This window comes from Anabrus simplex, chromosome X, assembly GCF_040414725.1.
Source record: "Anabrus simplex isolate iqAnaSimp1 chromosome X, ASM4041472v1, whole genome shotgun sequence".
Taxonomy (NCBI): domain Eukaryota; kingdom Metazoa; phylum Arthropoda; class Insecta; order Orthoptera; family Tettigoniidae; genus Anabrus; species Anabrus simplex.
In genome coordinates, this window is record NC_090279.1 from 217123812 (window position 1) to 217227952 (window position 104141).

The 104141-nt window shown below is 39.4% G+C and overlaps 2 protein-coding genes across 2 annotated transcripts; one reads left to right on the top strand and one right to left on the bottom strand.

Moving 5' to 3' along the window:
• Positions 1-781: 781 nt before the first annotated feature.
• beag (IC cytokine homolog beag) lies at positions 782-6679 on the bottom strand. The gene has a single exon (XM_067158870.2). The coding sequence runs from the start codon at positions 6477-6479 to the stop codon at positions 4938-4940; it is 1542 nt and encodes a 513-aa protein (XP_067014971.1). The 5' UTR covers positions 6480-6679; the 3' UTR covers positions 782-4937.
• A 104-nt stretch (positions 6680-6783) lies between these two features.
• Positions 6784-102950, top strand: su(w[a]) (suppressor of white-apricot). Its single transcript, XM_067159603.2, has 15 exons — positions 6784-6982; positions 15544-15719; positions 23251-23438; positions 28177-28396; positions 32870-32943; positions 52275-52696; positions 57086-57261; positions 62929-63180; positions 66294-66554; positions 75290-75454; positions 80913-81030; positions 83849-83967; positions 92346-92478; positions 92689-92787; positions 102672-102950. Exons 1-15 carry the CDS (start codon positions 6795-6797, stop codon positions 102814-102816), a joined length of 2736 nt encoding a protein of 911 aa, XP_067015704.1. The 5' UTR covers positions 6784-6794; the 3' UTR covers positions 102817-102950.
• The last annotated feature ends 1191 nt before the right edge of the window (positions 102951-104141 follow it).

A 104141-nucleotide genomic window follows, 5' to 3' on the forward strand; every position in this document is an offset into this window, starting at 1 on the left:
CTGTTGTGCACTGTTCGGAGCAAACAGTTTGAGAAATCGCCAACAGGTTTCCCAGCACAGCAAACACTGTTGCGCAGGGGACTGCAGAGTCGGCGACCCAGTCATACGCCAATACTGACTGCAATCTACCGAAAGCAGCGCATTAGGACTGTGGATGATTGGAGAAAGGTCGCCTGATCCATCATGTCGACAGCTGAGCGCATGTACTGCGATTTCAATCGGAGGGTATGGCGTAGGAGGTGTGATGATCTGGGTGATGTTTTCATGGGTCACACTGAGGTCCTTTATTCCGGTTCACCAATTCCCAACAACTATCTGATATCTTGTCATTATTGGGAAACAAGTCAATTCGTTCATGTTAACAGTTACCTGATGGCAACAGCTCTTCAACAACAGGATCGTGCACCATATCACACTACGGTACCAGGATCGTGAAGAACTGCTTCAAGGAGCATAATAGTGAATTTGCTCCAATGCTGTGGCAACCAAATTGCCAAAATATGAATTCCATTAAACATTTGTGGAGCTACTCGCAGAAGTGGGTTCGTGCTACATCACCACTGCCCAGTAGTGGACGCCCACAGTACGACCTGCTACTGCAATAGGACACCTTCCGCCATCACATCGTTGAATTGATACCTCACTGAATGGCCACAGTTGTGCAGACCAAAAAAAAGGTGGTGCTACATCGTATTAAGTAGGTGGTCATAACGTGCTCATTGGAAATGTGTATGCTGTAAATATTTTTTCCATTATACGCTATATGAATAAATTATTAGAATTAAATATAAAGTGTGTGTTTATTTGCAACTGGATGAGATTTAGACATTTCTTTTAAAATAAATACATGGTTTTACAGGACAATTAGTTTCAATCTTGTAGTAATTTAATTTAATCTCAGATAAGAGTCAGTGTTCTCCCCAGAAATTTTCATCAGCGGGGTGGCAGAATACTACGTAAAAAATTCATACGAAAAGGTTAATACTAATATCACACATATAACTGTAAAACTGAACTATTTTAATGTTATTATCACGAATAAGACATAATAGAGTATTTTGAACTTCTAGTGTTCTACTGCTCTTTCATAATCATGTAACACCACGGCTGTGTTTAGTGCCATACGGGTTTGTTACATCATCCGGAATCGAGTGCTCACAGACGATTCCACGCTAATCCGCTCGCGCACAACACTACGTGATAGTCAAGTTAAACATTTGAACTCCAATGTAATCGATGCAATTATGCTGACAATAGTTATCATTTAAATAAACAGTTTTACAGTATTTACATTTAAATTAGGAGCAGTCAATGACTCAAATATGCATTAGTATTATGTAACTAAGTTATCATACATCTACATTATATTAGCTGGGCACTCTGTAAAACCGGCAGGGCAGTGCGCCCATGAAAAACATCCTAGGGAGAACACTGAGAGTAGTGACAATGTGGCAATCAAGAGTAAAAAAACTAAAGTAGTTTCTAGATGGGAAGCTGTTTGTCCTTTCGTAAATCTGTCAAGTGATATCAAAAGCAGAATTTGCAACATGGCCGTGTCAACTGACCTAGTCGATGTGTAATGCTCTGTAGCAGTAACACTGATAGAAATATCATTTGCGTTAGTATAATATATAGTCAGTTCACTAAGTGTTCTTAAACGCTCTAAGGCAGGATAATCTCAGACCACGAACATCCAATAGGCCTCATTGTAAAACCTTTTAAAGCTCCTGTTTTATGATGACAATCCCCAAATTCATCCTGGATTTTTAAAAATAATTTTTGAAAATGCTCGTTTTCAAAAGGTGATTTTTTAATGTTAAGATTAGACACAATTATCACAGCCTATACAGTAAACGGTTTATGCCAGTTGATGGCAGACATAATTGTTAGTTGATGCATTTGCCCACTAGATTGTGACAAAAATTGTGCTTGTGTGCTCCTACGTTTTTCTCAGAAAGCAAGTGCAGTAGACTCCCTCTAGTTCGGCCACCAGAAAGTCTGGCTGTCAACTGTCCTTGAAAGAAGAGTGCAGAATAAGTCACACGAGGGAAGTGCAGCTTTACAATTGGCAGGGACTTATACCGAGCAACAGCAGTTAATGTAATGTTTATAAAGAAGTGGTGTGATTTTTCTTCTAAAAAAAGCAATTGACACAAAAAACAGAAAAGATAAGCGATTTCTTTTAATTTCTGAATTCTGCAGAGTTTATGACACAGTACTGTATGTTTATAATTATTAAGTGTTAGTGTACCTTCACAAAAATTAAATTCTGAGTGTTTGTAGTATGTTTATCTGCATTTAATTTTCCACCATGAGTGCTTATCTATCATCGCGAGTGAAATTTCAATAGTGTATGGAGACATCATAAAGATAACATCAACTCATTTCGAGTGAGTACACTTGGTAAAGACACATTAATACTACTTTCCTTATAATTTCTTCTTTATTTAGGTACTGTATTTCATCGGCTTGTATTAGCCGTGTTCTCTGACTACGGAGTCCAGTCTGGACAAGCAGGCCATTGTAACACCAGAAATCAAACAGTTCAACTTCAATAACAACTTACGTGTATCAGCCTATGACTGAATGTAACTAAGCCAACAGTGTACAAAAAAGCGTATGGCTTTTAGTGTCGGGAGTGTCCAAGGACATGTTTGGCTCGCCAAGTGCAGGTCTTTCGATCTGACGCCACCTGCGCGTCGTGATGATGAAATGACGATGAAGACAACACATAAACCCAACCCCTGTGCCAGAGAAATTAACCAATGATGGTTAAAATTCCCGACCCAGCCAGGAATCGAACCCGGGGCCCCTGTGCCCAAAGGCCAGCTCAGCCATGGAGCTGGACAACAGTGTACAGATATCAGTTGAACTACACAGGGGATAATGAAAACATTGAAACAAAAAGGCCTCCAGCTCAAGACTGTTTTAACAATCACCACCTCACATTTTTATTTTTCATCATGCTTTTTAAGAAAAAAAAAAAACCTTTTTTAACTAACACTTTATATTGTGCATCTGATGTTTTTAATTTATTATATATGTTTTTATGAGGATGACCCTATGCCGGGTTGAAATGTCCATGTAAAGTTTTGTCTTAATTGGATGTAAATATTGTTAGTAGGCCTATTGACTAGGAGAATAATCCAAATAATTTAGTACAATTTTGTAAGAAGTTCAACCGTCAATAAAGATCTAATGTGAGCTTTATAGTCTGTAAGCTATATGACCATATGCAAGCTAGTAGCATTCAAGTTGTTTTAATGTTTACCAAATTTTAAAAATACACCTATCTGATCCCTTCCCCTCACCTGTCGCATAACAACCAAGCGGAAAGGGCTTCTCTTCTCACCAAACACATTTTAATACAGCAACTATTTCCAAGAAATCCTCATCAGTGCCGATACAATTATTGTTTGTTCTTGATGGACGTTCCGAGTGTGGTGAGCCAGCAACCTCGCACTGCTGTTCACACACCACTGGCTATGACCAAAACAGCTTCCCATTTAGAAAGTAAAATTTCTCAATTTTTTATGACATTCAAATGTAACGTGAAGAAAGCACAAAATTTCAGACCAGCCTTTATAGACCACAATACAATGATATCACCTCCATATAATCCACATAATTTTCTGGTGAATATTGTAGCTACATTAAAGCATTGAAACTTTCATGGTACCCATGAGGATGATTGCTGCTGTAACAAGGTTCGTAACAAGAGTCAAAATCCTAACCCCACTTTTTTCCCCCCCCACAAAATTAGTTAATCTTCCATTTAACTGATATTCAACTAATATCAGTCCCACTGTACTATAGGCACCACAGCATAATTTACATTATTTCTGAAGGTGAATCATATATATCTTGTCTCTATTACTTGTAGGAGTGTGCCAAGGCTAGAGACCCACCAAGCCACCCCAAAAAATTGGCAAAATTTCAATAAGTCCTAAGCTCAAACATGCATTGTAGGAAGTTCTTAGCTCATATTACAAGAAGAGAGATGGAAGGGTTCTTTGCTGCATCTGAGGACCTACCCACCACCCTCGGTCGCACATTTAGGCGGAAGGTAAAAATTATAATCACATTTACTTTTATAATAAGATATCACAAAACAAGCAATACTTTCTGAGCTATTGGCTGAAATTACTATAATATGGTGCGACTCACAGAATTCAACACAGGAATCATCACCAACTTTGGAAATAATAAAAGTTCCTGAACAGTTAGACCAATATTCTGCCATGAATCAGTGGCCACACTCACTTTGAGAGGCTCTGTGCTAAGCACTCCTGAAATGTTAGGTCAGTGAGCTTAGTCATTAGCCAGGCCAAGCGTAGATTAAAAAAATCTCCCAGTATCTATGTGAACAGGTTAACCGTCTGAGCAAGAGTACGATGCTAAGAACTCAGCATCATTCTTCATGCCTGCTGGAGCATGTTCTTGGGGTGCCAGCCTTGAGCCCGTCTACAAGTTATACTGCCAAATGTGAAAAATGAATTGGCCAAGGCTCTTAATAAAATGAAGAATCGCCAGGGCGATTCCTAACTATGCACCTCCATAATATTTAAACAGATGGAATGTTGCTATGAGCCAGGTATGTCTAGTCCAATGTATTGTTGCCAAGAGCCATCTCGATAACAAATGGTAGAATGACTGATAGACATGTAAGCTACTAACTAATCCACGACCATGAAGCTGTGGAAGTCTGCAGTGGCTTTCCCTATGGTGCATATAGGACAGTTTTTCTCAGTACTGTTTAGTCCATGTCTCAATACACTCTGATACATAAAACACAAAATAATTTCTTTCAAGAAAGAAAACACATATACAAATATTTTCCACTGTAAGATTCTGTCCTGAAATATACACAACATTCAAAAAGGATCTTTATTAAGTTTCAGAATAAACAAAGCTGAATGATATAATTCATCAAATATTTAATACTTTGGTTTCTTGAACTCTGGTTCACCACCTGACTGGCCAGGAATTTTTCTTTTCTGGATAATATTCTGAATCTTCTGCCACTCACGATCCAGCTCAGCCTTCTCGTTTTTCTCCTTGTGGTATTTCCTAGTACGCCGCCCATCAGCCATCTTGACGCCGTATTGGAAAGCTGCTTTTGGCAAGGCTTCTTTACTATTCATGTAGTCACTATATTCTTCCTGCGTGTCGAAGTCCCACCTTCCTATGGGCCCCTTCTTGTTGCCGAGATCCATCTTGGTATAATCTACTTCATCGTCTGAGTCATCAATAGCATCCTGCATCTCCTCCAAGCCAGGATAACATTCTGCATAACCCTCTGGTTCGGCTGCCAAACGAGTGAGTAATTGTTGTGCTCTACTCTGGCTAGGGTTCGGTATTTCTCGCTTAGATGGTTGTTTCTCCGGTTCTGGTTTCTGCATTTCAGGCTTTGGTTTGTTACTTGGCTCTGTCCAAGTAGTTTCTTCTTCCGGCTTCTCAAAGTAGGGACGACGTTTCTCCCTATCCTTATCTCGGACTTCTTGTCTTGCCATAGATGGTACATAGTCACCTATCTCTCCATAAATACTTTCATCTGCTAATTTTCCACCCTTAGCATCAAGACGGGCTTTATCTTTCTTTTTGGATTTCCTGTTATGACGACCACCTTGGCGGAGATAAGACAAAATCTGAGCTAATTTGTTAATGACAATGTCATTTGTTGTCAACGTTGCAGTGGTTTCCAAGCTGGGAACATCTAATCTGCTACGAATTAGAGTAGTTGGTATATCGCTGTCAGCGAGCTCATCATCAAGATCTATCACATACGCCATTCTGCCAGGAGAAAACAGTTCATTTTTCTCAGGAGCACGCATTTTAAAAACAACTCGATATACATTACGACCAAGTTTGGTCTTGAATTGCATTTCTTCTTCATCGTCCTTTTTCTCCTTCTTAGTTTTTACCAATTTATCAAGTTCCTCTTTCTCTTCCTTTTCCTTAGCCTGAATCTCACTCCGCACTTTCTGCAGCAAGGCATAATCCAGACCTTTCACCAAGTGAGTATGCTCCATATCACCACCCAAGAATTTGGATTCCTGAATCATCTGACGACGTCTCTCAGCAGCATCCATACCTGATTTAAGATCCGGTGCCACAGCACGATATCCACTGGCTGTTGACAGGGGATCTTCAGCTTGATAGTCGGGATTAGCACCTTCTCTCCGTTCACCTGCTCTGTCACGATACTTCTTGGCCAATTCTGCCATTTTATCATCTTCCTGCTTTTTAAGTTTGGCGTAAAAGCTTTTCTTCTTCCTGCGCCGTTCAGCTCGATCTTCTCCTTCTGCATCAGGGGTCGCGGGCACAGCATCTCGTACAGGTGCTGAAGGCAATGATGACGGAACAGACGCGCGAGGTGTCATCAACAATCTTCGAAAATCATCATTCGTCAATCGCTGTGACCTGTCAGGGTTCTCCTCCCGTCCATCCTCTCCCTTGCTATAATCGTTTTCAGGCATCTTGCAACGTTTACAATTAAGACTTTCCTCACAACAAAAAAAATCACTTCACAATGGACTCGAGTATGTTTACGACTGTCCACGTTAAAAGCCAAACTGAGACCATGTACAGTTAAATATTATAATCAATACTAAAGCACTTTTATGTTAAACGTCTTGACAAACAGAACTTAGTCAACCATCATCAACAGCCACCATATTGTCACTGGTCCCTTTGTTTACGCTGCTTTACGCAATGGATGGAATGGTGGCAAATGAATCAAGAAGGCCATGGATCAAAGGTTGCTGCGGCTACGATCGGTAATCATTTCTAAAATGGCGACTGCAAGACAATCTTGGCAATTTAATGATACTGGAATTCTCAGGAAAAAGGAAGAAGATGAAGAACTCTTGGTATTTGGATATTCGTGCAAACTATTTCGTGATGATGAAAAAGCGCTATTTATTGATCAAGGAAAGCATTTAATACCTTGGATGGGAGATGAGACCCTAAAAATCGACAGGTTTGTTGCCCATGTTATTTATAGAATTTAACATGTTACCACCATTTCTCTTAAAAGTCTGTCGTTGAAGTTTTACATTGTATTTGATACGCCTTTTTTATGCACTCCTAAGTCCATTCTACATTTTTAGTGCTTTACCCCGTGGAGTTTGTTCTTAGGGTGTAATGACCTAAGAAGACTAGAGTGGGTATCATTTAACACTCCGGTGCTCGCGGGGATGACTGTTGTCATCTACGGGTATAATTTTCTTCGAATTGTATACATTTTCAAACCATTCATTTGAATATTTTGTCTAATCCTCAAAAAACAATTCCCAATGATATCTGTGAAGTTTAAGGTTAATTTCTTCAGGTGGGCCTACTTCCTTATTATGGCATTTCAAAAGCAAGTGGATGACAATAGTCATCCATGTGAGCATTGACGTTACAATTTCTTGTTTACGTTACCTATAATTTTTCAGACTGATAATAGTATTCCTAACATGGGATATTACCTACGGATAGTATGATGTTTCTGGAAACAGTCAACGCTGGCCATTGAAGGTACTTTTAGATGTGATGAACATTGGTGGAAACAATGCATTAGTCTTTTATAAGAAGAACCGTCGTTTTCCAAATATTTTGAGAAGGAAGTTCCTATATGATCTGTCAATGGATCTCATCAAACCCCGTATATTAAGGAGGATACAACAAGAAATGATTCCCAAAGAACCGAATAGGCTGTGTAAGTTATTTGTTGGAATTGAAGATGATGAGTGACCTGCTAACTGTCCACAAGTTGGAGCACGAGAATGCTGCTACATGTGCGGAAGAAGTCGCAACAAAACCAGCTGGAAATCCTGCCGTACGTGTTTCAAATGCATTTTCCCTGATCACGCAGATCAGTCTGCCTCCGCTGTTCGTGTTAAACAGGAGAAGAGGCAACAGACTACGAAAGTGGTTGAGGACACAGAGAGATGTAAACAGTTGTAAATTTCTGGGAATTTCTGTCATACTCTTCAAAAGATTGTTTGTAGCACGTGATATTAAGCTTCAAAAAATAAAAGGTATAATTTTTCAAGCAGATAATGCTGTTATTAAATAGATAAAATGACCTCTGAAATACGTACATTAATACTTAAGGTAGAATAAAGGAATTAATATGGATGACATTGTCATCCGCACGAACACTTGCGTTAGAATTTACAGCATGAGCGGCGCAGTGTTAACTGCAGAATTGTTACAAGAACTTTGTTCAATTTCGACTTTGGTTTGGTGTATGGTCTCTTAACCCTCAAGTACCAAGGTCCGGTCACCGAGGCCGCTACGCATGGTTGACTTTAAATATCTGGAAACTCCGCTGTTGTAATAACTTGTGCTGCTAGCTACCTTATTATTGGGTTCTGAGAATAACTTCACCCCTGTAGTATGACAGTAACAAGTTCAAGGTTAGACGCAGTCGTGATTGATGTTCAGGAAGCCGCCTGTGAGACCGGACCTCGGTATTTACGTTATCAGTGGATGTGAACTGTCTCAGCGATCAGTCATCATCCATCGTATGCAAGCGGCCCGTGAAACCGGATCTTGCTGTTTTATTTATCAGTGAGGAGTGTGAAGTGAAGAGTCTCAGTGATAACACTTCATGAAGGAGGTTTGTGGTAAGAACAGTCCTGCAGGAACTAGTGTCACAAATAATACTGCTATGGATACTTCCAGGACATGTGTTACAAGTGAAAGCTTTACTAAAGTTGTGCAGCGGTGGCTTGAAGAGGACTGTAGTGATGGAGACAGCTGTGAAGTCAATATCGCAATTCATAGTGATCATAGTTCGGACTCTGAAACTAGTGAAAATCACGAGGAAGTGGTAGTTAGTGCAGTGAACGATGAGATAGAAGAAAATAGTGTGAGTGAATCTTCCGACGAAAGTAATAGTGACGCAGTTCAACCTCGTTATTATTACGGCAAGAATCAATATAAATGGTCATCAAAACCCTGCGTCCCTAAGCATTCTTGGACACTGAAACACAATATTTTGAGACTCCCAGCTTTACGACGTGCAGCTCAAATTGGTAATGAAGCTGACCCCGTATCTGTATGGAATCTTCTTATAACGGATGATATTCTCGGTATCATTCTTCGATGGACAAATGTAAAACTCAGCAGAGAGAGAAGCAAGTGCAAATCACAAACAGACTTAAGAAATGTAGATATGATGGAGCTGAAAGCCTTCATAGGTTTGTTATTTTACTCTGCAGCTTTCAAATCCAATCATGAAAGTACAAAAGTCAATTTTTGCGACAGATGGCACCGGGAGAGAAATATTTTGCTGCGTGACGAGTAAAAACAGATTTGAAACTCTTCTCTCAAACCTCAGATTTGACCACCCTGACGACTGAAGTGAACGCAAAGAGATCGATCCTACAGCAGCAATTTCTGAGGTATTTGACACATTTGTCAGGAACTGTCAGAGTGCATTCAGTGTTGGATCCTCTGCGTGTATTGATGAGAATGCTGATTAGCTTCAGGGGGAGGTGTAGATTCAAGATGTACATGCCCAGTAAGCCGTGCAAGTATGGACTAAAACTAATGTGCCTTACTGATGCTAGGAACAATTACTTCTATAATGGGTACATCTACTGCGGTAAGAACTCGGATGGGTTAACACTTAGTGTAGAAGAACGTCGTCTTTCGAAACCTACTCAAGCAGTACTTCGGCTCAGTGCTCCCCATATACGGATCTAACAGAAATATTACTGCAGACAACTGGTTTAGTTCAATGGAAATTGTGAAGTGTCTGAAAGACAAGAACCTTACATACGTAGGAACTCTCAAAAAGAATAAACGGGAAATTCCACCGGCATTTTTACCATCAAAGACGAGAAAAGTAGGATCGTGTCAATTTGGATTTACCAGAGACATTACTTTGGTATCAGCAGTCCCAAAGAAGGGGTGAGCTGTGATTCTCGTATCTTCTATGCACCACGACAGTGCAATAAATGCTGAGACTAATAAGTCTGAAATTACAATGTACTATAACTGCAACAAAGGAGGCGTAGACGCCTTGGATGAAAAGTGTGTGGTTTATTGCACTGGACGGTGCACACGACGGTGGCCCTTGGCCATGTTCTACAGGGTCCTGGACATCAGTGCTGTCAATGCCTTCATCATGTACAATGCCTTCAAGGATAATCCTGTGAGAACTAGGTTAGAATTCATGTTGGATCTTGCCTCCTCTCTTGTGAAACCACAGATGGAAAGAAGAGTGAGCTATTTTCATCTCACGTTCGAGCTGAGAGCTTGCATCCGCAGAGTTATGAGAATGCCAGAAGACGAACCACAACCCTCAAATGAAAAGTTGCAAAAAAGGAAAACGTGTTACCTGTGTGACCCAAAGAAGAAAAGGAAAACCTCGTACTTGTGCCACGGGTGCAAAAAACCAATCTGTTTGGAGTGCGCTAGTAAAGTATGTACTCGCTGCATTCAGTACGAGTAGAAATGAGGACTAAGTTTCTGCCTTGCAGATTTTTTTCATGTTAATAATTTTCATTAATTTCCACCATTTCTGATTAGTCATGACTGTGTTCTAAGTGACTGCAGTAGAATTTTTCATGTTACTTAGTGATATATCGTATTGTTCCTTAGTTCCTTTATTGTTGTCATATTTTTCTGTGTTTTTGTCTTTTGTCATAATTAAAAAGATTTGTCATCAAGTAGTAGATTATTCCATTACTATTTGCGTATTTTCCCATCAGGAAAGGTCACTATTGAGTACTGGAAATGTTTCTAGACAATGTTAGAATTTATACATGTATTAAAATGTAAAAAACCTTTCGGCGGTCTCACTGACCGGACGGACCTCGTGGTTAGTGTTATAAATCAAGACCTCGGTACGTACGGGTTAATATAAATTGCTAGAGTTACTTGGAATTGTTGGCTGTTGTAATATTAAGAAGTAATTTTTCAATGAGTCAGAAGTCTCCATCTTATATATAGGTTAACAATGTTTTCATACTCATTACACAATTTTTTTTTGGAGAGTGTGCCATGGAAGTGGCCATTTAATTGCTCATGAAATACATTTTGAGAATTTGAAGGGTGCCGGTGTACAAGAGTCGAATTTTATAGAGACGTTTCATAGGCTAAAGAGTAGCGATATCACCTCGTAAACATTTGTAAAAAGATTTGACTCTTGTACACCGCACCCATTTGAAGTCCAAAATGAATGGGCGTTTTTTTTAGTCATGATTGTGTTCCTGAGAAATAGAGAGATAGTTTTCTCGTATGTCTGCACAGTGAACAGACAAAGGAACAGGTTAAGACTAACTTCTGTAGATGTAATGCTGCTGGTACAATACAACATGAAATATGTAAGTTGTAGTAAGTTGTAAGCTTGTAAATGTGCCATTTTTCTGCATCAATGTGAACAGGCTGCCCACTGAAGCTTTCAAAGTGGACTGTTGAGTCTATTGAATAACCTAGCGAAGAATTACTTTTTGTGGCAATCTTAGCAATCCTCGTGCTACTGTCATTTGTTCCCAAGCCATGCACTTACTTCATGGACTTTCAGGCGTTACTCTCTCAGTGCTTCGGTTATTGTTGACTTGATCTTAATGATGTCTAGCATTCCATAGAACTTCTCCATGCGGACATGATCCCAGGACGTGTGCGAGCAGAATGTTTTTAGTGGCAAGCATGATTGTCTTCTTATCTGCAGAAGTTCATCTTGGTAGAAATATAGAGTCTGCCCTGCAAGGATTATTACATAATATGTTAGTTTCAGTGCTGCTCTTTTTACCTAGAAATGATTCTGGAGGAGAGATGTGTTCATTACGCCTGCCAGGCTCCAACCCACCTGCCCCTAGAAGTATATTTGCTTTTATAACCTAAAGTAGTGGTCTAGGCGCTATTGTCCATTGCTTCTGCCAAGGATCATGGGCATTAACCGACGTTACCGACCAATGCAAAAGGAAAAAGACTAAAGAGGACTGCAAAGTTTGAAAGTGTCATGGCATCGGACGGTAACTTTACACTTTCTCAATTCCTCCTTTAATCTTGGGGCTCACAGCAAGAAAGAAAGGGTCATTTATTAGCTTGAACGTATTTTTGCACATCCAGGCCAATCTCTGTCATGAGAACAGTGGCCCCTTTTGGGCCACACTCACTTCGAGAGGCTGCTTTCTATCGCCGCAGCACATACTGTCCGCACGGCAAGGAAAAAAATATAGGCCTGGCCATATTAAACGAACTGTTGACAGCGGTGCTATTCTACTCACCTCTACTTACCTCAGTGCTACTAATGGATACCTAAGTATTAAACAGTCACTTCGTGTTCGCCACATAGTGGTGTCTCGTGTTACTAACATTTTGGGGCGGACTCTATAGTTTTGCCATTCATTTTCTTCAATAGGAAGGTCAGACAGACACTGGAGACTTTCCAGAGATCTTGGGAGGAAAAATGGGTAAAAGTTCACACCGCATCACGCAAAGTTTGTAACATTATAAGGAAGGTAAAATAATGCAAATGTTACGTAGAATCCCTTTTAGAGGAGAGATATGTTCATTGCGGTGTCTAGGAACCCACCATTCCGCCTCCAGAAGTACATTTACTGTTATAACCTAAAGGGCCCTTTACACGTTCAGACTTGTCTGCACAGACCACGTTTGCAACGACCGTCTGCACATCTGGTCTGCACTGTTCACGCTGCGTTCACACGTTCCGACCATTTGTACCGCTTTCGCACAGTCCTGTATTTCTAATCGAGACGAGCGCACGTAGTATTTCCTGACCATGACCAGATTATAAGTCAATTAACTTACAAAGTGGTACTTCTGTCTAGTGTTGTTATTTCGGAAGTTAAAAAGAGAAAGAAATAACAACGTAGAAGGTGCAAAAAGACTGGCTTCTACAACGCGTTTCGCTTTCGCATGTTGATCTTTTGAAGGAGTTCAAATGGGAAAAAGATGACTAGTTGAGAATGGAGATAGTAGGTTCCAACCCCACTGTCGGCAGCCCTGAAAATGGTTTTCCGTGGTTTCCCATTTTCACACCAGGCAAATGCTGGGGCTGTACCTTAATTAAGGCCACGGCCGCTTCCTTCCCACTCCTAGCCCTTCCCTGTCCCATCGTCGCCATAAGACCCATCTGTGTCGGTGTGACGCCAAAAAAAAAAAAAAAAAAAGTTAAATTTCAGTTCATCTGTAAAGGTTAGTCCAAGATAGCGAATCTCATCTCCATGGTTTAACGATACAATGGTACATGCATCATCCAAAAGCTATTGGCTCTTTAATTTAACCTTTGGAGATGTTAAATACAATTGACTTGTTGAGGCTTACAGCAAGCCCAATTTCTGTAAGTTTTTGAAAGCCATTTTCAGCATTTCCAAAATGAATTCTTCGTTTTTCCCTATTATGATGTCATTGGAGAAACACATCACCATTAGATTCTGATCATACGATGGAGTGTCCATGATAGGAGCTCTGTTAACTCATCGAGTGGAGGGCTTTGTTTGGAAGGAAACAACTCTCCTTAGGTTGACTGGTTTTGTCTTTCCACACAGGTTTCAATTTGCGTTAAATATATGGTAGCATTGGCAAGTAGGGAGGGGACTCCATGGGTTTGAAGTGTTCTTGCCAAGTGATTGTGCCGAATGTTATAGTCCGCTTTTCGGACGTCGACAGATGTTATACAAACTGATGCGAGGAAGCAGTATTAATGTGCGTACTGAGGATGGCTGTAAAACCCTGCTGATGAGGGTTAAATGATCATGTCTTGCGAAGATGCTTACTGAACACTCTCTCAGTGATCCTATAGATGATTGAACATATTGTTATTAGCCTCCAGTAGTCAAATTCATTCAGGATAGTCCTTGATATCTTTAGGTAGTGAGACACTTGTCCAGTAGTGAGAATTCTCAAAGTGTTACTTGCTGTGATGTCGTAACTGCTTCAACTTTTATTGCTCTGAAATTGGTCAACGACTGGTTGAAAAGTTTCATTCAGGACTGTCTGGGTAGATTCATTGATCCAAAGTGGGTATTCTTCTTTTACTGAAATGTGTGCTATAGAGATAATGTTTAAGAAGTTGGTGAGAGGAAAATGTTACAGGAAACGTTTTGTGATCTACAGGCACAGGACATACGTCCCTTTGTAGTTGGTTGTAATACTGATATTGTTTGAGTTGGTAGAGATATTTTAATATACAAGGAATATTTTATCTTCATGTTTTAGAATAATCATTTTGAAGGTAAGGATTTTTAGAATAAGATACACCATTGAAAACATTTTATTTTTAATTATACCATGATTATCATTAAACTTTTAAATATATATTTATTTTTGGAAAAAAAAATCCACAGCCTATTTCCAGTCATTTAACCGGGTCAGGAATGGAATGAATGAAGCCCCTTCTAGCTGCAAGGATAGGAATTGTGCCAGCTGCCGAAGCCTGCCGCACTCCTCTGGGACAATGATTAATGACTGACAGATAAATGAAATGATATTGGAGAGTGTTGCTGGAATGAAAGATGACAGGTAAAATTGGAGTACCTGTAGAAAAAGCTGTCCTGCCTCCGCTTTGTCCAGCACAAATCTCACATGGAGTGACCGGGATTTGAACCACGGAATCCAGAGGTGAGAGGCCAGTGCGCTGCCGCCTGAGCCACGGAGGCTTCTATTTTTGGAAGCAGTACTGAAATAACTATTGTGAACATGGGTAATTAAGGAATACCAATCTTGCATACCCCTCCTTTGAGCTCTTCTTCTGGATTCTTTAAACTGAGAGTGGAAACATTATGTATACCATTATTTTCAAATCCATGTCAACTATGCTCTTACAGCAACTTGGTATGCAATTGGGTCTACCGTACACGCAACTTTTAGCGATACATGGACACCTTAGTGCTGAATAGGTCGACCTCGGGCATCTTCAAGATTTGTATTGGCAACCTTTGAAACAACTATGAATCGCTTATGCATCGCTGTGTGACATCTGGCATACACTTTACGTACTAGTACTGTTGTTGTTTACACAGCAAAGCCAAACTATGGAATTCATGTTGGGAGCAAGATTCGTATCGAGAAATGTTATATAATGTTATGTAAAGTGTGTATGACACAGTTGTTGGCTTAAGATAATAAAGGTTTAGAAAATTAATATCGATCGATCATATTATCGATTCAATTCAGATTTCATTTTCATTCTGTTGGCAGTATTACCGGGACTGTGAGAGGACCCTCCTTACTCCGCCCCCCGTACAAAGAAATATCGCTGAAAGGTGCGTGGACTATAGGTCATAGTTAATCATGGTATAAGAAGTAATGTGAACAGTGTATAAACATATCGTAGCTCTTGTCATGCCTTGTTGGTGGTAGCTGGAACTAATATAAGTTGTTGGTGTTGTGAGTCATTATTGCTCCTTTGCTCAGGTACTGCGAGTGTGTTCAGATACCACGTTGGTATTGTGATCTAACACCTATTAAATTTTGTTAGTTTTTACACAGTGTGGTAGGATGGTTCTGTAAGGATTGGAGTAGTTCCTGTGTTTTGTATCTTGGAGCTAATTGCACTTTCTATTTAATGTGAAGATATGATGGTCGAGGAGCTCTCTACGATCTCAAGCAGTATGAACCTCTGCCAGGCGGACACGACGAGAACCGCTGGGTGGGGCTGTCGGAATCAGAGCGTCGTTTCGAACAGCTCTGCGACGAGGAGAGGTACAGAGCCTTGCACCACAACGAGGAAGAGGAAGCTTTATACCAAGGTGAGGAAGATGCGACCATGATGTACATGCGTGGCATTTAATATTATATCAGACTTGATTATAATTATTATCAAAATATAATTTACCTCCCATGTACATACAAGACCTGTGGATACCAAAAACAAGCATTGTATCTATGCATTCAGTTGTTTCTGAGAAAAGTGTACCTGCAAGGAACTTACCATGCATTCCTTTTTTCTTCTTTCTTTCTTTTGGAGACACTGTATTAAGAATAGAACAATACAAAAAAATATTTCTAGATTATCGTCAGGAAGACTCTTTATTCAACACAGATGTCCTCTTCATTTCTGTTTGCCTTTACTTCTGGAATGCACGTTCGGCATTTTACGGAGAAATCTGAATCAGAATCTGACAACAAGCGTATTGGAGTCGAACCTCCATTGTAAAGTTACCTGTGGTTTTCAGTCTTTTGCCCACTCACATGACAGTAGAATAGTTATAACTCTCTTTTTCCTTTCAATCCCTGTGATATCAAATTTTGGAATCTTTCATTTCACTCCCTTCATGACCCTTCCCTTGCTTTTACCAATAACTTCCATTTTTTTCGAAGGGACCTCTTCCATTTTTGTACTTGGATTAGCATTAATAAAGGATGGTTGCCCAGTTGTACTTCTCTTAAAACAATGATCATCACGACCTCTGTTTTTGGTAAATGCTGTTGCAGTAGACTCACGATTATCAGAGTTTATTGGGACTGAGACTACCTCAGATACAGAAAAACTCAGATAATATGGAGATAATGTGCTAATAAGTCGTAAAGGATGAAAAACGCTAAAACTGCAAAGTAACTGTTTATTACAATATAAGACGTTAAAATTTACATTGAATACTCTCTATACTTTATTACAGGATAAGCAGATTACAGTTTTAAACGAGAACATTACTTTTTCAAAAAGTCTTCATAGTTTTCAGGGTTAACCTCTTGCTTCTCTTGGAAGCTGCGATATAATGCCAACACTGTAGGTACAGCAGATCAAGTGGTGTAGACTCTTCTTGCTGTTCAGTGTAGGCTATAGCAGCTTCGATCAACTTGAATGCCTCAGAATGTTATATTTTTGCGGTGCTCTTGTCGGTGTGTGCTCCTCTTAATTTTCTTCAGGATTCAACAATAGCGTCATCAGGACGCTCCATTCGAGGATGTCTTCATTTTCGATTGGCGTTTCCACCAGTAACTCGTAACTTAGCAGGATGAATTGAATGCAGTTTTCATTGTCTGATGCCAGTAAACAAAATTTAATGCAGTAGAAAGGTTGGATAAAGGCGAGTCTATTAAAAAGGTTACTGCTGATTATGGAGTGAAGAAATGACTTCTGGGGATTGGAGATTTAAGCGGAAGGACGTTGAGAAGTTAGGCAGGGGTCAAAGTGTGAGCAAACCCAGTGGTTTGGCATGGAAAACGATGATGTCTGAGCTTTTATTTTTGTGTTTTTCACACGTGGGAAGTGCAGGAAGTCCAGTAGTAGTGGTCCTGTAGTGCATGCTAAGATAATAGAATTTCAGAAAAATTTAAAAGGCCGGTAAAGGTTTTACTGCAAGAGATATAACGATAGCGTTAGACAGCTCAACATTACTGGGAAGAAATTGTCAGCTAATTTATCGGAAGTTGCTAAATTTCAATAAAAAATTAAAGAACTTGTTTTGCATTATGGGCTGACATAAAAAAAAAATTTAAAAAAAGAATTCAACTGTGATGCAGAATGCTACCTACCAAGACTACGGCAGATAATTTTTTATAAAAGTGCTCCTGGATTCAAAAGTTTCATTGGATTCATTTCTTCAAGCCAAACAGCTTTCTCTACGATCTTCGAAGTGTTGAGCTCTTAACTTCATCCCACGCTATCACAATCCAGTATGAAACATCTTTCACCGTTATTCATTTCAGAACATCCCGTATGCCCATCCCTTCATACAATCTGGATATCAACACCTGAAGAAGACTAAATAGGTTTTATGCTTTCATCTTCTTCTCCTTCTTCTTTTATGACCACATAGGATCATTTTAGTCAGTCCGTCATTCAGGGCTCTTTGAAGGGATTGTTCGGGCTTTGTGGTCCTCCCAGTACTTCTTCAGACGCTCCGATCTTCGTGCCCTTTCCTCAGTTGAAAATATGCGTGTTGTTGGTTTGTTTTGTGTAAGGGTAAAGCGGAGGTTTGTATTCTTGAGTTTTGTATTCAATTTTATCTTGTTTGTGGTGTCTTCTGTTGTAAGGCCTATTTCCTTCACTGTGGGGACCATCACCCCACTTAAAGGGGTTCATTCGCCCTTTGGCCGCCTTAGCGAGTCAGGTTATTTCCTGCAGCCCAAGGCTCGGCGTTGGCAGTTTTACAGCTGGGTGCCAGACCAGCAAACCCTCCTCCTTTCTCATTCCGGACTTGGGACCGGACAATGGCGGAGTTGGTTTTATGCTTTATTAGAAATTAGAAATAAATGCTAATGGCTGGTGTATGGGGCAGGTTATATCATCTCCCTTCCACTCCCCCAATTTTTTATTGAAATAAGCATTGTCTATCCAGCCTTATCCCAGGGTTCCATCAAACTGTACATGTTCAGCTGAACCACGTGATGAACACAAACAAGACAGTTGGTAACCAGGTTTAGAGATAATCCCTTATCAGTAGAAATCGATATGCATGGCAGCTTGGATTGGTCAGTTGTATGTATTTCTACTTATAGTAAACACTAGCTGTAGTACCAGGCGTTGCCCGGATAGTTCCTGAATATTTACCTTTAAGATCTGCATTACCAGTTAGTTAATGTGTAATGAGAATTTTTATAGAATTCCTTTTTGACTTGCAGATTGATATGTTACAGTCTATTATGCACTTTTAGAATTATTTAGATGTGTTTGATTTCAAGTTTTAGATTATTTAATTTTCGAGTAAAACTTCGTCCTTATGGAAGCTTGAATCGACTGGGAAGTATTTGATCCTTTCAAAAATTAATAAGTGATAACTATATGTATTTAGCCGTCGCACTATACGAAGGTGGTTTGAAAAGTCCGTGCAAAGTCCGAGAGATGGCTCCACCGGCGCGTATCAAGGTCATGTTTAGTTAGTAGCATCTCTTGAATGAACGCACACTAAGTTTCAGCCATATTGGTCTATTTCTCTGTGTTTGGCATTCGTGTGAATGAAGGAAGTCTGGTGAATTTCAAGAAATGGACAACAAAATAATTTTGTGTGGTGATTAAACATTACTTTATGAAAGGCAAAATGCCTCAGGAGACTAAAGAAAAGCTTGATAAACATTATGGTGACTCTGCACCTTCGGTTAGTACAGTTTATAAGTGGTTTCAAAATTTTCGGACAGGCCATATGGGCACAAGTGACGCTTAACGTTCTGGACGGCCTGTGTAGGTTACGAATCCAGAAATCATTGATCAAATCCATAATATGGTGATGGGTGACAGAAGAGTTAAGGTGCGTGAGATTGCTAGTGCTGTGGGCATCTCGACTGAATGGGTACATAATATTTTGCATAAACATTTGGACATAAGAGAGCTATCCGCAAGATGGGTGCCGCGATTGCTCACGCTTGACCAAAAACTGATCCTGTGAAGTGTTACAAGGATGATTTGCAGCTGTTCCAGAAGAATCCGGAGGACTTTAAGTGTCGTTTCGTCACTGTGGATGAAACATGGATACATTACTATACTCCTGAGACCAAACAGCAATCTAAACAATGAGAGTTACCAAGGAGGAATCTGCACCAAAAAAAGGCAAAGACCGTTCCTTCGGCCGGAAAGATTGTGGCGACTGTCTTTTGGGATTCACAAGGGATAATCCTCATTGACTATCTGGAAAAGGGTAAAACTATTAAAGGTGCATATTATTCATCGTTATTGGACGTTTGAAAACCGAGCTGCAAGAAAAACGCCCGCGATTGGCCTACAAGAAAGTCCTTTTCCAGCACACACCTCAGCAGTTATGGTCGCAAAATTAATGGAAATAGGGTTCCAACTCATTTCACATCCCCCCTATTTTCCAGACTTGGCTCCCTCGGACTCCTATTTGTTCCCCAATTTCAAGAAATGGCTGGCGGGACAAAGATATTATTCAAACGAGGAGGTGATTGCAAACACTAATGGATATTTTGCAGACTGGACAAATCCTGTTATTTGGAAGGGTTCAATAAACTAGAACATCGTTGGACGAAGTGTATAAGCCTAAAAGGAGACTATGTCGAAAAATAAAAACAGGTTTACCCCAAACACGTTAGTAGTTTTTATTTTTGCATGGACTTTTCAAACGCCCGTCGTAGATACGATGTACAAGGATTTCAACTATCAATGAGACTGTACCCCTCGCGCCTCCCACCCCTAAGAGATAAAAAATCTGGATTGTCACCATTCATCTCATTGACCCAGAAAACTAGAATCGACACTGTTTTCGATTATTTTTATATCTCACTCCCCCCTCACTTACACCCCAAAGGGGGCTGAACATGAAATTTAAAAAATTCGGAGTGTCCCTATTCATTTCAGCGACGACAAAAACTATGGATTTGATAATATTCTAATTATTTTTATGCCACCCCCTCGCCCCTTGCCCATAAGGGTGCTAGGGGCGACTTACCTCCACGCTGTTTGTCTCCTGATACTAATTTATAAGTGTACCAAGTTTGGTGATATTGCTCCAGTGGTTTAGAAGGATATATAGTAAGAAGAAGAAAAGATTTTTATATACAGTTTTTTGATTATTTTTATATCTCATCCCTTTCGCCCCCCACTTGGACTTGCAAAAAATCCGGAGTATTACTATTCATCTCAGTGACCCTGAAATCTATGGATTTGAAACTATTTTTAATTATTTCTATATCTCATCCCCCGTTTGCTCCCCACCCTCCCCACCTAAAAGGGGCCTGAACTTGGACTTTATAAAAAATTCTGGAGTATTACTTTTCAACTCAGCGACCCTGTAAACTATGCATTCAACACTATTCTCGATTATTTTTATAACTACCCCCCCTGAGCCCCCTCCCTTAAGGGCGCTAGGGAAGGCTTACCCCCACAGTGCTCGTCTCCTGATAGTAAGTAATATGTGCACCAAATTTGGTTGAAATTGCCCCAGTGGTTTAGGAGGAGATGTGTCATTTACACACACACACATACCACCATTTTTATATATAGTAAGATTTTTATACTTCACCCCCTTTCCATCCCCACCCAAAGGAGTCCTATGAGTGCCTTACACAACAGTATATTTTTTCCAGATATTAAGTCTTATTTGTACCAATTTTGGTTGGCAGCTATGCTCAAATGTACATACATAATCTCGCTGCTCTAGAATCCTGGAGATGACGTTGCCATGGTTACGGCAGTTCATTTCTTTTATCCGATTCCTAGAGCAGGGGTAGTGTGGCCAATATCTCTGTAACGGTTGGTTTTAGGGCCTTAAAACATGGTTTTCGGGCCCATAGGGCATACCGAGTTTCGTTCTTTGCGTCAAGAGGATTAAATTGAGCTTTGTCTCGTCCTTACACGACAAATTTGATATTTTGCCTATATTAGCCTATTATTTTTATATCTCTTCCCCCGTGGCCCCCATCTCAAATTGTTTTGAAAATAAAATACAGCCCATGTTACTGGCAATGTAGCTTTCTATAGGTGAAGAAATTTTTAAAATCGGTTCAGTAGTTTTTGAGTCTATCTGTTACAAACAAACATACAAATTTTCCCTCTTTATAATATTAGTATAGATACAGTGCCAAAAAGTCATGTATGTAGCTGTTAAATTTAGACCAGCTGGCATGCTAAAACTTCCTAAATTTACATTGCATACTGTTGTAAAACCACTGTATTAATTTATTAGCAGTTATGAGAATTTTGGCATTAAGAGCAAATTAAATATTACAACATAAATAAATAATCCACAGAAAGGAATTCTTTACTAAGTGCATCAATCTCTCTAGTGTACGGTGGAACCTCAGCCTTCCGGAAGCACTTGAAGCCATCCTGGCTGGTGATGAGAATACAGTTGATCTCATCATTCTCTTTACGTGTGAAGGTAGACTCTTTTAAGTACATATACATTTCAAGTGTTCTGTTACTCACTGAACTTGCGTTCCCTTTTGAATTGTTCATGTCAAGTTTGCCTTTTAAATGCCTTCCTTTCATTTTCAAAATTCATCATTGAATATAATTGTTTCATATTTTGTTTTATTTTTGTTTACATTCAGTTTGTTAAAAGAGGCTGGATGGTTCCCAAATTGTACTTCCTCGTAAAACAACAGTCACCGTCACCATGTGTGTCGTATGATATGCCTTCGACATTTTGTAAAGATTCTGAGTGTGGACAGCGCGTGTGTAAATATGGCCCATCAGAGTGAGAATGTTTTTGAGCTGCACCAGGAAAAGGAGAAAGAAGTCGTCGTGTGTTATTCTGCTCTGTATGTATAGATCTATCTGAGTGTTGCCCAAGGAAGCTAGTCTTCCACTCTGTTATTTCCTACCCACCTAATATGTACAGCTATATTTACACTTGGTTGGAGCATTGGTGGTACAGCCTGCTTTAAAGTACATTAATTTAAGCCAGAATTACACATGCCAAGTACTAGGGCGAGTCGCTTAGTTTGCTACTTGTCCAAGTCACTTATTGAGGAGTAGATGTGATCACACGAGGAAGAGTCAGTGCATTGAAATATTTGAAGGATACGGTAACATGATTCTGTGAAGGAGGAAGATGAGAAAAATTAAGAGACTTTTAAACATTATTATAACTTGATCATACTTGCCATAACAGAGGAAATTGAAATTTGTGGGATTGGCTTGGCAGAACAGAATGGCTCATTAACTCTGAAGTGTAAATATTTTTAAATACAAAAAATAAGTTCATAAAATACTTAAAATAGGCTAATATTGTATGTAATAAATAATATACGATTACTTACATTATATGTTTTCCTGTTCTGCCCAGTATCTATGGTAGTTTCCATTTCCTTGAGCCATTTTACATTAGATTCATAAACTGAACCTAATTCGCAACCAGATTTCCTAGAATCTGGGTTGTATGTGGATCACATGTTTTAAATTATTTTTTTGCATCTGGTACACCAAAGTCAGGTAAATTCATAGCCTCTACCAGCTTGTGATAAGCAGCATCATTCATGTGTTTTGTACTTTTGAATAAATTTTAACGCTGTTTCACTACTTCATTTAGCCATTGTTATTGAAGGAATCGAATCAAAGAGCGCCAGACAACACAAGAACACTCCTACACAATTTGACGGATTACCCTCATTGTGTGAAGCACCGAGGTGAGTGGGCAGGTGGTCGAAGTACTTTATTGGGCCGAGCGGTTGGGGCACGTTTCTATCCACTGTCTCTCCCTAATCACTCGCTCCCTGCTAGGCCGAGTACTGACTGTACTTATCACATTAGCCGAGCACTCTGTCTAATGCACTGCCTCGTCCCAGTACTCGGTACACGTAATTTCTGGCTTTACGTCCTTAGCATTTGTGTTATGTGCATTGCTGTCATATTACTTCTTTATTTGCTGACTTCTTAAACAGAGGAAGAATTGAAGAGGCTACACAAGGCATTGGGAGCCAACGACTATGGTCAGGTGGCGTTCACCTACGAGGAGCCTAGTGGTAAGGGTGACGACAAGGGGGAAGGGGAACCAAACGAAGAAGAGGAAGGAGGAGACGAACCGTTCGTGGCCCCACCAGAACTCGACATCCCAGTCAATATGGTTTTGGTAAGCTTCTTGAAATATTGAATGTTTTAAGATTCTTAAATAAGTACCCACACTTTTCTATTTCTCAAGATTGAAATGTATTTTCCTAATTTAATAAATTTTGTGAGAAAGAATTGTTCCTGGAGCTTGAAACAAGAACAGTTTTGCTGACCCTTTTCAGTTGTTTAGTTATTTGATTAAAAACTATTTTTGTATTAACATTATGGGTGTTATGGTTAGCTGCTGACTTCTGGATTCCGGTCAATTCTGAGTTCATATTTTCATTGCTTTTTATCCACGAAATGCTGGCAGTTACCGTTTGTATAATTAAGACAAGTTTTATTTCTCCTCCCATCACATACGACAAGTTTTGTCCACTTTATACTTTCTTCCCAATTTGCTCTGCTTCTTCATTAGTGTGGATTTTTTTCTTTAGCTGTGAAGACTTATAATGAAAACTCTTGAACTTGGGCTACGTCTCCATTGGATGTGAACATGAACTCGAAGTCCTATTAGAACTTAAGACATGATCGGCCAGTTCACTCCAAATATGACCATGATGTTCTTGCACAACAGTGCAAATTGTTATTTTAAAAAATTAATGTTTGAGAATAGTTTTAGTATAGCATCCACTCAGAGCTCTGACTTGGAGTTTAGAATTTATGGCTGATGATGCCTGCAATGAGAGGTGAAGCATGTACCATATGCTTAAACTTTAATATAACGATTGTATTACAGTCTTAAAGACTTTAATAGTATTGAATAGGTGGTATTCAATAAATTATTTGTTGTACATTTTTAACATACCAGTATTGAATTTCAATACGGTCAAAATGAAAATATTCGCTTGTAACCATAATGCTTGTGAACTCTTATGTAGATTTACTGTTTTCTTCTGAGCAACCTTCTAAAACTTTGCTAACAATGTCTTCTTTCTTCTCCTCTATCAGATGTGCTATCACTGCATTTTGCAAAGCCATATAGCCTTGGAAGATATTCATGGATACGCTGGTGTTGCCTGGCCGGGGATGAGTAGCTCAGACGGTTAAGGCGTTGGCTTTCTGAGCCGAAGTTGGCAGGTTCAATCCTGGCTCAGTCCTGTGCTTAAATACGTCAGCCCTGTGTTACTAGTTTTACTGGCATGAAAAAGAACTCCTGTGGGACAACATTCCGACATCTTGGCGTCTCTAAAAACCGTAAAAGTAGTTAGTGGGGCGTAAAAACATTATAACTACTCAACCAGGCGATTTATTTGCAATAGGCCTACTAATATCATCATATTGTACAATAAAGACAGTATTATTTATTTTCCTTTTACAGTAAAACCTCATTCATTCAAAGTCGTTGGGACGCAAAAATCGGACTTCGAATTACATGATTTCGAATTAACCGCCAACACGTACTTCGGAAATGCTAACCCTTTCGGCTTCACAATATATTCTAAGACCTGTTACTGCATGCAGTTAACCTCGATTCACAGTTTAAAGCTCTCAAATGCCATGGGAAAAAACTATTTCCAAAATGTATCCAACAAGGTACATTTATAGTATTTAAATAATGCAGTTGGATAACTCACTGGTCAACATAACCTCACGCAATGAAATCACAAGAAAGAAAACACGATTCAAAGACGAGGAGAAATCTCTACTGACTCCCCTGTGTAAGTGCCGTATTCATTGGATTACTATACTGTGTGCATTTTATGTGCCTTGTGCTTGCACGAAAGTACCCGATGCCCTTAAAACATCGCGGCTTATCAAACTTTCCTATGACTAGGGGAGAAAGTCTCTCGCTTCCGTCCACATTACAACAACAGTACAGCGACTATACTTGTACGATTTCCCGCCATGGCACTTCTAAGACCCATTAATGCATGCAATCATCTTGATTCTCAGTTTAAACTTTTCAAATGCCATGGAAAACACTATTTCAGAAATGTATCCAACAAGGTGCATTTACATTATTCAAATTGGATAAAACAATGGCAAACATAACCTCACACAACGAAAGGAAGAAAAACAAGATTCAAAGACGAGGAAAAATTATGCTGGCTCCCCTGTGCAAATGTTTTATCTTTTGGATTGCTGTACTGTTTACATTTTTTAGATGACTTTTACTGGGATGGAAAGTGCCCGACGCCCTTAAAACATAGTGGCTGTTCAAACTTTCCTATGACGGGGGAAGGAAGTTTCTCACTTCCGTGTGCACTGCATAGCAACACAGTACATTTCCCGGCTGGTAATTCTCTCCTTTAAAACCTTAAGTCAGTTTGGCCTCAGCATTTAAAAAATAAAACAAACAAGCAATGAAGTTTCATCGGCATTGACAGTATTGTTTGGTGCTTACAAATTGATTATAGGCTATAAGCCATGCTTTTTCGCCAACTGTCAGCATCGCCATTGTTCGCGGATTCTACCTTTCCACACACTGCCTGCTACATGATGTTGTGGCGTTCCTTAAAACGCCGAATACAAAGTAATTACGATTCCGCTCGTATATAGCAGATATGAAGCACACTGTAGAAATGCCGAAGTAAGTGAAAGTGCGCAAAGTTACCCCTGCACGTTCCGGAAGACACCTTCTTTCATGACACAGAGAAATTCTGAGTTTAAATTACTCTCTGTAAAATACTTTTTTTTTTCTTCAAAATATAAAGGCAGTTTCGAATTTTGGTAACGGGACCGACATTGTTCTTCAAATTATGAATTATCCGTATTTCAATCAATCAATCAATCAATACTGATCTGCATTTAGGGCAGTCGCCCAGGTGGCAGATTCCCTATCTGTTGCTTTCCTAGCCTTTTCGGAAATGATTTCAAAGAAATTGGAGATTTATTGAACATCTCCCTTGGTAAGTTATTCCAATCCCTAACTCCCCTTCCTATAAATGAATATTTGCCCCAGTTTGTCCTCTTGAATTCCAACTTTCATGCAAAACTGTACCTTATGTCACCGGAAACAAGAGCTGCTTCAAATTAGGCGAGATTTTGAATTAACCGTTTTGGAATTATAAAGGTTCTACAGTATATTCATCCCTGACCTCATGCCACGATTGTCCAATTTTTTTTTACAGAAATGCTGGCTTGGACGAATGTTTTTGTTGTGTCTGTTATAAATTGCTCTCTTATCACTTTTCAATTCCTTTGGAATGTGTAAAGTATTGCCGATTATTTGCCGCTTAAAATTATGTTCATTTCTTCTTTTTGTATGTTTCTGATTCTCTGCAGTATTTAGTGAACGTGTCTTCATTTTTACATAATACAAACATTACAGTACTTACCAAACAATGAGTGCATTTGCACCCTCTGTGATCAGAAGTGCAGTTTATATCATATAACGGAATGTCTGAAAAGGGTGAAATCCATTAGCGAATATAGTAGGGAAGAAGTCTCTCGCTTCCGTGTGCATTGCAACACAGTGGAATGACCCGCCTTGTACTCTAAAGTTTTGAACTGAGAATATAAAAATTGCTAATTTGTAAATGTTTTTACTAGGTTAAGTAATGCTCTTTTGAGCGCACCTTAATAAATTATTATAAATCACTGTCAAACATAACCTCACGCATCGAAAGAAAAAAAACGCACGATTCAAAGATGAGGACAAATTATACTGGCTCTGTTGTGCAAGTCCTTTATTGATTGGATTACTGTACTAATGCATTTTAAATGTCCTGTACTTTCACAGAAAGTGCCCAACGCCCTTAAAACATTGTGGCTTATCGAACTTCCCTATGACGAGTGGAAGAAGTCTCTCGCTTCCGTGTGCATTGCAACACAGTGCAATGACCCCCCTTGTACGATTTCCCAGCTGGCACTTCCCTCCTATAAAACCGTAAGTCCGTTTGGTCTCGGCATTAAAAATCAACAATGCAGTTTCATTGGCATTGACAATATTCGGTGCGTACGAATTGATTATATGAGCCACGCTTTTTTGCCAAATGTCGGCATCGCCGGCGTTTGCGGATTCTGCTTCTCCACACACTGCCTGCCATGTGATATTTTGGTGTTCCTTAAAACGCTGAATACAAAAGAATTACGATTTTACACAAACTTAGCAAATATGAAGCACACTGTAGACACACCAAAGTGAGTGAAAGTACTGAAATCTTCCCTAGCACGTTCCGGAAGACGCTTTCTGTTATGACGTGGATAAATTTCAAATTTAATTTACTCTGAAAAAAAAAAAATTTTTTTAAAATGTAAAGTTTTGAATTAAAAGTCTGAATTTCGGTAATGAGACCGACATTGTTCTTCGAATTATGAATTATCCGTATTTTGAGTTAAACAATTTAAATAACATGCAAAACCGTACCTTATGTTTCCGGGAACGAGAGCTTCTTCGAATTAGGCAGGATTTTGAATTAACCGATTTAGAATTATCGAGGTTCTACTGTATAGGTAAGAAAGAAGATATGAAAAAAAAATACGGCCCCTACTTATGCCTTATACTACTCGGTATGTTATTTTTCCTACAATAATAGAATTTTGAAGGAGATTTCTGATATTTCTACACTGATAACTTCGAGAGAACTCGACCTTAACTGCATACTCATATCTGGTTATACTTGTGCAATAATATATGAGTGCTTAGAAATAAGTTTACAGAATTCTTATGCAAAGAATTTAGCTTGTAGATGACATTTCATTTCGATTGATTATGGTCTTAAAATTTTTTCCACTACTGAGGTGTACAGAATTAATGAGAAACTTCTCCCTTAGAGACTCTGAAGTTAGAATACTAGAGAGAGAATTTGTTGTAGCCCGAGACTGTGAAGCTGAACGCTATCATCGTGAAGACTGCAATGTTCATCAGCCAGCAGGGAGCTCAGATGGAGATCCTACTGAAGATGAAACAAGCCAACAATCCCCAGTTCCAGTTCCTGGCTTTCGACTCTCCACTGCACCCTTACTACCGCCACCTGCTCATGGCCATCAAGACGGGCCGTTATCGTCCTTCGTGTGCCAACAAGACCAAAGAAGGTAAGTCACACAAGTTGTCAAGAATAGCCCAAATTTTATAGTCTTTACACTTCAGAATTTTGCATCACACTTGATATTTGTCTCCGATTAGGTATACAAATGTCAAAAATAAGTCCATTCCATTTTTGTCTATCTTTGTCAACATCACAGGAAAAACGGCTTAACAGAATTTCTTGAAAATCTGTCTTTAAGTTCAGGGTTAGACTGGGTGTGCACCATAGTGGTGTAGCGATTATCATGGACAAAACAGGAAATATTAAGCTTCTCTCAATATTAACTGTACTCTGCAAAATATAATTGCTGACTTTGGATGTTTCATACTGCTTTTACCTTACAGTGAATAATAATGGAGATATTTGCAATTATATTTTTTACAAACTTCCAGATATCTCTGGAAATTTCTTAAATACTCAAATTTATCCCTTTTAGATATCTGTGTAAAACAGTGAGAGAATTTTGTATATTTGATACTTTATGACCATTGTCATGTAGATGTCCAGCAACTTCTGATTTTCCATGCTTATGAAGCTGAAGTGGCGCCAGGTGTTCTTAAAATCTGATTTCAAGTCTTCTTCCAGTTTGTCCAGTCTAAAACATTCACAGTTTTTACAGGTGATTATATATACACGAACCTTTCTGAATTTATCATGTGGTTGACATCATTAACTCTTTCCTGCTGATTGCGTAGTAAAGCGTACTCGACTTTCAAACCGACTTCCTCTGCCATCTGTCTGCTAATCATATAACTTTTTGGAACCAGTGAATTCCCTACGCTTCCTAGATACAGCTGGCATGCACAGAATTCTAAAATAAAGTGTTCTTTTATACGTTTTCTTAGATAGAACAGACAGCTGACTGAATGTAAACACATTGCAGCAACATGGCTGCTCGTAACCAGTTGAATGCAGAGAGTATTTGTTACAAATTAGATCAGTATGTTGATAGATGCAATGATAGTGAGTTCGAAGTTGTAGGAATGATAATAAAAATGGTATGGGAAGCATTTGGGACAGGATATGAATCTGAGAGAAATCGAAATACGGCACAGGATAGGAAATGTTCATTCAGGTACGTCTCCTTTTTAGGCCTACTTGTAAAAAACATAATTATCAGTTTCAATTCTTCAGTTAATTCTGTTTCAGACTATGAGCCTCTACTTAATTACATAATAGCCTATTCCAACTAATGTCAATTTATCTTCCAATCCCATTCAGTCAAAAATTGTTTATAGTTTGTATGTCCGAGAGGAAGCACGATTGCTACCTAATATCTTCATCTGACTGATCCCGAAAATGAAACAAATTGGGAGATTCAGGGTGAATTCCTGCGTTCTCTGCATTACCAAGAAAATAAGAGCCCCATCATGTCCAGCAATTTAGACTGACTTCAAGAACAAGCAACTTAATATTATGCACCATATTGGATGCTTCCTGATGTATCATTCTGAACGGGGGGGGGGGGCTTGCGTGTAATTAGGTGATCTGATTGTATCATTTTAGAATAACTATTGTGTATTTTCCATTGTTACAAAATTTGAAAGTGATATCTTAAGTGGTTTTTACAGAATAAATTATTTAGTGAAGGTACTCCACAACTATACCTGACAAGCAAATTATTACTCTAAGTTTCGCCCGACAGTGAGTCAAAGATATTCTGTGGGAAAGGGTTAATAGATCCTCAACACTTGCTCAGTGGTAAAATTGAAAATTAATATTAAAAAACAGTATTAAGCCTTATAGTTCAGTTATTATGAGTTTCGACTTGACGTTTGAGCACTGCCTTTTGGCGGAGGGTAAGTGAATTAATCAACAGCCAATCATAGACAGCCGATCGCTCCGATAGAGCGCGTTAGACTCCAGTTGCGGTTAGCAGTGTTGTCGATTTGTTGTTTACTGTAACCACGTGCTATCAGCTGTGTGCTGTATTGTGCTCAGTTCTTTTCGCGGTTTTTGTGTGTCTTTGTGCTAGGTTGTTGTTCGTTTATATTTCGCAGTGTAGAGTTTATAAATGTATTGTTTAGTATTTTTAATAGTATAGCGCGTTATATTTTATATAGTAGCTTAGTTTAACATTTCGTTCGGTAGTTATATAGTAGGTTAATTTTATGCCCGTGTGTGAATTTGATGTTCTGTCATGTCGACGCCTACGTCTAAGGATGAAGCTCCCAAGAGAAGAAAGCCCTTCGGACGAGGTACTCCACTAAGGAGCCGGGCTCGGGAAATTGTTTGTAATGTTGGAGAGTCATTCTTGACAAAGCACCAACAATGTCGGCTAGAAAGAATGAGTTGATTAAGTGGTTGAAGGAGCACAATATTTCGGTTCGCGATGACATGGGGAAGGGGGATCGTATGCATCTCTTGAAACAAAACAAGCCCCAGTACCCAGTTTATGTGGTGGATAGCCAGAAGAAACGGGCATAAAGTAGTTCAGATGATTATGTTGAAGACTTTATTATCTCTTTAGGGCCAAGCGAGAGTGAAACCTCAACAGACGATGACAATGCCGATAGTGACTGAGAAATGAGTGGTATATTCGCTTTGTAGGATTATTTCCTTCGTTACGGGAAACTGAATCTAACAGCAACGCGAGATCGTCTACATGGTGAGTAGAAATTTAATTTAATTTTCTCACGGTTTATCTGTTCGAGAATTGACATATTTTTATCTTGTAGCCTTATCCTAAATGTGTTGTGCATTATTGATCTTACGTGAATCATGTATGTTGCTACAAAGAATAACCGATTATGGACTTATATTCCAGTATTTACATTTCTGTTCGTGTTATGTATCGTAAATCAGCTGTTTGTATTCGTGGCAATTTGGCACCACCGGCTGACTTCCGGCTAACTGTCAAGTCGAAACTCATAAAAACGGAACTATAGGAGCTAGCGTATATTTCTGGGATGACACTCGCCTATAATTGACCTGACATAGATGTAATCAATTCATAATGCTCATAGCCTCTACACCTAAATGAAATAGTTTAATTTCAGCATTGAGACTTTCACGGCCCTTATGACTATTCAGGATGTAATATTTTTGGGATTATGCCATGTAATTAAAATATATAAACTCACTCGACACGCGTTTGCCATAGGCCAACACTCACCAGTAGATATCTCCATGCCGATTCGTGCCATCACCCTGCCCAGAAACATGGTATCCTTACAACTCATAACTGCCATGGCTAAGAGGATTTGTGAAGTGTCTGCTCTACAAGAGGAAATTAACACCTCTGAGAGCAATGGTTATAGCAAAGCTTCAATCTCCACAGTTCTGAAACCGACCTATAATTGGACATCTAATTAAGGCCACGGCCGTTTCCTTCCCACTCCTTGCCCTTCCCTGTCCCATTGTCGCTATAAGACCTATCTGTGTCGGTGCGACGTAAAGCAACTAGCAAAAAAAAAAAGAGAGAGAAAAAAAGGATGTAAGAGGAACTGCTCACCTAGCTTACATACATAACATGACTGATCGTATTTGCTAAAATCTTACGTAGGTACAATATACAAACTGTATTTGACTCTTCAGGTAGGATTAGCCATCTCCTGTGACCAGCTAAGGACAGTTTGCCTAAATTGCAATGACTGGATATCTATCGAGTTCCCTGTACATGTGGCAAGGTTTATATTGGGCAGACTTCGAGAACAATATGTACTCGCATTAAGGAACATAATAGGTGTATCCGACTCGACCAGCCTGATAAATCACCTGTTGCTGACCATGCTTTAACACTTGGTCATGATCTCATGTTCCAAGTGCCCATATAAAACAATATCGCCCCAGACTCGTCAGAGAGGCGGTTGAAATCCGTAAACACCCAGATGATTTCAAAAGCGATACGGGCTACAACCTCGGTGAATCATGGCTACCTGTTATCAGAAACTGATGCTTTACTGCTGCCATTAATTGTTCTTAGCATGGGGCTAAAATGGCATCCCTATTACATCGTTATTTGTTGCTTTCTCTTAGCAACCATTGATTCATCATATTTCCGTTTTCGGTTTGTTCATGATGAAGAAAGGCAAGGTACCTTTTGAAATGTGCGTTGAGTGAGGTTATATATTTTGATTACACAGCGTAATCCCAAAATGATGAATAGATTAATTTTCTTTGAAAACAATTTTCTATCAAGTAGATTAACAATTAAATGTCATCATTTCACTAACTGACGACAGAGCCTGGTCTCTGAAATGCATTGTGGAGTAAAACATTTAATGAAAATAAAGACTGATAACAATTTTAATTATTAACAGTACTTGGGAAACTGGAACTGTACAGTGATGATGATGAACAATTTTCGTTATTCATAAAGAATTAATTCACAGTCGGGCAAGGCCTCCATAAAAAAACATCTTATTTAAGATTACAAAAATAAATTCACTTAACTAAGCCTGTTACTCTTCCTGCAGCAGAGGATAGTTGTGACCTTGATCTAGGAATAGAAGTAATGAAGGGGGATTGTCTGTTCCAGAGACCCACGAGGAAGGGGGGGATGACCACTACCTGCACCCTAGCCTGGCTCCGACCGGGTCACGCCTAGAACTGGTAGGTTGAACCGCTCGTCCCTGATGCACCACACTGTGATATTGTTGTTGTGACTGTGAACTCTAAAAGTGTTTCTGTGATATCAAACTAAAGACTGACTGCCAAATATTTTTTTATTATTTTTTTGTCCTTTTGAGAAATTTTATAGTTACTGTTGTTGTTTTTATATTGTGTAAATCTTGTTGTTGTTGTAAATCATGGGAATAAAATATGTCATTGTTTTAGCATACATTTGGTGATTCCATTTCTTCTGAATATTATTTTGGTTTATTTTTAAAATCAGAAGTGAATGTTACCCCATGATGAACAAATAGAATAGGAAAATAGGAAGGAAAACTTTGCATAAGGATGTAAAGCAGCACAGGGCAAAAGGATATTCCATTTTATTTTGTGTGAATTTTCATTTTGTAAATTTTGTGTATTTATTCCGCAGGGTGTGCATATTGACTTGACAATGGTTTTTCTGGTTAGGATGTGGGTATCGCATCCTTTGAGTTGAAAATTTTTAGACTACACCCAAGATCTTTATTTCATAGTTGATGTTCAGTGTATCTTGTGCATTCTTGGAAGTGAACTTCTCTGTATAGCTCTTAGATTCAGAAACTTCAGCGAATTTCTTCCTCCTCCTAATATCTCACAGGTGCGGATCCATTTTCTGGATACCAGAACACAATTTTGATCTGTCGAAACACATCACTTGGATGTAAGTTGATACATTTTAGGTCCGACTTTATGGTATCTACCCGTCGTTAGGTTTACAACTGGGCATTGACTGTCGACTTGATTTATTGTTGTACCGGTGACGGTTTCAAGTGAAGCACATCTGTCATGTCTACCACTCGAGGCATCTGTTCTGCATTTATTATTTGTATTTATTAAAATTAGTTTTTCCTTTGGGATAACATTCATTCACCTCCCAATTGTGTTGTTGCAGATGTCCCATCGTGTAATTCCCATACTCCATTGAAGAATCCTCATTGCCATGATATGGAGTTGGTCATTATTTCTGGTATTCATTTTGATCCAGTAAGCGCAAGTGGGCTGACCACATTGAGATATATCTTTGGTTTCAGACAGATTGGCAGTCACAGAGCACACCAGTGATATCTCTCTGCCGCTTCCATTTCGTATTGATCCTTGCTTCCTCATTGAGATTGCCATTACTCTGCAAACGAGATCCCAGTTACTTTGAGGGGGTAGATTTTATGATATCCTTGCCATTGAAGAGTACCATTGTGTGGATTGGTCTCTGTGTACTCAGTCTTCTCGGTGTTGAGACAAAGGCCACATTGGCTAAGACAGTTGTTCCATGATTGGTTTTGATTCAGTAGATCCAGCCTACTGGTACTTGAAAGTAGAATGTCCGTCGGAGTAAATGGGCGTCCATTGTAGCTCACTTTATAAACTGTACTATGAGATGTAAGGATTCCTTGTTTTCTTTCGAGGTGTTCCTTGGGCAGAGACACATTCAGTCGCTACGGCACTCTGAAGTGTACTGAACACTCAAAGTATGAGGTGGATCATTGTGGCATTTAGCTGAGACCTTGAGTTTTATAGTACAGTAAAACCTCGTTAATTCAAAGTCGTTGGGACGCAAAAATCGGACTTTGAATTACGTGATTTCGAATTAACCGCCAACACGGAATTCGGAAATGCCAACCCTTGCAGCGTCACAATATGTTCTGAGACCCGTTATTGCATTCAATTAACCTTGATTCACAGTTTAAACCTCTCAAATGCTATGGGAAAATTCTGTTTCCAAACTTTGTATCAAACAAAGTGCATTTACAGTATTCAAATAATGCACTTGGATAACTCGCTGGCAAACGTAACTCGCGCAATGAAATCAAAAGAAAGAAAACATGATTCAAAGACGAGGAGAAATCTATACTGGTCCCCCTGTGCGAGAGCTTTATTCATTGGATTACTGCATTGTATGCATTTTAGATGCCTTGTACTTGCACGGAAAGTGCCTACGCCCTTAAAACGTCGTGGCTTTTCAAACTTTCCTATAAAGGGGAAGGAAGTCAGTCTCTTGCTTCCGTGTACAGTGCATTACAACACAATACTTATCCCGGCTGGCAATTGTCTCCTTTTAAACCATAAGTCCATTTAGCTTCAGCATTTAAAAAAATAAAACAAACAGTGCGGTTTTATCGGCATAGACAATATTGTTTGGTGAATATTGAATTTTCACGACCGCATTGTAATCGAAACAGACTTTCAACGTATTAGGTCGTGTTACGTACATGTAGTACGTGTTGAAGAGATGTTGAGTACAGAACAAAAATGGCCAGCCGGACACCAGTGGGATCCAAACCCACAACCTCCCGATTTCGCGTCGGTTGCTCTACCAATTGAGCTATGGTGGCCTAGGCCATCTTTGTTCTGTTTGAAAGGATCTGAGCTACAGGTCTGGCACTGCTGCTAGCACACTGTAGAGTGCGTTTAAGTCGCCCGTTGTGGGGCATGTCAATGAATATTGAATAGCAGCATCTCTTCAACGCGTACTACATGTACGTAACACGACCTAATACGTTGAAAGTCTGTTTCGAATATTGTTTGGTGCATACGAATTGATTATATAAACAACGCTTTTGCACCAACTGTCGGCATCACCAGTGTTCGCGGATTCTACCTCTCCACATACTGCCTGCTACATGATATTGTGGCATTCCTTAGAACGCCAAATACAAAAGAATTATGATTCCACTCGAATTTAGCACATATGAAGCACACTGTCGACATGCTGAAGTAGGTGAATGTGCGGTGTTAACCCTGCATGTTCTGGAAGGCGCGTTCTTTCAGGACAGAGAGAAATTTGGATTTAAATTGCTCTGTAAAATACTTTTTTTTTCTTCCAAATGTAAAGGTCGTTTCAAATTAAAAGTCTGAATTTCGGTAACGGAACAGACATTGTTCTTCGAATTACGAATTATGCGTTTTTCGAATTAAACAATTTAAATAACATGCAAAAACCATACCTCATGTTTCCGGGAATGAGAGCTGCTTGGAATTAGGCAAGATTTGGATTTAACCGATTTTGAATTATCGAGGTTCTACTGTAGTTCCATGCATACAGGATCACATGAGAACTTTTGCTCTTAGATTCACTTTAGAGATTATTAAATAATTTTAGTTGTAGGAGAGCTGGAATATATTTGTGATTACATTCATTTAATTTTTCTTGTAAATACTTTCCAAAAATTCAGGGTGTCTTCTATGCAAGGCCACCTTGTATTCAGGTCAATATGATAGCTTCCTGTACCTTGTATCCTTGGGTCAAGTCTCTGTCAGTGTGGAAGCAGGGCTGTTCTCCTCGTCATTCCTGAAGCTCAGAGTGAACCCAGTCAGCGAATGTTAGAACTTCTTCACTTGACTCAGAAAATGTTACGTACCTCCTTTTTCTTGGAAGACTTGTGTCATAGGCTGTATGATCCACTTCGCTTTTATGATGTTGTTCACATTACAAATTCAGTTCAGTGAAAGGTTAAGAAAATCCCTTATTGTTGTTAAACTTACGGCACACACACACAAAAGATTTGGGTGAGGAAAGCCGTTGCTTTGTACACCTCATATTCTGCGGTTTCCCTCTAACTTTCGGTGGGGCTGTTTGAGGATCCAACCAGCCTTTAGGCTGAAGACTTGACAGAAACAAGAATTGGACCAAAACACTGATTTTACAGTCATATATCCAATTTGTCCAGCTACTGTGGAGATATTTCCACAGTTATCCCGTGATCCCGAGTACATTCCATTCTGCTGCAATGTGGTGGACGGTTCTGCACTGCAGCCACGGTTGGGGAAATTTGCATACCCCGCTTGTGAAGCAGCAAACCACATTGTTTGTTGTTGGTTTCAGTTCTATTCAGGGTAACCGAAGTTCTTCACGGAAACCGGAACTGGCAGGAGGTTGCTTGGTGCCGCTCCTTCAGAGCTGTGTTTCACGTTGTCGTTTTGCTGCTCCGTTATAGTTCCTGTTGATCAGTATCTGTGCCATGTGAACCGATGATGATTTCCTGATGGTTATGAAAAGCTTTGTTTGAAGATATTCTTTTGTACTCTCGTACCAGACTGTTAAGACATCTCATTCTTGGATGCTTCGCAGGTTACCGAAACAGACCATTCGATTTAATGGTGACGATCCGCATGACTTGTGTCAAGACTGTGTCTATGTTCTTGTTGATTCTCGATCAAAGTTGCTAATCTTCAAGCTAATTTTGCTGTCCACCATGTTAGTGCTGTAATGTCATGTTGAGTGCGTACAGATGTGTGGTCATGTGTTTGAGGTTTTACTTAAAGAAATTGCAAGTTCAAACTATTGCTAATTAATGATGCAATGATGCTATTCACTGGAAGCTATTTTCTGAACACCCCTGTTCACACTCCAAATACATTTGTTTTAACTGTACCGGGCTGAGTGGTTCAGACAGTTGACCCCAACTTGGCAGGTTCGATCTTGGCTCAGTCCGGTGGTAATTGAAGGTGCTCAAATACGTCAGCGTAAAATAACTCTTGAAAGACTAAATTTTGGCTCCTTGGCATCTCCGAAAACCGTAAATGTAGTTACAGGGATGTAAGAACAATAACATTATTATTATTATGTTGTAACTGTGTTTAACTAGGTGAATGTTCTTTTTTTTTCATGAGTACAGATTGCATATGGAAATAGGTATGTTGGGATGCTGCTGTAAAAATGAAAGCCCATTATAAGAATCTTGCTGTGACAGATTCATCAGGATTACTAAAGGAACTCCACCACGAATTGACTGGGGTTATTGTATTTTACTATCTGTCTGAATTCTTTAGTAAATAAGAGATCTTGTTGAAGCTTCACAGGTGATTATTTAAGATTTGTTTTTTAATTCCCTGTCCATATACAGAGTAATAGGAACACGTAATAGGATATACACGACAAGAGGCCGGTGTAGGAGACAGGGACAATCTCTACGTGTTCATCAATTCCAGTTTTTCTCAGTCCCTGGTGCTCATTTCTGTTCCTCATTAGGGGTAGGTCAATGATGGGCATCTCGCTTTAGTGTTGATTTGTGAACTACAGGATGGGAAGAAAGGTGGATAAACACAGAGAGAAAGAAAAAGACAAAGGGAACAGAGGACAAGTATAGAGAGAGAATCCCAACGGGTCAGTATAAGTAGTGGGAAGAAAACATAGTAAGTTACTTGACGTCAGTTTCATATTCAAGTAGTCATAAAAAAACATTTTATTTAGGCAGGATAACAAAAGATGCAGACATTAATTAAAGATAAAGAACTTTTTTTATACTTAAGTCGTCTTCAGGCTGCTCCTTTTCTATCTAACTGTTGAAGTAATATTGGAGTAATTTTTATCTCATGTGTCTTTTTTCTCTTCCTTCTTTACTCAGGAAAGCTTTTCTTTCCATCAAACCTTTTCATTCTTAGGTTTCATTTATTATTTCTGTTCTTTGATGATTATTGTTTATATTTACAATGTGTAGAAGGTTGGCGAGATTCCTAAAACAACTGTGCGCATATAGAAGGCAAGGTTTGGGCGGCTACTCTGAATTGTTGGTTTGTGGCTCGAGACTTGCAGTGGTACCTTGCTCCATTGTTCTTAAAAATACCTGTTGGGTCCATAAAACCCTGCAGCAAACATTCTCCCAAGCCATCCATATCGTAAGTCCTGACAGACGTGAAGGTAATACGAGTAATGACAAGTCAAGTCAGGTCAGTTTGCGAAGAGGAGACGAGGATAATCTCCACATAATGTGCTCTCTGATCCCAATGAGCTCGTTTCTGCTTCACGAGTATTGAGACGTGTCCTCCTCATTAATGGGCCATCTTGGCAGATCTTTCCGCATATCTCCTTTATTTCACTTTCTAAGTACATTGAAGCTATCCACAGTAAAATATATTCCCATATCAAGACTTAGGATTTGTTAGTAAGTGTTGCACCCACTTGAACTGCTCCATTACAAAGATAAATCTTAAATCCTCTACAGGAAGAATCTTGTCTACCTGACAAACTAATGAAAAGTAGTGCATTCTATATGAAAGTTGTTTTTTATTTTCTCCTTCCTGTAAATCTTTTAAAATTTTAACTCGCATCTTGGTTCACATCTCTGAGGATGCCATAGTTAACCAGTCTGTGTCCCATTGGTTAAAAAATCAGAATGTTAAGGCTGGTCTCCACTGATTAACATTTAACAACAACATGTTAAAAGTGTTAAATGTTAACTGGTGACACCATCAATATGTTAAATGTTGAATACTGTTTCATTTAACATTGTGTCCACACTTAATAAACATGTTAAACTTGACTTCCTTTGTCTATATACAGGTAGTTCATTTATCAGTTTGTGGTAATACTTTGAGGTGGTGTCTAGTATTTTCAAACAAGGGCAATGGACTCAGATGAAGAGGATTACTGGGTGAGTTGGCCGTATGGTTAGGGGCACGTGGCTGTGAGCTTGCATCCGGGAGATAGTGGGTTCGAATCTCACTGTCGGCAGCCCTGAAGATGGTTTTGCATAGTTTCCCATTTTCACACCAGGCAACTGCTGGGGCTGTACCTTAATTAAGGCCACGGTAGCTTCCCTCAAAATCCTAGGCCTTTCCTATCCCATCGTCACCATAAGACCTATCTGTGTTGTAAAGCCACTAGAAAAAAGAAAAAAAGATGGAGAGGATTTGGCCTTTGTTATTGCCACTGTTGCTTCTTGTTATGATTTAGAAATGCAGTTTTATTAAGCACATTTCCTCCCCTCATCCTGCTCATTGCTTCAAAAGCGAATCACTTTCAAGTATAAACTTCGTCCCCTCCCACTTCCGACTTTTCTGAACTCTTTACAATTCTCGACTGTAGTGGGAGCAGAGGGATGCTAGTTTTTTCGATGCACTCGCAGGAACAATTATAGATAATTTCGAGTTCCTGGGAACTGTTGGCTTTCTTCGCTTTATCTCTGTATTCCTTTGATGAGACATCCCACAAACAAGGCCTTTCTATTATATCATTAATGAAGTCCAGAGTAATCTCCTTGCTCCACTCCATTTCTGACTAAATTTTAGTTCTCGTATAGTGCAGAGAGAACAACGTGCATGCGCATACTGTATTTGTAGCTTATAAAAAAAGAGAATGAGTGTTGCGGAGTGTTGTAACTATAATCCTACTTCACGAGAAGCACGTTGTTTGCGTCGTTTAGGCTATCTGTTGGCATGGAAACAGCACGGAAGTTGCCGAAGCTGTGCCGACATCTCACGAACAACGAATTGACTTGACATGTTTTCCATTTGGACCAGAAAACACGCCAACATGTTAAAAGTGTTAACCTAAACATTCTGAGTTAAGATGCAAAGTCAATTGGGAGACACAATCACAATATACATGTCAATTGTAACATGTTAAATTTAACATGTTGGTGTTAAATGTTAATCATTGGAGACCGGCTTTTAGGCAACCGGGTGGGAGAGGTAGTGGTATACAAATGTGTACGAAAAGTTTGGGTCCGCGGTGTTCATGGAGTGAGGACACACGGCACTGTTGATGGTAATTCGTCCTTCAGATAGGGATGTTAAGCCTTGACCAGACCACCTTGCTGTAAGCTATGTTTCACCTTCTTTCTACCTCATTGCCATAAACGAGGTAACTTCGGCCACTTTCTCGTACATTTTAAAAATTCAGATGTGAAATATTCCCTCTAATTTTCTGAAAAATATAAGTTCTGCCATGTTTGTTCTTCATTTTTAAATATCAACATAATTCTAATTGTTATTCAGTAACGGGGTAACTCCGGCCGCCATAAAAATAACTCAAGAAATTAAGTTTTCTTCAATGTAGTGTTACTTCGGCCACCGTGAATGTTTTTTTTAAACCTGCAGAACGCCCAGTATCAAAATCACAAAGAAATTAAAACGATTTGTGGTAAAACAGATGTATAGTGATCAAATTCACATTTTCCCCAAAGACGAAACTATTTTATTTAGCCTAAACATACAAGCATTGTATGATATTACAAATTACACGTTGCATTGCATAAATATTTGTAATGGTACAAAAGATAATAAATAAAAGGTACGAAAATCATAAAGCCAAATTGTATGAAGAGAAAAGGAGGTCCGAAAAGAAGCAATGTTGTAGACTGTCCTCATAATACACTGTCGTCTAAATTAGAAAATATCTGGGCCGTCAATCAAGTTCTTAAATGTGTATCTTCCATGTCAACTGATATCCGTCTATTTATCATTGAAAATGGGAACCGTCTTTCCCCTCCCTGTCGGGATAAACTTCCCCGTTTATTGTTATTGTGCTTTTATTAATCTCTTCCAAAGCATTCCTGAAGTAAACAGGATTGTAATTACAATACCCACGGCCGCATAATGTTTTCCTGTATCTTCAAGGCATGTCCAAAGTTACACCGGAAGAGGAAAATTATCACAAAACTATTCCTGAGAAAACCTATTTGAATAAAATGCATCAAATTGTGTTGATCAGTTACCAGATGTACTTACATTTTGGCCTCATAAACCACTGGAATGGAGAATAGAATGCTGGGGCTAGAGAACAGTTTGTTTTCTGCTGTTACCAGACAAGACAATAGTCGGGGCTGCTAAAAAAAAATCTGATTGATTTAACAATGAGCCCACCAATGTTCTTTGGATGACCGAGTGTTGATAGAGCATTCTATTGTATGTGCATTTTAGTTGTTGCAAGTGGTTCGTCTTTTTCAGTATAAGAGGCAGAAGAAAATAAGTGTTGCTATTCGTCAGTGGCCGAAGTTACCCCACTTTACGGTACCCACATGACACACAACATGCAGTCATCTCACTGGACACACAAATGCAGACAAGGAGGAGCTAACTCCTCGACCACACATGATGCACGCAAATAAATAAGGATTGCAAAGCACCCATCACCACCAATGAATCATAGAACACACACATATTGGGTTAAGGCTCCACTGCAATTGGTCATCAGGTAAAACCCTGTAGCCAGCTTCTGACTAATTCATTGTAGCACTGTTTTGATGTGCCCTTGCCTATACATATTAAGGTCTCTAAATTAGCACTGCAGTTGACAAAAATAAACTATTATTTATCCACAGGAAATGTTTCTACTTGTGGCCAGAAATCAAGCAGCAGTGCCTGTGTGCGCCCTGTTGCTGCTTTACAACTTGCAGTCTTCCTTCCTGATAAAGACTTGTAACTCCTGTATATTGTATTTACTTGTGAAAATAATCCCAAACCTATTTCTATTTCCAGGGCTGGTATACTGTATGAGTTTGGAGGAAAGTTCTCTATTTCTCTTGCCTTCGGTAAAAAGTACACAAAGACATCAGCCATACAGAAAATGTAATTTGCTTTACAACACCTTTCTGGATGTAGTTCTACCAATTTCTTTTATGTTGTGGTATGTTAAATGTCTGAATTGAATTGTGTTTTGTTTGAATCTCTTCAATTTCTAGGAGTGTTCCTACTAAACAGGGACTATAAAGAAAAAAATAAGCATCAATTATTCAATACTTGTATTAGAGCTGTCATTCTTTTTGTGTTTTTATCATCAGTATTCACTCTTAATGGGGTTGATAAAATTGTAGTTTGAGGTCCGTGTTTTTCAGGCTTGTAGGCCCTGGTCCAGGTGGGCCCGACCTTTCACCTAAGACTGTGTTCGGCATTATCAAGGATTCTAACCGGCTTCGACAGCAGCGAAGCTCTCAGTGGTATGGAGTGGTGGTGCAATTCCATCTCATTATGTAGTGCAGTCTATGGTGTACTGCTCACCTTTTGGTCCGCCACGCTGGAGGGGCGCTCACTGATTGGCTGTTCTTCGTCCAATGATTGAAGCAGAAAGGAGCTCGATGTACGTCGACCTGCTGTGGGGGAGTCAGGCAACTGATTACGCTTTGCTTTTTCTGGTCTGCTGCAGCCATCGTATCCACCAGGATTTAAGGCTTTCACGACTGGAAACCAGGCTTTGTTTACCCGTTCAGATTTCTCCTTACGGTCGAAGCTGTTGGTGTGCTTCACCACTCCATTCCACTGTGTTCGCTGCTATCGAAGCCGGTCAGAAACCTTGTTAATGCCGAACGCAGTCTTTGGTGCATCGCATGCTCCTGGACGACGGCCTACAAGCCTGGAAAACACTGACATAAAATGTAACGCCGGCCTTGAAAGGCTCAAGTGCTGTATTTAGTTTGAGGGTTTGACATAGAGGTGGTCAAGCCAGGCATTTCACTTCATGGGCACAGGACGTAGACAGGCGGGAGCAGGCAGCCATAGTCATGAGGCAGGCTACTCTGGAGCAAGGGAAACAACCATTTAAAAAAGCAAACATTAAATTAGAATGCAAACATTTTTGGGTATTTAATGTAAATACATTCTAAATATCATAATGAAAACAGCTTGAAGTATTATGTACAGTATATAAAATATTGATGTCTACTCTCAAACATTTCTAGAGCTTTCTCCACTCAACGTGCATAATATACAGTGATGTTACAAAGAAAATTATGCTCGTACATTGCATCGAGATTGTGTCTGAACTGCTTGCTCTCATCTCCAGCAAGGCTGCTGTCTTCCTGTTGCCTGCCCATCTGACCACCCCTTGTGCAACATTTAGAATACGTTCCTTTGGTGGAGGACATCTGCGTGTGTGTCTGAATTCATTGAGGACTTTGTTCTGTTGTATTATAATTTTTAGAAACAAGTTTGTAATTATGACGCAAATTTTCGTCATGTGATAAGGAGAATATTGTTTTTATCAGTGGAAGTGTTTCTTTCCTTAAACAAGACCTACACAGATAGAATAGCTTAATAATAATAATAATGATAATATTTAATGCTGCCAATGGTCATATAATAATACAGTTATAGCCATAATGGTCAATGTATAGTTCTATAGTTTATATAGCACTTAACTATTACAGAATTTTGTCAGCGAGATTTGTCTGCTTTTGCATTTTATCACATGGTATCTATCACATTGGTCGCCACAGTTCACTTGGATCATGGTAGGTATCTCTCTTGCAGATTTTGTAGTGGAAACCATGGACCGCAAAGCGAGTCTTGGTGGCCTCAGTTCATAGTTAGTCGTTATCCATTCCCTGTTGATCATCGCGTCTGTGGAGAAGAAATCTAGGCATATATCTTCCCTTTTGTCCTGAAGTTCCTTTAATAGGCATACCAGAGCCTGTTTCCACTGAAATTTTCTGTATATTCTGAATGCTGTTCATGGCAGATATTGCAGTTGCCACTTTTTCCTTGATGTCGTAGCTGAATGTGTTTCCGTTTGTCTGTACTGTTAATCCAAGATACTTAAACTGTGAGACACCTGTTAGTGGTTCTCGTCTGTAGTATATTATATCACTGGCTGCTGGCTTGCCACCTTTCCTGAAAGTCATTGTCACTGTTTTCTTCTCATTTAGTTGTAATCCATTGTGTGTAGCCCATGATGTAAGTTTACTGAATGCTTCTTGAAGGTTTTTAATTTCACGAGACACCAGTACCATGTTGTCTGTGTATGCATATATTTTCACATTTCCTGAAGCAATTATCCTGGAAATGTCCCCAGTCGCAATATTGAAGAGCAAGGGGCTGATTGGTCTCCTTGTAATACTCCAATCTTCTGCTCTAGTGGGTCTGACACGTCCACATTGTCATCTATCTGTATCATGTTGTTATTCAGAATATTCCTCAAAATTTTTGTGATGTAGTTTTTACCAATAATTGCTTCTAGTTTCTCGATGATCATAGTCCTGTTTAATAAATCAAAAACTTTCTTGTAGTCTACGAAGACAGCATGTAGCTTTCCTCTAGGGATTCTTAATGCGTCTTTTATATCTTCTAATAGACATTTTATTGCCTGTAAGGTTGACTTTCCCTTTGTGAATCCAAACTGTTCTTCTGGTATTGCTCCCTCTACTAGGTCTGTTAGTAGGCTAGTTAGTATTTTGAAAGCTGTACATTCTAGGGCTGTGCCACGATATGAATTTGGATCTTCCGTGTCTCCCTTTCCTTTGTATAGTACTTTAAGAGTGGCAGTTCTCCAATTTTGAGGAATACTTCCTTGTTTCAAACATTCATTAAACAGTTTTGTCCATACTTCCTTGAGGTTTTGAGATTTTCAGAATATATTCCATCCAGTCCACATGCCTTTTTGTTCTTCGTCGTATTTATCGCTCGTTATACCTATTCCACCGTGAAAGGTTCATAGCTAATTGTTGAGTAATCTTCCTCCCTCAGATCTGGTCGCGTTTCGTATGCTTGTAGACCGCTTTTAAAATGCCGCTCCCACGTTTCCAGCGGGATGTCTTGGGAAATATGGTTGTTTTGGTGATCCTATCTTGTACCATTGTTGTTTTGCCTCTTCTATCATTTTTCTCTCTTCGTTTGCCTGGAAGATTTCTTTCGCTTCCCTTATGATGTCTTTGTATGTCTTCCTAGCTTCATTATATTGTCTAAGGGATGAGTCCGTTGGTGAATTTCTTGCTCTTCTGAGTGCCTCTAGTGCAACGTGTCTCGCTTTGTAGCAGATGTGATTGAACCATGGCTTCGCCTTCCTGTTTTGATGGATATTGCGTATGATTGAACTTTTAATGAGTCTTTCTATATTGGTTGTTGCATTATCTATATTTCCTTTTTGTATTTCTCTTATAATATCTCCAGTATCTGTGTCCTTTAATATGTCTAGGTCCAATTTTCTTCCTTTAAGTATATTTCCTCTTCTACTTTAGTTATTGGTGTACATTGTAGGTTTATGGTGGTGTCCACAGGTAGGTGTTTCCTTGCTATGACGTTTGTTAGTACTTTTTGTTGTGATGATTGACTATTGCTGAACGCCAAGTCGATTGTGCTGCAGCCGTTCACAGATATATATGTCGGAGAGTCTTTCTTATTTATAAGGTTTAGGACTTACCTTTCTAGATAGTTTACTATGGTCTTTGACTTGTCCTGTTTTATATCAATCCTGCAATTTAGATCCCCTGCTAGTATTATTATTTCTTTGCGGGATACTGCATTGAGAGCTACAGACAGATCGTCAGTGATATCGTTTTCTTTATAGTTTGATTGAAAGTAGACCACTATTATTACACAGAGCTTCGTTCTTATTACTAGGGTAGTATCGGATTTTAGTATGACTATGAATGGGGATAGTCTTGTTTTTAAGAGCACCGTGATGCCACCTTTTGGTCTTCCACCTAAACCTTGAGTTGCAAAGAGATATATACAGTAAAATCCATCATAACTCCACTCTGTTTTGAGGAAAGTTTTGGTTAATATTTCTGCGTCATAAGGTCGGAACAAATTCTCTGGCACTAAACTAAGAGCATTATTTAATCCTTCAGTATTCCATAATATCGTTCTTAAAGATTCTTGAGTGTCTATTACGCTTTCTGTGGTTGTTCTTTCCTTATAGCTTAATGAACTTCCATTAAATTAGAGAGCATTGCCACTGTCTGCTTAGTTCCATGGAAAAGGTTATATGTTCTGTTAATCATAACTCTAGGTGAACCTAAACTAGCAAAATAATTACCAAGTTGGCTCAAATGCAAGGCTGTTCTTCACTTAAAATGCTTTTATAAAAACCATTCTCATGGTATTTTTGCAACCTATCATTTATTAGAAACTAATTTTCTATCAAAACACAGATTTGAATAAGCATTTACTTTGTAACACTTCCCAACTGTTCCAGATTGCAATGTGTTTAGTAGGAACTTCACCGTTTTTTATTTCAAGGGCAGGTGCACTGGTAGATACATCATTGGCCCATGTGTCTCCGTGCTTCCTAATAGTAGTCAAGATTCCTTCTTGCTTGTTTGAGCAGCTTCTGGCCTGATAGTTGCAGAGCTTGCAGTTCGCTTCCGTGAGAATGCCGAACTGATGGAGATGTTTCCCTTGGCAGTCATGTCTGAAACTCAGTAAGCCAGTCTGGAATATTGGAAATTCCTTTTTTTCATGACTTCCAGAATACCACATATCTTATTCATAAAGTGGAATCTCAGTGTAATTAAATCAAAAACAATTAATTGAAAATTGCTTCCTTCATGAAAGAAATTTGTGCTTCAGACATAGGATTCATTTATTTTTATTTAATTTTGGAAATGTTGTTCTATCAGAATCCATATATGCAGTATTGTGCTCTATTATTTGAAGTTACAGTTTTTAAAGATGCAGTACTGTTTGTCATTGACCTCCTCAGGTGACTTCATTACAGCCCACACCGAACAGTATTGCATCGGAGATAAAATGTTTTAAAGGGCTGCTCTCAAAACATCAATGGTCTGAGCAAGTCATTGTATTAGCTCTTTCCAGCAGTGTGATGTCATCGACTGAAGGAATATTGAGGAAGAAAAATAGGTGGCATGAACTAAGGGTATACATGGGGGACCATCACAGCGTTTTCATTTCCATTGCGTGAAATGTCTGTTTGGTTCCATAAAGACTTCCTTCTCTTCATAAAAAATAAATATATTTTGAACACATCAGGATATTGTATAAAAGGCAGGAGGGCACAAAGGAGATAGGCTGGCAGGGAGAATGGTAGATCCTGGAGAGTAGGCAAGACTGAAAGGGACCAAGATGACGGTGGTTACTCAGGTTTTAATAATTTGTAATTAAACGGTGTTAGAACTGAGCAACCAACAGAGCTGGTTATGGAGACATGCAGTTAATTCATAGAAACTTGCTGATATACAGCCTGTAATGAACACAATTATATGTATGTTTTAGGCATGGTTTTCTCTGTAATTCCCTAACTGTTTGAATGACTTGACATTGAAAGAAATTGCCAGGTCTTCATAAAGTTTAAGTCAAGCTGTTTATCCTTCTTGTAAAACACCCTTAGGTCATGTTAGATGTGAAATCGTCTCACACATGGGCCAGAGCAGTGAAAATTTCATGTTGTAATGTTTCTTTGCATTTCACTCTTCTGCTGTATCTTATAACGAGATGTGCAGTAAATGAAAATGGTGGAACTACATCCTTGTATATAATACTAAACTACACACACACATTATTTCGGAGGCATCGTGTGTGAAGATGGAGCCCTTCAATTTGTCAGCGCCCAGACTTCCACCTCGTCAGAAGATATACTCTAACATATTGAGTAGATCAACACTTGTATTACTTGACAGAAATAACCATGCTTATGGAGCAAAACACACACCTCTCAATCCTATCTCTTAGTTTCTGGATAATATATGTTAATTATAATTATAGTACTTGTACTATTATACTAATTAGCTGTCAACTTGCATCGGGGAGTTGGTGGGTTTGAACCCCACTGTTGGCAGGCCTGAAGATGGTTTTCTGTGGTTTCCCATTTTCATACCAGGCAAATACAAGAGCTGTACCTCCCTTAAGGCCATGGTTGCTTCCTTCCCATTCTTAGTCCTGTCCTGTTCCATTGTCACCAAAAGACCTGTTGAAGTTGGTGCAACATAAATCAAATGAGGAAAAAAACAACAAAGGAGTAAACATGTTAGTTTGTATGTGGAGGGTGATCTCGGAAACTACGTGACTGATTTCAGTGACTCATTCACTGTTAGAAAGTTTATTCCTTCGACATTATTATAGGCTATGTACACTGGTGAACAATTACATTATAACCACCCACCTAATACGAAGTAGGATCACCTTTTGCCCGTGCAACCGCAGCCACTTGGCGAGGTAGCGGAAATTATACTGGGTATCTTGTACCACACGCACAAGAGCAGGTCCTCCAGTGGTGGAAACTGCATCACGGTGGTGACAAACCCACTTCAACAAGTCGAGGTGTTAAACTGTTCAATGGGCTTCATATCGGTGCTATTTGGCTGCCACTTCATTAAAGCAAATTGACCATCTTGTTCCTCGAAGCAGCCCCGGCAGATGCCGGTACGTTGTCGTGTTTGAAGTGGAACACTGTTGACTTGGGACTTTGTTCCCAATACCATCCAGATAGTGGATGGCTGTCAGGGATTGGTGTACCATAATAAGGAGACCTAGTGTGTGCCATGAAAACATAGCCCAGATCAGCACCCTGCCCCCGCCTCACCGCTTTCGATACATGCTCTCAAGCCGCGCCGGTTCTAAGGTGTCGTGCCAACACAATTTGTCCTCTATGAAATGCAGAATTTTCCCCATTCTGACCTCGGACACACTCGTAACAGCAAGCCTGTAGATCTGCCCTTTATATACCACACACAGTATATCCCTGCTCCAGGTGTGCTAAATATTCTGGGGACGGGTTGCTCATAATGCAGTGGTTCAGTGGTGTATAATTATGCTGATTTATCAGAATAGCTAGCAGTCTTTAACAAAGTAGAGAAGATCAGACCCATTAAAAGTAAATATGTTGTCTGGACTGTTTAAAGAGTGGAGAGTTTACATGGTTTTTCTTCCTAACTAGTAGTTTTCCAGCAAAAACTTATTTTCTGTGTTTTAGTGCATGCTTTATGCGATAAAATCCAAATACCAGTAAAATGTTAGTCTAGCAAGCAAGGAAAGCATAAAAACATACATAATTTAAAGTTCAAATCCTTATACAAACATTTTCGAACTCTTTAACATTTTTGCCTTGTCAAAAAATTGCGCTAATACATGTTGAACTGCCCAGTGTCCTTGCACGTCACATGTGGAATCAGAAAAATTGTAGACAAAATGCATGGACCAGTCTAGTAAAAAAAAACTCCCAAAGGTCCGTAGTAAATGAACACAGTACGGAATAGAATGATCAATAGCGATGCTTTGGGAAGTGTGTAAGAAAAACGCTTCTTCTTTGACAGATTCAGATCTGGCTTCCATTGTGTCCTGGTCATTAAACCTCCTCCCCTGTTAATCCCTACTGGAGTGTGGAATTTTTCTAAACTATTTATAATAAATTGGATGAAACTTATCTGCAGCATGGTTATTTCTGTCGTATCCAATGTGTAGCTACTGATCTCTAGCATAAGGCTTATTTTTAAATTATTACAAGAATACCAGTTAGTAAAACAAATATGGTAAAATATCTGCTTCGATAAACTGTTACTTAAGTGTGTCTTTTCTTTAATGCCCACTCTTATTTGTAAGAAATTTGTTTTTGTTCCTTAGTCTATTAGGTATGTACTAGAATATTATTACAAACATGTGATAGTTGCTAAGAACAGATTATCAGATACTTTGTGTTATGTTGTAGAAACTTGTGATATATGATGGCAGTTCACTTGAAATTAAGCAGGTGCATGTTGTAAAATGATAGGAACGTGAATAGTATCAAAACTGAAGTTCCCAGAAGAGAACCATAATTTCATTTCACCAGTTGCGAGTATTGTAGAATTGTATTATTCTCGGTCATGAAATTACAAGTTCAGTGCCGCACTATTGTGAAACACTAGTAATTTCATTTCACAGTTGAGAAAGTCTGAAATACAACTTTTAATATTGTAAGTGGAAAGTTTTGTTCCTTACCGAGGACTATTTAATAGGTTTTGTTGTAATGAAGACTAGGATGTATCTCTAATGTAGGGTGGAATATTTGCCAGCAGATTGTTTAGTAAAATACCTTTGGGAAAGGTTGAATGATTAAAAACGAATAGTACCACATTTTAAAAAGTCTGTGCGTCAATTTTGATCTATTTTACTAGTCATATGGCAGAGAAACAACTTCTTGTTGGACGAACTTTGACAGAGTTTTTAATTGATTTTGCTGGGTGTGTCGCTGGAGATCTACATGTCAGTATCGTACAACATGAAATGTAGAATGTACTTTTCTTTTACCACCCTTCAAAAATTCAGCTACCTTTCTCTGCTTTGATCTCGTGATCTTGGTACCAAGGGCGGACATTCCACTACTGATCAACGGAGGGAACTACCCTCTCAAGACTGAAAGCTGAAAAAAAAGGAAAATCATTTCAAAGCATTTAATTGTCAGAAATTATAATATATAGACTGTGACTGTGGTTTAGTCTGTTCAAAATTCATACTATAAGTGATCGAAGTGTGTTGGTGGTTGGTTGCTGCTGGAAAAAATGGGCAACCAGCTGGTGCATTGATTAGGATTTACTATTTGAACTAGTGGTCTGTTCCAAGGTACCTGGGCTCACTTTCAGTCAGATCACTGGAGGATCGGCTGCATTTGTTGGGGCGTTTCCTAGCATTCGTGGTAGTATATGAAATTTTATATAGTGAAGTTAACCCTGTAAGTTCTACACCATAAAGCTTTAAATAACTTCACGATTCTGTCTTAACAGTTCGTTAGCACGCTAGTAGCTAAGATACTAGCTGCTACACTGCTGGTAGCTGGTACGCCAGCTGCCAGACAGTACCTTGCCCAAGACTTTCCAACTACTTGAATATAATAAAAGTATGTAGGAAAATCAACGATCCTATAAAAAATTATTTTTTTCCCTGAGGAAATTGCTAATTGAACAAACAAAAAAACACCTGTTTTTATTATTGTAAAGTTGGAACCTTTGACTGTATCTTTTGAAAAAGTATATGATTGACGATACAGGCTTTGCAATGAAATTTATTTTATGCAATAGACCTTCAGAGTGCGCACTTCATGGTGCACTGTTTGAAATCTATTCAGCCGTTTTCTCACAGATTTCTTTCTTGAAAATGGCTTACCGAATTACATATGAGGGTAGATTAAAAGTAACATTGTTACAAATTATTTAACAAGTATGAGAAACAAAAAAACTGCAGGTTTTACCTATTGCCTACATACAAACCAAATCTTTCGAGACATTTTTACCTATTGTTACACCAAAATGAATGTGCCTCATTTATAAAACACGTTCCCCGGGAATGTAGCCACCTGCGTATGACGTGTTTCACTTCATCTGAGCCAAAGTGTTGGTCAGCTAGGAGTTCTTCAGTAGTCCAAAGAGGTGAAAGTCAGGCGGTGCAAGGTATGGTCGATGATTGAGTACCTCTCAGCTATAATTCTTCACTTTTGTGTTGCAGTGTCTGACTTTCACTTCTTTGGACCGCTGAAGAATACCTAGGGTATCAACACATTGGTTCAATTGAAGTGAAATTGGTTATGCGCAGGTTGAATGAGGCATATTCAAATTGGTGTAATGATGGCAGAAATCTCCCAACAGGGCTTGGTTCATAAGTTGAGAAGTAGGTAAAATATGTGATATTTTTGTGTATAATTAATTGTTTTTCCTCATTAAATATCTAATTAAACATGTCCTGCATCACTTTTCCATCTGCCTTCTTATATAGATAGTTAAAGATGTGTGTCAGGAATAGTTGCCATCATATTTCTCTGTTTGCTTCTTTTGAATGTGTTGGTTGTCCAGAGTGGGCATGTGTTACTAGAGTAGTTAGCTTTTGAGCCCTGTAATGCAACTGGTGTTCACTTGTTGTCTAATCATCTTCTCCAGGCCCCATCCATACCGAGTATCAACTACAAACCTTCCGCAGACTGTGCCTACTCCATGTTAGTGAACAGGATTAAGGACAAGCAGGTGGCGTTTGGCCTGCGTCCTCCCGAACCGCAAGAACAGCCTGTGCCAGCAACCCTGTACTATCCGGAACAACCCGTTCCGATGGCCGTCCCAGAGCCGTCGCCCATTATAGCGGCACCGCCGGTCCGATACGAGCACAAGCCGGTAGAAGAACCCCAGCCAGTCCCAGAGATTGTCAAGGCGCCTGTAATACACACCAAGACCAAGACAAAGGGGAAGGCCGCTAGGGCTGCCAAGGCAATGGCGGCGGCTATGCCGGTTATGCCTATTATCACTGTACCACCTTCTCCCATCGTACAGCCGATTGTAGCGGAACCCGTGCAAGAAGAACCTGCACCGTAAGTAAAATATCGCAGTCAAAAACGGAATGCAAACCAGTTGACTTATTTCACCTTCTGTTTCTTCTTCGGTATGACCTCCTTGCTAAAGGTTGACGACCAATGAACCAGGTTTCCTGATGATTGTTAGATCTAAATACAGTAGAACCTCGATGCATCGTTCCCGGAACTTTCGTTTTCCTGTATCCATCGTTCAATTCATTCAGTCCCAAAAACGTTCCATATAAACCAATGTTAAATTTCCCCGCATCTATAATTCCTCGAACTATCGTTTTATCGCATTGATCATCAAAAAATATTTGTCCTCGGCCACAATTTTCCTACATGGATCGATCGAAGGTAAGAAAAATATACGCAAAAGTTTTTTGAATTTAAAGAGACAGCTGAATACTCTTAACATAGCAGCAACCTGTTACGCGGGTATGTACGAGTGATTACGAGTTGCTAGTCTTGAGCAAGGATCTCGTAGGCTGGAGTGTTGTGCGCAGGTTATTCACGCGCAACCTCACTACGAGCCTCCTGGCGCCAACGCTTCTCCTCGACCCGCTAACTGACCCCTAGAAGTATTCTTAATTAAAAGAAGTAAAACGGAGGCACTGTAAAATTCAAATTTGCCACCATTTTCTGTGTTGCTATTGGCTGGCTAGGACTGCCAAGCTTCATTGAAAATGAGAAAATTGTGCAGTTTAAAATAGTCACGGTGTGGGCCGGGTACATTTTAATTAGTCACAGGGTTATTAATCGTGTCGTACCTTGTGATGAGTGTGGGATGCTAGAGGCCTGTTGACCACTTTGTGCCCCCTGCCCAGTTGTCTTGTTACAAGCCGGACCTAACAAGCTAGACCAATAATCTTTTCACTAGCCTGATCTTGTAACTAATTCCTAAGTTGGCAGCATCGCTTAGCCTGCTGTGGCATCATCCGAGGCCCGCCATGTTGAATTTCTAACCTCTGCGACATCATCCGTGCCGTGCCATGTGGGATCTCTAACCTATCGTTCGCGAAGAGTCTACGGAATGTTTACCTAAGTACAGATTATCGCCATAATGTGCACATATATAATTAATTTGCAATAAGAGAACTGACCTCGAAGGTTTTGCAATTACTATGAGATGTAAGGAAAAGTGAAACGTAGCGGCATAAAAGTCACGCTTTTTATTTTCATTGTGTATGTATCTTGATTGCAATGGTTTGATACCGTTATGTATAGTATGAGCATTTCCGGCTCCATGGTTAAATGGTTAGCACGTGTTGGCCTCCAGTTCAAGAGCTCACGATTGCATCTGGGATTTTAACATTCGTTGGTTAATTCCGACAGTTCAGGGGCTGTGTGTGTGCACCGAATTACGCATTAGGATTCATCTTAGATAGAGCCGCATTTTCATAAGCGCGTAGATCGCCTATCATGTGACAACTGGAATGATCTGCACCCGGCTTCGGAGGCCACACGCCATCATTATATTATTATTATATTTGCATGTTGCATGACGAAAAATGCCCAGATACAGTACCCATATTTTAATATTTTGCTTTCTTCCTATTTTATATGTCACCCGCATTTATAGTTTTCCCGCATCTATCATCATTTTTCCTCTCCCCCTTGAAAAACAATGCATCGAGGTTTTACTCTAATTGTTTTTTTATCGTTCTCTGATTCTAGTGTGAACTTGATATGTAGGTCAGTGTGATTAAAGTTAGATAGAGTGGTGGTAGAGTCAGTTGCACTTTCCTTCATGATCACAAGAGTGTCATCCACATATCTTGAAAAAATTACTAAAGATGTTATTATTATTATTAATTTTGGTGTGTTCTAAATGATCCAGATAGATTTCAGCTAGGATGCCTGATGCCGGTGATCCCATAGCTAACCCATTGTGCTGATAAACGGTATTATCAGATGTGAAATAATTGTTATTCAAATCCATTTTTAGAATAGAGATGAAATCTTGGAATTTGTAGTGGGTTTAGAGTACTGTGTTTATTTAAATTGTTGTGAATAATGGGTCAAATTTTTGAAATCGGGATGCTTGGGTACATGTTAACAATAACGAAAGAATGGGGAGAATAGATGGGTTGAATAGTAATATGATTTTGTTTTTCAACCAATTCATTAGTGTTCTTAACACATTCACTCGGTAGACGCCTTAAAGCATTTAAGAGCAGCCTGTGTGCGGGACCGTATCCGAGTTAAGACGTTTGTCGCGCAATGTAAACGTTGTTTTGAATTTAGCGCAAAATTCGTACGAAGACGTAGTTCGTGTTGAAAACCATAGATGGCATATAAATGAACAGTCCCTCACCCTGATTACCTGAACAGAGGGTACATTCCAATGCTTTATTTCTCTTTTTCTTTGTGTAAACACAGACCTAAGCCATCATGGTATTCTTGTGAGGGTGTGTAGTGAAGCAAGTTATTATGTCGCGATAACATGATGAGTTACAAGCACAGTGTGTGAGGATATTGAAGACATACTACTGAATGATGATTCTGGTGATGAACTCATTTCAGTGGTAGCGAAAGCAATTCCTATGATGATACACCAGACTCTGGGCAAAGTGAAATTCAGCACATTCAAGTATCCGATACGCATCCGTCTTATTGCCCGCCTGCAATCAACTTCACTGGCCGGATAGGATTAAATGTTGACATCGAAAATAGCAGCAAAATTATGTCTTTCTTCAATTTATTTGTAAATGACGATTTCCTTGAATATGTATGCTATCAGACAAACCTTTAGACGGAACAAGTTATTAGTGCAGCACCGCGTCCATTCACTAAATATTCTATTTTTCAAACGTGAAAACTGGACGACGTAAATGAGATAAAAAAAAGTGGTTAGGACTAATGTTTGTAACAGGAATTTAAAAAAAAAACAGATCTGAAAATGTTCTGAAACAGAGGACACTATTTTCAGCTCGCTGATTTTTTGGAAAACCATGGCACAAACCCAGTTCGAAAAACCATAATGTCATTCTTGCACTTTAACAACAGCAGTCATTATGAGGGGAATCCTGATAGGCTATACAAAATTAGGCCGATTCTCGAAAAGCTCAGCGACCAGTTTTTGTGCAGTAATATTTTAAAGTAAAATAGTGCACTAGAGAGATAAGGGGATTTAAAAAGGCTGGGCTGGAGGTTTAAATCACCCGCTGAGGAGCTGGTAACAATGTGTTAATGAAAATTTATAGCTTATAATGAAATAGACTGCTTTCCTACATTTTGCTAGGGTTCACAAGACTTCCCAGTCTGATGGAGTACCTCTTTGTTGGTGCTGTGGAATGTTCAACATTCTGCGATAAATGCACAGTTATAATACCAGTATAATTGGTCCGTTATTCTACATTATAAGTTTTCCAGATAACTATTTCCTGTTGCCTCCACATTATGCACTAGCCTTTCATGTTGGTAGGTGTGCTAGTTACCAACTGATGAGCCCAAATTGGCACACTGGGGCAAAATGCTAGCAACAAGAATGAGTTACTGGAAAATTTATAATGTCCAATACCAGACCAGTTACATTATGATAAATTTACTCATTCGGGACAAGTATTTCAGGTTCCCTATGGAAATCGATTTCTGTAACAAATGCACAGATACTGGTTCATTGATGAACCATGAGTATCCATCCTTTGACACCCTAAAGCAGCACTGACAGCACTTCACGACACTCCAGTGAGTTTCCAACAGGTCACGAGGGCATCTTGCCAGCTCTCCAGTCTTGAATGCAGAAAGTTTTTTTTCCCTCCCTACATTGACCTGTCATTTTATTCATCCTTTGAACACACATTTTACTCATTATGTGTTTCTCTTCATGTTCCTATCTCTCTGTAATATAGGCCCCTCTCCAATACTTCATTAATCGGAGTATGTCTCAGGCTATTGCTATCACAGTATGTAATAAAATTCTTTAGACTGGACTGAGCAAATGGCTGTGCGGTTTGGGTCGCGTAGCTGTCAGCTTACACTCGGGAGAATGATTTGAACTCCACTGTTGGCAGTTCTGAAGATGGTTATCCATAGTTTCGCATTTTTACACCAGGTAAATGCTGGGGCTGTACCTTAATATTGAGGCCACAGTTAGTTCCTTCCCATTCCTAACCCTTTCCTATCCTCCTTGCCGCAAGACCTATCTTTGTCAGTGTGATGTAAAGCAAATTGTAAAAAGAATCTTTAGATTGGTTCAGGAAAATGTTCATATCATCATCTTTTTTGCATTTTATAATCCTTTCCATTCAGAAATGCTCTGTTTTACTTACATTTGTCAAAGGAAGAGTAAAATTCACTGTGTTAGAAGTGTCCCTTAAGAGAGGAAGTTTTATTGCTGTTTTTTTTGTTTGATTTATCACATGTAAAAAGTCTGCAGCTGATAAATTGCTCTAATATTTACAGGAAGACTGAAACGTTGTACAGCGACTCCAGCAGAAGTAGCTCTAGGTCATCGTCACCTGTAGTTCCTCCCTCAACATTGGTGGTCCCTCCGTCCGACATGCAGATCATCATCGACAAGATGGCCAGTTACGTCGCCAAGAACGGACAAGACTTTGAAGCGATTGTGAAGAGTAAAGGTAACTGTCTGTAGTAATGTGCAGGATATTCTTGGTACTTGCTTGGTACAGCTATGTGGACAGTACTGAAACACTTTGGCTGTCCACAGCATTTTGTAGATCTAGTCAAGGTACTTCATGTTGACACGTCTGGGTAAGTCGTTCATCAAAATATTAACTCTGATCCATTTCCAATCACTCGTGGATTGAAACAGGGATGTGTGCTTACTCCAACACTCTTCGCTCTTTACCTAGCCGCCATGCTATATCGAGCATCTACAGACAACCAAGGTGTAAAGGTCTGATGGGGGACTGTTCAGTCTGGCTAGATTTTGTTCCCAAAAATTTACTAAGATTTCTCCCGTTACGGAATTGCAGTATGCAGATGACGCTGCCGCACCTGCTCTCGCACCTGAGGACCCGCGACAGTCAGTTGTTTCAAGAGTACTTGCAATCGTTTTGATCTCTCCATTAATGTTCAGAAAACCAAAGTACTCTCACAGCCTGCACCTGGATCGAACCTCCCACCTTTCAATGTCTCCATTACGAATAGTCCACTGGAGCAGGTCGACCACATTTTATATCTAGGAATTATCCTCTCAACAAATGCCAACTGCTCACAATATGTTGATAGGAGAATTGGTGCTGCCCACTTAGCATTTGAACATTTATCCCATCGTGTCTTCACGAATAAGGACCTTACAATGCATACGAAGATCATGGTTTACCATGCTGTTGTCATATCAACACGGGTTTACGGTTGTGATATCAAAAAACTACAGCACTTCCATCTGCAAAACTTAGATCTATCTTGAACATCAGATGGGTGGACCAGGTCACCAACCTTGCAGTTCTTGAGAAAGCACATGCGATAAGTATTGAGGCTACCATCATTGGCCACCGTCTCGGATGGATAGGACACGTCCATTACATGAGCTTTCTTGTCAACTTCTGTACCGTGAACTCTGCTCCGGCTCACGACCTCATGGAGCCCCTTTGGGGTGTTTCAAGGGTCCCCTACAGCATAGGCCTACTATGAAAAGAGCTGGAATTAACACTCAGTCCTTGGATACGCTTGCTGAGAATCGTACACTTTGGCATCACATTGTTTCTACATCAGTTTCGGTGTTTGAAGAGGAACAACGGTGACGTGAAGAGGATAAACAACAAGCACGGAAGCTCCGTCAAGCTCAGTTCTGCCCTCCCCCAGCCATGTTTCATGGGCAAGATTGGGCTACTAAGCCACATTTAACACATTCACAAAGGTTTCCGAGTATGAAAATGTAAACTGCTGAAGAATATTGTTTACTAGGATACAAGTTGTAGCCACCGCCACCGAATTACTTCGATAACTGTAATAACAATCGTGCTTTTTTTTTTTTTTTTTAAAGAATATTTTTATAGTTATCATTGAAGTGCTTTCCTAGAATTTGTAGACTGAGTTCACAGCTTATATTTTCTGAATTTGATTTGGTTAGATACTGGTGACAACAATATACAGTAGAACCCCGTTTGTCCAAAATAAAGGGGGCGGAGCCACTTCGGTTGACGCGTTTTTTCGGATGACACATGGTAAATATTTTTGGAAGTTAAATGTTGAAATAAAAATGCATAAACTCTGTTAAGAAAAGGTGCATACTGTATGTTATCGTTAAAATGTTTACATAATGCCACTCGTATACAATCAGTAATTTTCTTCTGAAATTTCTTAGTGCAGCACTGTTGTGCAGCTATGTCAACAATACATCAGCTGGTGTAGATCCATTGCTTTGTTCAACAAAGCGCAAAGCGATCTGAAATAATGAAACAATTTTTTTGTTACAACTGAACTGAATGCTGTATACAATAATTTTATTACAGTACTGTAATTTAAGCGTGTGGTACTGTATTTTAATAAAAATTCAAAATGAATCTTACCTCCAATGCCTTAAACCCATCATTTGCTGTAACTCGATTCTCAAAACTGCCATTTTAAGGTCGGGGTCGTCTGCATAATCTTCATGACAAATAATACAATAATAATAATAATAATCATCATCATAATTCCTGCTTGTTCAAGAAAAATGTATCATGGAACGAACTAGAGGGTAAGAGACAAGTTTTGTTTTATGCTACACGTGCATTCTGGCATAAGACATTATATAAAAATAGGGTAAACAAGGGGTCTCAATACTCCTCAAACCAACAGTAGGGAAGATCAGAGAAATAAGGAAAAAATACAACATAGTAATGGTGAAAACGGAAAGCCTGGCTATTATTGGTATGTACTTAATACCAGACACCTCCATAGGGGATGCGGTGGAATCAATTATGAAGGCAATAATACAGGTAGAAACTGAAAGAAACGTAATATTTGCAGGAGATTTCAACGTGAGGATAGATAAACCAGATCAGAAAACGGAAATCATACTGGATATTATGAACAGGGAAGAATTCTCTCTTATAAACAAACCAGAGCTCGTAACGTATATAGCATCGAACGGATCTAGCGCAATAGACCTGGTTTTCTACAGAGGACATGAAATAAACATAATTGAACAGGTAGGACTATGGACGTCGGCAGCTGCACCAATAAGGAAGCATGTACCGTTGACAACAATCATATGGAGGGAGCCGGCAAGGAACAGGAAGACAAATCCCACACAGGTACACCAGAAAATTGGATGTAGAGAAATTAAAAGAAAATTACAAGGTTGTAGAGGCAAAACATCACATTGAAGAGGGAAAATTAAATGAAGCCGCAAACATTGCTACAAGCCTGCTACAATCAGCCTGCGTGGAACGTAAGGAGATATATGGTTCGATAACGAATGCTACAGAGAAAGAAAAGTAGTTTTGGAGGCTCTACACATAGCCAAAACGTCCAATAGAAAGGAAAGTCTGACACAATATGCGCAGAGGAGAAGACGATATAAAATTCTACTGGAAACGAAGAGAGAGGAGTATCTAGAAAAACAAGTACAAGGGGCATTACCTGGCATTAAATAAGAAAACTGCAAATACGTCTTGCGAAATTTCTATCGAAGCATGGGAGACACATTCCACTGGAATTTTAAATCAAATGAACTCAGACGAGGCATACAAGACTGAGCCCAAAAGAGATGAGTTAATTGACACAGTCATTACTAAAGAGGAAATAATGAAGGTGATACAACAAACCAAGATTTTAAAAGCGGCAGAACCGGATGGAATTTTTCCGGAACACCTGAAAGAATCTGCAGATATCCTGATAGACCGATGGGTGTCCCTATTAAACAAATGTTTTCAAACAGGGGAAATATCAGAAAAATGGGGGACAGCAACCATGAACATTCTTCACAAAGGAAAAGGATTGTTTGACAACCCAGATTCCTACAGAAGAATTGTGCTGGAGGATGTCCTTTTTAAGGTATTCACATGTATCATCAACGAAAGGCTTAATATACTTGATCCTTATCTGCCAGACTCCCAGTTTAGTTTTAGGAAACAGAGGAGCACAATACAGGCCATGAAACTTCTAATGCAGGATATAGAAGAAGCATTGTGACATCCCAAGGGAAAGTACTATGCAGTATTCGTAGATTACAGAAAAGCTAATGGAAAAGTTGAGAGACATTATAGGGGAAAGCCACCCACTCACCTTGATAATACAAAACATCATGAGATACAATTACATTGAAATTAGTAACAACGATATAAGATCAAGGAAAATAAGGCAAACCAACGGTGTCATGCAAGGTGATCCTATCAGTCCTACTCTGTTTAATCTACTAACGGGAGATGTCAAATCAATTATAAACGATAATTCGAAGGCTACTTTGATCATGTATGCAGATGACATAATGATTGGATCAAACAAAGAAGAAGTGCAAACAGCAATAGCTCAAATAGAGAAATGGTCTGAGGTGAATCATCTTAATATAAATAAGGAGAAAACTGTCCAAATGGTATTCAGAAAAGGAGGGAAACAAGCAGCAAAAGACAATATAATGTTGGAAGGTGTACCGCTTCAAGTTGTTAAGAAATACAAGTACTTAGGAATCACCATGCAACCGACAGGAAGTTCCTTCAAGATACATATTCAAGAAAAATCCTCAGCGGCCATCAGAACCACTTATAAAATAAGAAATATAACTCGGCTGACAACTGATACGGCGATGAAACTCTTTCACAGTGCAGTAGAGCCAATGGTCACCTATGGTATTGAAATAATATGGGAAAAGCTGTCATTTACTGACTTAACGGAAATTGAGAAGGTGAAGACGTATTTCATGAAGAGAGTTATGGGTGTGAGCAAGGCATCCCCTTCTAGGCTAGTTTATGTTCTTATGAGGGACACCTTCTTCATAGAAGACATACGATTAAAACACTACTTGCCAGCTACTAGACCAAGCCAGAAACCTCAACAACAGAGAGAGAGCAAAGAGAGAAGAGATAGGAGTTCTATCTACCTTTTCTAAATATGAGAGGAAAGTATTAAACAATGTGAAAGAAACACCAGATAACAAATATGAAAACCTTTTCTGCTGGGAATTATAAAATACCAAGAACCGGTACACTGAAACGTGTGAAAAACATCAGACGACAAATGAGAAAACGTGCACAGGGGCCAACAAAAATATCAAAGTATTATTGCGGATCACACTCTTTCTAAAACAAATCTTAGTAGAAGCCTTTTATTTTGGCGCAGTGGGTTATTAAAAATTATTTTCTGGTCACACTCTTTAGACAATGGATTGGAGGTTACTGTGCTACTGCGAGGAATGACTTTGCTCGCCATTTTGAATCGAATAAAACTTCGAAGGTGCAAGTTTTAACATTCGCGACCTTTGCGCGCTTTGCCAGTCAACTTTCTGACAGACGTTAATTTTGTCTTCAATATTAAGGAATTTTACAATATGCATCACGCTGGTCAGTTTCACGTGATTGTGTTCCTAATCAGGATATGGCTACTGTATCACGTGACAAATATTAGCTACACTTCACTGTACCACTCAACACGAAATACAAGCACAAACTGGCTCACTCTGCTATTCAGCAATCTCGCTGGTAACCGGCAAGCAAAACTGAACATTCCAGAGGCTAATGGCTCGCTCCCTGAAGGTGGAACTTATCCTTTGAAGTTCACGAAGTCCTTTTCCTGTAATCACGCAAGTGTGGCGAGTTGGAAATTACCATTTCTTCCACAAGGGATAACAAATAACATTTTCAGGTCTAGGAAAAATGTGATCATACTAAGCAGTAATAGTGAAAATTTATGATGCGATAAATGAGGTATTTTTTATATAGATTTAATACGATGAGAATCAGGACTTCGAATTTACAACATGCTAAGCGGGAAAACGTATTAATGAGGAACGCTTTACCTAAATAATAATTAAATTTATGTTAGTGTGTAATAGATCAGAATTGGCAAATTCCTGCAGCAGGAAATAGATTAAAAATGATAAATCTTAATTATCAGTTTCAAGGGTATAAAGAGAATTTCAGAGGAGAGTTTAAATTTTTTGATCCTAGTGTGAAGGTTAAGGAAACAGACTTAAAACAGAGACTAGAATTCCATCCTTTATGAGTTCTTGGCTGGTCTTAATTCTCTGTGTATATGTGTGGGGTTTCTTGTTTCACTAACAGGAGTGATGCAGCATGTTGCAGCCCCATTATATTTTAGTTCTTCCAAGATGCTCTAATATTACTCCTTCTGTTGGACAGGTGATGCCCGTTTTGCATTCCTGGATGATGGTCACCCTTTCCAGCCATATTACAGACACAAAATTGCCGTGTACAAGAAATTGGAGGCAAAGGAGAAGAAAGTGGTGGAGGAGAAGTCGGAAGCTGCCGAGTCTTGCCAGGAAACTTGCGGGGAAGAGAGTCAGGATGCTGTCCGTCAGTCCCCTGACTCTCAGAGGAGTGACGACGGTGAAGACAGCAAAGACGAGAACAGCCGCTCCAAGTCAAAACCAGGTATAGTTACTATAAAACTCATGAGATAATGTCCAGCTCAATGGCTAAATGTTTAGCATGCTGGTCTTTGGTTCAAGTGGTCCCTGGTTTGATCCCAGATGGGTAATGTTTATTGGTTAATTCCTGTCTCAGAGTTTGGATGATTGTGTTCTCTTTATCATTATAATTTATCCTAAGTAGGGGCTCCATCCTCACAGACAACTCGAAAGACCTCTCCAGAGGCCGCGTGTCATTTTAAAACAAGTTGACAGGGTATTATTGGTATTGGGCGTAACAAGGGTAAATTCTATCTTCCTGGACAATCTGTTTCATCATCAGCCCCAGATCTTGGTAGATTTTTCCGCTTGCTGACTGTTAGTATTCTTGAGAAGTCCTCAGTTCGATTAGAAGACAATAATTTTCTTTGTGAGATGTTTTATCTAACATAGCCTCCTTTGTCGAAAGAGCATACGTGCATCTGCAGCGGGGTTAGGTTATCTTATTATGTACTAAATTCCTTTAATTTAGAAAGAGTTCTCACTGCTCAGGTCTTTTTGTGCAGGTTATTATTAATACTGAAAATGATGTCTTAAAGGTTACTTCTGAATTCCATTCTGCACTTTTATATTTTCAAAATCATTATGATGCAAATATAAGAAGAACCCAGCAGCACTTTCCCTTGCTCCCCTATATAGTGAGGGAACTGGAGGTGACAGACAATCAGCATCTTAAGTCACTAAGGTGGCAGTGGAGGACATCTGCATTCATAATTTCTCTCACTTTTCGTAACAATTGACAAGTTTACGCAACACAAACAATATTGTACCTGTCTTACTAATAAACGGTGTATAACATATATACAAGGTTTATACACCGTTTATGTGAAATTCGTTACTAATAAATCGCGTATAAGCCTCCTGTGTATACATCTGTTATAGTTATTCATTGAATTGCTTATACAGACCAGGACCCTTGTATAAGCACTGTATAGCAGCGAGTAGCGGAAAAAGAAACGCGTAAGCAGTTTATTTTCGTGGTATTTATTGTCTACAGTAATATAATCGTGGTGAAATATTCGACTTATCCATATAACATTGAACACACATTGAAGGAATGGATGATAACGTTGATGATCTTCACGGTATTTTAAACATAGAAGACATACACCATTCAGAGGTTATGGAGGCTAGATATCTTCTTAAAGTAAAACACTTTAAAGAGACGGAATGACAATGAATGACTATAAAAGAAATTATGGTTGGGCATATTTTTGGGTAATAATGTGTTACTGCTTAATAGACTTTTGAAATTGCGAGTTTATTATACATTATCTGCCTCTACAAAGATCTTTATCAAATTTGAGTACCCTAAAAAGGGACATATTCCTCGACATAAAAGATGGTATAACTTGAAAACTGTACGTAATATGATTTCCATACTTTGTACTTGAATACACAGAAATATGATGTATAAATGCCTAATAGAAACTTTTTTGATCAAACCTTTCTTTTAAGCTACAAAACAGTTTTTTCCTTTCTCCTGAAAAGTAAGGATTTTGGAATGTGTACCGTACCATTTTCAACTCGCTGATTCAATTACAATTGCTTACGTTTTCCGAAATATCCCAGATAGGAGCATTTGATCTTTTCTTAAGCTTTTCCATTTATTTTTTGGCGTTCATTACACAAGCAAGCTGAAGAAATGTTGATATCGGTATTAGCCAATTTCCAGCTGACTCACTTTGTGTTGCCACTGACTTTTCGATATGCCGTGCTACTGCGCGACTTTCCAGAAAGTTTTGCCCGTAGATAACCAGCAGAAGCGATCGTAAAGGCGGTGACTGTGCGAAAAACACCAATGAACTGCAGGAAGAGATTCCTACGCATTGGAACGAGTGTATACGTACTGTATAGTAATACAATGCGTATACCACGTTTATTAGTAAGAAAAATAGAAAACGCTTATACAGGGTTTATTCACTTTTTAACTATAAGGTGTTAAACAACTGTATAAGGACTTTTTATTAGTAAGACGGTACTTATATAGGCTTGGTTTAAAGTGATTTAATAGAATTTGAGAATGTTCTTATAGAATGAAACATTTTATCCTTCGTTTAATAGTGTGTGTTTTTTTTACAGGTATGATAGTTTTACAATTAGTGTTTTTGACAGTCTGAAAATCTTTAAAATTACACTAACAGAGTCAACACTGGAAAGTATGGCTTCCTTCTTAACAAACCTTGCCGGACTGTGTGGTTCAGATGGTTGAGGCGCTGGCCTTCTGACCCCAACTTGGCAGGTTCGATCCTGGCTCAGTCCGGTGGTATTTGAAGGTGCTCAAATATGTCAGCCTTGTGTCGGTAGATTTACTGGCACGTAAAAGAACTCCTGCAGGGCTAAATTCCGGTACCTTCGCGTCTCCGAAAACCGTAAAAGTAATTAGTGGGACGTAAAGCAATAACATTAAAAAATTATTTACAAACCTTGAAATTATGCCAATGCTAACTTCTAATTCGAAACTAGTGAAAAAGTATCCTTAAATTCCAACAATATATTATGTAAACTGCAGAACATGAGAATTCACAATTTCAGATACCTAGAATATATTCAAAAGCTGATTTTACAGGAGAAGGAAGAAAATATACCATGGTTCAAAATGGGAGACAAAATATTTTCAGTTACTAATATTACGAATTGTATTTGATAATAATCATATTGATTAACATTAATTCTTAAGAAGTCTTTCTCGTGGACAGTTGAGAATTCTTCTGAGGACACAGAGCACAGTTTTCTGCAAAACATTAAGAATTTCACCTTATTTTCTAGACACGGCACAAGCCCAAAAGCCTACACAATATCATGTCTATAAGTACGGGCCGTGAAAGCATTAATGGCAACATTAAAAATGTATTTTCTTCTTTTAAGATTTTAGTTTTGAAATTACAAAGTATCTGTGTAGACAAGTGTCATAATATACAAGGTACATGATGGCAGTATTAGTTCATTTTAAGCTATTCTGTTAGATATTTTGTTACATGGCCTCCACAGAATTATTGGAGACTTTGTATAACCCTATGAGAATAATAAAGCAGTGTTCTCCATATGTGATATATTCTTTACAATTTGTGTGGACAGCTCCTGTGTGCTTCTCTATCAAGAAGCCCAAGGAAGCAGAATGCTTGCTGCTGGAGAAACGCAGCGCCCTGCCGGTGGAGGAAAGTTCCGATGAAGAAGAAGGGCAAGAAGGAGCCGAGGGGAAGGACGGTACCAAGTCCGAGGAGAAGGTGCCTGAAGTACAGGTTCAGGAACCTGTATCCAAAGACAATCAAACGGAGATCATCGACCTCACAGAGGAGATGTCTCACTCAGCCGAAGAGGAGAAGAAGGCCAGGTGGGGTGAGTGTACCTCCCTTTGTTCTTTCTACACATTTATGCTACATTTGAATTAGCTTCACAGAGGATGGCCTCTTAACAAGCCTTTTAGGGACCAAATAACAAAATGGTCTGTTAATCCAACAGTATTAAAATATAGGAATTTATAGTACTGTAATTTAAGATAGTTCAAAACATGTTTGGCTTATAAAGTTGGTTTAATTGCAGTAATCTTCTGTGTATGTCTACCTGGTCAGTCCTTGCAATACCTCCTAGATAATACGGCCTAACAACAGCATGGTGACGTCACGCTAAGGAGGCGATGGCAATGCAGAGAAACGCGGAACATGGTTAAACACAGACGTGATTTTAATACTTTTTGCCAATGGAATAATTTATTTATTAACAAATAGCATTTAAATTTTAAAGGATATTGAATTATACTGTCGTTATTACCGTATTTTAGTGACTGCCATTAAAGATAAACAGCAAACAGTTGTAAAACACAACAGCATTTTGCAATGTTAACTTTCTTAGGCCGAATTGCTAACAGCACAACAGGATGTTACAAACATTTTCCAATTTAAATAGGCATTACATGATCTTAAAAGAAAACTAGCATGTATAATATTAGCATATGCCTAACATCTATGCTGATGAAGCATTACTGGCAGTATTTGCACATGAGCTTACAATATTTCCTCCCTTGAAGTTCATGTTTGGTTTAATGAGAATTTCACCTACCATCGATGTTACCAATTTGTCATTCTGTTCGAAACCTTGAACTTTATGTTTTATGTATTCAAGAAAGTATGTAAGTTTCTGTCCTAATATTGGTCTACCATTCAGACTGGAGCCCTCTTTTAAAAGTATTGATATGTGGCCATATTAAATTGCTACTATACTCCGCACGGGCTTACTTCTAAATTGAAGTTTCGCAAAACAAATGAGCATCGCCTTCCCTCTGTTGCCAGGGCGCTACGCCTGCGAGAACAGCTGATGCAATATGACCGCGGTAAACATCCCTTTTAAATTGTAATACAGTACTCAAAAAACCAATGAATATGGATTGAAAACAAATTCGCATAAACTACACTTTCTAACAATATCTGGCACTAAAAGAGAATATATTATTAACAATAAAAGAGAATGAGGAAATACATCACTAACGGCTAATGGCTGGCACAGAAAGGAGGTTATGGCCTACAATGGGAGCACTCCAATGATCTCGGACACTAGAACCCTCCAACAACATGTAAAACACACTAAATATCGAAGGAAAATGCAAAATATCGCGAACCGTACCGAATACCATACACGCTGAGCGAGATAGGTTAACCACGTGGCAAATGTAAATATTACAGTTGGCAACTAGGTTTCGAGATCGTGCTCTGCCGATATAAATCGATATGAATGGCAGCTTGGGATTGGTTGGATGTCTATGCTTCAGCGCATAACCACCAGACAGAGCCAAAATCTGCTAAAACGTCAATTTAGAAGTAGAGCCGTACAGAGTATATGTCTCGTAAATTTGTAAAGATCGCACGGCGCAACAGCCCTGAAGGGCTTGGGCTTGGCCTTGGCCCTGTTCAGCCCGAAGGCCTGTAGATTATAAGGTGTTTTGTGTTCAGCAGGACGAACCCTCTTGGCCGTTATTCTTCGCTTTCTAGACCGGGGCCGCTATCTCACCGTCAATAGCTCACAAATGTAATCACGCAGGATGAGTGGACCTCGAACCAGCCCTCAGATCTAGGTAAAAATCCCTGGCTTGGCCGGGAACCAAACCTGGGCCTTCCAGGTAAGAGGCAGGCATTATATCCCTTCACCACGGGGTCGGCCATAAATTTGTAAACATGAGGAGATATCAGACAGAAGGTTGAACAAATAACAAGAAAATCATACACATACTCCTTTATGAACTAAGAAATGTTTTAACTGTGACTATTAAATTAACTGTGGGAACATCATCCTCGGTGTTCAGTTCACCAACTAGGACTAGAATTAACTTATTTCTTCAATCTTTCTACACATTGTTACACTCATTTCTTGTGATGCAGCTATGATGTCTTGTAACTAAAGAATATACCGGATTTGTATTAGTAATTTTGTCTACATATAGGCCCCTACATTAGAAATATTTTATACTTTAATAAAACCAGTTTAGAATAAAGGCCATGTCTGTTAGATGATTACATATGCTATACAGTAATGGTTGCCTTGATGTATCGACGTACAGAAAAATTTCTTATGTTCCCTTCATCACAGTACAACAACCATCAGGTAACAACATATTTATTGTACTTTTCAGCTGTGTAAGATCGTGGATTGAAATTCTGTGTATGAGATATGTACTATCTTCAATGGCTCTGTTTATTGCTCCTCTTTCTACTCTACTTTTTTGCCTGGTTCTTCTCTTCACCTGCTAGAATGTGACGATAAATATGATGGGCAGTTGGGAAAGATATAAGCCACTGCAGTTTCTGACACTCATGGTCTTGGAAGAGGAGTAGTTCAAAGTTTTTTCCTGAGAATCAGTACCAGTTACTTCCCATAAAATATCACCGACTTTGAAATATCTCTGACACACCTGTAAAATAATGTATCACCGTGAGCGAAATTCGTGCATTTGCAGAGTGAATCGGCCTACACCAGCAGCTCTTGTAGGTTGTATGTTTTAAAAATAATAATACCGTTGAAATACTGTATCCCATGCTTGTGACTTAACATAAGCTTATATCATTGAAGAGTAAATATGCCTACATATCACCAGCTGTTGCGTGTAGTTAAATAGGTCATAGGCCTATGCTCATAATGATTGTGTGAGAATGTAATAATAGTAGTTACTCACCATTGAGTTATTAGTAAATCTGTAGTCTTGTCTTGGAATTGTACGTAAACATATCTGCCGCATAACCTCGTATTTCGGAAACTTAATTAATGCACTTCACGAGCAATTGGCACCATTAAACGAATTAAAACTCTTCTAATTTCAGCATTTTATGGCCAAACTCATTGCTGCGTTATTACTGAAACGGTTCGAGCTTGCCTCCCGATGCTTACTTCACATTATATTCCCAGAACGGTTGTGAGGCCTTATATCTAGGAGATGTTGGTCCTTGTATGGGTTTGGGGATGAGGTGAGATGAAATTATATGGCAGTCTTTTACAGCCGGATGCTCTCCCTGACATCAGCCTCATTTGAGGAGTTAATGAAGTGAATGGTGGTGAATGAAATTGGTTAGTGAGGTGGAAGGGAAAGAATCATCTTTGGCTTGTCAATAGGAACTGTCCTGCCATTTGCCTGGATGTGAAAATCACAGAAAACCATTCTGAGTACGTTCGAACCCGAACGTAGAGCTTTCCTCCATAGCTATAGAACATTAACGTTCACAGCCGCTGCCTTTGTTTACAGTAATCTAATTTCACTTAACTTCTATAAGGTGCATCTAGCAGAAGTTTCTTATTTCACCCGAATACTTTATTTACTGGAAAAAAGGGATAATAATACCAGTGTTTGAGAAAGGGGACAATAAAGTTTGTGGTAACTGTGGAGGAATCACACTTATATTGCAGGTAGTTAAAATACTGGAAAGGATGTTAGAAAGAAGAATGAGAAGAAAGATTGAAGGAGAGCTACAAGAGGAACAGTATAGCTTCAGGAGTGGAAGATCTACAGTGGACCCAATCCTTAGTATGAGACAGCTGATGGAAAAGAACTGGGAATATGGAAAGGATCTGGTCATGACTTTCATAGATATAGATAAGGCATATGATAGTGTCCCCAGAGAGGTTTGGGAAACCAATATTAAAAAGGGACTCGGAAGAGAAATGTTGGAAATGGTGCAAGCAATGTACAACAACAACTTGTGTTAGCAGAGTACTCACCCCAGTTGGAAAGACAGAATGGTTTTGGAATAAGACTGGACTAAGACAGACGAGTGTGCTGTCACCTCTTTTGTTTATTATGGTCATGGGCAAAACTGTAAAAGAAACAAAGGAAGCCTGTGGAGATAAATGGATGAAGATACTGCTACGTACAGATGGTGATGTGATCTGGGGAAAGAACAGCAAAGAGTGCAACAAGAACTAGATGTACTGAAGAAAAAAATTGAGAAGTATGGCATGTAAATCGGTACAGAGAAAAGCAAGACTATGGAGATGTCGAGAGGGGAAAGGTAAGGAAAGTACACTGTGAAGATTGGAAGTCAGAGTCTGGAAATTGTGGACAACTTTAACTACCTGGAATGTGAAGTAATGAAAAATGCTAGGGTGGACATGGGGATTAGCAGGACGGTACAGCAGAGTAATGCATTCTACCAAAGTGTAAAAAAAACTTGTTTGTGGCAAAGAAGTACCAAGGAAAAGCAAAGAGATAATGTACAAAATGTACTATGTACCCATACTGACTTATGCAGCTGAGACTTGGACTTTGACTAGCACGCAAGAGAGTAGAATTCAAGTCAGTGAGATGAAATTCCTAAGAAGTATGATAGGAAAGACAGAGTGAGAAATGAAGATGTTAGGAAGGAAGTTGGAATAGGAAAGCTAAATGAGAGAGTTGAAAGGAATAAACTATGGTGGTTTGGACATGTAAAGAGGTTTGAGGAGAATAGAATTCCAAAACAGATGCTAGAGGCAAAGCGCAAGGGCAAGAGAAAGACCTAGAACAAGGTGGATTGAAACAGTAAAGAGCAGCACAAGAAGACAAAATTTAGACCAGGACAAGATCATGGACGAGGAATGGTGGAAGGAAAGAGGAAGATGGAGAAGTGCCATAAATACGCCAACCTGGCAGGAGCTGGATAAGGGGAATTGATGATTGATGACATTATTTACTCCTGCAGAAATTTTCGATTGTGCTGCCAATCATTTACTGTGCTTTTCCCAACTCCGAATTAATTACTTTTCTTTTCCTGCCCAGTAAGCTCCTTTTTATGTCTTATGACTGTTACAAAGGCAATCCCTGTAAGGTGCTTTTGATCCTTTGCTGACACAGCAGGTCTGATAGAAATGGAAGATATTCATCAAAGACAGTAAGTTCATACAGCGTTCAATGTGGGATGAGGAGATATGCTTTCTCTTCATCAATTCCAGTTCTTCTCAACCCCTGATGAGCTTGTTTCTGCTTCCCAGCTTCATCAGGTGGCAGTTCTCTTAGCCTTGATGCGGGCCATCCATACTGATATTATAGAGAGAGTTTCTTTGTGTAATCTGAGGAATAATTCTTTCACCGTTAGAAAGGTTACTTCTTCCGCATTACTATAGGCTATATAGCTTATCAGGATGTCAGGTAGTTTTCAACCGCAAGACTTTTTTTTTTTTCATTAAACTTCATTTAAAATAAAAATTTCCACAATTTTGTGGGGCGTAAGAGTGAAACGAATCACGGAAATCAGACTTAAGACTGTGTTAAACATTGTAGATAAAAAAACGAAATGATGATCCGTATATTACATAAACAAATTACTCCTTAATGGAAATTAGTCTTTAGTTCAGTCACATGTCAATTCATAATATTCACAAGAGTGCCGGGCTAAATGGTTCAGACGGTTAAGGTGCTGGCTCTCTGAGCCCAAGGTGGCAGGTTCGATCCTGGCTCAGTCCGGTGGTATTTGAAGGTGCTCAGATATGTCAGCTGTATATTTACTGACATGTGAAAGAACTGTGTGGGACAAAATTCCGGCACCTCACCATCTGCAAAAACCGTAAGAAGCCGTTATTGGAACGTAAAAGGAATAACATTTTAATATAGAACTTTTAAATGATAAAAAGACACATTACATGGTTGCACAGAGACCGAATCATGAGGAGGTTGACAGATTGCCTTTGAAGATTGGAAAATATATATTTAAAAGTGTAGAGGAGTTTAAATTCCTTAGTGTATTAATCAATGAACAAAACCAAAGGCAACAGGAACACCAAGCTAGAATTAAGAATGCAAATAAGGCATTTTACTCTATGAGCACTATATTAGGCTCCCAAGTTTTTAACAAGGAATACAAAAATGATTATCTACAATACAATCATTCGACCACTATTTCTGTATGGTTCCGAGACATGGAGTATAACCAAGAAAGAGCAGCAGCAGCAGTTGCAAGTCTTTGAGAATAAAGTTTATAGAAAAATATTTGGCCCATGGTTCGATCCTATGTCTGCAAGCTGGCAGAAAAGATCTATTTATGAGATTTACACCCTCTCTCAACAACTCACTATAATGGGTGTGATAGAATCCAACAAACTGCGCTGGGCTGAACATGTACTGAGGATGCAGGATAACAGAGCACCAGTAAATCTATTCAAGGAATCTCTTAATTGGAAAAAACCTTCAGGAAAACCCTGAAGCACTTGGAAGAAGGAGATCAACAAGGTACGCTGGACCCTCCAAATTGATAACTGGGAAGAGCAGGCTCAAGATTGAAAAGGATGGAAGAGGATTGTGAGATCTGCATGGGAACTTCACGTCCCTCAGAAGCCTACGGAGTGAGCGAGTGTAATATAGAACTTTCTGACGGACACAATACAATTGCAAGAATAAAGTACAACTGGTCTTCTCTCTAGCTGGAGTTTTTAACAGCGCTTGAGGATTACCCAGCAATCTTCCTTGACTCATAATTTTTTGAAGACTCATTTATCAGTAACTGCAAATGGAGAACGTTTCGCATACGACTGAAGTAAAATAGTAACGCCTACAACAGGATAAAGTTTACCTCTCGACTTCAACATAACACCAACGCCACTGGTCGCACGATGAGAGAACCTCTCACATAGGGCGTACAAACTCATACGAATCTTTGTTCGGACTAGAGGAGGGGATGCTTACCCTTCAAATTTAAAATCGCTTTACGACAGTTATCAACTCAGCTAGAAGCGGGAACAGTCACCTCCTTTGTATCACTGAGAAGTAAACTCACAATACAAAGTAATGTGAGAGAAAATCTCATATAGCGACAACTCGCGGTCTAAACTGTTGGTCCTGTTCAAGTAAGGAGCACATCAGGTGTACTTGTAATTTTTTTTTTTTTTTCCCCTTTGTTTCTAGTTTGCTTAACGTCGCACCAACACAGATAGGTCTTATAGTGACGATGGGATAGGAAAGGCCTAGGAGTGGGTAGGAATTGGCCGTGGCTTTAATTGAGGTACAGCCCCAGCATTTGCCTAGTGTGAAAATGGGAAAACACAGAAAACCATCCTCAGGGCTGCCGACAGTGGGGTGCGAACACACTATATCCTTGATGGAAGCTTACAGCTGCACATCCCTAACCGCACGGCCAACTCACCTGTGAATTCTATTTTCTACAAAAACAGAACCCTGGAACTTTTTCAGGAAAATCTGCCTTTTGGTGGTTCGGCGCATGCTTTATCTCACAAAATTCAAAAATAAAGGGAAAACTGTTTGTTTTACGAACAAAAGGAGCATATGAACACAATTTAAAATTATTCCTACAAAAATATTCATATGCATTTCTTTCGTAACTTGGTTTTCCAGACAGGTCTGATAGAAAGGAGTCGACCGGGCGAGTTGGCCGTGCGTGTAGAGGCGTGTGGCTGTGAGCTTGCATCCGGGAGATAGTAGGTTCGAATCCCACTATCGGCAGCCCTGAAAATGGTTTTCCGTGGTTTCCCATTTTCACACCAGGCAAATGCTGGGGCTGTACCTTAATTAAGGCCACGGCCGCTTCCTTCCAACTCCTAGGCCTTTCCTATCCCATCGTCGCCATAAGACCTATCTGTGTCGGTGCGACGTAAAGCCCCTAGCAAAAAAAAAAAAAGAAAAAAAAAGAAAGGAGTAGCATGTCGAGCTTCTGGCCCAAGGTGCTCGAATGTCCAGTGTAGAGTTGGCAAAGTTGTAGGTAAAATTCATGCTCCAATATTGTCAAAACTCAAGATCTTCAGAAAATGAGCTACACAGTAAGCAGTAGAATTTAATAACAAACAATTATAAATACTACAATATGTAGTTTTGATTAGTAGTATCACTTTAAGAAATATTTAAGGAAACACTTGCACTTCTGCTACGGCAGATTCACCTTGCTTGCGCTCAGTTGAAGAGGCAAGGTGGCACTGTTGTTATCTCTTTCAGAAAATCAGCTGTGAGCTACTAATTGAAATTCATATCAAACTGGAAGGAATTCCACACGTTCGAAGCCATGGGTAAATGCTAATGTAGGGCTGGATAAAGCCAGAGAAATGGAACGGATATAAGGTAAAGAAGTATCAGTGTGGTGAGTTCCTTTTTTATGTGTAACTTGTAAGTTGTTTGTTCTTTTCCATTACTTAGATTGATCCATTGGGATCCTTTCCTTGCCCTGTCTTCCGTTTCTTCGTATCCCACACTTGCCACATCAGGAGTGAAGATCTGCCCTCCTGATAAAGCTGGGAAGTAGAAACTAGCTCATCAGGGGCAAGAAAAACTGGTCCTTATGTGGGAGGAGCTCTTCTATACTCCTTGTCCTTTTAGTGTTTTCATGTTTGTCCTCATCTCTTCTTCCCACAGCGACCTGTCGTTGAGTTCATGTTTTCATTTCCATATCTATCTATACATGACTTGATATGAAACTTGTTTATTCTTTTCCAAAACATGCAGAATAACACTGTTCATTCTAATTTATGTGCCTCAAGCTCTTAGAGTGTTGATTCCCTGCCCTTTACTCTGTGAAGTTAATGTCAGAGTTCATTTTTGAAGTCTTTTGCCAGCCAAAACTATATAAAGTTCTATGTGGGTAGCTATACTAACCGTGCTTTGATCATGTTCTTTGTAGCGGAAGAGCGTCTCAAGGATAAGCTGGCTGCAGCAGCCCGAGAGAAGTTGGCCGCTGCTGCCAGGGAGAGACAGCTCCAGCTAGAGCGTAAACGACGAGCGGCAGCTTTCCTCAACATGATCCAGAAGGACCATCCCATGCAGGTGCCAGCTCCACCAATCATAGGTGAGGAACAAGAAATAAAACAAAACTTCGTCCATCATATCTATATGTACAGGAACACTAAACCTGGAGGAGGGAGCAAAGGTAAAAAGAGACGGGACAAACTATTTAAGGAGAGATACGAATCGGTGCTTGTTGCCATCTGTAGAGTGACGCTCACACAACCATACAACAATTTCCTTAACTATTTTGAAAATGTTTCTTACCAATTTAATTATTAAAGAGTTTAGTAGGTAATATTTAGATGATGCCTTCACAGCCCATGGGTGGCGTGCACCAACCAAGAGTAAGTTCTACTTCTGTAGTAAAGTACTCCTGAAATCAGCATTCGGCAACTTCCATACGAGAGTAAATTACTTCCAAAGTATTTTAGTCCTTTCAGATACTCCTGGACTAAATTACTACAAGAGTAAAATGTTGAAGAGCACCATCTTGTAGTATATTACTAAAGAAGTAAATAACGCACGAATATAGGTTAGAATTTACTCTCACGTCGTGCATGGAGTAAGCTAAGTTTAGACTTGTTAACTAATTATAATATCGTGCCGTATATGAGAGGAAAGACGTTTCAAACGTGTTTATGGATTACTTAGATTATATTGACGATCTCGACGCAGAAAACGACGGGAAATGTAATAGTGCATAGGCCTAGAGTGCGTAAAAGGCGAGAGCTGTATAATGTGCACACGGAGAGTTTCAGGAACGTGGTTTTTTTTTTTTTTTTTTTTTTTTTTTTTTTTTTTTTTTTTTTTTTTTTTTTTGCTAGGGGCTTTACGTCGCACCGACACAGATAGGTCTTATGGCGACGATGGGATAGGAAAGGCCTAGGAGTTGGAAGGAAGCGGCCGTGGCCTTAATTAAGGTACAGCCCCTGCATTTGCCTGGTGTGAAAATGGGAAACCACAGAAAACCATCTTCAGGGCTGCCGATAGTGGGATTCGAACCTACTATCTCCCGGATGCAAGCTCACAGCCGCGCGCCTCTACGCGCACGGCCAACTCGCCCGGTCAGGAACGTTTTTGGTCTTGGGAAGGAATCCTTTACTTTCCTTCTAAATCTACTTGGAGATCACTTACAGCTGAATTCCTGTCTTAATCTTGTTGTATCTCTCAAATTACAGTTGCTGTGTGCCCTACGAGAATTTCGTACCGGAACATTTCAGTACAGTTACCGGTGATCTAATTAACGTTTACCGCACAACGGCTGGCCGTATCTTTCACCGCGTGGTTAAAGCAGTAGTTGAGGCTGAGAGGGAGGTACGCCTGGAAATGATGATTATTGTTCGGAAAATAAAAGGATATTCTTCACGTTGGCAGGTTTCCACACACCGTGGGTGCAACTGACTGAGACTGCACACATATTCCCATTTTTTGCCCGCTTGGTGACAACGGTGAACTTTTCAGAAATCGGAAGAGGTATTTATCTTTTTTTTTTTTTTTTTTTTTTTTTTTCAAATTGCTTAACGTCACACCGGCACAGATAGGTCTTACGGCAACAATATGGTAGGAAAGGCCTAGAGATTGGAAAGCGGCCGTGGCCTTAAATTACCAGCATTTGCCTGGTATGAAAAATGGGAAAATTTCGCTGTGGATGTAGGCGATCTGTATGAAGAAACCACCATCATTTTTAATTTTTCCCACGTGTCCATGACTTTCTGCTTTGCTTCCGTCTTCGCTTTTAAGTTCTTCCCACTTCCACAGAATCTTAACTTGCTCTTCACTGCGTTTTCCGTCACTCGAAGCATTGAATTCTTCTGTCACGGCTTTCCATGAATTTATTTTCTTATTCAGCATCTTTATGTTGTGTTTCTTACACCCTATATCCTTTGCATAGGTACACTATGGGGTTCTGATACAGGTCAAAGCACAGTACTGATGTGGCAAGCACGGTCCATCCGCTGTGTATGATGCTTACAAACTAATGTCCAATAAGAAGTAATTGCAGGCGTGGGACCGCGACTCACTACGGACTGCCCGCTCAAACATTTCTCCCACGCAGTTACTCCCTGCCTCTACATCATCTGAAAGATTCTATTTGAACAATCAGTTCTTAGTATAAAAAGCTTCACTAATGTCAACATTCTGATAACATCAACATGCTGCTATTGCGGGCTCATTTGACATCCTCTCTCACGACAGCTCCTTTTATACCGTACGCAGGATTCGTAGAGCATCACTGACGTGTTGCTGTCAAGTGCCATCTGTTGCCCTATTTGTGCACCTACTTGTGAACCTATTCCTCATACTCAGAACAGACCAATTAAGTGTCAGGTGTTCTCAGCGGTTCGACCTCAAATAATACCTTTTCGAAGAAGGTACAATTTTCTGAAAGCTGACTGGGATAACTTCACCAACAGTCTAGATGAAACGATCTAGAACATCGATCCAAGTCCAGAATCATATGATAAGTTCACTGATGCTATCAGGAAATGTTCACGCGAGTCAATCCCATGTGGTTGCAGAACACAGTACATGCAAGGTTTAGATCCTTGTGCAGTAAAAGATCTGGAAAAGTACATTTCACTTTTTGAAGCGGATCCTTTTAGTGAAGAAACAATACAGGCTGGCAATAAACTGATAGAGACTGCCGGTAAATTGAAAAGGGGACGTTTGATTAATTTGATGGAAGAATTGGATATGTCGCAGAGCAGCATGAAAGCCTGGAGACTACTAAAACGTTTGAATAATGACCCCACCAAGGCATCTGTTCATTATAATGTTTCTCCAAATGAAATCGCCCATCAGCTCTTGTTGAATGGCAACGTTAAACGGAGAGCTAGACCACCAAAATTTCTAAGGAACATTGAAGATGAAACCTGTGAAATATCCAAACCTTTTGTTTTTGGAGAGCTGGAAAACTCCATCAAGATGTGTAAGAACAGAAAAGCACCTGGTCTGGACAACATTCTTATAGAGCAAATCAAACATTTTGGAAATGCTACCAAAGAATGGATACTCCAACTCTTCAATAACTGCCTGGAGCGCTGTCACATTCCAAAAATCTGGAGGAAGGCCAGAGTAGTTGCTATCCTTAAACCCGGCAAGGACCCTAATGACCCTAAGAACTTTCGACCGATCTCCCTTTTGTGTCACCTCTACAAGATCTTTGAAAGAATGCTTCATAATCGTCTTGCACCATCTGTGGAGCCTTTGTTAATCCCAGAGCAAGCTGGTTTTAGGCCAGGCATGAACTGTACTGCACAAGTAGTAAACCTAACACAGTATATAGAAGATGGTTTTCAATCCCGAAAAATCACAGGAGTAGCATTTGTAGACCTTTCTTGTGTCTATGACACCGTACAACATCAAATCATGTTACAAAAACTGTACAGCCTTACAAAGGATTTCAAGCTTCCCAGAATTGTTGCTGCCCTTTTACAGAACCGACGATTCTTTGTTGAATTTCAGGGTCAGAGAAGTCGATCGAGAACACAAAAGAATGGTCTTCCTCAAGGAAGTGTGCTAGCTCCCTTACTTTTCAAAATATATACCAACGACCAGCCACATCCACCTCATACTAAAAGCTTCCTATATGCTGATGATCTGACCTTGGCTACTCAGAGTGAATGCTTTGAAAGAGTAGAAAACAATCTCACTTCAGCATTGGATATTTGTCTCACTACTATGAGACCAATAATCTCAAACCAAATCCATCAAAAACTCAAGTATGTGCTTTCCATCTAAAGAACAAACAAGCATCAAGGAAGCTGCAAGTGAATTGGAAGGACAAAGTCGTAGAACATAATTACACACCGAAATACTTGGGTGTTACTTTGGATCGTTCTCTAACTTACAGGGGGCACTGTTCAAACATCAAGGCGAAGGTCTCCTCTCGGAACTCCCTGCTCCGTAAAGTGACAGGTTCAAAGTGGGGCGCTCACCCTGATACAGTAAGGACAACAGCCTTAGCACTTTGTTGCTCAGCAGGGGAGTATGCTAGTCCCGTTTGGTATAAATCTACACATGCCAGAAAGGTCGATGTCGCCCTGAATGAAACATGCAGACATATTACAGGATGTCTGAAACCAACACCAACAGACAAACTGTACTGCCTTGCAGGAATACCCCTTCTGAGATCAGACGCGAAGTAGCTGCAAATGTGGAGAGGTTAAGGGCTTCTACCAGCAAAGCCCACCCCCTATATGGACACAAACTACCACCCACTCGATTGATGTCCAGGAACAGTTTTCTGCTCTCCTGATCCCCTGCTAGTGCAGATGCAAAGAAGACCAGACTTCTACTCTTGAATCAGAAGATCCCTTTTCATCCCGAACGCTTGAAATTGGAGGAAAAGCTTCCCCCTGGTCATGAAGAAACCTGGTCTACATGGAAGGCACTGAACAGACTAAGAGCAGGCATTGGAAGATCAAAGGACAATATGAAGAAATGGGGCCTCCTGAAAGGGGATCAGACCCTATGTGAATGCGGCGTGGTACAAACAACAAGGCACCTTATTAATTGCCCTCTGTGCCCTGTTAAATGCACAGAACTTGATCTGGCACAGGCCAGTATCAGTGCTGTTAACGTGGCCAAATTCTGGGCCGATATTTTGTAAATAACTGTTTAATTTTATGTAATATTGTAATTTCATATATTTTATCTAATTTGCAATCTGTAATCTATATTGTGCTACAGACACGAATTAATTAATAAATTTGTGCCCTTGTTGGTGTCAATAAAACCCCATGTCATGTCAAGCATGTATGGTCATTTGTACATGGCGTGTTGTTGTCCAGTGCCATCTATTGATCATTTTGTGTACTTTATTTTGGTATCAATAGAACCCCATGTCATCCCAATCACATTTGTCCATTATTACCTCTGTACCTCCAGTATTCCATGAAGTATTGCCTCGTCAAATGTTAAGACTTTTGGGTCATCCTGTATATTCGTGCTATCTTTTCATACCTTCGCCTTTCCTGCATTTTATCTGGCTTGCTTGTTATCAAGACTGATGATCTGTGAATAAGTGGGCTGAGGCGAAATGGATTTAGAAGTAAACTGTTGACATTGCCTGAGGACATGTTGCCAAGGAGGTGGGCAGTGGCTTCTTCCATGGCCTTGTGTTCACCACACACATCACTTATTGGACACACATGGTATATGTTCGAACGACAATTACCCCTTCAAATTCCTGCCATTGCGTGCATTGGTGAACTCGCATACAAGCAGCCTGATGTGCCGTTCCTCGGCAAGACATCCAGTGCCTCTTCAATTCAGTGCCATTTATGGAGGATTCGCAATATTCTGATGTTTTCACAGGCAGGCTTATTAGTCTGGAACTTTGTCAGAATTGGTAATATGTAGAGTAAATTTTGTTCTTATGATATCTTAGTAAATATGAATGTAGTTCAATTATATTTTTTTGAAAAAGTTACTGATTTCAGTTTTTGAACAAAATTGTTCCTATTATTATTGTTTCTCCATGAACTAATGATATATTGCTCCTTCTTTTATCTCAGGTCCCCAGTTACCTGATGGAGGTCCTGTTCTCAGAGTGTCTGCAGATGACGACGATGAGGTGTCATCCATACCCTCGCCTAACTCTTCCGATGTGCCTTCTCCTCCACATATCGGCAGGCAAGTCCTACCTCTAAAAGTTACACTGACGAGCAGAGCAATCCACATTATGCTATATTTATTTTGTTAATGCTTTACAGTGGAACCTCGATTATCCGTTCCCGGAAACTAATTTTTCCACGTTATTCGTTCAAATTTTGTGGTACCGTAGCATCCTGATCAAATCGCGTTGTAAAAATCCCACATTATCTGTTTCATGAAGAAACGATTTCCCATAGCAACCATCCAGAAATTTCAGTCTCATCAACACTAAATGTTTGATAAAGCGGTATCTTAAAGTTAAAAACTTTTTATTACCACCTATTCAATACAAAAATAATGCACTCAATTATTTATAAAATATTCATGAGGTACATTGGTTAATAGGACATGTTTCATTCGTCTTTGCGAACATCATCAGCTATAAATACACAAAGCTTAAGGTCAGGGCCCTGAGTTTATTTAAATGGTTAAAAATGTCGTTATATTAAAAGAATGGTAAAGTTGTAATAAAAGTGGTTGTATAGTATTAAAATTAGACTGTAACATATTTTCAAACTTCAAGTTTATACCCAACAACTCTACAATTAATCCACGCTTCAAACATCGAAGTTCTTTTTAATGTCTACTATTACATCATTTCTATTTTAACAACCTTTATGATTGTTTTTACTTTCCAGATTATTAATATTCATTGTACTTTATGAAAAATCTTTGATGCTAATCTGTATAATATGTTACAGTCTAATTTTAATACTATACAACCACTTTTATTACAACTTTACCATTCTTTTAATATAACGACATTTTTAACCATTTAAATAAACTCAGGGCCCTGACCTTAAGCTTTGTGTATTTATAGCTGATGATGTTCGCAAAGACGAATGAAACATGTCCTATTAACCAATGTACCTCGTGAATATTTTATAAATAATTGAGTGCATTATTTTTGTATTGAATAGGTGGTAATAAAAAGTTTTTAACTTTAATACATTATCTTCAATACGGTATGAGATTTATCACATGTAATAAAGCGGTATCTCACGAAAGGGCGGCTACGGCCTACTTATGGATCTTGGCCTTAACGTCCCTCATTCCGATAATTAGAGCAAGTACTGTACTGTAAAGGCGATCGGCGGTGATGATGTTTCCCATAGGGAACCTGAAATATATTGTTCTAATGCAGGAGGAAGCAGGCAGGCCATGTAAACAAAGGTGTCTTTCTTTCCGCATCCTTCAGCCCCACCTTAAACACTCCTCCTCCCCTCCTCTCCCCATCTACTCCTTTGTTTACATGGCATGCCTGCTTCCTTACAAGAAGTCGGTGCATGTTCCCTATCCACTCCTTGACGTGAACCTGTAGTCTGGCAAGACGTCTCCTGAGAAGTTATGAAATCTTTTAGTTCATTTTTAATTATGTAACATTTTCAGCATTAAAAGCATACATTTTTTATTTTTTGCTTTGTCTGTTGTTGGCAGTCTGTACATTCAGGAAAGTGTTGTTATTATTTCTAGTTTATGTATATGTCAGGTGAATATTGTATAATATAGATCTTTCTTTCCTGAAACCATATGTTAATTATTTAAATTATATTTACATCAATATATGTTTGCCAAAGGACACAAAATAGCTTACAAGTTGTTATAGTGAATGAACATTGAATTTTTTTCACAACTGCATTGTAATCAAAGTGAAGTTTCAACCTGTTAGGTTGTGTTCAGTGCATATAGTACTGTATGTGTTGAAGAGATGTCTAGTACAGAACCAGCCGGGCACCAGTGGGATCCAAACCCACAACAGTTGCTCTACCATTAAGGTGTGGTGGCATATGTTATATTTGTTCTGTTGGAAAGTAACTTATCTAAGCTACAGATTTGGCATTACTACCATCACACTGTAGAGAGCCTGCAAGCCGCCCATTGTGGGCAAACTCAATGAATATTGAATTTTCATGACCACATTGTAACTGAAATAAACTTTCAATCTATTAGGTTGAATTGTAGATTTTGTAAAAAATAATCAATGGACTTCAGAATAATAATAATGTTATGCTTTTACGTCCCACTAAATACTTTTGATGGTTTTCAGGGACGCTGAGGTCCCAGAATTTTGTCCTGCGGGAGTTCCTTTTACATACCAGTAATTCTACCGACACTAGACTGACATGTATGAGCGCCTTGAAATACTATCTGGCTGAGCCAAGATCGAACCTGCCAAGTTGGGATCAAAAGCCCTGCGCCTGAGCCACTCAGCCCAGCTAACTTACGAATATGGACATCGTTATTATTTAAGAAAATGTTCTCTGAAGGAAATTACGTTATGTGCTTCGCATACAAATGGTTCTGCATTATTGCCACCAAGAATTTTTAATTGAATTGACAATTTTATCTTGTAGATTTCTTCCCAGTTTATTATTATTTAACGAGAATTGTTAATTTGTGGATTATATTATACAATAAACTTCAGCATTACAAATTCATAGACCTCAAGATTCAAGGAAATAGCTCTGCTAGTGAATATCTAGTTTTCTGTAGATCCTTTCTAATAGAACACACATGATCTAGACCAGCATAGCTCAATTGGTAGAACATTGAACACAGAATTAGATGGTTGTGCATTTGGTTCCGACTGGTGTCTGGTCATCAACATCTCTTCAGCATGCACCACCTGATAAGCTAGAGGTCTGTTCCAGATAGCTTCACTATTTGTTGTTTAAACATTTGTAACCATTGGCAGAATCATCATTCCACCAACTCTTCACTGAAGTTTAAATTTGAATGTCCAGTTTTGGCGAGTGAAAATGACTTGCTGGAAGTTGCTCTAAATACCTTGTGAGAGCATGCGAGTTTTAACATGTTGTGTTGTGTGTTGCAGCCAAGACGTGAATGAGCGGTTGAGTCCAAAGCAACAGAACGGAGAATCTAAACACTCTTCCTCGCTCTATGCCAGGATACAAGGTGAGTCATGGGAAGAAACATGTAGGAATGTTCGTTGTCAAAGGCAGGAGTGAGAAAGGAATGTAGAAATATGTGGCTGTTGCTAGCCTGGCGCATTGCTTGTAAGGCGAACCCTACCTAGTGTTGCGTGTGGTATGCGAGTTGCAGGGATGTTGGGAGAGCACAAACACCCAGTTCCCAAGCCAGTACATTATTCACTTAAGATTAAACCAGCTGTAAATCGAACCCAGGTCTGACTGATCTGAAAGCCACTCTGCTGATCAAGGAGCTGGACAGTATAAGTACAAGGGATATACATAATAGCCAGGATAGCAACATGAAAAAAAGGCACTGATCTTTACAGAGTTGATCTTTGTACTTGTCTTTTACCAGCTGCAGCGAGCTTGATATCTGCAGTTGCTTAAGTGTGGCCAGTACACTATTCGGGGCAGGTTGTGGGAAAAGTGGTGGGGAAGGAAGAAAAAGTAGATTGCATTTTAGTTAATAAACACCAGATGGGTTCGAACCCCACTGTCGGCAGCCCTGAAGATAGTTTTCTGTGGTTTCCCATTTTCACACCTGGCAAATGCAGGGGGCTGTACGTTAATTAAGGCCACGGCTACTTCCTTCCCACTCCTAGCCCTTTCCTGTCCCATCGTCGCCATAACACCTATCTGAGTCGGAGCGACGTAAAGCAACTTGTTTTACCAGCTGCATCATTGTCCGTGCACTTTTCACACGTAAGACTGAAGATCTTTAGAGATAACTCACAATACTCCCTCATGTCGTAAGAGACAGGTGTAACCTACAGGAACTGTCAACTTATGTGACTACGGTCCCTTTAGCTGAATCTTGTGTTGTTTCTGCTCTTAGTGACCCCGACAGCATTAGACTTCCACTGGTGGCCATAATTCTGGAAACTTTGTATGAAATATAGTACATTTCTTTTTTTCAAGCGCACAATTTATTTTTGAGCCATTTGTATTTGCACAAAAGATACTAAAGACATAAAGTATTAAGTATTCTTGTAAAGATTTTCTTTCAACTTAATGATTGTGAAAACACATGAAAAGTTCAGTAAGTGTTTATGTGGTGGGTTTTGCATTCACTTTGTAGGAAGGTACAGTCAGTACCACGTTGGACAACCTTTATACCCCGCAGAATTGATGCTGCGTTTAAAAGTAGAGTCCACAAGACGTTGCAAGTCTGACTTGTTAATGACCTGAAACCAGTTGTTGACAGTAGCTTCGATCAACTGAATTTTGTTGCTTGGATTTCTTTTTCACACTAAAATTTCCAACTTTGACCAGAGATTTTCAATCGGATTAAGGTCCAGGCTGTTCCAAGGCCACTTGAAAACCTCTGTGTTCTTATTCTCACTTTTAGCAGTATTGTATGGTGCACCATCCTGTTGAAATGCTACATCATCATTATTTGGGCTCAAGTCGGCAATAGATAGCAAGACCTTCTTCTCCAGAATCTCCTGTTTATATTTATTGACATTCAGGTTCCCATTTACTGTGTAATATGTAGTCGACCTACTCCATTTCGGGACATGCAACCCCAGATCACGACAAAAATATGGTATTTCATATTTGCGGTGAGGCAGTTTGGATTCTACTTGTCCTTGGCTAACGTACTTAATGTTGCCTTTTGTTGAGAAATGGATTTTCCTTGTGTCACACTGAGAAGTAGTATGATAATTGTTGTACTTGCACCAGTAACCCAGCTGTACCACATGCATTGCAGTTGTATGTTCAAAATGCTCCTTTAATGTGGTGGAAATACAATTTTCTGGCAAACCGTTTGAATAATCAAGAAAATGCATATCATCATCATCAGTTTTCTGCCATGTGACAGGTCTTCACATGGCAGCTCTCCACACATTCCTGTCTCTTGCCACCCTCTTGGTTTCCTCCTACTTGTATTCTGTCCTGATACCTTCTCCATCCTCTGTTCCTTCTATAGCATCTACAAGCAAGCAATCTCTCCCCATCCAATGACCAATCCAACTGTGTTTTCTCTTCTTGATTACTTTTAATGTATTTGTCTCTTCCCCAACTCTTCTCAAGACTTCTTCATTCTTTACTTTTTCTATCCATTGTATACTTTCCATTCTCCTCCAAATCCACATCTCAAATGCTTCCAGTCTTCTTTCGCCCTCTTTAGTCAGTGTCCATGTCTCAGCTCCATAAAGTGCCACGCTCCATACAACGCACTTCATAAATCGCTTCCTCCATGCCACCACAAAAAAGTCTACTATCGTTCCATCTATACAATGGATCGACGAATGAAGCCCCTCCACCAACTTCTGTCTTTGTACTTTTCTCCTTCTTCAGTGTTGTCCCAGTCCTCTCCTCGTTGCTGAATGTCATTTTTCATGTCTGTATATCGCATTCTTGCCCGCCCTCTTGATCTTGAATATTTTAACTGCAGATCGTACATTTTTCTGGGTATGCGATCAGGATTTATCCTTCGCATGTGACCATACCATTTGAGTCTACACAGAGTTATGTTATCCTGCATTCTGCCAACCTGAGTCATGTCCCTGATGCTCTCATTACGAATTTTATCTTGTCTTGTTTTGCCAACCATTGCTCGGACGAATCTGATTTCAGCTGCCTGAATCCTTGCTTCATCCTTTTTCCTCACTCCCATATGTAAAATTGGTGTGTAATAAGTCAGATAAATTGCTTGCTTGCATTTCAATTGTGCTTTTGGGTTCCATATTAGGTCTCGGACAACTGTGTAGAATGTTCCTCCAGCTTGAATCCTGCTGGTAAATTCCTCTTTGATGGAGCCTGTTGCTGATATCATGCTACCTAGATATTTGAATTTGTTGGACATTTTGAGTTGTTTACCTTCTTCAGGTTGACCCCTTCTCTGCATAACCAACACTTCACTTTTTTTCCTAACTGAATCTTAGACCGTACCCTTTAGCTGTTACTGTCCATGCATTGATCTGATCCTGAAGTTCCTCCTTGGAATCTCCCCATATACAGATGTCATCAGCAAATAGGGCATACTTGTTGTTGAATCTCATTCATCACAGTAATGAACAGAAGAGGTGACAGAACTCCACCTTGTCTTAGGCCTGTAGTTATTCTAAAGGGTTCTATCATTCCTGATGGTGTTTTGATGCGACTACCAATGTCTTCATACAAAATTCGTTTGATTATGTTATTATTGATTCCACTGTTTCTTAACACTTCCCAGACTTTGTCCCTGCTTACAGCATCAAAAGCCTTTTTGATATCCTGGAAGGCCAGCTAAAGGACCTTATTATGTTCATAATACTTCTCCATTAGCTTACGCAGTCCAAATATTATATCAACTGTTGATCTGCCTTTCCAGAATTCGTATTGTTCCTCTGATAACTTTAATTCTATCAATGGTCTTATTTTCTTTTGTAAAATTCTTTCATACAGCTTTCCCACTTGGGAAGTTAATGTCATTCTTCTGTAATTGGAACATTTCTTCCTGTCACCTTTCTCAATCTGCTGGTAACTGTCCATCCTTCCATATCTTGTGAAAAAGTCTATACATCCACTGCTTTCCTGCATCTCCCATAGACCTGTTCGTTTCACCACACACTTCATCAATGCCTGGAGGTTTTCCTGTTATGATGTACTTCCATGTGTATTCTATATCATTCCATGTCAGATCTGTATACACTTATACACAACTAAATGTGTTCTATAATTTAATAATAAACCAGTGTTTCCTAGAAAGGATTTTAACATCAAGATTTAATCTTGACGATAAGATAGTTGATTTTTAATGGGCCTACGCAAGAGTTGTACAATATACAGTGATGCCAACCCATAAATCTCTTCTCCGCTAAATTTTAGTTGAAAATCTGCTATTTTTCGAACTGAAGCAAAATAGCATATACCAGCTGTTTTAATAAAAGAGATTAACTCAACACTCACCAGTTTCAGAACAGGAGTTCATCTTCTTCTCGTTCCCGCACTATATGCTCTGAAGCAGATGTGCTGGATTGAGGTCCTGTGGTTTCATATGAAGCCACATGGTACTATTCTTTTTCAAAGAATATGCTGGCAGTTCACAGCAGCAAAGCACATACAGAAATTTTCAAATCTAGTTCAAAAGTAATTTTCACTTTCATTACTGTTTTCATTGTTCTTGATAAGTACGGAAACAAATAATGTCAAACAATTTCGCATTTATATTGCACTGCCAATAGACACACCATCCGTCACTGGGAAGCTCAACCAACTAGGTCTTTAAGAAATATCTGACTACTTTTTAACCTATTCTTTTGACATATTGACGTACCAGGAAAACCTCATGTCAGAAGAAACACGTTACACGACGCTACCCAGCTCATCAAGAGTTCAGTAACGATTGTAACAAATTTTGACTGAGGCTGTGGGCCAGAGCTGGTCTAGGAAACGAGTGGTAGTATGCAGCATAAGTTCAATACAATGGGAATAAGTAGACTATTAAGCCGTACTAAGTTCTATATTATTTCTTTTCTCCTGGTGATGAAAGGTGATATTGTTGTTGCTTATTATTATTAGCGTATGATGTGTCCATGACAATCAAAATATACAAACATAATACAAGATATACAAATATACAAGTTGGTGACAGCATCAGAACTTCACTTTTATATTTTAATGTCCAAATTTTTTATCCATGTAATCACTTCTGGTGTTACCTCAAAAAATTCCTCCAAAATGGACATAGGGGGCACTCTCGAACTATGTGCTTGATAGAGTGCACTTGAGAACCACAGTCACAGCAGGGAGAATCTACCCATTCCTACAGATGTAAGGCTGCGCCAGTCCTACCTATCCTGTTCAGGGTTGACCAAACAGCACGGGGCAGACTAAAGCCAGCCAGTTTCATGCTGGGGTTGAAGATATCACATAAGCCACTGGAAGACGACATCCTCCACTCTTCTCTCCAGGCATTCCTGGGATTGAACCGAAGACATGACAGGTCCAAAGCTGTCTTCCATGCTGGTTTTCTTGATTTTAGCCTAGTTGTAGTGTGCTGCTTTATATCCTCATGTATAGGAAGGGCCTCATTCTTCACTATTCTGCACTATATGCTATTAAGTGCTTGTTGTCTCCTTATATGAGGGAGAGAGATGTTGTAAAGGACAGGTAACCATTGCACTGGAGTTGAGTACAGCGTGCCGGATACAATACACATAGCCTGGCGAAGTTCGATATCAATTAGATTGCAGTGAGAGCTATTTAACCATATTCCGGCACAATACTCAGCTGTAGAGTACACCATGGCCAAGACGGTAGTTCGCAAAGTATTGGCGTCAGCTCCCCATGAAGTTCCAGCTAACTTGCTCAGCAGGTTATTCCGGGTCTTAAGTTTGGCAGCTGTTTTTTCTATGTGACTTCGATATGCCAGTGATCTGTCCTTAGTCCTATTTTTCTGTGTGTTTATCCATCTTTCATACTTCCCACATGAAGCCTTCTGATGAAGCCAGGGGCTGAGATTGTCCTTCATTAAAATGTGATGGGTTCGAACCCCAATTTCGGCAGCCCTGAATATGGTTTTCCACGGTTTCCCATTTTCACACCAGGCAAAAAGGGGAAAGATACCAGGATTTAAAATGATAGCAGCTCACGACCATGCTAAATACGGAATTGCTACTTACATTAGAAATAACATTTGCAACTACAGTACCCTACCAGTAAGCGATCATCCAACCTATTTCTCCACCTCAGTACAAATAGAAGACATCATGGTAACGAATATTTACAAGCCACCCAATGAAACATGGCCTGATTCCATTCCCATAATGCCCTCTCATAATAACATCATCCTTGGAGATTTCAATAGCCACCATACATCTTGGGGCTATAAGCGAGATGATGAAAATGGAACTAAGGTCTCAGAATGGGCTGAAGTAAACAACCTTGCACTGATATATGTCCCCAAAGATAAGGGAACGTTTCACTCTGGCCGTTGGAAATGTGACTACACACCAGACCTTTGCTTTGTCTCGCAGAGTTTTATGTCACCATCTTGCCGTGTTAGGAGACAAGTGCTCAATAACTTCCCGCACAGCCGGCACAGACCCATAATCTACCAAATAGGAATTCAGATCCCAGTTATACAATCTACACCCAGACCTCGCTGGAACTTTCAGAAAGCAGACTGGGTCTACTGATGCCAACATCAGATGGATTAAACCTGTCCCAGAGAACTACATGAGGTTTGTTGGCTTAATAAAATCAGCAGCAAAAACATATATTCCTAGAGGATTCCGTAAAGACTATATACCGGGATGGAGTGAAGAGTCCAGCAGACTGAGTAAGGAATTCGAAGAAAATAGCAGTCATGAGAAAGCAACAGACTTACTACAATCACTTGATCTTGCTAGAAAAGAGAAGTGGGTAAAAACTGTAAAAGACATGAATTTGACACATTCCAGCAGAAAAGCATGGTCACTTATTCAGAAATTAGATTCCACATCCATACCACCAAAGCAACATTCCCCAATCAAGGTAGAAGCAATAGCAAATCACCTCGTTTCCACCTCTAAAACAAGGAATAAACTGACCACGAAATGGGTTAAAACTGAGCTTAAACGGGCAAAACGAGAAACACAACCGAACGCAACCTATTCACAACCTTTCACATCACAAGAGGTCGATGAGGGATTAAAATCACTCCGAAATGGCAAAGCTGCAGGACTAGATGGAATCTACCCAGAACTACTAAAAAACTGTGGTCCAGCTACAAGAAGATGGCTCGCTGCATTCTTCAGCTCCATACTTCAGTCAGGAAGACTTCCCCCAATCTTCAAGAAGTCAAAAATTATTGCCCTTCTGAAACCTGAAACAGTGTCCCGAAAGTTCATATATGCGGACGATATTTGCCTTACAATTCAACGACCCAACTTCGCAGAAGCTGAAATAGTTCTTAACCGAGACCTTGAACTGTTGGATGACTACTTTCAAAGATGGTACCTTCATCCCAATCCACAGAAAACAGTGACATCTACATTCCATCTGAACAACGCAGAAGCAAACCACCATCCAAGGGTATTCTTCAAGGGCCATGAACTACAATATTGTGCCAATCCCAGTTACTTAGGAGTAACATTGGACAGGTCTCTTACGTACAAAAATCACCTGCAGAAAACCGCCAACAAACTAAAAAGTCGTAATAACATTCTCCAACGATTGGCTGGAACTTCCTGGGGAGCGGATGGAAACACATTAAGGACAACATCTCTGGCCTTAGTCTATTCTGCAGCAGAATACTGCTCTGGTGTTTGGCTTAACAGTGCTCACACACAGCTAGTAGATTCACAACTTCGTCAAACCATGCGAATCATAACTGGTACACTTCGTGCTACACTGACCCAATGGTTACCGGTTCTCAGCAATATACTACCTCCACATATCAGGAGACAGAAGGCCCTTTTTCAGCTATGGACCAGAATGCTAAAGAATGAACGTCTACCTGTTCATGAGGATATCAGACAGAAATGCACACGCCTGAAGTCTCGCCAACCTGCTTGGACGACAGCCGTGAAGATAACATCTAGCGAATTCAACCCCACCTCTAAATGGTTAACAGAGTGGTCTTTATCCCCACCTCGGGCAATAGTGGATATTAATAACCCATCCACAAAGCTGGCAGGCTTTGATCTGCCACGTTGCACCTGGAGTAGACTAAACCGCATGAGATGTGGAGTAGGTAGAACAGCATCTACTTTACACACCTGGGGCTGGTCAGTTTCTCCATACTGTGATTGTGGGGAGGTTCGACAAACAATGAAACATGTAGTGCAGGAATGTCCACTCCGTGCTTTCACTGACACCATGGAAGATCTCAACTCAGCAACACCTGAAGCAGTGAAGTGGGTGGCGGGTTTGGACATTCACATTTAGTGACATGTACATCACTCGCACTCAGTGTGTATATATGAACTGTCAGAGTTGATAGGTGGATAGCGATGTAAATATATTGTTTTCTTCTTGTACTTTCAAACTTTGTAAATTGCTTTCTTTGACTGTATAGATATGACAATTTGTATTTACTTTGTACTCATCTTTCACTGGTTGTGTAAATAGTTTATAGGTTATCATTATTCATCATACGCCAAATAATAATAATAACACCAGGCAAATGCTAGGGCTGTACGTAATTAAGGCCATGGCCACTTCCTTCCCACTCCTAGCACTTTCCTGTCCCATATAAATCAAAGAATTTCATTTTTGTCCGTATTGAACTGAGAATGGAAGATAGGAAACTTAAAAGGGTCCACCTTTTAAGTTTCCTATCTTCCATTCCTGTCCCATCGTTACCATAAGACCTATCTCTGTCGGTGCGACGTAAAACCAATTGTAAACAATCAAACAAAACGTGATGGTGGTTATTTAAACTTGTTTCAGCCTCGTCGCAAGGCGTGAAGAGACGAGCAGATCATCGCAGCTCGAGCAGCGAAAGTAGCTCGTGTTCGAAGAGTAAGAGCGGCAATAAACATCGTCACAAACACAAGAGGAAGAAGTCCAGTTCGCACAGGAGGTGAGTCATCATCCTATCTTCCAGACTCGTAGTGATCGTCTTCCATGAATAAAATCTCAAGTACAGAAAGCTATGAATGAGTATGGATTGATATTGTAACTCATAAAGTCAAAACTGACATACAAGCAGCCTGAATGGTGTCAGATTAAAATGTGTGCACATGGTAGCACAAGCCTTACAATAACTGGTGTATTTCTTTTTTTCTCGCAGGGGACGGTCTCTATCACCTGGTTCACACCGATCCCACAGAGTGAAGCCAGACCACGGGCACTCCAGAAGTAAAAAGATGAAGAAGAAACACGACTCAAGGTAAGTGAACAAATGTGAAACTAGGATTATACACAAAGGATAAACAGGATGGTGGGAGGGAAGTCTGGGACAATCTCCACTTCTTCATGCATGGATTCTCTTGTGTTCTACCACCTGTCTCGTTCTTTCTTGTTTTATTCTTCACTTCACACATCAAAACTCAAAATCTCTAGAGAGACCGGGCGAGTTGGCCATGTGCTGTGAGCTTGCATCCAGAAGATAGTGGATTCGAACCCCATTGTCGGCAGCCTTGAAGATTGTTTTCTGTGGTTTCCTATTTTCACACCAGGCAAATGCTGGACTGTACCTTAATTAAGGCCATGGCCGTTTCCTTCCCACTCCTAGGCGTTTCCTATTCCATCATCGCCGTAAGACCTACCTGTGTTGGTGCGATGTAAAGCAAATCGTAAAAGGAAATATCTCTGAGAATGAATGTGAATGGCTATAAACCAAAATTAATTAATTGGGGGCTATGAAGAGAAAGGTAGGAAAAACTGGGACTAATGAGGAAAATTGATCCTGGAGATTATCCTGGTCTCTTCTTTCCTACAAACCTGTTTTTCTGTTTTCTCGTACAAAATTAAATAGAAAATACTTTAATAGCTTATTTATCGCCTATCAAACTCTTAAGATATATCACAAATTGAGCACCTACATAATTAGGTGATGTGTAACCAGATTGTCATCATCACTTTGCCACAATTATGGCTACAATCCAGTATGCTATAAATGCACCTGAGGCAGTATTTTTAATTTCATCATCACGATACTAAACATTGATGATTCTTTCAATCTCTGGGCTCCCGAAGTTTCTCAATCTGGTCGAGGTCCTGAGAAGTGCCAGGCCTGTCCAGAACCTTTACTTCACTGTTGTGACACGTGCAGAATCGTGTATGAATACAAATTTGTTGTCGGGGAACCTTTCACAGACTAATGAAAACAGCCGTCTCAAGAACCTTGATGTATCATACCGATCTTGGGTCGTGGGTTCTTCGACAATATACAGGCAGTAAACAGCTCACTGACCTTTTTCTATGTTGCTTTGCCTACAACAAGCACTTCTTCATCATGGGTGGTGTCAGTGATGGTTTCAACTCTTTGGTTGTTCAGTGAGCTGTTATTGGAGAGGAGTTGATCCACGTGTGTGGAAGAAGAAGCAGCAGCAGTAGTGAATAAATGCAAATACTGGAATAACAATACAAAGCTGAATTTTCCTGTTTTTATCTAGTGGCCATAATAATATGGTCGATCTCCCAATGTGTATTTCTCTTGGCCAAGTCTCTTCATACTTGCTTTTCCCAGTCTGGGACCATACCTCAGTCCTAACGTTATTAATAAGCTCCTTTCTGACTCAGTCTATTGGCAGATTAGATTATAACAAACTTTTTAAATATTTTTTATTGAGTAAAGTTTACTTTTAACTTAATTCACCTGTTGTGTTTTTGTGTTTGTCCTATTGTGTGTGCCTTCTCTCTCTCTGACTTGATTTAACTATTTGTTCCTGTACAATACTTAACCGCTTATACGTTGGCGGCTAAATATTTAGCCACCCTATTTTTATTCGTGTATAACAAATTTAGGAGCAAATTGCCTTAAAAACTGTCCTAACCTATTCGTTTGCAACTCAGGAGTAAGAGAAACATAAAAATATACTCATAAACAACAAAAAAAATCCTGCCCTCTAAAGGGTTAATTTACAGTATGTTGAAGATCAGGACTGGCTGCAGTACTGACTTCAATATTGCGGAGCAGTCAGAATTAATTAATAGTTGGAACAGTGTGTATATAGTGCACCCGTCCACCTCCCGAGTCCCAGACTAGCATTTATCTCAGGGGTGTCGGTTCATTATTTAATTCATCAAATATAAATATAACGGCATAATAGAACACGGGGATGAACGGAGCAACTTAAAATTAAAAGGGGGAAGGCTCGATTGTAACTTGAATTTAAGGACTCCATGATAGGACTAGGAAGTGGCTGTTACGTTAAAAAGGGCATCATCTAACTACAATAAAAAGATTATGAGAGTGGTTTCCTTTGAAATAATTTGCCAGAAGGAGCGGTTTATTACGCCATCTGACGTATGAAACTTTGATACACGTGGCAACAATATTTGAATTTACACACATGTTACATATATAAATCACTTGCCATACCGCAAGTGGTATCAATATCTTGCTGCGTTGCTTCTGAAATAAAATGACATTTTGGAGGTATAATTTACGGATCGATTCCATTTGAATCGAACCGTTGTTCAAAGATATAGCTTCCTTCTATCGGGAGCCCGAGCATAACCCATGTTACGGTCGGCTTCCCGATTTAACTAAGATGACGTACTCCGGCTATATACATTTTTCCGAGACCGGTACTCGGACTGGGTAATGTTTCTCGTGAATTGCGAAAACTGGATTCCACGGACAGTTCCTATCTTACGATATCCAGCTGATGCCATACCACTGAATTAGCATTATATATTATTTACATGTGATCTGAATTGTCACCAGTTAGCCTCAGTAGACTACTGCCACAGATGAGATAACGAGAAGCGGTGGGAAAATACCGTGCCAATGACCCCCCCTCGCATCGCGAGCGAAGTAAACAAACACGCCAAGTATGTAACATCGTCCCGTATGGAAACCGTACAATAACGCGGTAAACAAAATGATTCTAATATTATCATTCTCATTATTCAACATACGAATAGAGGGATGTTGTCACCAAACAATTTAATTCCACCATCGTCACAATATTCATGAAATTATTATCCTCGAAATTATTATTATTATTATTACTATTATTATTATTCAACGGTTCCTGGCACTGTCACGTTTGATTAATATCATTATTATGCGGGATGCAAACACAAATGGTTATTACTGTTATTATTATTATTATATCCCTCTCGTGATTATTATTATTATTATTAATGAATAGGTGACTCAAGATATTATTATTATTATTCACGTCACTTAAGAGGTTATTATTATTAATGGACCGGTCACTTCCGCCAAATTATTATATTAAGATATCGGTCGCAATTACAAATGTTTCACTGATCAACCAACGACATCATTACTGTTATTATTATGACAATTATTATTAATCTGACCGCGATGATTTAACATCGTCCTTACATTATTATTATTATTATCGGTTGCATATTATCATTTAGATTCCCGTTTAACATCGTTATCAACGCTCAATTAATTAAGGCGGTCCAATCCTTTATCTGCAATATTTATTATTATTATTATCACGACATCATGATTGTCATCGCTCGTCATTACAATGAATACAATATACGATCATTTCTGTGGAATCTGAACTCTCATTATCCTTAGATCCGTTGTATCTCAACGAATAGCTGTGCAGTCTATTTATTTCGTACATGCTGTCACGGGTTCGAATTCTCCCCGCTCTGTAACTCAGTATTTCTCTGTGACACTGCCCGTACATTTTACACTCATATCAATATCCTAAGTGTCTCTCGTACGAAATTTATTTTCCTCTCTATCTCAATATTCCTCGATTCATTTATTTCTCACAGAATTATCAACTGACTTATTTATTCATTTCTGACATTGTACGACCTTTTATTATCTGACTGCAGATTCTTTCACATTTTCTATCTCATTTTGATCTACGCTTTAGTTCATTCTCCACAAATAATCGTAACATCTTGAAATTATATTTACCAAATTTTGACAATCATGGTCTCGTAATATTAGCCCTACATGTTCCGGCTACTGAATCGCAACTTCAAAACGCGACATTTATACGTAAAAAAATATTGGACCGTAATTTAAACCACACGTTCATTAACATGTACGGATTATTAGCACCGATCTACATTTTAATATTATTAATTGACCAAATTAAATTACCACGCACTTTAATTCCGAATAAAAAAAACGACATCCCGTCATTAAATGATTCCCAATAAACTCAACACTTGATCACATGAATTATTATTATCTCCAAATCATATTTAAAAAAATATCTTCTTAAAAAAAATAGTTATATTATTTATTTATTATTATTATTAATTTAAAAAAATAATAATTTCGCCTGTTACACGGTAGTCCACTCGTAATATGTTTAACGCATAACCCCTTTGTACAAACTCGATTTATTCTGGCACTAAACACTCCAGATATGATTTACTTGGAAATTATTATATTAATCGCTTCTCACAAATTTAACAACTTCTCTTTGAAAATATGACCATATTAATTACAACAAAACACACTTGGTATGGCGAAGCTGGATTTTCCTTCCATGTCATTAAATGGCTCGTTAAAATTGACAAAACATAAAAGCACATATCGGGTCTTATTTAACTAGCATCACCAAAATCAAACGTAAAGAAAATTATTGACTACAAAGAAAATATGAATGCATGCATGACTTAACGTACTTCACTATATATACAAATTTACATCTCCAACAAACTGAATACATAAAAGACCCGATTATTTACATTATTATGATTTACTACTGTCCGTGCTACAAATTTAGGATGGGGTCGTTAAGCGACCCATCTTGTTACAGAAGGTAACCAAGTATAATCAAATTATTCCCATTTTTCCCATCACGATAACATTTCCCAAATATTATTTACAGTTAGTACTCATCTTAGTTATCGGTATTCCATTACAGCTTTGCAGACGAGAGGCTCCATCCGGCCCCTCTCTGCGTTTTACTCCTCCATTCTTGATGGCGTAGTTTCACAAAAGATTTCCTGGCACATTATCATTTTACACTCATATCTTGATTACCACAAACCTTCACCATTTACAACGTTAACACTGTATACTTTAACTTGGATACAACAAATTTCTATCCTAGACCCAAGAATTTAATATATTTACACTATTTAATCTTCGTCCAACTACCGCACAATGGACCTGGACACGTACGACGAGGTGTCAACTATTACGCCCGTCGCGATACGCCCGATTTATACGGCATTCTTGACGTGTTCATGACATCGGTTCGGTATAGCTAAGTACAGGCTACTACTCCCTCAAAGTACTGTTCGTCACACAGTCTGTTATGCACGTACTTATGGTGATCTAATTTATACTACTCTCTTGCAGGGTAATTACTTTACATCACTGATATTCATAAATAACAAACACTGTCCTACGTTGACTATTTCTAATTCCTGTTGCTTGAGCGCGATCACATTTTACAAACACTGGCAGATGCTCGCGCCATTAAATGACTGTACGTCCGTAGAATTCTAAGTTAGCGGCGACCAACAGTTCAGCTCCCGATATTCAATTCAAGTATGCTGGCGACCGTCAATTCAGCTTCGAGTGTTCACTACAAGTGTGCTGGCGAGGATCCCTTGCCCCGTATATATGGATGAAGCCTTTTTCCCGCGGATTCGTTGACGTCATACCCCTGAGGGAGGGGGTGGATTTTTAATATCGGTACTTGCACTCCGAATTGGAAGTTAAAATTTACATCAAATTAATCCACTCCGTTAGCATATCTGCTGGATAAAATATGAACTCCTGGTGATCACAGATTTAGGAGATATGGATGGATTTAGCTCCTCACATTTCGCGCCTTCGTAAGCGTCTCTGACAACGTGGTCTTCTTTCAGCCAATGAGATTCAAGCTGTCTGGTTTCCAAGAAATCCAGCCTTCAATTTATTTAATTTGCCAATAAGTATTGATTATTTTTCCATGCATGACATCTAATAAATTCATTACATTTATCCGCGTACTCATATTAATTTATTACTGATTACTTTTGTAGTTACGAAAATATCTCATCCATCATTCCTTAAGATGGTATCACTGAGTCTCCCATCAAATTTTTACTATTGGCCGGCAAGCGGTCACGTGATTTAAATCTCCACCTGCTCGAACTTAGGCTAGCGAACGTACACGTAGCCGCTGTAATTTTCCATGAGGTCATGGAATTTCCGTCCTACCAAAAATATCCCAAGGTATTACTCATGTTGTGAGTTTCCTTTGTATGACTCTCCCCCTTCCTCTTTCTGACCAAGACTTATTTGTGGACTCTGTATTTCCTTGTACGCCAACTAATGATATTCCCTGCTGTGAAGTAGCTAAAAGTTGTCGTGTTGAGCTAATCCGTCAGGCTCCAGTCTGTCGTCCTTCCTTCGCTCTGATTTTGACATTACATAAACGAAATATTTTCAACGTCCCTTCTGTATTTCAATAAATGTACCATATTATTTTACCGATCAAATCATGACTGACTATGGGCCTAAGTCACTCGGGTTCAATAGAACAGACAGTAAAGAAAAGCAAAGAGGAATTTGGAAAGAGAATCACAATCCAGTGAGAGGAAACCAAAACCCAGAGATTTGCCGATGATATTGTTATTTTATTTGAGAGTGCAGAAGATCTGCAGAAATTGCTGAATGGTATGGGTGGAGTCTTTTGAAGAAAAATATGAAAACAATTCCAAAATGCAAGTAATGGAGTGCAGTTGAACGAAGTCAGGTGATGATATAGATGTTGATTCCCATAGGGAACTTAAAATATTTGTCCTGAATGAGTAAATTTATAATACCAATATAAATGGTCCGTTATTGGACATTATAAATTTTCCAGCTAACACATTCTTGGTTGCCTGCGTTTCGCCCTCCTGTGCTAAGTTGGGCTCATCAGTTGGGACTTAGCACACCTCCCAATGCGCAAGGCTAGTGTATACCGTGGAGGCCACTCTATAGGCTACCTGAAGCCACCAGCAGTGCCAATGCACTATGAGAGCTATGTCTCGTTTCCAGAAATTGATGCCTGCCTGACCATCAAATGATATAGATGTTGATTCCAATAACGGACCATTATATTAGTATTATAAATTTACTCATTCAGGATAAATATTTTAAGTTCCCAATGGGAACAAGCAAGAAAGGCCTCTCTTAAGAAAAGAAATTTGCTCGCTTCGAACATTGGTATAGAAATTAGAAAGATGTTTCTGAAGACTTTCATCTGGAGTACAGCGTTGTATGGAAGTGAAACACGGACGATAACTAGCTCAGAAAGAAATAGAACAGAAGTTTTTGAAATGTGGTGTTGCGGAAGAATGCTGGAGGTGAGATGGATAGATCAAATCACAAATGAAGAGATACTGAATCGAATTGGTGAGAGGAGATCGATTTGGCTAAATTTGACAAGAAGAAGAGATAGAATGATAGGACACATTTTATGACACCCAGAACTTGTGCAGTTGCATTTTGAAGGAAGTGTGAGAACCGTAGGGATAGACCAAGGTATGAATATGACAAGCAAATTAGACCAGATGTAGGATGCAGTAGTTACATAGAAATGGTGACATGGAGCACTGCATCAAACCAGTCTGTGGACTGATGACTCAAACAACAACAGTTGGAAGTATGTTTTATAAAAGCGTATCAGGGTTGTGGTTTAGCAGTCTGTGTCCTGGACACAAAAATTGGAAAAGTAAATTACTGAGGATGTGATGAATGAATTTTAGGAATTGTTTGCAACAGCAGGATTTTCTCAATAGATATCTTTGAGAATTCCGTACCTTAAAACGCTCTTAGTAGCCCGTAAACTTTCCATGGCCGGAGAGGTTGAGAATGAACTTGGACGCTAATGTTTTGCACTATAGGCGCTGTATACCTCTATTAGAAGGAAAAAAAACCATAGTTCTCTTGTGACGGAATGCTTTGTCTTTGAGTTCCAGAGGTTGTTCTACTAACTTATTACATTTATTTTGTTTTGAGTTTGTGCGTAGTTTGGGGGTGATTTGTTGTAGGCAACATCTATATTGGATGAGGTGGCTGCTTTTATGAAGATGTCTGCCTTTTTATTTCCAAGAGAACCAGTGTGTCCTCAGATCCAGGTAAGACAGGCGTGAGGGCACTGCTGTACAGTACATCTTAGTGGTTTCAAGAATTGGTGCAGGTGGTTTTGTTTTTCTTGTAAGTTGGACTGTTCCAATGGCAGATAAGAAATGGGGCTCTGCTCAAGTGATGGCAAGTGTTGCTTGTGCGATGGACACGAGAAATTTGAAGGACAATTCCTCCCTGAATCTGCAGAAGTGTTTCCTTAGCCCATTTCTTTTGGGGTATAAAATGTAATGCGAAGTACTTCTGAGTACAGTTCCCACGAGGCCTTGAAGAAATTTACCTGATTTAAACATTAGTTTCTTGAAATATGACTAAACGTTTAGTGTGTCTCCAGCAGAACTCCGAGATACAAAAATTGTTCTTGTAGAGAGATTTCCTGTCTATTTATCTTGGATGTGGCTTCATCAAATTTAATTTTCTGAGAACCCTGTAGATTAAATTGCAGCTTGATTTTTGGAACCCCAGTCGAATGTAATCCTAATGCTGTGTTTATGTGAGCATAAGGCGTGGTCAAAAAGTTTCCGTTTGAGGGTGTTGCTGCAGCGGACATGCAACGTAGCACAATTCCGATGCGGGTCTATAAGCAAGGACATGTAGGCAAAAGGATTAGTGTGACAGTCATGTTGTGCCGCGGTGTGTGCGTTGTGTGTGGGCACGTGAACTATGGACCAACTGTTGTTATTCTGGGATGCCGAAGGACAAGCACCGGTGGACATCCAACAAAGAAAGAAGACTGTGTTTGGGGCAGCCTGTCTGTCGAAAACCACCTTTGTGGATTTGTGCACCAAGTTCCATGCGTTTCGACACAATTATCTGGTCCATCTGGGAGGCCAGCCTCATCCATTACGGACAACAGGCAGATGTGGATCCTGATTTCCCCCTGCCATTATCACGCCTTCAGTCCCCTCAAAAAGGCCTTGAAAGGTCAATGCTTTCTGTCGGAGGAGGATGTGCAGCACGCGGTTACGGACTTCTTCATGCAACTAAATGGATTTTACCACACGGCGATCTTCAGCCTGGTGCGTCAGTGGAATGGGTGTAGTTTTGCCTGATTGGCATCCCGATTCAGAACTGTACCGCCGCTGAACGGAAACTTTTTGATTGACCCTTATACTTAAATAAATGTCAGTGGCAGCTTAAATTTAACAAAAGTGCATCATCAGTGTAAGCAACAATCTTGCAGTCTGTAGGAAGAGGTATTTTAAGGATATCATCATACGTGATATTCCAATATTCTTGGCCTCTGGGGGCATCTTTTGTTAATGTATCTAGTTGAAAATGCTGTTCCAATTTGAAGTTTCACATTTGTGCTTCTGAAGTACTCTTAAATTATTCGGTTTAGAGGGCGTTGATTTTCATTTAGTTGATACAGAATATTCTCCCTCCAGGCGTTGTGATATGTTTACATCTAAAGGGATTAATAATCCTATAATGTCCAAAATCCATTTAGTTGCATCTATAGCAGCACCTTCATAGACTTTTGTGGGGTAAAGCCATACCGAAATTAGGATAAAATGATGTGATGATGCATGTGGTACAGAAATCACAGGAGGCAGATAGATCTTGGCTGTAAAATTGAAGGTGTGTTTTTTAGGAATTACTTTCACTACTGTGTGCCACAGGAAAATGGTTCAAAGTGTAACGAGATACTGTTCTTATTCTGTGTGTGTAGGGGGAAAGGAACATGAACTGACCTTTTTGTGCACCATAAACTCTTGTGAATCAAGTTAAATATCAAGAGGTAGGAACGTCATATGTATATGACAGGTCAGGAGACATGAGCTCTCTTCTCTGCGTTGATGAGGAAAAGATGGCATTGTTTGAAGAAGTGAAGATGACTATTACCCTTTTTTGTTTTCATGTTTGTCCTTGTCTCTTCCCACACTGATCTGCCAGGGTGTTTGTATTCATGCCCCTAGCTCTCTCTATACGCCTCTTCCCCCTAACCAACCACTCCTTGGTCGTCTGTCTGATCTCTGCACATGAAAATCCACTTCCCATGTTGCTCTGTCTTATTGCAGATCTCGGTCACGCTCACATTCCACGCTGCCGGCAAGCGTTAGATCGTCGCACTCGAGGCCCCCGCACGACAGCCACAGGGATCGGCTCAAGAAGAAGAAGAAGAGCAGCAAACACAAATCTGGACACAGCAGCGACAGTCCGTAGAACACAACGTACTGCACCAGCGAACCTCGACCTGTGATAGTAGCAATCTCGCCCGGAGTGTGTCGAATGCAAGACTGAATGCCAAAACTTGTTACATTATCTAAATTATTTCCGTATAAGATATTTTATCCCAAGTTTTATTAATTGATTATATACAACCTCACTTTTCCCAGTGCATTTAATTTGTTTGGAAAACTCAGAACTGTTCTTCAGCAGGTAAAGTTGGATATTGATTTCTGTGACCTGTGTTCTCTTTCCCTTTACTAAATGATTTATTACATCATATAGAAAGTTTGTGCATTGAAGACCAGGTAGGAAGTGAATTTTCTCAGCTCTGGGATAAACCAGACAAGCTTTATAATCCCTTCCCTTCAAATGATGATGGATTTATTTATCGGACATTTGGCTTTAACATTGTACTCCAATAAATGACAAATATTCAGTTTTCAATCTCAGTTGCTCTGTTGACAATCACTAATTGAAGCCATAGTCGATTGCAAAGAAACTTGAATTCATCTGTGTACAATTACACAGGAATAATAATAATAATGATATGCTTCGTATTTAAGATCAGTCAATGGCAAAGAAATAGCCAATAGCAAACTGTTTTGAGACTTCCTTTGACCTTAACATTGTCATAGTTACAGGATAGCTGACACAAAAGGACCAAGTTGTTTAATGTAGGTGGCCAGGAAGATCAAGAACTCATTGGCATGCACTATTCCCATGAATGCTCGATGGATACTGTACAAATGCTTGTATACAATGCACTGCCACAGTGGCCATTAAGCGCTAGTGTACATACGTTTGTGTAAGTGGCCCAAGAGATTAAAGTAGATACTTCAGAATAATATGTCTTACCATAATAGAGTTAATTGTCACTAAAACTTAAGACTATCCGGCCCCATGGTGTAGGGGACAACGTGTCCGCCTGTCACCCGGCGGCCCCGGGTTCGATTCCTGGCTGGGTCAGGGTTTTTTTATTGTAAATGATTAATATTCCTGTCGTCCTTAACGTTCCTTTCCTCACATTGAATACTTTACACTTCCGCCATTTATGAAATGCACGCAGGTTCCTCACATATGGTGCAAGTAGGGGCAAAAGATCTTTCTAGGTCAAAGCCCTGAACAAATAGCATTTTTTAAATTTTTTTTAAAAAACTTAAGACTGAAGTACAAATACCTGTCTTCACATATTTGCTATTATAGGTGACGTACACTATCGGAGGTTTCACCTGACAGTCGAGTACGTTAAGTATAATGCAAAGCAAATCAAGCATGTACCAGTCGACTAATATTGCAGCAACGGCACATCTCTCCTGAGA

Bases quoted from the DNA above. Each gene is read 5' to 3' on its own strand.
- beag (XM_067158870.2), bottom strand. From the start codon at position 6,479: ATGCCTGAAAACGATTATAGCAAGGGAGAGGATGGACGGGAGGAGAAC.